This window comes from Schistocerca piceifrons, chromosome 2, assembly GCF_021461385.2.
Source record: "Schistocerca piceifrons isolate TAMUIC-IGC-003096 chromosome 2, iqSchPice1.1, whole genome shotgun sequence".
Taxonomy (NCBI): domain Eukaryota; kingdom Metazoa; phylum Arthropoda; class Insecta; order Orthoptera; family Acrididae; genus Schistocerca; species Schistocerca piceifrons.
Window position 1 is genome coordinate 655,369,046 of NC_060139.1, and position 144,179 is coordinate 655,513,224.

The window sequence follows — 144,179 nt, forward strand, 5'->3', positions numbered from 1 at the left end:
TTCAAGCTTTCACAACAAACTGTTGCCTCATCAGGAAAGAGGGAAGGAGAGGGGAAAGACGAAAGGAAGTGGGTTTTAAGGGTGAGGGTAAGGAGTCATTCCAATCCCGGGAGCGGAAAGACTTACCTTAGGGGGAAAAAAGGACGGGTATACACTCGCACACACACACACACATATCCATCCACCTTGAGTATATCTAGGCGGGATAAAATTGTATAGCAGATTACAGTAAAAAGGAGAAGGTGAATACAAAGTGAAACTACTGGCAAAAACAGAAAGAGAAAATAAGATGACAGAAAAGATTTCGAAATGCAACAGTGACAATAACAAACGTAATTGTTGGGTTCAAATTAATGATATCAATATAATAGAGGGAAACATTCCACACGGGAAAAATATATTTAAAAACAAAGATGATGTGACTTACCATACGAAAGCGCTGGCAGGTTGATAGAAACACAAACAGACACATACATACACACAAAGTTCAAGCTTTCACAACAAACTGTTGCCTCATCAGGAAAGAGGGAAGGAGAGGGGAAAGACGAAAGGAAGTGGGTTTTAAGGGTGAGGGTAAGGAGTCATTCCAATCCCGGGAGCGGAAAGACTTACCTTAGGGGGAAAAAAGGACGGGTATACACTCGCACACACACACACACATATCCATCCACCTTGAGTATATATAGGCGGGATAAAATTGTATAGCAGATTACAGTAAAAAGGAGAAGGTGAATACAAAGTGAAACTACTGGCAAAAACAGAAAGAGAAAATAAGATGACAGAAAAGATTTCGAAATGCAACAGTGACAATAACAAACGTAATTGTTGGGTTCAAATTAATGATATCAATATAATAGAGGGAAACATTCCACACGGGAAAAATATATTTAAAAACAAAGATGATGTGACTTACCATACGAAAGCGCTGGCAGGTCGATAGAAACACAAACAGACACATACATACACACAAAATTTAAGCTTTCGCAAAAAACTGTTGCCTCATCAGGAAAGAGGGAAGGAGAGGGAAAGACAAAAGGATGTGGGTTTTAAGGGAGAGGGTAAGGAGTCATTCCAATCCCGGGAGCGGAAAGACTTACCTTAGGGGGAAAAAAGGACAGGTATACACTCGCACACATGCACATATCCATCCGCACATACACAGACACAAGCAGACATTTGTAAAGGCAAAGAGTTTGGGCAGAGATGTCAGTCGAGGCGGAAGTACAGAGGCAAAGATGTTGTTGAATGACAGGTGAGGTATGAGCGGTGGCAACTTGAAATTAGCGGAGGTTGAGGCCTGGTGGGTAACGGGAAGAGAGGATATACTGAAGGGCAAGTTCCCATCTCCGGAGTTCTGACAGGTTGGTGTTAGTGGGAAGTATCCAGATAACCCGGACGGTGTAACACTGTGCCAAGATGTGGGACAGGTTTTACACTGGGGGCGGTTACAAGGGTAGGAGCCAGAGGGTAGGGAAGGTGGTCTGGGGATTTCATAGGGATGAACCAAGAGGTTACGCAGGTTAGGTGGACAGCGGAAAGACAGTCTTGGTGGAGTGGGGAGGATTTGGTGAAGGATGGATCTCATTTCAGGGCAGGATTTGAGGAAGTCGTATCCCTGCTGGAGAGCCACATTCAGAGTCTGACCCAGTCCCGGAAAGTATCCTGTCACAAGTGGGGCACTTTTGCGGTTCTTCTGTGGGAGGTTCTGGGTTTGAGGAGATGAGGAAGTGGCTCTGGTTATTTGCTTCTGTACCAGGTCATGAGGGTAGTTGCAGGATGCAAAAGCTGTTTTCAGGTTGTTGGTGTAATGGTTCAGGGATTCTGGACTGGAGCAGATTCGTTTGCCATGAAGACCTAGGCTGTAGGGAAGGGACCGTTTGATGTGGAATGGGTGGCAGCTGTCATAATGGAGGTACTGTTGCTTGTTGGTGGGTCTGATGTGGACGGACGTGTGAAGCTGGCCACTGGACAGGTGGAGGTCAACGTCAAGGAAAGTGGCATGGGATTTGGAGTAGGACCAGGTGAATCTGATGGAACCAAAGGAGTTGAGGTTGGAGTTCTTCTTCACTGTGAGTCCAGATCATGAAGATGTCATCAATATATCTGTACCAAACTTTGGGTTGGCAGGCCCCACATCCTTTCGTCTTTCCCTCTCCTTCCCTCTTTCCTGATGAAGCAACCTTAGGTTGCGAAAGCTCGAATTTTATGTGTATGTTTGTGTTTGTTTGTGTGTCTATTGACCTGCCAGCACTTTCGTTTGGTAAGTCACATCATTTTTGTTTTTAGATATATTTTTCCCACGTGAAATGTTTCCCTCTATTTTTATATATATATATATATATATATATATATATATATATATATATATATATATATATATATATGTAATGGAAGGAAACATTCCACGTGGGAAAAATTATATATAAATACAAAGATGAGGTGACTTACCGAACAAAAACGCTGGCAGGTCGATAGACCACAAACAAACACAAACATACACACAAAATTATATATATATATATATATATATATATATATATATATATATATATATATATATATATATATACGCTCTGTCTGTACAAATGTTCACTTGTGTATTGTGTAGAAATTTGAAGCAAATTGGTCACACACATTCAAATCGACATTGGCTACAATGTTTTAAACAAGTATGACATGTAAATTATACACAATATACAAAGAGGAAACATTATTAGCAAAAAATCTCAAAAACTTCTTGACTCATTTACTTCAATTTTTTACACAATACTCTAATAAACTTTCAGACCACCATAGAGTATATTTTTTTAAACAACCATGAACAAGTTTCCTCTTAAAATTACCTGCAACAAAGAAAATGCTATAGTGTTCTGTGAAAATGTGCAGTTTCACTTTCTTTCTCACACCCAGCTGTAAATACGATAGCAGGGCATTTAAAGCATTAGACAGATTGTTTCTTCCACATATAGCTTCTTCTTTTTCCTTACATATAATTTCAAACAAAAATTCTGTACCCAACAATTTGCTGTTTTGGTTTCTTTCTTGCAAACAGTTGCAACAGTATACAGGAAAGCTGTATTTATGTCTTTTGATTAGAATACTACTGCAGAATCTGAATTGTTCAAAACTTTGCAATGCTTCCCATTTGCAGATTAAAACTATGTGAAAGATGGACATTGAAGGTACTATCATCACAGCTCCAGTAACTGGAGAGATCTCTCTCATCCAGTATACCAATGATCCCAATCAATTTACTAATTCATTTCAAGCAACTTCAGTTCCCAATCAAGGCTAAATTTGAAATACCGATAAACAAGTATTAGGGTCAGAGAGAGAGCGGGGTGGGGGTTGGGGGCAGGGGGAGAAGATGGACAGAGAGGTTGGGAAAGGGAGGAGAGGAAATGGGCATAGAGAGGTGAGAGGAGGTGATGGACAGAGAGAGGGAGGAGGAGGAGGAGATGGGCAGGGAGGTGAGGAGGAGATGTACAGAGAGAGGGGGAAGGAGGAGGATAGAACAGACATCCAATTCCCATACATATTTAGCAATTACAAAGCCTTTCATGGTTTGTTGGTATCTGACAAAGATGACTAGCCTCCATGGCTCTCTATGTAATTGAGATTTTGAATTGCATAATAAATCACCTGAACCTGTGGGAGTTGATTTTTACCAGAGAACTGAGAGTCATTTGTAGTCAGTGAAGGTCTATGGAAACATACAGGCTGCCCAGCCAGAGTGAAGGTAAGCCCAATACAAGTGTGTTTGGCATGTGCTTCTGAAATTGTCCATTGAAAAAACTTTTATCTTCACACCATACCAAATATTATGCATGTGTAGCTCACCTTTAGGAAGAAGAATTTTGTAAAATTTCCTGTTATGCATACAGTCCAGTAAGTTAATCTACAATCCCCATCCCTTTCAAAGCACAATGTTCCATCACCATAGGTTAGGTTAGTGTTATTTAACGTCCTGTCGACAATGAGGTCATTAGAGATGGAGCGCAAGCTCGGGTTAGGGAAGGATGGGGAAGGAAATCGGCCATGACCTGTCAAAGGAACCATCCCGGCATTTGCCTGAAACGATTTAGGGAAATCACGGAAAACCTAAATCAGGATGGCTGGAGACGGGATTGAACCGTCGTCCCCGCGAATGCGAGTCCAGTGTGTTACCACTGCGCCACCTCGCTCGGTCCCATCACCATACTCAGTGATGATTCCTGAAGCCCGTATACAGATTAAAATTACATATGTCTGACAGTATAACCCATTTCAGTTCAGACATAGTCATCAGTGCCTGAGGTGCTTGCTCGTGGAATCAAATAAGTAGATTATCCTTATAATTATTATTCTGAGTGCTATATAAATTAATAATCAAAACTACTCCTAAATATGGAAACTAGTAGGTTCTGACACACTGATTTTCCATTAATGGATAAAATTTTCTAACAAATATTTACCATATGACATTAAATACTTACAAAAGAGAACCACACATAAAAACATCAACAATACAGCTGAAATGTGTGAACAGGTTGTCAAAAAAGTTAACAGATTTAGAACTGCAGTTATATGAAATTTCTGCAATGACAAGGTAACCATTAATAGCCATGGCATCAGGCACCAGCATGAATATTCACCAGGTACCTGTTGGGAAACGAATAACTGATAAGTACTTCACACTTCACATTAAGTATTTGTTGAAAAATTTTTTGTATAGCAAAATTTTAAGCAAGTACTTACAGCTTACATGAGCTCAATGATAATCTAAATTTGCTTTCAGACACACCCCTTTGATGTTTAACTCTTTAATTACCTGTATCAGTTCATAGTTACATCTTTAGTTGTACAAAATGCTTTCCAAGGGTCAGATGCTTTAGTATGTAACAAATAAACATTTAATTTACAGGGTGGTTATAATTAATTTTTCACTACTTGAGAGACCCCGCCCCCCTCATGAAAAAACAAGTGATTGTAGGACAATGAAACTTTGTGGAAATATTTTTAAGGATTGGCAGATGCAAAATAATGAATAAACCATTGAAAGAAACACATTTTAATTTTCACATGAAAAGGTAACATTCATCTATTGTGCATCATGTTTAGTTCCATGATATGAACATTGCTCAATGTGTCAACCATCCACATCCATGACAGGATAGAATTGCACTAGAGCTACCATTTCACAATTGTTCACAGCACTTTTCAAATGGTGGACCATGGAATGTTGAGCTGTCATGAAATAGCTCCTGCACTGCTTGGAGACCACACATTGCATCCAGCATTCTTCAACAATTTGTGGCACAATTCTGTTGACCTCTCCCAGGAGCAATTTTCAAATCACCAGTTACTTTTAATTTCCAAATCATGTCTTTCAACGCTGGTGCAAAACGAGAACCTTCCCATGTTCCTTTAATGCATCAGTACTAGTGAAGAGCTGCAGAACTATTGCTGTTGTTTTGATAAAACAGTTTTATGAGTAAATCCTTGCTCACGTTGTCCAGACCCATGCTGACTGTCTACAACTGTAATGCACACTGATGCTTGTGTTTGTCTTACATTGCCCCACTAACACTATTAGCAATGCCAATTCTGCAGTACACAGTCTGAACATCATTCCTATGAAGCTGGGCACCCATAATCTAAATAGTTTCCTGTCTACATTGGCTCAAGTAGTGAAACATTTAGTTATAACCAGCCCAAACTCACACAAGAACTTCACAAAAAATATGGCAATATTTATCAAAAATAAGCTTTTCTTGTCAGTAATATGTTATTCTTAAAAATGGAGATATTGTCAAGTGGAATGGTGGACTTTCCTTACTGGTACTGGATATTCATGCAGTATCTATTTTGCAGAAATCTTAGTATGAACCTTTTCAGAACAATTATCAGGAAGTATGTTGCTATGACTCTGTTCATTATACACAATAACAACACTCAGTTTTGCTTTCAACTACTGTTGATTGTTTTTTTGATGGAGTGGAAACTATGGAGAATTTAACAGTGAAAATCAAAACTTTACTTCTTTTGAGATTCTCTTGTATATGTCAACAATATCATCTAGAAACTACTATGTTTTTGTCTCTATCAATGAATATAATCAATGTTTGAAAATATGACTAGATAAAAAATCTACCCACCAAGCAACAACAGGAAAAAAACACATGTAAAAGATATAAAAATGTGTGAGTTTCCTGAGCCAGGAGCTTCTTCTACTGGCAGAAGAGGTGTAGAGAAAGGTAGAGGGATGAAGTAAAAGAATTAGCAAGGCTTAGGAAATGGGAAGTGATATGGAAAAGTCACCCAGAACCCAAGGTCAGGGGAGATATACTGGACAGGATCCCATCCAGTAAGCCTGGGTGAGTTTTCCATAACTCTAATTATTTCCTAACCCTCATCATTCCTTTTCCTCACCTGTCTTCCTTACCCTTCACTCTTTCTGCCAGAAGGAGGAGACACTGGCTCCAAAAACTCACACCTTTCCACATCCCTTATACGTGTTTTCTCCTGGTGCTGCTTGGTGAGAAGATTTTATATCTATCCATATTATATCTGCTATTGTTTAGTAATTTCAATAAGTTCTCTTGTGATTTATTAAAAGGCAGTTTATCCATATAGCACATGTGACACATGCTGTGCGCCCCATGTTGTTAGAGGCACCAAGGCCTCACTATACAGTTTTTCAGGATAAAATTAATCATTTAGAGTGTTAATTGAAAATAATTGTTTAGAATTGTGTGTACATGTTTGTACAGTATTGCTAAAGCACTGGAAGTAATATTTAGATCTACATTTGTGTCTGCATCTATAACATGCAAACCACTGCGAAGTTGATGGTAGATGGCACTTCTCAATGGACCATGTATTTGTGTATGGAGTGCAGGAGGAATGTCAGCTTAGCTGTTTCCCATGAGGAGTACTGTTTAAGCACTCCTGAGAAACACCAGTAGGTGGTGTGACAACACCTAGCTCAGATGCAGGCTTGAATCCATCGTGGTTTACTACTGATGACATCATTAAGCCTGACATAGTCCAAATTGTCACTCTTCAATGGTGATTCTACATAAGCCATGCAGAGCGTATGGTCATTGTCAATGTCTAAAAAGAACGTGTTCCAATCAATCCCACAGGTGGTTGATTGGGTTCATGTCTGGGGAACATGTAGACCACTCTATTCTGTTGAAGGAACATGTTCACAAGAACAGCACAACAAGCATGCAAGTTATCATCCATCAACATGAAATGGCCACCAAACTGTTGATGATATGGTCCCTCTATTGGTCGCAGAATCTCATCCACATATCATAGAGCAGTGAGACTGCCCTCAATAACTAACAGAGGTATATAGTGGCCCCATGTAGGAGTCCATTTTGTTGTGTTGTATGGCATGGTACTCACCACAGTCATTAGGAATGGAGATTTGCCTCATGCAATCATCTTCTAACAGTTTTACACAATACATGATGTCCTGTAGCCTCTTTGAACAATGAATTCAGGTCTGGAGCACTCAGCCTATGTTTCCTTTGACTCAAAAGTCATGGATACCAATCATCCAGTGCACCTGTTAGACATGGATGGCCTTTGGGGTGTAAGGCCTCAACACTACCTTTCAATTACAACTAATTTCACATCCACATCATGTAACTCTGACTCTGGTGCATATGTTGAGCAACTTCCCTAGTTTGACAAGCCTTCTGCATGTAACGTGATGATGTGGACCTAATCATTTTCACGATTGTCCTCTGTGGCATAATTGATGTTCACTCTGCTGTTCCACATATGTCTCTAATGCAGCCCTACTGATGCTTCGCTTTCAGCTGAAATGACAGTCTGTTTGAGTGCAGCTCTCATGGTAACTGTGTGTATGTTTACAAAAAATGTCAGGGGTGACCTTCTGATCTATACAAGAACAGTCATAATAGGAACACACCTGCACAACATATTGTGATGCTGCAACACTTTTGTTGATGTGTGCATATGTCTAGATTCCTCCTCTGTAAGTAAGCTTTAATGGCATAATTGGCAACTGTCTTCCTATATCTGCCAGTTCAGTTTCTTGAAATTCTCTGTGACACTCTCCCACAGGTCAAACAAACCTGTGATTATTCTTTCCACTCTTCTTTGTATATGTTCAATGTACCCTATTAGACTGTTTGGTATGGACCCCACACATATGAGGATTATTCCAGGATGGCTTGCATGAATGTTTTCTAAGAAAATCTCCTTTGTAGACTGCATTTTCCCCAGCGTCGTATGAATGAATCAAAATCCGCCACCTTACTGAGCTTATGTGATCAGCCCATTGCATTTCCAAACAAATTGTTTACACCTAGCTATTTGTATGATTTTACAGATTCCAAATATGACTCATTGCTTTGTAGTCACAGAATATTATTGTAGTGATCTGCATAGATCCACAGCCGAGATCCAGATGCGCAGTCATAAGGCGCACCACACAAGACAGCAGATGCTGCTAGAAGTTTGACAACTATTAGAGGGCACTATTCACTCCTGTCTGCACACTACACTGGCTGGCTGGCAGCTTTTAGAGTTGGGCCAGGTCATTGCTAACTCAATCACATATTTAAGTCTGCATATGTTTTATCAGACTTTTATTGTGAGCAACTAAGGGGCCAGTGTACCCATTATAAGAAGTAGTATTCTAGACTTAAAAAAGTTTGTTGTGTCAGTCATTGCTTGGTGTTCTCTTATGGCATTAGAACACACTGGTGATGAGCAGAGTACTATCTTCAAACATTTTCCTTTGTGCAGTTGCTTTTTGCATCAGTCAAACAACAGGCTTTGACAGCGTTGCTCTCAAAAAATTTATCTCCAGGCTTTGCCAGTGTTGCTCTCAAAAAAATTAACTCCAGTTCTGAGTCCTCTTCAGTTCCCACCATTTGACGAGATGGTAAAAGAACTGGGGGGGGGGGGGGGGAGGGGGGGGGGGCATACAAATACCACATATGGCAGCATTTTCACACCTTCCACATTACGGATGGGCAGGTAGGACATTGACTGTTTCTGTCATGGATCTGTCTCACCTTGTATCAGGTGTTGTGGCAGTTGATACAACTGCAGGAACCTTCCTTGTTGTCATTTGATACATTATGTTTGTTGGTATCTTCCTGTTATTGCTGCTGCATGCATGTCTTGGCTGCTAGGGTTGATTTTTACCAGTGCAGGATGCAGACATAGCAGTCATATCATGACTGGGCCACAACTCTCCACATCCTTAGTCACGAGTGCCATTTTGTCATGGACAAGTCAATAGAGCAATATGCAGATATCACAGTTCATGATGTTATCATCCGCTCCACCGGTTTTCAGCCACTCCACCCTGGATAAGGAAGTTTGGCAATGGATCCTCCTATTAAGGAACCTCCCCCTTGAAGAGGTTTTATCAGTTGTCCAGTCATATGAGGCCTCACAAGCCACAGTTCAGTGACTGGAAGCCTCATGCTATGTTGGCCAGGCTGTATCCACTGGACCTGGGAAGGACGACATCGTGGTGGTGCAAGCCAGCCAATCCAGTGACTCCCACTCTGCATCTATACAGTGTTCCAGCCACTACTCCCTGTTGCCATCATGTGTGTTGTATTAATCTAAACATGACAGATCAGAGTGTCCCCAGTGTTGGGCTGTCCATTGGAAGTGTCGGAAAAAAGGCCCCATTCTAGTGGTCTGCTGCTCAACTGGACAGAATATAGCATCAGAGACCATGGATATGGATAATCAGCTCGTATTGTCATTAGGGCTGATTTCTGATTAAGATGCAAACACAATTTTTATCAAGGTTTTGCCTCTCGCTTGACAGCTGCACCTGTAGGTGGACATTGTAGTGGCAGAGTCCCTGCTTAATGTCCAAAAATATTCAGACTGTGGCTCTCTGCAGTTGTCACCAGTAAACTGGAGTATCATGGATTACAGTAAACAGCAAATCCCCTTGCTTGGCCAATTAGCTGAATAAGTCATCTACAAATTAGTGACTTGACCTATTACCTTTATTGTTGTCCACAACTCAAGATCAGCAAACCTTTTCAGTTTTGTTGCCCTTCAGAACTTTGGCTTTTTGGTTGCAGACTCCATACAGTTGGTATCTGCTGAGCTCCCCCATGTATCTTTGGAATCTCTGTGCTTATAATTTCAGCATATCTTTATGGAAGGCGTAGGGTGTGCCACAGACTTTCAAATCCATATAACAACGAAGCAGCTGGCTCGTCCTAAATTTTTTCATTCTAGACGGATTCCCTTGGCCCTCTGCTCCCAAATCAAGATGGAGCTGGACTGGCTTGTCTCTCTTAGGATTGTGGTTCCAGTTTCCCCTAGTGAATGGCACACACCTCTTGTCATTGTTAAGAAACCCTCCGGTAAATTGCACCTTTGGGACAATTTTAAGGCCACTGTGTATTTGCAGTTCACAGTCAATACATACCCATTGTGACGTCCTGATAAACTGTTCACACACTTAGCAGGAGGTCAGTTATTCTCCAGACTTGATCTTTCTGAAGTATATCACCAGTTAGCCCTGGATGATGAACCCAAGCATATCATGGTCATTAACATGCCACTCAGACTTTATCAATACCACTGGTTGATGCTTCAGCTTGCTAATGCCCCTTAATTTTTCAGCACTATTTGGAACAGACCGCTACTTCAACTACATAAATGACTTTGTCATTACAGGATATACTATGAGTGACCACCTGCTCAACCTCTGGGCCCTCTTTCAAAAACTCCAGGCCATGAATCTACATTGCAATCTGCAGAAGTCCAAATTTTTTTCATCCATTTCTTGATCATCTGGGTAATGTCATCTCAAGGCAGGGTGTCAAAACCATGGAGAACTTGTCATATACCCCTTGTTGCTTTGGGAGTGCTTTTAAGTGAAATTGCGTATTACCACTTGTTCATTCCTGGGCTGTCCACCATCATGCACTCATTGCATCTCCTTCCATGAAAAGGTGCTCCCTTTTTCTGGTCTCCAGCATGTGACCGGTGCTTGACCATGCTTAAGGAAAGCACTTGGTTGGCACTATGTCTAGTTACTTTTGGTCCCAACAAAAACCATTGGTTTTGGCTACAGACACCTCACAGCAAGGCATGAGGGTGGTCCTCACCCATTGGACTGTAGATGGTTCAGAGCAGCCAATGGTGTTTGCATCCAAAGCTCTTAGTCTGGCACAAGTCCAGTAGTCTCAATATGAGAAGCAGGTTCTTGCCATTGTGTATGTGTCACCAATTTCATGTTTTCTTGTACAGCACCAGTTTCCAAATAACTACACACTACAAGCCCTTAATTTCATTATTTATTCCGTCCAGCTGGATCCCAGATAAGGTGGTCCATGGATTGTAGCAGAGGGCAGTGGTCCTCTCCAAATACATCTATGATATTCATTTTAACCCCAAATAGCACCACAACGATGCCGATGCCTTATCCTGAGTGCCCAATGGCACAGGTGCCAAGAAAAGTCAGGAGGAGCTCATGTGTTATCATCTGGATGTCTTTTCCTGCCAAGTGATAGACAGTTTACTGACCACTAGTGGCCAAGTCAGCAAGGCACAGCAGCCAACTCTATCCTCAGGCGGGTAGTCTGCCTCATCCTACAGGGATGGTCTTCTCGTCCTCCGGCCACTCATCCAATCCACTTCACAACTACTTTGTCTTGCACCATCATCTTTTGGTCTTAGATGGGGCCCTTCTATTCTACATGGATGACACACCTGTCCAGTTGTTCATTCTTGGTAGTACGCATTGGGAGGTTTTACAGCTGTCACTTGGCAGACACTGTGGAGCTTGCTGCTCCAGCCTTGGCTTACAGATATGTTTCCTGGATTGGCATTGACTGACACCTGGATCAGTTGATTGCTAGATGCACCCAGTGTGCTAGTCAACAGGCAGCTCCCAGGTCATCATTCTCTCCATGGCCCCCAGCAACCCTGCCTAAGAACACATCCATGTTAATTTTTCAGGTCTGTTTCCGACTGACTGGTTGTCATTGATGTGTTTTCGTGTTTTCCATACATAGTCCAGTGCCCTCAGCCACTATCAAGGTCACTGTTCAACCTCCCTCCAAATTTTTTTCTATGGAATGTTTTCCAGTTAGCCTTGTTTCTGATAATGGACCTCAGTTGCTGTCTCAGGCATTTCACTATTTCTGTATGTGATCAGGAATTCACCATGTTCACTCCTCTGCCTTTCATCCGTAATCTTAAGAGGAGGCTGAGTGCATGGTTCACACCTTTAAGACCCAAATGAAAAAATATCTGCAAGACTTCCCCACTGAGAAAATCTATGGGCTACCAGACAACTTCTATTGGCTCACGTGTCCCGGTGGAGCTTCTCCATGGGTCCCAGCCAAGGATACCGCTCTGTCTCCTCTGCCATGGATCTCACCCATCGTGTTCCGGTGTACTGCATTTTGTGCTGGGAACGGCAGTCTAGGTGAATGGTTTTAGTCCCTCTTCCACCTGTGGCAGTGCCTCCGACCAAAGAGCATATGCCTTGTGAAGGCAGCAGTCCTGGTGGAGTGAGACATGCCCAGCCAAGAAAGAAAGATGGTATTACTTTTTAAAAGGTATACATTTTCAAATCATTTACAAAACCACCTTATCCCCTTCAACATCCTCTCCTTAACAACTAATACCTTTGTCCCACTAGTGCTTCCACTGTTTAAAACATTTTTTGCAGTCATCTTTAGAAATGACTGACAGCTGCTCCCTCATTTCTTTCTTGACTTCTTCAATGCTGTCAAATCGGTGTCCTTCCATGCCCCTTTTCATGCATGAAAAATAAGAAAAAGTCACATGGACTCAGGTCAAGGTGCATGGGGCTGTGAAACTATCCCATTTTTACACATAAACTGTCTAACAGTGATGGCTGCATGTGCAGGTGCAGTGCCATGGTGGAAGAATCCATCTCTTGTGTGCCACAAATTGGGATGAACCGAGCTCCAAGATAACCCACTGATCTCTGAGAGTTGGTCAGTTGTCTCTTGACAGTCTGTGAGCACAAGCGTGCAAATTTTTTCAATATTTTCGTTGATTCAAGCAGTCGATGGATGTCCAGAAAGAGGTTTGTCATAAATCAAGTCGCTATTTTAAATCAAGCAAACCACTCTCACATTTGAGTTTTTCCCCTAACGTCATCTTGGTAAGCTGTTTCCAACATTAAAGCAGTTTCAGCAGCGCTTTTACTGAGTAGAAAACAAAGTTTCACAGCTGAAAGTTGTTCACTTAAACTTTCCATCGTAGAAAAGAAACAAGAACAAAACAATGCTAGCAAAACCAATCACTGCAGATGATCAGAACAAGCCAGGTCATTGGGTATCCCCTTGTATTTACCTCTGCATATATGTTATATCACACTATTATTGTGAGGCATTCTGCGACTAGTGTACCCATTATAATAAGTTGTTTTCCTGTCTTAATAAACTTTTCTGTGTCAGTCATCATGTGGTGTCCTTTTGTGGGTTCAGAACAACTATGTTTTTGTTAAACACACAGTTTTACATTTCTGGAATAATAGATGATTGAAGAAAACATTCATCATATTTTTTTACAAATTGATGTTAGAATTATAGTTAGATGTCCTGATCCATTCTAGTCTGTTGCAGGGCCAGCATAGGGAAGGCGGTGGGGGATAAGTGGGGCAAAAATATCCCAGGCATGGGTCCACAAAAGGGGCCCTTTGGCCTGATTGCCTACTTAAATATAAATCAAATGCAAGTTTTTGAATCTGCACCTATGATTTTGAACAGGGACCTGAGCACTGAACCTGCAGAATTGTTTAAAGAAAGATACACATATATAAATAGTGGTTAAATTAATGCAAAATACTATGGTTGTGCATGTAAGGCATAACCAATACATCACACACTGTAGAGCAAAAAATGTTAGTACATATGCACAAATTTTGTAACATTTATGAACGTATTTTAATTTTCATCAGCTGGTACCAGAATTTAAAAGAAGTATAAGAATTTTTTAACCAAAGTGAGGACAACATTTTAATTATTAAAAAAAGTCTGTTTCCAGTTATATCAAACACATATTTTACAAGTGGGTATGAGTGCCCAAACAATAAACTTCACGTCCCTCATCAGGTTTTGGTTTCACATACTGACTGAGCTGTGGTGCTCATTTAGATAAGTTTATATATGTATTTAATGCATATTCATCAGTAAAAGAAATGTCTTAAAATGATTTTGGTGTCAAGTAGCTTATAATTTACCCCCTCAGATAAAAATGTTAAATATGTAAAAAGTTTAATTAACTGACATTTATACATTAGTTACACATTAAGTCAACATTGTAGACAAAAATGTGTATGTTGTGGCCACTTTAAAACAGTTTATGCTTTTACTTTCGTTTACTTGAGAAGGCAGCTGACCTGCAGAGCTACTCTATCAGCCTCTACTACAAGCTACTGCAGAGGCCAACAATAGAAAGCAAAATCTGACAAGCCAAGATTACAGCACCGAATTTACCAAATTTGTGTGAGTGTGGACATTCAAAATTTGTTTTTTTTTTTTTTTAATTTTATTTTGTGTTGTGGCTTGTTATTACTCATAAGTAGTACCCAGAAGTCAGATAAACCTGACAACCTGATGCACACTCTCATTTATTTTGTGGTTGTATATGAAGTTATGTTTTTGTAGCATTACATCACAGAATTTTAAGTGTTTGTTATAATGGAGTTGAATGACCCAAGTGTGAAAAAGTGTTGCAGTAGTTAATCAGGTTATGAAAAATTAAAGCGTAAAGCTGAAAAAGACAATGGTACAAAAAGGGATGCACATTGTTACTCTTTGTGCCACTCACTAAACCAGCAGTGTCGTGGGAGTCAGAAGGACATGGAGACAACATTAAGACTTCCTTATTTGTCACTGAGCAGGATCAGGATTCCTCGAGATAAGATATGTCATTAATTATACAGTTCCATTCATAACTGATTCAGGCTGTTGTGATGTAGATATTCAAGGATGACCCCTCATGTGCAAAAATTAGTGCAATTTTTCAAAATTTTGCCGATGATGTTATGTAAGAAAGGTATTGTTCAGAACTATCTGTTGCATCAGTGGTGCAGAGATGCGACCTCCTTGATCTAGAGACAAATGGCAGTAAGGGACCAAGCGAGTTGTTGCAGTGGTTAGCACTCTGGACTCGCATTCAGAAGGACGGTGGTTCAAACTCGCATGCAGCCATCCTGATTTAGGTATCCTGTGATTTCCCTAAATTGCTTCCGGCAAATGCCAGGATGGTTCATTTGAAAGGGCATGGCCAATTTCCTTCCCCAGCCTTCCCTAATCAGATGGGACCAATGACCTCACTGTTAGGTCCTCTCCACCAAATCAACCAACCAACCAGCCAACAGTAAGGGTAGTATTTGCATGGAGGAGTCCACACAAAAAAGTGAAAGTGCTGGTATTAAAGCAAGTGACAATGCCAGTGACAAAATCATTCCAGAAACTGAATATGTTTTAACAGCTAGATTGATAGGGAATGAGAAGCTTTTTAGATTTTGATATAGGTCTGTGGAGTTAAATAAAGTGCTTCAGCAGTTTACAGCTAGAATATGTTATTAGATGAGTATCTGAGCAAACACTGAAAAGACTACCATGCCAAAAAGATAATCAGCCCTTCCCTTCAAATGTGTTTGAGTGTGTCTTAAAAAATGGTAAAAATGTTAAAAATGACTGGCTTGTTTGGAGCAAGAGTACCTGAGAAAGCTACAATTGAAGCTTTTCTGATGAATTTTCAATGTGTGCTTGAAAATCTCAGTAAAGAAAAAAGGAAAAAAAATTGTAATAGCTGCTGGTTTCAATATTAATGTCACAGTTGAAAGCAATGATATGTCCAAATTCACTGACTTGATAAAAAACTTTGGTTTCAAGGTAAACTTCTTGCAACTTACTAGAATAAAGGCTTGTCAGTGATCTTATTGGTAATATTTTAACAAATTATGTGTCTGAAGATGTTTATAAATTTTGCTTCAGTTTAGGAATCTCTGACCACTCTGCATTATTAATTACCAAATATCAACATAGAAATTTCTTGTTATGAAAGCCATATGAAAAGTAACTCCAATGAGAAAAATATCAACAATATTTAGTAGTAAGTTGGGAGAGATTGAATGGCCTTAAAGCTGTTTTTCAAGTGGTAGTAATTTTGATAACATTTTAATTAGATTTCTTGAAATGTTTAATTGTACTTTTACACTTAGAACTACTTGTAATGAAATGATTATTGAACTTAAAGTATATGATAGCCTTAGTGTAAGCACTGCTCAAACAGCAGAGTATTTAAATGAATTCTTCAAAAATGTGGCAAAAATCAGATGTTGAAGTAGCTGAGTATCAGAGTAAAGTAAATCCCTTTTGACTCCGCCAAGAAGCTGAGTATCTCACAGATTTTTAAAAAGTCACAATAAAGGATGTGGAAAACATTATATTATCAATAAAAGCACTATGGGGGGGGGGGGGGGGGGGGAGATAATCACTACAGTGGTCAAAGCTGTCTGTGACATAATAGCACCTCCCCCACCTAAAATAATCAATCAATCTTTTGAACAGGGATGTTCTCCTGATGTGTTTGAAGTATGCTGAAGTCAGACCTCTGTTCAAGAAAGGGTCAAGGGGAGACAAGGTAAACTATCACCCTATCTGTTTCCTTCCAGTCCTGAAGAAAATGTTGGAGAAAGTAACTGCAAAATAAGTAAAAAATTTTGTTGTAAAAATGATAATATTACAAGTAACTAATTTGGAAAAACACTCTGACTGTAGTGAACAATTTAATTGGAAAGATATGCAAATCATTGGATCAGAGGAATAAAGTTGCACGTATCTTCTGTGATCTTACAAAAACATTTGACTTTGTGGACTATGCCTTGCTTATCTGCAGATTAGAAAAATATGGGATTAAGGGCAATGTTCTGAAATGGTTTACATCATACTTGCACAATAGAAAACAAAGGCCAACTATCACTCAAATACAGTGAATTATTGTTCTAAATAGAGTACAGTATCACAAGGTGTGCCCCAAGACTCCATTTTGGGGCCAATCCTGGTCCTGTTCTATGTAAATGACTTATCCATAGATAAATTTCTGTATCAGTTCTGTTTGCAGACAATACTTCTGTCTTAATTGAAAATTAGAAAGCAGAAAAAATTCCAAGCTCCACTGCAAGCACATTGGATACCCTAGAACACTGGTTCCAGTTAAATGGGTTGAAATTGAATGTTGCAAAACCCATATGGTACATTTCAAAACCAAACATTCAAAATGTGTGTAACTTAAAATGCAACATAGCAATCAGCTTATGGAAGAAGCTGACATGATGAAATTCCTAGTACTAAATGCGGACTAAACTATAGCTAGAATACACATATTGACTTCCCATAAAAAAACTAGCAGTTTTGCATTTGCTATGCAAATACGAGAAAATTCTACCGACATGAGTACAGAAAAATAGCAGAATAGAATGGAATAAAATGGAAGAATATTGTCTCGTAACATAAAATTTCCAGTCATTGACTTAATGTACGGGAAACTTGTCAAAGCACAAAAATATATTTACAGTTTTTCTTATAAAATCTTTGATATAATATACTGCACTAGATATTTAATTAATGTGCAATTAATATATCTTCTTAAAAAGTAACAAACTTTTAAAAATTAACAGTTCTAAATACTTGCTCTTTTTTGCTCAAATTTTCAGGTTGTCCTTCACGAATTCTGTTACTAAATGGTAATTTTTCTGCACTGGTTTTTCATTTAAGGTTTTTTTAGTGTTTCTAAGTTTATACTGAGCAATTCTATTCCTTTCACTCTGTTATCAATTTTCATACCCATATACTGTGGAGTCTGAGCATAAAGTTTTCAATGGTCTGTAGGCAGCATAAAATTATTTTGATTTCTGGTGCTGTAATCATGTTGAAAATTATTTGCTACAAATAACTCAGGTTATTATGTACAAAGTTAATCAGCTCATAGAGGTATAGTGAGGGAACGCTTAATCTACTTACAATTTTTATGAGTGGGCGACATGATTTTCTTCACTCTACATTATGCATATTTCTAATGATGGCTTTCTGAAATTTCAATATTTGATGTTTGGTTGGATTTACCCCAAAGTACAATTCTGTACCTTATTACTGTTTTTAAGTAGCTGAGATATATGACTCTTCTTATGCCCATACTGGTAGGATTGTACAGTGTCTTCATTGCAAATGCTAGGCTATTTAACTTTTTTTCAAGGCACTGTATATGTTTGTCCCATTATATATTTTTATCCAGTAGAATTCCTAAGAATTTCACACAGATACAGAGATTTCAAGGCACTGTATATGTTTGTCCCATTATATATTTTTATCCAGTAGAATTCCTAAGAATTTCACACAGATACTGGTTTTTGTGATTGATCTGAATATCATTTAATTTTGCTTGTTCTGTTTTAAACAGCCATTAACTGAGTCTTTTCCACGTTTAATTTTAACCCGTTTATATCAAATCAGGTATCCAACTTTTCTAAAGTATTTAACACACTCTGAGGAATTTGTTCAATACTGTTACTTTCAAAGATTACAGATGTATCATCTGCAAATAAAACTGAATGACACTCAGTGTTGAGTGGTAGATCATTTATGTAAAACAGAAACACCATGGGACCTAAGACAGAATTTTGGGGTACTCCTTGTGAAATGATTTTCATCTTGAAGTAAAAGTTCCTCTCTCTCTGATGATATAACCACTCTTTGTCTTCAGTTGATTAGGTAGGACTTAAACAACTCTAATACAGTGCTCCTAATTCCATATTTTTCAAGTCTGCAGAATAGCAAGACATGGTTCACACTATCAAAGGACTTTGACAGTCATAAAAAAATTCTTGTGGCATGTGGTGAGTTGCCTTGAGAGGAGCCAATTTTATCAACAAAATGATTTATAGCAGGTACTGTGGTTTTACCTTTTTGAAACACATACTGATTTTTTGAAATTATTTTAAATTTTTCTATGAAATTTTGAATCTGTGTTGTGATTACTTTTTCAAATATTTTTGATAGTGGTGGAAGAAAAGAGACTGCATGATAGTTTTCCATATTTTCTTTTTTTTACTTTTTTGAATAGTGCCTTAACTACTGTGTACTTAAGTGAATCTAGAAAATAATCTTCCTGAATGGTCTGGTTAACTACTGTAGATAGTGGCTTTGCAATTATTTTAGAGGTTGTTTTTAATGCTTTTGTTGGTATCCCATCCCATCCTGCTGATGTTTTACTTTTTAGTGATAGTATCACAGTTTCTATATTTTTCACAGTAGTTTTGCTGAATGTACTGTAAAGTTCACCTACAAATTGCTCAATGTTAAAGAAATTTACCTTATCTGGGTAATTTTCTACATTGATGTTTGATTTGTCTATATTTATAAAGAATTCATTAAATAACTCTGAAATTTGAGTAGGATTTACAATAGTTTTGTCGTCTATCTTGATTTCAGGAATATCATGGTCTCTAGTTGTGGTACCTATTTCAGCTTTGATCATTGACCACAATGCCTTTGATTTGTTTTCACTATCCAAAATAAATCTATTATTTCCCAGTTCTTTAGGTACCTTGACAACTTTAATTTGTTGTTAATATTTTATATATAGAACAAACTTAGGACTTTTGTTATGTTTTTTCCCTAAATAGCTGTCTTTTTCTTGTACTAGAGATTTTTATTTCTTCAATAATCCCCTTTACTTTATTTTCTACTTATTTATTATGTACAGTGAGGGGGGAAGTTTCATTAAAAATACATAGGAAGTTTTTCAAGAAAGCAAAATTTTCAGAACATAAGTCCTATGATCTATAGCCCACTCCACCTTATTTAATTTATGATGGAATAACTTAACATTTGCAGTGCTGAACTGGCATTTGGTGTAGGTTTCTTTGGAGCAAGATTCTATTGTTATTGGTAACTCCATAAACAGAGTGCCATGAAGCATATCATAGCTATTTTGAACTATCACTAAATATGGTGTAATTTTCCGGGGAAGTTTAAATAATGTGTCTCGAACAGTGAAACCACAGAAGAAAATTGTTGGATACATGTGTACTGCATAATAAACAGAATCCCCTCCTCCATTATTTCAGAAACTACAAATCCTAACTGTTCCGTCCACATACATTCATGAAATTATAATCTTCCTCCACGGCAGACAAAAATTATTTGAGGAGAATTATTTTAAGAATACATATAACCACAAGAAATTAAAAGGATTTTATGCTACCCACACACCAAGTAACATTATATGTACGAATGCCACAGTATATGGGGATGACAATATGCAACAAGTTGATGAATAAAAACATTTTTAATATGAAGCCAGAGAGTTTAAAATCAAGGCTACAGCAGATTTTGTGGTGGAAATGCTAATATTCAGTAGATTATTGTATGTATATGAGGCGGATGCTCGGGTCAGTTACACCAAACAACACCTTATTATCAGGAGTTCATTTATTCACCACTTTACACAAGCAAGGCTTACAAAGAACTGGATGGCAGAACTACACAAAGATAATGTGTAGCTTAGTTCAAAGACAATACTCAGATCGATACTGGTGTCGACCTCATTGGCGCCACATAAGAAGTACTCTTGAGAGGCCGGTGTGGGGGGGGGGGGGGGGGATGATTATGGCGTCAGCAGGGGTGATCGCGGGAGCCGGACCACGGTCAGCTCGACAGCGTCATCGGGTAGCTGTGTCGGTAGATGTCGTGAAGGAAAGTCCGGCCACCAAACCTGGAAGTCGTTGAAGTGTGCCGGGTGTCATACTGGGAGTGCTGGTCGTGCAGCGACAGGTAGGCCAGGGGTTTGCAGGAGGAATGGAGCGACGACAACGTCTCCGGTGGGCGTGGCAAACACACGAAGCATGTCCAGGTCAACGTCGACCGAGAGGGGAACACATTACACCAGGTGGCAGGGAATGCCAAAGGTTGTGTCATGAGCACCGGATGAAGGGAAACACACAATGAACAGTGTATCATCGCGTAGTATTATAGAGATGTAGTGGATTATGTCCAGGGGAACAGGCACAAACACCTCAAGCAAGGGCACATTGAAGATGGGGCGGCATGAGAAACCTCAACAGGGTGAGGCAGGCAAAGGGGGAGAGGCCGAAGGGACCGGCGAAGGGCCCAGCAGTGAGGGCGTGATCATAGGTAAGCTTGATGTGGGGAGCATGGGGTCACTCAACGGAGTGCGTGAGACCGGAGTAGGGAGCGAGGTCGGAGGAGAGCTCAATGAATGGAGCTGGAGTTCATTCTATTGAGTGTGTAAGTCCGACCTGGAGGGAGTGGTCGGAGCATTGTGAGCCACGACAGTGAGTGGCGTGGTCGTGGCCTGAAGGGGGGTAGAAGAAGGCTCGACATGAGCAGGCTGATAGAGACTGTGACAGCTGAATCTTTTATCTGGATGTCATAGGTGTTGGCTGGGCGCTGGAGAACTCAGTACAGGCCGGTAAATGGAGGTTGGAGGGGAGCATGGACAGTGTCATCTTGGAGCATGACGTATTCACAATTGTCCAGAGATTTCGGGATGTGAACCTTAAGGTGGGAGTGGCTGGCAGGCAGAGGGATATGGAGTTTGATGAAGTGGCATCTGATGCAGTCCACGAAGGAAGGTAAGTCAGACTGAGGGAGAGAAGCGGAAGGGCTCACAAGTTCACCAGGGAGAACAATGTTCTGGCCATATATGAACTCGGCTATTGTGAACTTGAGGTCTTCCTTATAGATCGCACGAATGCCGAGTAGCACAAGGGGAAGGGCCTCCATCCATAGAGAGTCGTGGCATCAAAGAGCTGCCTTGAAAGTGTGGTGCCAGTGCTCAACTAGCCCGTTACTTTGTGGGTGATATGCTGTGCTATGGATGTGTCGGATGCCACAGATGTTACAAATCTCGTTGAACAGGGCTGACTCAAATTGTCTGTCCTGGTCAGTTGTGATGATAGCTGGACATCCAAAAAGCGATAACCATGACTCGACGAAAGCTCGAGCAGCAGTTTCTGCCGTAATATTGGGGAGGTGGACAGCCTCGACCCAGCGAGTTGCACGGTCGATAGACGAGAGGACAAAACGAAAGCCATTAGAGGGGGGGAGAGGGCCGACAATGTCAATTTGTATGTGCTGGAAACGCCCAGGAGGGATCAAAAAGGCTCTGAGGGGGGCAGGGGGGGGGGGTGAAGTGTGCTTGAGTACTTTGCAATGTTGGCACGCAACGCAGGAGTGTGCCCGTTACTGGCAGTCCTTGTTGACATTTCTCCACACAAAGCGCCCCACAATGAGGCGGGCGGTCACACGAACACCAGTGTGGGCTAAATTATGCAGTGTGTTGAAGACAGCTCGACGGAGCAAGTTTGGGATGAAGGGGTGTAATGTGCCCGTACTGTTGTCGCACCAGATCTCACCTTAAATGCCAGGGAAGGTGGTGCGGATGAAGTGTAGTGAACAGGTAGAGTCTGAAATCAGGTCATGTGTGTCCTCGGTGATGGGCTGGAGGTTAGGCAGTTGAGAGAGGTCTAGCAGCGAATGAACGGCGTTGACTCGTGAAAGGAAATCAGCAACTATATTGTCAGCACCCTTTATGTGTCTGACATCGGTGGTGAACTGAGATATGAAGTCCATATATCTGAAGCAGCCCGAAGGTGGGTCTGCTGGCGGGTTTGTAATGGCCACATCCAGGGGTTTGTGGTCCGTTAAAACATAGAAAGGGTGTCCCTCAACGTCAGTCTTAAAATGCTTGATCGCTTTGTAGACCATGAGCAACTCCCTGTCAAATGCAGAATATTTCCATTGTGCATTGGTGAGCTTGTGCGAGAAGAACTGCAGAGGTGAAGTCTGGCCGTCGATTGTCTGGCTAAGGACAGCGCCAATGGCAGTATCGCTCATGTCTGTGGTGATGTAAAGCTGCACATTGGGATGAGGATGCGCAGTGGTGCAGGCCTTGGCAAGAAGACTTTTGAGGGCAGTGAAAGAGTCAGTCATAGCAGGGGTCCATGGAACAATCCGAGATCCAGAAGTGTGGGTGCCTGCCAAGGTGTCCGTCAGTGGAGCCTGAATCTCCGCAGCCCGAGGTAGATGTCGGTGATAATAATTAACCGTCCCCAGAAAGCACTGGAGCTCTTTGAATGACAGAGGTCTGGGTAGGTTTAATATTGTTTGTACATTCTCAGGTGGGGGGGTGGGGGTGGGGGGGGGGTGGGGGGGTGGAACGCCATCGGCAGAGACCCAAAAACCAAGAAAAGTGACAGCGGGTTGATGTAGCAGCAATTTGTCCTGGTTGGTCTCAATGCCTGCTGCCGCAAGAGTGTTCATATCAGTTTGCACATGTTGAATGTTGTCCTCGATGGAGGAGCTGAACACAAGAATGTCATCAAGGTATGCAAAGCAGAATTTTATGTCGAGTAGCACTTCGTTGATGAAGCGTTGCCAGGACTGGGTTGTGGTTCTGAGACCGAAGGGCTTGAATCAAAACTGAAATAACCTGATTGGGGTGGTGATTGCTGTGTTCTTGATGTCTTCAGGTGCCATGGGGATCTTGTGGTAGGCCCGTTTGCAATCAATGACCGAGAATGTGGTCGCACCTGCGAGGGAACCGGTAAAGTCGGCAGTGTTGGGTATGGGGTAGGTGTCCATAATTGTTTGTGCATTTAGTTGACGGTAGTCTCTGCACATGCACCAGGACCCGTCTTTCTTGGGTGTCATATGAATGGGCTTAGACCAGCTACTGGCAGAGGGTTCAATGATGCTGGAGCTTAGAAGTTCAGAAATCTGCTTTTTGAGGTCGGAGAGGCGCTCGGGACAAAGTCGACGTGGTTTACTGGAGATCTGGGGGCCTGGCATGAGGCGAAGCTTGTGAGCCATGCCATTGGTGACAGAAATGTTGCCGACAGCATGGGAGGCGGTTTGTTTACAATGTGTGGTGGGTAGGGCAGGCGAGGCTTGGTCGTGGTGTTCGAAGCCACTTGGTGGATCCGACAGGAGCCAAGGCGGCGAAGTGTCCCAGAAGTCAACATGACAAGATGGCCGCCGGCCCGAAGCAGTGGCAGCATGGTCGGGTGAACTCGGTAGAGCTCATGAAGTGTTAGTGAGTCCATTGTCCAAGGATGCTGCCTGTGGCAGCACGGTCGTGGATGAAGCGCTAGGCGTGAGTGCACTGTTTGTGTTGTCAGTGGCGGTCACATGGCGGCGCGCAGGAGCAGAAGTTGCATGGTTTGAAGTGCTGTCCACGAGGGGAGGGGTAGGAGCTGTCAGTTGGGGAACACGTGACACTTGTCAGATGTGCACACTCGTGTCCGGCTGAGTGTTAAATGCTGCCATGTTAGGGGTGTGTGGTCCTGTGGAACTGTCAGTACACGTTATGGTAGACTTGATAACACAGTTGCAAGGGGTAGCGGGAGGTAAGCACACGGAGGCTTGATTGCTGGGATTGCAAGCAGATTCAGCACAATTACTGACCTTGCTTTGTCCTTGCTGCAGTGTCTGTAATTCCTTTGCTGCGTCGGAGAGCTGGAACTGAGTTTCGTGGAGCCGGAGGGAGAGCTCGAAGTTTTCCTTGCGTAGGTGAGTGACGTTTTCAAGCTTGACAAGGCACTTTGGATGGGTGATGAAACAAGGTGTTTCACACTAGGTCCAGTGAAAGTTTGTGGTGTTACAAGAAGTCAATGCCTAGTATAGGTTCCTCAATATTGCACACTAAAAAAGTCTACTCGAGTTTGCAGTTTGCGGAGAGTGAGACGACATGGGAGGTTGAACCCGAGCATTGTAGTTTAGTTGAATTCATGGCTTGCAGTGAAGTATGATGAGGGCAGATGTTCAACGACATTAAGGGCGTAGGCAGCAGCGAAACATCGGTGCCTGTGTCCACTAGGAAAAAGTATCCCGACGAAATGTCTTTAATATAAAGTCGTCCATAATTATCTGATTGTTCCCAGACAGAATGGAGCACTGGGAGGTGCCTGTCATGTTGTGTGCAAGAGGCGGCACCTGGACCTACCTGCGATTGGTGTTTTGGAAGCAGCAGGGTGGTCTGCAGTTCCGTGCTGCCTCATCAAACTTTGTGTGGAAGTAACAGTATGAGTAGTGCAGTTGCATTTCCTGTGGAAAGTTCATTGCCAGAGGCGGTGGCTGAGGTTTGGTGGCTGTAGCAGATTCAGTTGCAGGAGGGGCCATGACCGTGGGCAGAGCCGGTGACGCCCCAGCTGCTTATTTACTGCTTCCCGGGGCAAGCGGAACAGTTGGTACAGTACGGCCCCGGCCGTGTCCGGCCACAGGACGAAGAGCCTGAACCTGAGACTTGCCAGGTAGGCAGTGGCCGGCAAAATAGAGCAGTGACGCATCATGTAGTTTGTTAGCAATTGTCATTTGTTGCTCGACTGGTTCGGGAGACCTCTGAGCCAGACCAAAGCAGATGTGAGGAGGTAGTTTATCTGACCAGATGGCGAGGAGAGCTGTGTGAGAGAGTAGGTCATCGCTGACCAGGGCCCGTAGCCGTCTCCAGAGTTGGGAAGGTTTGTCATTGCCTAGTTGCTCAATGTGGAGCACTCGCCGTATTGCTGTCTCAGTTGAGTGCGCAAGCCATCATAGAACTGTCTTTTTAGCCAGAGTGTACCGGGTAGCTGAGTTTGGGGCACCAACCAGGTCAGCAATCAAGTCCTCCTGGTCATACAGGTGGGTAATAAGGCACAGAAATCTGGTTGATTTGTCGAGTTTGAAATGGTTGAACACTTCGTCCACAATTTTGAACCAAGTTGTTGCTCTGTCAAGATTAAATGGCGGCAGCATTGGTAAGTGTTGTAGAATGTTCAGAAGAACAGGTTGAGTTGAATTTGTTGGTTCACTGCCTGAAACGAGCTGCTGTTACTGCAGTATTCCAGGAGAGCGTGTCTCCAGGGTATGTGGCGATGACGGTTGGTCGGGTGGCAGCATGAAGGTGATGCATTGTGGTTGAGCGCGATCCATCACAACGCGGAAGGCAGATGTGGGTGAGACACTGTAATGGGTCGAATGCGGTTGAGGAAGCTCAACAAGTTGCGGGTGTGTTTCGATTGACGTGTTGCGGAAGACCAATGTGGATGAGGCACCAAGATGTGCTGAGAACGGTAGCAGAAGCTCGACTGGAGCCGGTGCATGGGTGACAGGTGAGAAAAAGTTCAAAGTTTGAAAACACGTGCTAGTCCGAGGAGAGCTTAACGTATGATCAGAGCCGGAGCCACCAGTGTTGCTTAAGGTTATGAGGAATACTGATGAAGGTTATGAGGAATACTATTTTAAATGTATTCTCTTGCTACTTGCTACTTGCTTAGTCCTACTTTTACTGCTACATTCAGAAAGCTATTGTTAAAATTTATCACAACTTATGAATTATCAGTCACAACATTGTCATTGTTATGGTACCTTGTACACTGATTGGCTGTCCTGTCTCCCATTTCATAATATCCCATATAGTTTTAATCTTTTTGTCTGCATTATTAACTTCTATCAGGATGTAGCCACTTCTTAACATTTTAATGGCTTTCCTTAAATTATTATAGTATTTTTTATGTCAGACCTTGATTTTTTTCTGGCCTTTTCACAGGGTGACAATTATAGGACTATATGAATTAAAATCATCATAGCTTCTGAAAAGTTTACATTAGGACACTGAAACTGCATGGTTGGCTGCAGGGCATGATGGAAATTAGCATGCATGGTACAGTTTGGTTTAGCGAGGAAGCCCACTTTCATTTGGATGGGTTCATCAATAAACAAAATTGGTACATTTGAGGGACTGAGAATCTGCATTTCACAATTGAGAAGGTTCTTCATCTTCAACGGGTGACTGTGTGGTGTCACTCTCAATGGGTGACTGTGCGGCGTGCGATGTCCAGTCATGGAATAATCAGTGCAATACTCCTTGACAGCATGTGACTACCAAATTGTATATAAAGGTTTTGGAAGATGATTTCATCCCCATTATCCAAAGTGACCCTGATTTCAACAAGATGTGGTTCGTGCAAGACAGAGCTCAATCCCATTGAAGTAGGAGATGTTTGATGGTCTGGAGGAGCACTTTGGCACTTTGGGGACTACATTCTGGCTCTGGGGTATCCAGAGGCCACTGGCATGGACCTCAATTGGCCGCCATATTCTCCAGATCTGAGCACATGTGACTCCTTTTTGTGGGCTATATTAAAGACAAGGTGTACAACAATAACCCTAAAACCTTTTCTGGGCTGAAAACAGCCATTCAGGATGTTATTGATAGCATAGATGTTCCGACACTTCAGCGAATCATGCAGAATTTTGCTGTTTGTCTGTGCCACATCATCGCCAATGATGGCACGCATATCGAACATGTCATAATCTAAATCCAAATATCTGTAGTGATGTTATTGATAGCATAGATGTTCCGACACTTCAGCGAATCATGCAGAATTTTGCTGTTTGTCTGTGCCACATCATCGCCAATGATGGCATGCATATCGAACATGTCATAATCTAAATCCAAATATCTGTAGTGACGTTTACATTCTGAATAAAGTGTGTGCCTGCCATACTTTGAAAGTAATTTATGTTTTTTAGATACAGTTCAATAGTTGCCACCTTGTATAAATTTCCATTTTTCTTTTACATGAGATTTTAACTCCTTAGTTATCCATAACTTACATTTTTTACAATGGCTCTTCTGGATAATTTTTTAGGCAAGCAGCTTTCAAACATTGACACAAATTTGCTATGGAATAAATTGAATTGACATTATCATCTATTTCTATACATATCTCATTTTGTACAACCTCTTTTAATTTACTCTTAAAACATTGTATCTTGTTCTCATTAAAAAGCAGCACTGTTTTGTATGAACCTGCCTCAGGGCTACGAGGTGCAATATTGTTTATTTCTGTTAAATGTGCATCATGTTCAGACAGTCCATTAACAACTGGGTACACATTAATTGTTTCAGATTGAGCAATGTCTATTAAAATCTTATCAATCAATGTCCTACTATCTTGCTGCACACATGTTTAAAACTGACTACTGAAATTAGATTGAAGCACTCAAATGTTCATTTTTCCTGTCTGCATCTTTTAAGAAATCTACATCTAAATCTCCACAAACTAGTAACTGTTTCTTCTTGTCTGACAGGTAGATCAATAATGTATCTAGATTTCTCATAAATAGCTGTAAGTTTCCTAGAGGGGATCTGTAGACTCACAATTATCAGAGAAGTATTCTGCAGCAGCAACTCACAAACACATGCTTCTAGGTTCTGATCAATACAAAAGCTATTTGTTTCAATATTTTGACTTTGTATTCAACTTTTACATTGCCACACCTCGTTTTTCCCTGTTAACTCTACACAAAAAAGATACTAGTCTATAATCCCTGATACTTAACTTCTCCACCACTGTGGTATCGTGGTGTTCAGAGAGGCAGAGAACATCTGTCACTTCAGACTTTTCCATGTCTTCTAGGCATTCAAGAACCTAGCCTACCTTGTTCTTCAGTCCTCTGATATTCTGATGAAACAATTTTGTTTTTTTCTGGAAACTGTCACACATTGGTTGGTTGGTCGATTTGTGGGAGGGGACCAAACAATGAGCTCATCAGCCCCATTGGATTAGGGAAGGATGGCGCAAGGAGTTGGCTGTGCCCTTCCAAAGGAACCATCTTAGCATTTGCCTGAAGCAATTTAGGGTGATAATGGAAAACCTAAATAAGGATGGCTGGATGTGGGTTTGAACCATCATCCTCCCGAATGTGAGTCCAGTGTGCTAACATACTGTGCCGCCTCGCTCGGTCACTGTTGCATATATTATGGCCCTGTTCTACTCAAATTTCTTTTATTGCTGTCTGTCCGTAAACTGACTGTAACCTAAAAAATGTTGCCCTATGACTCTAGTAATAACAGGGATTTTGTCTTGTGTGCTTATGCCCCCCACCCTCCCAAATGTCGTGCAAGATGCACAGCTAATCTTTCATTTCCCCTCTTATTCAAGTGCAGGCAATGATTTGTTTATAACCCAATTGCGGCAATAGGGATGGCATGGATATGAGACTGTTTCACTTAAAAGCAATCCCCTCAGCTCTTTGTTAACACAGCCAACAGTTGTGTTAACCCAGGGCTGCCATGGTGCTGCAAAACCTCCATAAACCCCACATGAGTGTGTGCCATCGTTGCTCTTGTTTCCTCCAAACTAAGAGGGCATGGTGAAAAGTACTGCCTCTGAATTTTTCATTCTCTTCTCAATTTCAGTGGAGATATTACATGTCATGCATGCAACTTTCCACTTCACTGACAAAAGTTGCAACCCTCTGCTGCTAGAGAGCTCCAAACTGTAGTTGGTAATACAACAGTGTGTAATGTAACTACATTTCTGCATGAGAAACTGAAAGAATGAATTTCAAGAATTTGTCCACACATGGAGTAACCTCTTCTTCAGCATGACAATGCCAGACCACACACAAGCTCTGTGACATTTGCAACAATCTGACATCTTGGGTCCATGCCATGAACATCCTCCACACAATTCCAACTTGGCCCCATCCGATTTCAATCTGTTTTCATAATTTAAAGAACACCTTTGAGGACTTCAGTTTGAAAGTGATGATGTGGTGCAAGCAGAGGTGAGAGTATGGCACCACCAACAAAGACAAACATTCAAAATTGACGGTATGAACAAAGTGGTCCCTCATTGGGGGCAATTTGTTCGTCACCAGGGTGACTATGTTGAGAAATAAATATGTAAACATGAAGAATAAAGATGTCAAATTCTAATGAAGTTTGTTTTACTTAATAAGCTTTAATAGTTTTCACATAAAAAATTTATAGGCATTACTCTTCATCATGCTCTCATATATTCTAAGTTGCTAGCCAGACTGTCTCCTGCTTCTCCTACTATAAGTACCTGATCCTCTCCATCAAAATCTTTGCACAAGGCCATTATGTTCTCTGTCACCTGGCTAAGTCTGAGTGTTCGGCAGGGAAGAAATGACTACATATATGCCATTCTGTGTGCCCTAATTTCTCTTATCTTATTCTCTCGATCCCTACAGAGCAATTCAAAATTAATATAGAAATTACAAATTGCTATAATTATTTAGTACAGAGCAATAAATTGATAAAAATTATAGAAACTGTAAAATAAAGTTTGAAGGGCATGACAATGCTGTATTCTGCTCCAGGCTACTTAGATACCAGATTGACACCTATGGTTCTCTTTTTTATGGGATTATTTAAAAGACCTGGTGTATGTGCATCCTTTGCTGAAAACAATTTCGGAACTTAAAATGTGCATTTGTAATGAACTTGGACCATCAATGACTCCACATATGCTTCAGAATGTATGATGTGAAATGATTTATTGCCTGGATGTGGTATGTGCAACCATGGGAAGTCATATAGAAGGTCTATGAAGTACATAAAAGAATTAAAACATTTTTTTTACATTGTTTGTGATTCTTGTTGGTTTATCATTATGAGTTAAAAATTATAACTGTAATCACTATATTTATTTTGAATTGCCCTGTACAGAGGTGGCAGAATATGGTTCAGACTTCTTCAAATACAACTTCTCTATCTATCCAACAGGATTAATGAAAACTGTATTGTCTTACTTCCAAGGATCCCTTTTAAGTCTGATAAATATTTCTGTGACATTTTTAATAGACTTTACTGGCCTATTAAGGTCCTAAGAGAGCATTTCATTTTACGTCTGTTGTCATGCCTACTTGATAATTACTCCAAACTCTGAAACAATATTCTAGAATTGCTAGCATTAGTGCTTTGTATTCGATTTCCTTTACAAATGCAGTGCATTTTGAGCAATTTAAGTCTTCCATTCACCCTCTCTAAGGCTGATTTTACATGACCATCCTGTTTCATATTGATTCTTAGTATTGCCCCAAAGTTCTTATACAATGTGACATGTTCAAGGTGATAATCACTAACTTTGTAAGTATATATGATGAGATCCTATCTCTTTGCTATAGACATTATCTTATATTTCTATTAAAAAAGATGCTGTGACTTACCAAACAAGAAAGTGCTGGTAGGTAGACACAATAAATCTACCAGCGCTTTCTCATTGGGTAAGTCGCAGCATCTTTTTTAATATATTTTTCCCATGTGGAATGTTTCTTTCTATTGTATTCTTATCTTATATTTACTCACATTTAATAGGAGCTGCCATTCATTACACCTACTATAAATTCTGTCCAAGTCTTTCTGGAGTTCCTTCTGATGATTCAATGATAATATTTTCCTGTACACAACAGTGCCGTCAATACTGCTCATACTGTCAAATAAACTGTTTTTTATTATTAAAAACATTAGAGATCCTATTATGAATTTTGGGGCAAGCCTATCTTACTTTTATTTCTGTGTAACATTCACAATTAGTGTAACACACTGGACTCTATTAGTCTAATATTCCTTTAGCCAATCACATATTTGTGAAAATAGTCTGTACAGTCTCTGATTTCTGAGTACTTAACCTGAATTTAGTGAACAAAGCAGATCTTCCATTTCAGTCAATTCCTTTTGATAAGCCAGCTGCTGTGGCCGAGTGGTTCGAGGCGCTTCAGTCTGGACCTGCACAGATGCTACAGTCGCAGGTTTGAATCCTGCCTTGTGCATGAATGTGTGTGATGTCCTTAGGTTAATTAGGTTTAAGTAGTTCTAAGTCTAGGGGACTGATGACCTCAGGTGTTAAGTCCCATAATGCTTAGACCCATTTGAACCATTTCACTCTTATGATAAAAAGTTTGTTTCCATGTGACATGAGATGAGGGGCTTTTTTTCTTTGATTTCAAATAATAATTTTTAAAGCAGAATAATGTCAGTGTCATTTGAGTAAAGTGTTTGTACTCTCAACTGAGTCAATAACTATTGGTTTTTCATGAGGTGTGTGCAAAACTTCTGAAATGATACACGTATTTAATTTTTGCACATCCTCAGTGACTCCATGAACTATTTGCACAAACAGTTCATTTTTAAATAAAAAATGTATCTGGTACCCAGCACAATCATCTGTGACTTGGACTGTCAAAAGAACCTAAATGTAAATACTTTTGGATTAAAGGAGACCAATAAGCAAAAAGCAGAAGCACTGAATTGTTGATAGGCATACACAAAAGAAAAAAAGTGTGGCAGCTTTTGTAGTAACCCTGTTATGTGCGCACGCGTGCGTGTGGGGGTGGGGTGGGGGGAAGGGGGGAGGGTGCGCGTGAGTGCGCACGCACACACTTGCACACATGCATGTGGTTTTCTCTAGTAAGGATTACTCTGAAAGTTAGTTTGACAACTCAATGCTTCTACTTTTTGATTAGTGATCTCCTTTAATTCAGAAGTATTAACATTATACCAGAACTTTCCTACAAAATTTATATCTCATCTATAACTGTCAGTAGCATACAAAAATTTGTAGTTTCAAGGAATGTGCAGTAAATGAATTGTCAGGTGACACAGATTGCTTAATATAGACAAACTGTCCAACAGTTATAGATTAGCATTCAAAAAAGTGCACATGGTGAGAAATATCCAGTTACATCCTGCTATCTACAGATGTTAATTTATCCACAAAACAATTAAACATATAGGTTAAAGAACTCAAGTAGCCACAAATCATCAGCCATAATTGGGAGGATGATGGCTTCAACACTAGGGCTGGTAAATTTTGCAATTCAAGGTAGCAACACATCCCACTTCCTTTCTGCTGTGCCAATGAAAGATAGTCATGTCAAAATCTTAATTTATGCTATTAATGGTAGAGGAAAGACATACTGTGAGCATATTTTTTAGTTACGTGCAGATATGAAATGCAATGTAGGCACAGGACAGCCACAAGGCACAACAGAGGGCAAGTGTTTTACTGGTGGGGAAGGAGCCATTTACACTTTGATGTTGCAACTTGGGAGTGCCATGGATGCCAAAGAAGAAGAGGTCGGGATGACAATGGCTGTTGTTCTGAAAAGAAAAACAAAAGAAGTTAATATGGAATTACTTAATTCCATACTTGGTTATTTCTTGACTTTGAGATACTAATGATCTGTCTGTTGATGAGTTCAGTTATTAAGATCTCCAATGTGAATGTTTAATGGTGTATTGAAAGTGTTATGGGGAATGTTAAATACAGAAGGATTTTGGAAAGAAGTGGTTATGTGGTTTTGTGACTAGTGAGTAGCAAACATAATTTTCCATTGTCACAGCTATTTACTGCAGCCAGTGTAGAAGTTCACTATAGCTATGAGTGATACTGCATAGCAGGACCACAACTTCAAGGAGAGACATGAGTGCACAGAAAGAGAGAATTTTAAGTTAAACGTAATTATGAACACATGACTGACAGATCAGATTCATAGAATCTGTACCTGGTTAAGTACTCTCCAGCAGCAAATAACAGTGGTAACATTCCACACTATCCTATTTCATGTATCCTGTGGTTTCTCTGTACTTTCAAAATACTAACTTGTATTATGATAATGCATGGGGTTAAGGAGTTACTGTTTGATAAGGTGGGAATGTAGTTCATCTGTATTGTAGTAATAATTATTAAGTAAATTGTAGACTAAAGAAGAGAAACATAAAACACAAACATATAAAAAATTGAGAAGATTTCCTAAGTGTCTAAAAATAGATGAAAAGGCTGATCTTGATTTTTAAAAAAGTATTAAACATATAAAGAGCTTTTCACAACATGAGAAATCAGCATATGAGGACAGACCTGTGCATGGTGCAGTGCTTTAATGGAAGCAAGGTTCTTGATGTGTTCATTACAGTTACAAAATTGCTTTATTTGTGAAAGTGATAGGAGAGTAGAGCCTACCAGTTATCAATCCACACATTAAAATTAGTTGGTTCTTATGCAAAACCCATGTATTTGAAAGACAGTTTTGTAAAATAACCCTAACTTTTCTTTAATGTTATGAAAAGAGCTTGGATTACCAGCAGGGTGGCAGTTTTGAATGTGTTTCATTGCAACTATTATGACCAGATACATATTTATGGTTTTTCAACAGAACATTGTGGAAGTTCATCAGAGTCTTGAAGCAAGGTTTCAAGACCTGCACAGCACAGAAAAAGAATTAATTTATTTAGCACACAATTTTTAGTTTCACCAAACATCATACTATTGTAAAGTCAACTAGAAATAATTGATTTACAAAACTGCATTGTGCTGAAGAACAGGTGTTAAAACATAATCAACCTGTTATGATGCCATTGTCATGTATAGTTGGGCACAAGTTAATAATACAAAACTGAACAGTGTTTCATATCTTGCAGCAGCTCCGAATTTGATACCAAATATTTCTTGTTACATCCAACACATTGAATAATGGGGACTTCAGGTGAAAATTATTTTGTTTTTAATGCACAGATATCTGTATAGTAATTTTCTACTCAGCTATTTTTGTTGTTTAAATCATTTGCAATAATTTTTCAGACTTTTACAGATTCATCTTCAGGTGCCTGATCTCAGTTATTGAAATGAAATATACCTGCAAGTTTATCTTACTACTATGCCACAACTGCACCATTTCATCACCTGTAAATAAAGATTAATTTCATATTACACAAATGTAATGAAATGGTTGTATTCCTTACTTTGAATTTTTCTGTTAAAAGCATGCTGTTACAGTCACATTTGATTGGTCATCATCTCTCCATTAGTGAGTATTGCTGTGTGCACAGCATTAATTGCCTGTGCATGAGCTATTTACCTCAATCTGCCCACAGCTGCCCCATTGCCTGGACATGGACTCTGATCATAGCACAGCCTGCCCCATAGATAGCAGTGTAAAATCTGTGCCATCAAGTGCAATTAGAAAACACAAGGGAGTAAGTTGGTAGGATGAGGAGCAAGAAGGGGACTGCAGAATGGGAACTGGCAGCTGGTAGGCAGACTGCTAGAAGAAGAATATATTCTGACAGTTGCACTTTGTGTATCATCGATATATTTGACCAACTTTCATAGTACAGAGAAGAGGAATTGTATGATATTTAATGAAAACTATGATTCCAATCATTTGGACAAATATGATGGACGAAGTTTATGCAAAGTTATGTAGATAAATGAGCATATGTTGTAATGTTATTAGTTCATTGTATTGATTAAACTAAGTAATCTGAAGGCCAATAAAGATTAAATGTAATTAGTCATGATATATCATCACTAACCAATGTAAACAACTATCCAAATTATTATTTACAAAATTCTGATGTAGAAAAGTGATAGTAATTACTATTCAACTAATCATGAGGATGCAGAATTCATGTTAGTAACAAAAACAAATCTGTGTTTACAAAGTTATACATGAAAGTAATTTGAACATTATTGCAGAAAGGTCTCTCATGTAATGTGACTATGGAGATTGTGATGTTTCAGAATGTTAACTGTTTTATAAATACTACAACAAATTTTGAAACCAAATTTTGTCACCACTTTTGTAAAACCAATCAAATATTAATCATAAACTTCAAAAAGTCTGATTCAAACAATGTATGATCTAACAGCAAGATTGCTAGAATTTGTATAAGAAGCAGTGGCAGTAACCATGCAGAGTTAGTATTGTTTCAGTTTTAGGGCACTAAAACTGTGCCAGTGTGTGCTGCAACAAACCAGTTTTTAAAAGTATTTCACTATTTCGGCACCATCATTTAACTAGACATGCAGCTCCTGACATACACCAGAAGGACCCAGATTACATTACAGGTGGAGAATATGCAGTGAAGTAGAGGTACATACCTCACTGAAGATAATTAAAGATCAAGAAGTTAAGTAGGTGAATTGTAGCCATGAAAGTCAGTAACATTTTAGAGTCTCTTTGTAGCTGTAGGTGTACAAAACATGTAGGAGACCTCTAAGAAGCATAACTCAACAATAAATTGAAATAGAAGGTAGTAGGTTCTTCTGTTAGAGGTGTAGGCCAACATTTGTAAGAAGTGTTGGGAAGTGAGTACTAGACCACTAGCAATGCATAACATGGTGCTTTGTGAAACTCAGTGCAGGGTCCGATCAGGTGACTGGTAGTGCAGGGTCAGATAGAGATTGTGGATAGAGCTGGGAGTAATCTTGATGGCGACAGGGTGTATGACACAGGTGGTAACCTGGAAACAATAGCTAATAAAACTGGTGGGTCAAGCGTGATCTCATGCAGATGTTTTAGTGCCATGATTGGCCTCTTCTTAATACAGCTCTTAGACATATTAACATAGGTCTTGAGAAGGCACTGATGATTGAGAGTATAACTCACATTGCAGTGTTGTCAGTTGAATCTATCAATAGATCAGGTTTTGCTAGGCATGTCCTGCACCTTAGTAAGTTTGGGAAGGAGAGGTTGGCAAAGCTTATAGGTGGCAGTGTGGTGTGTGGTGGTGGAACCATTCATGAGGAAATTCCTGCAGTAATTAATGTTAGTGCTGCACCTTTTCTTAGACTGAAGTTAGCTGATAGCTATCCCTGCTTAACAAAAGTTCCTCTTACAAAGGACCCAACTTCAAAAAAAGGTCAGTTATCATAATAATGAAGGAATTAGCATATTTCATCAAAACATAAGATGTTTTAGAGATAAAGCTAGTGAACTGCTTATAGATGTTGACTCTGATATTATTGGTATATCAAAGCACCACTTAAACAATGTGACAGTTCGTAGGCTTCCTATACCAAGACATACATTAGCTGGCTATTTTTTAAGGAGCTGTTTTTGGAGTGAGGGAGTTGCCATGTATATGAAAAATAGTATATGTAGCAAAAATGCTTTTGTTAGTGTATGTAACAATCACTTACTGAATGTAACAGGTGGATTAAATAAAGACTTAGTTTCTATAGGCCATAATTTAACTGTGTTAGAAAATGGCTTTCCAAGACTGCTATCTGAAATAACCTTCAGTGACATTCACAAGTGAAAAGTACGTTAATAATTAAATTTCTAAAGACTAAGAACTCCCATGGATATGATGGGATATCTAGTATGATACTAAAGCACTGTGCTGCATATGTTAGTCCAGTAATTAGCCACATTTCTGTTTTTTCTTTTATGAATGGTCATTCTTCTGAATGATTAAAGTACTCAACAGTGAAAGATAGCTTCAGCAACAAGACGTACTGGTGCTGAGCTAGTGTCTATTCTGAGGCACCAGACTGGCCTCATTTAAACTCTCCTATTAGGAGATTTAGTTTAAGTTGGAACGGTTGCCTGGATCAGGTATGGGGTCTCATACTAGTGTGTTTCCTATTGACTCTGTAAATAGTTGGTACTATACTAGGCATGACCTTCACCTCAACAGGAAATGGAAGGGAAAACTGTCTGGGCTAATAGTAAATATCTTGAAAAGGTGGAGGGACTCTCACATATAATAATTTACCTGCAGTTGAAAGTGACAGAACAGCAGTATTTTTAGGGTATGGAGGGCAGAAACAAAAGATGTTCAGAGACAGGTTGAAAATGACCTTCACATTGATGAAACAGGCAGGCAGGAGGCACATTTTAATATATACAATTTACGAAAACAGCCCCTAATTGAAAATCTAGATGTTGATAAGATTCTTCTGGGCTCTTGGCCACATTGTCAATACATAAAATTGGGTGATGTTTCAGCCACTGTTACAAATGGCTTTCCTCAGGCCTTTGTGCTGAGTCCAGAGGAATTTTATTGACAGTGACAATGGCCATGGATGCACTTACATTTAACGAATCTGAAGACGTTCAGAATGATAGGAAAATTAGGTCCATCCAGGCGTAATTCAGCCAGTGCACAAAGTCAGTTATCATTATTGCACCAGAATATCTGAAGGCTTAGAGGTAAGCTTAATGAGTTGCTAATTTGTGTTGAAGAATTAGAGTTGAGAAAACCAGTTGATATAATCTCCCTCTCTAAACATCATGTGACCACTGGTATAGTTATCTTAACTGATACAAGATTTAAGTTAGCCTCTTACTTCTGTTGAGAAAATACAGAGAAAGGAGGAGTTGCCACATTTATCAGAACTGTTTTAATTTCAAGAATACTGATATTAATAAATTTTGCTCAGAGCAGCTCTTAGAACCTTGTCAACAGAAGCAGTATGTCATAATAAGTCCTTTATAACAGCAAGGATGTACAGAGCGCCTTCAGGAAACTTAAATCTCTTCATAAAAAATTTGAGAGCTTTGTTGTCCCATTTTATAGTAAAAAAAACAAGGAAATAGTGGTTGTTGGTGACTTTAATGTAGATCCATTGAAAAGCTTTGTCAGTGAACAATTATTGCAATCAGTAATGCTGTCATTCAGTTTAATTCCTATTGTGAACTTTGAAACTAGGGTATGTAAATGATCTAAGACTGCTACTGATAATATCTTTGTAGACAAATCTAGGGAGTAAAGGTCATACCACAAAACCAATAGAAAATGGGCTATTTGATCATAACATGCAGCATCTTATGTTAAATGTTGAAACTTGTCAGGATATACAATCTATTAAATCTGAGTACAGGTGGGTAATAAATCATTCAAAAATTGAGAATTTTAGGAGAAAACTCGAAGGCATGAACTGGCTGGATGTTTACAATACTTCTGACTCAAACGGAAAATACACAGCATTCATTAACAACATTACTTCCTCATTTGAAAATTGTTTTCCACTAAAGCTAACTCAAATCAAATAAAGGTATCATGTGGGACAAAAAGGAAACTGTATCTAATACCTATGAACAGCTCCGATGTCAGCATTCTAATGCATTACAAAAAATAATGCAAACTGAAGCAAGTAATCCAGATATCTAAGCAGGTTTATTATGAGAGAAAGATAATTACATCTGGCAACAAAATAAAAACTACATGGAATACAGTGAAGATAGAGACATGCGGGACCATAAAGGAAGAGGAACAGATAGCTATCAAAATAAATCAGACATTGGTAATAGACCAGTCTCTACAAATAATTTTAGTAAAATGGTAATGGCACAAACTTCTCCCACAGAAGCAGCATCCATTATAACACCCTTAAAATCAAAGTATTCTAGTGGCTATGATACCATATCAATGAAGTTAATCAAAGAATATTCATGTGAGTTGAGTCCTATCTTAAGTTACTTGTGTAATCGATCTATTATCAGTGGAGCATTTCCAGAGTTGCCAAAAGTCTTTGACTATGTGAATCACAGCATTCTGCTAAGTAAATTAGAATACTATAGCATCATTGACAGTGCTGCAAAATGTTTCAAATCTTACCTAACTAACAGTAAACAAAGGATGTCACTGCAAAATACCAGTGGAGTAAGCAATCAATTTTCACCTGATTGGGAATTAATTACATGTTTATCAAGGAAGATAATCAAACAGCCATTTGTATTTGAGAAGTTATTTTATTTTATTTTTACAACTAGTTTCAGCATTTCAGAAAGCCATCTTCAGGCCCCACATGCACTTCATACACAGATATTAAGATGTATCTATATATGATGTGCATATGGGATCTGGAGATGAGACAATGAAATGCCAAAACTGCTAGTAAAAGTAAAATAAAATAAAATAACTTCTCGAATACTTATGACTGTTTGACAATCATCCTTGATAAATATTTGACCAGCTGCTGTCCCAGGTCCACAACGGATCAACAGAGATTAATTACATGTGGTGTTCATCAAGGTTCCATCTTGGGTCTGTTGCTTTTTGTTGTGTATATTAATGGCCTCTCATCTGTTACACTGCCAGACGCTAAGTTTATTTTGTTTGCAGATGATACAAACATTGCAATAAATAGAAAGTCAAGAACAGATTTAGAAATGGCTGTTAATCATATTTTCTCTGATGTTAATAAATGGTTTAAAGCTAATTCACTGTCATTAAACTTTGAAAAGACTCACTGATGCAGTTAAGGACCTGTAAGAGCTTTCCTTCCAGTATATGTATAACATATGAAGACATTCACATAGAAGATGTCGACAGTGTTAAATTTCTGCAATTACAATGCAATAATAAATTCAATTTGAAAAGGCATACCATAGACCTGCTGAAGAGTGTAAACAAGTCTGTATTTGCAATGTGAATGATGTGATACGTAGGAGATATAAAAAGACTTGCATCTTTTGCTTACTTTCATTCTTTTATGTATATGCTGTCATATTCCGGGTAACTTGTCAAGCCAAGCAAAAGTTTTTAGAGGGCAAAAGTGTGTAATAACAGTCATTTGTGGTGTAAATTCAAGAACATCATCTAGAAACCTGTTCAAAGAACTGGATATTCTAACCACTGCTTCTCAGTATATTTATTCCTTAGTGAAATTTGTTGCAAATAATGTGTCTCTGTTTCCAACCAATAGCTCAATACATAGTGCCAGTATTAGGAATAAGAAAAATCTACATAAAGACCTAAAATCACTTGCCTTGGGCCAAAAAGGGGTCCAATATGCAGAAACACGTATTTTCAGTAAACTGCCAGCAAAGATTAAAATCTTTGTTTCAGATAAAGCATGGTTTTCACAGAGTCTGAAAGACTTTTGGTAGGCAACTTCTTCTACTCTGTACATAAATATATTAACAGGGACTGTTAGACCAGCTCAAGTAAAATTGTCTGTTAGATTTCAGTTTTGACAGCACATGGTCACAAGAGTCAAGCTTAGGTATTCTGTGTATGATAAATTTATTAAAAATGCGTAACTATGTTTCATTCTGACAGTGTACTAATTCTGCAAATACTAGCAGGTCCAGTTCACTGTAATATATTCACATATCTTGACAATCTCCTGACAAATTATCAGGGAAGTGAGAGTTATAGGCAAATGTTCTATGTTGTACTTCCTGATGTGTTCCACACCCATGGGAATCATCTTAATTTTGGGTCTATAGAATAGAAACAAAATCTGATCTTATCTAATCTAATATAAAAGAAAAAAGAGTTAATGTAGACAATTTTAGACCTACTTCTATACCATCAGTATTATAATTCTGGTCTGAGGTGCCAGAGATGGTGGTCATTGTGCATGAGGTGTAATTGCATATATAAGGATATTTCTGGTCTGAGCTGCCAGAGATGGTGGTCTTTGTGCATGAGGTGTAATTGCTTGTGTAAATAAATGTGTATGTGTTTCCTCTTCTGATAAAGGCTTTGGCCAAAAGCTAATGTGCAAGTGTCTTCATTGTGACTGTTTGCATCTCAATGTGTCAATTTCACAGTGACTAGCAATCTTTTCCTTGCATTTTTGATATTCCTACATGTAGTTTCCATTGTTTGCTTGATCATTTTGGTAGCATATTTGATGTGAAACAAGTACTGGTAGTTTCGTTTTAGAAGTGGTTTAATAACTTAAAATGCAATATTCTCTTTTCTGAGTGGGCATTGGGTGATTAAATAAACAGTTGTAAGCATGAGACATATTCTTTCATTTAACTTAGGTGTTAGTGTCAATGACAAAATGTTACTGTAGAAGTTGGGCCGTTATGGAATAAGAGAAGTAACACCCACCTGGCTGCTTTCATACTTTAAGAATAGATAGCAAAACGTCATTGTCCACAGCAGTGAGAATGGCTATGGGTGTTGTTTGGGTATAGTTAAGTACAGGTGCCCCATGTGTCAGTGCTGCAACCACTATTGCTTCTTTTATACACTGACAGAAAAAAATTGCAACCTCAAAAATAATTAATGTAGAGTAATCAAATTTTGGTGATACATTTGTCTAGGTAACATATTTAACTGATTAAGACTGCAAGATCACAGGATAATGTTAGTGTGAGAAAAGCCATTGCACATGTGAAACGCTGGTACATTAATAGTCATTTAACCACCAGAATGTTGACTGCAAGCCTCTAAATGTGCATGCATGGTGTTGTAAAGGTACCAGATGTCAGTTTATGGGGTGGAGTTCCATGTCTGTTGCACCTGGTCAGTCAGCACAGGGATGGTCATTGCTGTTTGCCGTCCGATGATGTGCTATAGTCCTTGACTCGAAACAGAACAGGTGATCAAGCAAGCTAAGGCAATATGTTGTCACTCTGTAGAGCATGTTGGGTTACAACAGCAGTAAGTGGGTGAGTGTTATCCTGTTGGAAAACACCCCCTAGCATGCTGTTCTTGAAGGGCACAGCAGAAAAGGATTAATCACCAGACTGACATATAATTTTGCACTCAGGGTGCATGGGATAACCACGAAATCGCACCCCAGACCATAACTCCAGGTACAGGTCCAGTGAATCTAGCAAGCAGACATGTTGGTTGCTGGCTCTTAACTGGCCTCCTTACCAACACTTAGCCATCACTTACACTGAGGCAGAACCAGTTTTCATCAGAAAGCACAACAGACCTCCATCCTGACCTCCAATGAGCTCTCACTTGACACTGCTCAAGTCACAAAACGTTGGTGATTTGGGGACAGTGGAATGCATGCTACAGGGCATCTGGCATGGAGCAGTCCTTGAAGTTACTGATTAGTAACAGTTTGGTGTCAAATTCCTGTTACGGACGCAGTATGATGCACCAGACCCATATGCCAATCATGATGGTCTTCCCTCTTGGTAGTGCTATCTGGCTGTCCAGAGCCTGATCTTCTAGCAACCATATATTCTTGTGATCACCATGGCCAGAAATCATATTCCATGACTACATTCCTGCAAAGTCTTTTTGAAATATTGCAGAAGGAATATCCAGCTTCTGGTAGCCTCATTACATGACAGCATTCAAGCTCAGTGAGATGCTGATAATGGAATCTTTGTTACCTTAATGACATTCTTGACTAACATCAACTTGCCATGTTCAATCTCAAAGGTGTGTATTTAAAGCAAACCTTGTTTTCATCCTCACACTGGCATTACTAGTGTCACTCTTATGCGACTGGTGCAAAATCTGAATAGACACCATCTTTCAAATGTAGAAACATGCCTATCAACTTTTGTTTATGATGCGCAATTCCTTCTTGGTGTTGCAATTTTTTTCTGTCAGTGTACTACATGACAGGTCATTCTAAAAGATTTGTGTTTGTTAATGACACTAGTTTAGTTGTGAAGGATGTTGAGTGCAGCATACAAAGTGTATAAGAGAGTGCAGTTGTAGACATATTTTCATGCCTTGTAGAAAATAGACTGATGCTAAGTAACAGTAAGACTCAGTTTTTACAGTTCCTAGCACACAAATCAACTAAAATGGACATTTTGATCCCACAGAATGGGCATATGATTAGTGAGTCTGAACTATCAAAATTTGTAGTTGTTCAGATAAGTGGTACGTACACTCTCATGGAAAGCCCATGTTTGGGATCTTGTTCAAAAACTTAATGCTGCAATAGTTACCATTGGAACAATATCTGCAATAAGTTATTGTCCAACACAAAAAATAGTCTGCTGCACTTATTTTCATTTGCTTATTACATACAGCATTATATTCTGGGGTAGCTCTTCACACTCACAAAGGGTATTTTTGGATCATAAATGGGCAGTTTGAACAATATGAGGTGTAAGTTTGTAAACCTCTTGCTGACCCCTGTTTGGTAGTTTGGGAATTCTGACGCTGGTGTCTGAATACACAGAGTGTTTCAAAAATACTTTTACAGACTTTGGGGACAGGATCCTTACAACAAAACAAGAAAGAAAATGGGCTCGGAAATGTACACCATAAGAGCTATGGGCACTTGTTCAAGATAAGATATGTGTTTCACGATAGTGACAATGAATAAGTTTTCATAGTTGTTAAGGTATGCCTTTTGGAGCCAATGCTTCCTGAAAATTTTTTGCATCTTTTGGTCCATACTACCTCCTTCCAAAATATGGAAAACATTGAGCCTGCAGCAGAATAACTGCGTTTCACAATGCCGAAGATGGGCAACTTCACACAGCTCTTAAGGTATGCATTTTAGAGCCAATATTTACTAGACCTTTTTTCTTATTTTAGTCTAAGGAAACTGTGTCCAATGTTTGTTAAAGAGTTTTTTTGAAACACCTTGTATATTTTCTTTAATGTAATTTGTTGTTAACAATGTCACTGTATTCCCAAGAATTAGCAACTTTATACTAAGCAGGAATGCAGTTCACATTTGGATCAGCCCACATTGACTTTCATACATAAAAGTGTACAATACTCTGCTGAATCCATTTCACAAAGTTACCACTGGAAATAATAATAATAATAATAAACCCCGTGGAGGCCCGGGAAAAGAATAGGCCTCCGATATGTTCTGCCAGTCATAAAAGGCGACTAAAAGAACAAACCACTAATAGGGCTAATCCCCCTTTTAGTGTGATTAGTTGGTTCAGGACAGAACTAATGAAGCCTCGGACAAGCGCTGTCATGGTCCGGGACAGCGCTTGAACCCTATGCCCGTCCACAATGGTAACGACACTGCTGGCCACATGGAAAATGATTTAAATCCAAATAGAGGTGTTTTGCAGGATATGCTTCCCGCGACCACTCTAGAAGGAAAACAAAGACAGAGGATGAGATGGTCAGATGAAGTTACCGACACCTCATGTTCTATTATTACCAAGCAACAAACTTAGGACCAACACAACTGGATACAGATCAAAAGTATACACAACATTTATTTCCAGATACCCAGAATTAAAATTTTTAGCAGAACAACGACTAGCTGATCAGATCCATGTAATAATCAAAAATAACAGGATACCCCAGTCAGATTTAGAAAACATCAAACAACAAGTACAATAAATACTGTAACAAAATAATGTGCAATCAGAAGAAGAAGAAAATACAGTAATGTACTCAAACATCCCAGAGAAAACAAACAAAGAACAACACACATCAATTAAACAATGAGAGGAAAACGAAATCTTATGACAGCCACCAGAACAAGCACAAATAGAACACGAAGTGACACACATGTTAGATGTAAAAGAAAAATTTAGGCTGACAAATATAGAATACAAAGACACAAATACAGACATTAGAGCATTCTTGCATAGACCACCAAATAACCCACAAGTCGAAACAACAATACCAACTATCAACACAATCATACACAACAAAATAAATGAAAATACAATTATGGAAGAGTTACAACTACTGGTTTATATAGGAGCACTCGCTACACTAAATATATACACTAGGCAGAGATCAGAACCAACCAATACACAGAAGAAACCCACAAAACCAGCATGGCAACACAGGCTACAGAATAGAAAAACTGAGAAAAGACATCGGACAGTTAACACAATTTATAAGAAATGAAATATCAGACAAAAAACGAAAAAGGTTAGGTAAAATTTCACAACAAGAAGCAATAGAGCAATTAGATGAAAAGAAGCAGAAATTACAAGCATTGGCCAAATGACTTAGAAGATACAAAAAAAATAGAAGGAAACAAAACCAAACATTCAACACAAACCAAAACAAATTTTACCAAACAATAGATAATACACACATTAAAATAGGCAATCCACCAAACATAACAGACATGGAACACTTCTGGAGCAACTTACGGTCAAACCCAGTACAACATGACAGACAAGCACGGTGGATACAAGAAGAAACAGACACACACAAGATGATACCACAAATGCCTGAAGTGATAATTTTGCAACATGAAGTCACCCAAGCAATTAACTCTATGCACAACTGGAAAGCCCCTGGAAAAGGTAAAATAGCGAATTTCTGGCTAAAGAAGTTCACCTCAACACATTCACATCTAACTAAATTATTTAACAGTTACATTGCAGACCCATACACAGTCCCCGATACACTTACACAAGGAATAACTTATCTGAAACCTAGAGACCATGCAGACACAGCAAACCCAGCAAAATATCTCCCCATAACATGCCTACCAACAATATACAAAATATTAACTTCAGTCCTTACACAGAAATTAATGACACATACAACACAGAACAAAATTATAAATGAAGAACAAAAAGGCTGCTGCAAAGGAGCACGAGGATGTAAAGAGCAACTGATAATAGATACAGAGGTGACATATCAAGCTAAAACTAACAAAGGTCACTACGCTACGCATACATTCATTACCAAAAAGCTTTTGATAGTGTACCCCACTCATGGTTACTACAAATATTGGAAATATACAAAGTAGATCCTAAATTGATACAGTTCCTAAACATAGTAATGAAAAATTGGAAAACCTCACTTAATTTCCAAACAAATTCAAATAATATCACATCACAGCCAATACAGATTAAGCATGGAATATACCAAGGAGACTCATTAAGTCCTTTCTGGTTCTGCCTTGCTCTGAACTCACTATCCAACATGCTAAATAATGCAAATTATGGATATAATATTACTGGAACATACCAACAAAAAATCACACTTTGCTATACATGGATGATCTAAAACTACTGGCAGCAACAAATCAACAACTCAACCAATTACTAAAGATAACAGAAGTATTCAGCAATGATATTAATATGGCTTTTGGAACAGACAATTGTAAGAAAAATATCATAGTCAAGGGAAAACACACTAAACAAGAAGATTACATATTGGATAACCACAGCGACTGCATAGAAGCAATGGAAAAAACAGATGCCTATAAATATCTAGGATACAGACAAAAAATAGGGATAGATAATACAAATATTAAAGAAGAACTAAAAGAAAAAATATAGACAAAGACTAACAAAAATACTGAAAACAGAATTGACAGCAAGAAACAAGACAAAAGCTATGAATACTTATGCTATACCAATATTGACCTACTCATTTGGAGTAGTGAAATAGAGTAACACAGACCTAGAAGCACTCAATACACTTACACGATCACAATGCCACAAATATAGAATACATCACATACATTCAGCAACAGAAAGATTCACATTAAGCAGAAAGGAAGGAGGAAGGGGATTTATCAACATAAAAAAACCTACATTATGGACAGGTAGACAATTTAAGAAAATTCTTTATAGAACGAGCAGAAACTAGCAAAATACACAAAGCAATCACTCATATAAATACATTGCAATTTCATAACCACTTCTACAACCCTTTAGATCACATAACATCAACAGATACGAAGAAAGTAAATTGGAAAAAGAAAACACTACATGGCAATCACCTGTATCATCTAACACAGCCACACATCGATCAAGACACATACAACACATGGATAAGAAAAGGCAATATATACAGTGAGATGGAAGGATTCATGATTGCAATACAGGATCAAACAATAAACACCAGATATTACAGCAAGCATATTATTAAAGATCCCAATACCACAACAGATAAATGCATACTTTGCAAACAACAAATAGGAACAGTAGATCACATCACAAGCAGATGTACAATACTAGCAAATACAGAATACACCAGAAGACATGACAATGTAGCAAAAATAATACATTAACAACTTGCCATACAACATAAACTAATAAAACAACACGTTCCCACATAAAAGTATGCACCAGAAAATGTACTGGAGAATGATGAATACAAATTATACTGGAACAGAACCATTATAACAGATAAAACAACACCGCATAACAAACCTGACGTCATACTCACCAATAAAAAGAAGAAATTAACACAACTAATTGAAAAGGAAGTCACACTTGATCAAGGTCTGTGTCACTTTCCATTTTTAACCAGACATAACATCTGAGAAAGGAAAGATAATAATAATAATAATAATAATAATAATCATAATCATAATAAATCCGCTATTACCGGTCCTAATCCCTGGGCCCCATCTAACAAGTGATGGGGAATGAGGAGGGGAAGGAGTAACAACCTCATTAAAAATCTTGGGTCCATCTGGCTCCAGATGATAATAGCCTGTGAGGGCTCCTGCCCAGGGTTACAGGTGAAACACGGGTAATGGTCTCAAAGGTGGAAGAGGAAGTCTGATCTAATTCCCAATGGTTGAGAGAACAGAAGGGCCTAGTGGAATGAAGCATGAACAAACAATCAAATTTCTGACTAATAATCTGATCTTATCTTGGAACTGAATTCCTTACTTTGTATTTCACCATTGCACCACGCATTGCATCGGGACCAAGGGTTCTGGGAATTCCCTACAACTGCAATCAGAAGGTTGAAATGGAGCAACCTCAGATCCTTCCAAAACAAAATTCAAAAAGAAATTATTTCTAGGCATTTTAAACATAAATTCTCGAATCAAGAATAGTAAACAAAAAGAACCACTAATACTTGTAGACAAAAACAAAACTCAAATTTTAGTCGTTTGTAGATAAAAATGTAGCAGATATTTGTAACTACAGAAACTTCAAAGACAAACCAGCAATCCAAATTATGAATCAGATGCCATTATTGTGTATAGCTTTCCATGTTCATAAAAGTATAATAGAAAATGTAACAGAAATTAAATCCACTTCAGAGAGAATATCTTTCCTATCAGTTAAGTGCAAAAAACAAGATATACACACTTGTTAATTGCCATGCACCAGTAAATGAAGATGACAGGAAAAATCCACAAAAAGAAGAATTCTGGGGTATTTTAGAAACTGAAATATCTAAAATCACAAAGATGAACACCAATTGCCATTAGGCAACTTCAGTGCACAAGAGAAAAGAAATTTAAAATGGAATTGGACAATAGTCAGCCCATAGAAGAACCAACGTAAATGGCATGAAGCTACTCAGTTTGTGTCAAAACTCTCACGTGTAACTACTGTCAACCTTCTTTAGCAAACTAAAATGTGATACCTCCCAACCCAATGTTATGAGAATTTCAGTTAGATCATGTGGCTATTTTGTGAAAAAGTACAATCGAAACTATGAATGTGAAAGTAGTAAGAAATGCTGAACCTGATTCTGATCATTACCTCTCTAAAATTAAAATCAATTGCCTACCTAATAAATAACAAAGAACGTCACAAAAGTTAATAAAATATAATGCAGACAAACTTATTATAATAGAAGAATCAATTACAAACTATCAAGTTGAAATTAAAGTGGCTAAACATGACAACTGGCAAGAAATATCCAAAGCAATTAGCAATGCTGCACAGAAAACATTTGGGTCAATAAAAAATAAAAGGAAAATATAGTGGAATGAAATATAGAAAGAAACCATAGCAGAGAGGACTAAAAATGGAAAAAATGGAAATGCTCAAAGAAAATTGAAGATTGTGATCAACTTAAACAACAAAGGAAGTAAACAGCCAGATTAATCAGAAAAGGAGAAACTTGGAAACAGACAAAAATTTTGCGAAAAATAATACTCATGACTTTTATCAAACTTTTGAGAACAAACTGAAGGAGTACAAAACACCAATTCTCTGGTTCAAAAGTTAAAATGGCAAAATTGAGTTAAGGGTACAGGGCACTTTCCCGGCTCAATATTATGTACAAATCAACACCTATTTCTTTCAGGCATTGTTTATAATGTATATGTTTTACAGACTTTTTGTTGATACCAGATAATGCAGTACACTTTCTAAACAAATTAGAAGTATTCTGATATTTTTGAACCTGCTTACAGTTATTAAAAAATTACAAAGAAATTGATGAAATTTATTTTTCCAAAATGCTTCCTGAAATTAAGGTACCATTTAATCCAGTGTTATACATTTGAAGGAGACTAAATTTTTACCAGATATGCATGACATGATGGCTGAGGTACTAGACCTATTTAATTCGAAATATTATGTATATTACAAGGATAAAAATATATCACAGCTCACATTTTAATTTTTGTAATTTTTTTCCTAATAAAGATGTTATCTTTTTCTATAATTTAGTTGATTCAGCAATAAAGCTTAGGTCTACTACATAAGTATGGACTATTGCAAGTTCCAGAAAAAAATAGAGAAATGCTTTATAAACTTTAGGAAATATTTGTATCTGAATTCTGAAAAATACAACTTGCAGGGAATTGTGACAGAAGACATGAGTGCAATTAAACTGTGCCTCAGAACATTCCATAAGCGTAGTCTTCATTCTGCAGCATTTCTTCATCTTCAGGCTTCCTCTTGGCATTCCTTTTAGCACTTCTTGCTTCTTTGGTAACTTGAAGAGCAAATCCTTCAGCTTCAAGAGCCCACTGTCCATCACACGCAAGCAATTGATCTTCCATATTAGAGCTACATCTTATGCCTAAATTTCTCCGGACTCTCAATCATCCTATCACTCTATCACTGAAACATATCACTGCATCTAGTACACCAACTTTTAATGTATCTATTCCTACAAAAACATTCTTGGGTAATCTTTCCCATATGCAATGGTTGAAATTTTCATTTGTATTCTGAATGCCCCCATGAAGACATTTACTAAGCAAAACATGGTCACTCAGGTCTCTAAAAATTGGTTTTATTTCATTCATAACAGAATCAGGAAGAGAAAGCTTATGAGGGTATATTTGACCACTTTCTTTTACTTTTTGGTAACTACACCAAGAAGCTGCTCCTTTAGGGTGAAGTCCGTGAACAGGGTGGTCATCTGTGGCCCATACAGTTTTTCTCATTGCTGTAACATCATTCAGAGGTGCAGTTCATCTAATGGCCAGTCAACAACAACTCTGGAGAAGGTCTATTTCAGTTTCTGTCAATCTGCTTTGGCCAGACAGAGATTTTCCATCAGATAGCAACTTTCATTTCATTTCTCTTCATAGCTTTCTCAATCTATCTTTGTAGCTTCCTCAATCTAGCACCCATCCTCTTTTGCACAAGTACACAACACTCCAGTTTTGTTACAAAGGTATCACCATAAACAATGAACTCATTAATTTTATTGAAAGCTTTATAGTCCCCATCCCCTAGATACTTCATGTATCTAACCGTATAAATGGGCACCGACCTCTGAAATATTTTTAGAGCTCCATCACACTCCGTACCTCCACTGTAATCGTCATAATTCTTAGAACATTCATGTTCAATATGTCCTTCAGTGTTATCATGGCAGGTGTGGCAGTACTTAGATAAGCACTCAACATCAACAACTTTTCCATTCTCCAGAGAAGTAGCACTTGCAACACCATTCAAGAAATGATGTCCTCGACATTGCCATGTCCCATCAAGTGCAACATCAATGTCCCTGGTTCCACTAATATACAGTTTCTTCTACTGCACATTTCATAGATTCCTTAGACACAACCATCAAGGCACCTAAAAGTATTTTATATACTTACTGAACATACTGGGAGGAGGAGGAAGGTCCTTCAAACCACAAAACCTTTGAGCAGCCTTTTTTTTCCTTTTCCTATTGCACGCATTGATACACTAACTTCAAATTCACATCATATGAATTATGCACAATGTTCGAAGTAATTTTTGAGGTAGATTTTTTGCAGGGTCTACACAGAATAACTAATTTTGACACTAAAACCTTCCTGCTACTTTGTTGTTCAGTTATTTCCAGACAGCCTACATCATCACATTGTTTACGTTTCGCCACTTCCTATATCAAAGAAGATAAGATGCCCACATCAACAACAACAAATCCACTATAAACAGTGTCATTGTTAATACAAAATACAGGATGTAAACAACTACAGAGGCATCTCTTTCTGCCAGTAGTGTATAAAGTACTTTCCGAGATTTTATTAAGCAGAAAAGAAACAACACTAGACAATCATTTAGGTCAGTATCAAGGTAGTTTTAGGCAAAGAAAGTCATGCCCAGAACAAATATTTAATCTCGCGTCAGTAATTTACCACAGATTACTTAATTCAAAGGACATTGTAGTTATGTCTGTGGATTTCAAAAGGCTTTTGATTCTGTTGACAGAGAAATGATAGAGAAAAATAATTTCAGAATTTGGCTTAAAGTCTAAACTGGCAAATCTAATATGTGAAACACTTACAGATAAAGTCTGTAAAGTAAAATTTGTGGAAGAAATTTCACAGCCTTTCAAAATTAAAACAAGTGCATGACAAGGTGATGTCCTATCACCAGTTCTTTGTAAAACAGTGAGAATTTGGAACAAAAAGCTTATTGAAATCAACATCCCGCCTTTAAGGTTAGGAGGAGGAAGAAAAAAGATCAATACAAACTGTCTTGCATTTGCAGATGATTTTGCTATTCTTTCCAAAACATGTGGCATCTACTATAACACAACTAAATCTTGTTGAAGAAATAGCCTGCAGAACTGGCATGAGAATTTCTGCATAAAAACAAAATATGAAACAAATATTAAGGATGCTCGAGAATCCTTTAAAACAGGTGTTGGCCAAATAGAAAAGGTAAAATAAATCAAATATCTAAGAGAGATAATCCAAGAAAATGCTTTGGAAAAATCTGCAATAGAGGAAAGGTTGCACAAACTGGGGAGAGCATATGCCATCACAAAAAATAATAAAAAGAGCCTATCCAAAAATGCAAAAATAAGGCTTTACAACACAGTAGTGAAGTCAGAATGCCTGTATACAGGTGAATGCCTGGCATTAAACTATAACTTAGATAAATTAGAAATACTAGAAAGGTGAATTATAAGAAAAATATTAGGACCACAAAACATAGCAGAAGGTTGGAAATTATGAAGTACTGCTGAAATTTACCAAAATATAGTAAATATTTCAAACGTAATGAGAAAAAAAGACTCATGTTTTTTGGATATTTGTTTCAAATGCAAGACAGCAAGTTAACTAATAAGATTTTCAAATATTTGTAGGATAAGATGTCCACACAAGTTGGGTCAATGAAGCAAAACAGGATTTAGAAAGAAACAATATAAAACATAAGATATAAACAACAGATAAGTCTTCCCTCATGTTTCACATCTTCTATTCTGATTCAACAACATATTGTCTGCATAGTGTAGCTGTCACTACCAAATGTAGAGGTTGGCATGCGCTGGAGGAATGTTGGACGTGGATAGAAACTATCAGGATGCGCTGTATTAAAACTTGGTCATGATCTTCAAGTATTTTATTATTCCCAGCTACAGTGCCGTGTTCCCCTCTGTCTGCATCACAGGGTCCCACAATGCCGAGTATGCCACTTTGCTGTCTGCAAAACAGCTTGGCATGGAAGAGCTACCTCAGTGACAGGTGCAAGGTACCGTGGTGTGCTGGCCGTGTACAGCCACAATGTTTTGACGATGTCAGGAAGCGCCAGCAGCTGACTCAGTGGCCTTCATCCCCGTTGCCTCAGTGCCGCTTGCTGGGAGCTGCAGGGCGGCCTGCTGCGCGCTTCTCTGCCGTTTTGGTTAAGAATGTGGGCGACAACAAGCACCTGTGATCCAACAGCCAAATCTGCGGCTCTTGCCTCTGGCATATGTTGGGAGCCAACAAGACTGCCCACAGTAGCGAGCCATCGCCACTGGCTGGCTATGGACCCCGCGGTGGCCTCAGAGGGTCGAACCAGTGGCCTGTCGTGCACTGGAACATTGGCGCCCCATCTGCTGCTGTGTGTAGCCAGTGGTGTGACACGCCCCGTGGTCCAGGAGAGCTGCTACACTTGAATCCCCCTTGTTAGAAAACCAGCACCTATTTATATGCAGCTGTGCACCTCTGTTTTGGTAACGTGCTGCTCTGAGTCCTGTATTCATAACACCTATGTTAGGTCAGTGGACCCCTTCTGCCTGTAACTTGCGCCATGCAAACCACTGCATTTACTCTTTTCAGCTGTTCTATGGCCTCCATTCTACTTCACAACTGCTGGTAAGTGTAACTTGCTGTCAACAGACCTGCACCTGGCTGTAACCTGTGCGCTCAGAAATATTGCACTGAATCAAACTTTTTCCTATCTTAAATGGTGGTGCCGCTACAATAGTATTCATGGAAATTTTATTTTATCTGTTATTAACTTGTATGATGTTAATTTCATGAATCGAGTCATTCCACGATCATGAAGATTTGTGTCTCAGTTTGGTGATCTGGAACTATACATGTAAAATATGTTTTTTTTTTTTTAAATGCAAGTCTCATAACCTTGCAGTGCACTGCTTCAAGATTTTCAAATAATGAGGTAGGGCCAATCCATAATTCTACATTCATATTCAAGTCTAACCAATATTACATAAAGTATTTGCTTAGGTTTCTGTTCACTCACCCGGCTTAATCCTAGAAACACAGACACTGAAGATAAAAGCGCTGCCACAACTGTTCTGATATCCAGCTGGAAATCAATCCCGATGATCCCTGTTTCCACAAAAAGAAGAAATTAACAGCCAAAAAGCAATAAAGAAAGAAATGGGGTCATTTTTTCAAAAATTGCTGGCATTCTGATTAATGTTAACATTAAATAGAAACTAAAGTTATTCAGGATGAAGCATCTGAAAAAGATGTCACTGGCTAGCTGAAATTCTGAAGTGGTTGTTGTATGCAAGCCTTCAGGCTCAGTAGCTCAGTGCAAGACTCTGAGATAAACAGGCTACTTCATATCATAATTGAGAGGAACAATCTAGTTAAATTGGAAATTTGAGAAATGGAAAATGGAAATGTCGTGTGGCTAGGGCCTCCCGTCGGGTAGACCATTCGCCTGGTGCAGGTCTTTCAATTTGATGCCACTTCGGTGACCTGCGCGTCAATGGGGATGAAATGATGATGATTAGGACAACACAACACCCAGTCCCTGAGCGGAGAAAATCTCCAACCCAGCCGGGAATCGAACCCGGGCCCTTAGGAGTGACAGTCTGTCACGCTGACCACTCAGCTACCGGGGCGGACTATTTGAGAAATGATGCAGAAGTAAGTATCATCCTTCTGTAACTGTAGACGTCTGTTATTGTAACTATATACATCCTAACTATGCAACTTTATTTCAGAACATGAATGAACTTTTATTTTCCTCCATAAGGAAGGAACTAATAATTCCAAAAGCTAGAAATTGTTATTAATAAACAGGTTAGTCAGCAGTACTGAACATAAGCAATGGTGAGGCATTCTCTTTCTTTGTAGTTTTATTTTAAAGAAAGTTAAGCATTTCTCAGACTGTGGCTAAGATATTAGAGTATAATTCTCAGACATATGGCTGAATCTTGGTGTCCAATGGGCACATGCCCATTCTGGCATAGTCTCTCCTGGAAAATGGGTTCCTGGGATAGAATTTAACCTATTGTGAACTTGTCTTCTCCTTCTTTTTCTTCATCTTCTTTCAAACAGAAGGCAAAAAATTCACTGCAATTTAATTTTTTTATTTGTTCAATTTGCGTCATGGTACGAGGGATGGTGGTTGTGATGGGGAGGGGGAGTGTTAAGTGCTATCCATTGAAGATGACAATATCTTGAACATCAGGTCCACCAAAGTGTAGAACAAGGAAAAATTAATATCTTGTGATTCTGGAAGTTTTCCCAGCATACTGAATATTCTATGATGCTTTAGTTGCAGCCAGATCATGTTGACTTCTTACCACAATGTGTTGGCTGTCAACTGTTCAGCCATCTTCAGGTGAGTGTCTGCCACTGAAGACTGCTATCATGTTGTCAGCTTTACAGTAAAAACTGGCATGGAGGTGCAAGCACATTAGTGGCCATCACAGGAGTGTCCTCTATCGAAATTCACACCATCTGTTTCAGTTGTGGCACATAAAGGTGAAACTACATGTCTGCCCTCTGTCATAACATGTGCCCTCAGTGATAAAAACAGATGTCAGATGTTGACAGGCATGTTGTTATGAATAAAATGTTTTCTCTCAAAAGAAATTAAAGATATCACTTGGTCCCAAGCATTGTCCAGTTGAAAGCCGCTCGCTGTCATTATTTGTAAGATCTTGTGCTAGACATATTTCCAATGATTATTTAATTACTAAGTCCCAAAAGGATCTTGCCAGGGCCAAGATTTTTGTGGCACAATAATCCAAAGCGTGTCCTGTGGTCATACAATGCTCAGCTATGGCCTACTTACTGGGCTGTGAAAGGCAAGTGTGGTGCCCATGTTCAACGCTTCTTTCATGTACTGAGCCTATTGTCTGAACTAAGTAAGCTTTGCCATACTGGCAAGAAATTATTAAATCCTGACCTTCTGCAGTCCCAGATTGTCCTTTACTGAACCGAGAAGAGCACCAGTCTTCACCAGTGGAGAGAGAGGATTTCCACAACCTACTTTTTATTTGATAATGAATATTTTGAGCAAACTGACAGTGTTGCAATGGGCAGTCCTCTATTCTCTCTGGTAGCAAACTTTTTTATCGAAGACTTTGGGGAAATGGCATTTGATTCAGTAGAACTTAAACTGAGAGTCTTGTGGCAATATGTTTCTTGCAACATCTCATTTCAATCCACAAGAACATCCAGTTTATGATGGAAATAAGCAAGGATGGTTGCTTCCCTTTTTGAACATCTTGATTAGTAGTAACACAGATGGGACATTAGAGCATTCTTTCTACTGTGAGCTGTAATGGTTCTTTATTTACGTGACCATTACGGCACCCCAACCCCAGTTCTCGATACCAGTAATATCGTACTACTTTTCTGCGAAGTAACAGACATATTTTTGTGACAATATTCACATTTGGTTTTATTAATGTATAGGTAGTCCAATGTATTGATATATTACAGTGATATGGTTCTTGTGTGTATTCATTTCTGTGAGACTGTCATAATCTTTGACTTACTTGTAACCATTTTGGCGCGAATGCCCACAGAGCAGTCTTTGTTTCACTTTGGCAGAAGTTAAGTTGTTATTTCGCTTTGTAAAAGAGCAGTCAAGTCTTGTGTTTGGTTAAAGTGGAAATTAAATATATGAAGATTGATACAAAACTGTTTTCTTGATGATGTCACAATTACGAAGAAGTATATGTGAATTTACAAGAAGTTTAATAAAAATGTGGATTGTGAACACCAAGTCAAAAATTATTTCTACCATACCATTGTTCTGATCTGAGATTGTTTGATCATGAAGAATTACCTGAAAAACGCATTTGTTAGGTCTTCAAATATTGCTAAAATACAGATCTTTACCTTCTAGCAGTCAAAGTGGAATCACCCTAGAATCAACAAGATGAGCCATAATAACTTCGACAAAATCTATGTGGGAATCCATCCAAGATAAGTGCCAAAATTAATGACTTTTTTACAGTGACTTCATTATTTCCATTCTGACAATACCATCCACAGTCAATAACTTTGTTGTTGCCCGATAAGGCGAACATATACTGCGTGAGCAACATTATTAATCTGGTTTCTAACCTACTTTGCAAGTGGTGGTATTGTTAGAAAGCCCACACATACAGACCTCTATCTGCAAGCATTGAGCTGCTTTCACAAACTACCAGTGTCCTTAGGACATTGTTGCACCAGGGACATGTTGTTTCTGATGGAGCCAGCCTTACAAAGGAGCTAGAACATCTACACTCAGTGTTCAAAGATAATGGTCATCAACATCAACATGATAAGGAGCTGTTCAAGTCCAGGACATTCCTTCCATTGGCAATCTTCTGCCTAAAGTAGGCAGGATCCTAAGGTGACATCAGTTAAAGTGATTCTCCAGCCACTGGTGAAGATCTGTGCTCTTTTCAGTTTGGTAAAGGAGGGGGTTGAGGGTTGATTTGGTGGAAGAGACCAGACAGCAAGGTCATTGGTCTCATTGGATTATGGAAGGATGGGGAAGGATGTTGGCCATGTCCTTTCAAAGGAACCATCCCAGCATTTACCTGAAGTGATTTAGTGAAATCACAGAAAACCTAAATCAGGATGGCCGAATGTGGGATTGAACTGTCATCCTCCTGAATGCAAGTCTAGTGTGCTAACCACTGCGCCACCTCGTTTGGTTTGGTAAAGGACAATGTAGGACTGCAGAAGGCCAGAATTTACAAAATTTTTTGCCAGCATGGCAAAGCTTACATAGTTCAGATGATACACGTTGTACACAAAAGACACATTGAACATGAATGCCACACTCGGCCTTCACAGCCCAGTCAGTCTTGCACTGCATTATGACAGGACACTCTTTGGATTATTGTGCCACAAAAATCTTGGCCCCAGTGAGATCCTTTTGGGATTCATCAGTAATTAAACAATCAGTGGAAATATGTCTAGCACAAGATCTTATCAATCACGATAGTGGCTTTCAACCGGACAAAGCTTGGGACCAGGTGATCTCTTTAATTTCTTCCAAGAGAAAACAGTTTAAACATAATGACATGTCTGGTGACATCTGATATATGTTTTTAGCACCACAAGCTTGTGTTTTGACAGAGGGCAGACATGTAGTTCCACCTTTACACATGCCCCTGCATGCCATAGATGGAACAGTACTTGCAGAGGGTGCAGATTTTTATAGAGGGTGCTCCTGTGATGGCTGCCAATGTGCATGCATCTCCACACCAGTTTTTGTTATAAAGACAGCTCCATGAACTAGCAGTCTCCAGTGGCAGACACTCACCTGAAGACAGCTGAATGGTTGACATCCAACATACTCTAGCAATAAGTCAACATGATCTGGCTGCAATCTCGAAATCTATAAGATAATATAAGATATTAAGATAATATAAGATATTAAGGAAAACCTTCCCGTTAAATGGGACCACTCACTGAACAGCAGAGGCATTGATTTGTCAACAGGCACAGTATCTCTTCAGAAAGCTAGAAAAGTTTTCATTCCATTTTGTGTGCCTGTCAATGACTTAACACATCTGCTGTTTAGTGAGTGGTGTCTTTTACTCCCAAATTATTTACATTCTGTCTGAACTTTCCTTACTATATTAACTGCTAAATGGGTTAGTTGAACATAAATCAGTTTATAACTCACATAGAGAAAGTGTAATTTGTATTGCAGAATGGACCTTTGTGTCTGTTACTCCAAGAGAGACACTTTAAACCAGGCTGGGCCAAGATTTGCACTCCTGGTGCACGTTCACACTCTGCACCACAGCCAATTCTGCTAATTTTTCAGCTTCTCCAATACTGCACTGTTCTGAGAAGGGTTGTGAATGAGATGGCTATATACTGTAGGCTACAGATGTGGGAAACTTAATGAAGACATATTTGCAACACAGTGCAACTACTTCTAAGAGGGACTATTGCAGCACATTTTTATGAGCAGGACATTATCACTGGATTTTTATTTTCAACTTTTTATTTTTCTGCCCCAGCAACAATTTTATTACTTAAGTAATTCAGTAAGTTGATAGTGCTAATAAAATGAACAGAATTACAAAAAACTTTATACACAGGCTTTAAACATCGTGTTATGGTGGTTATAAATTTGCACTCATTTTGATTTTAGAATATGTAAAATATTTGGAACTACAGTTCACGATACAATCAAGCACATGGAATTACACAGACTAAAATGTATTGAACCTAAAAGTTGGTGAGAATTTGTCAATTTCATAACAGAAATCAAAAAATTATGCACACATATACTGAACCAAATTCTGAAATACACTACTGGCCATTAAAATTGCTATATCATGAAGATCATGTGCTACAGACATGAAATTTAACCAACTGGAAGAAGATGCTGTGATATGCAAATGATTAGCTTTTCAGAGCATTCACACAAGGTTGGTGCTGGTGACGACACCTACAACGTGCTGACATGAGGAAAGTTTCCAACCGATTTCTCATACACAAACAGCAGTTGACGTGTTGCCTGGTGAAAAGTTTTTGTGATGCCTTGTGTAAGGAGGAGAAATGTGTACCATCACATTTCAGACATTGATAAAAGTCGTATTATAGCCAATCACGATTGCGGTTTATCGTATCGAACTTTGCTGCTCGCGCTGGTCGAGATCCACTGACTGTTAGCAGAATATGGAATCGGTGGGTTCAGGAGGGTAATACAGAATGCCGTGCTGGATTGCAACAGCCTCGAATCACTAGCAGTCGAGATGACAGGCATCTTATGAGCATGGCTGTAATGTATCGTGCAGCCACATCCCGATCCCTGAGTCAACAGATGGGGACATTTGCAAGACAACAACCATCTGCACGAACAGTTGAACGATATTTGCAGCAGCATGGACTATCAGCTCAGAGACCATGGCTGCGGTTACCCTTGATGCTGCATCACAGACAGGAGTACCTGCGACGGTGTACTCAACGACGAACCTGGGTTCACGAATGGCAAAACGTCATTTTTCGGATGAATCCAGGTTCTGTTTACAGCATTATGATGGTCGCATCCATGTTTAGCGACATCACGGTGAATGCACATTGGAAGTGTGTATTCATCATTGCCATATTGGCATATCACCCGGCGTGATGGTATGGGGTGCCATTGGTTACATGTCTCGGTAGTGGACTTTACATTTCTGATGTGTTACGACCCGTAGCTCTATCCTTCATTTGATCCCTGCGAAGCCCTATATTTCAGAAGGATAATGCACGACCGCATGTTGTAGGTCCTGTACGGGCCTTTCTGGATAAAGACAATGTTCAACTGCTGTCCTGGCCAGCACATTCTCCAGATTTCTCACCAATTGAAAACATCTGGTCAGTGGTGGCCGAGCAACTGGCTCATCACAATACGCCAGTCACTACTCTTGATGAACAGTTGTATCGTGTTGAAGCTGCATGGGAAGCTGTACCTGTACACACCATCCAAGCTCTGTACTCAATGCCCAGGCGTATCAAGGCCTTTATTACGGCAAGAGGTGGTTGTTCTGGGTACTGATTTCTTAGGATCTATGCATCCAAATTGTGTGAAAATGTAATCACATGTCAGTTTTAGTATAATATATTTGTCCAATGAATACCCGTTTATCATCTGCATTTCTTCTTGGTGTAGCAATTTTAATGGCCAGTAGTGCAATATTAGCAGGTAGTCTGACATTGTTCCCAGGGTAACATTTGATAGAGGTCTTCTAAATTCCTGGATTAGACATACAGGTCATTGATCTGGGTTTTACACTGTATGTTGTCAGCTCAAGCTGGAAGTAATGAGCTACATCAACACTCAAAAGTAAAAATGATCCCAGAAATAATTGAAATTAGTTTTCAAATGAGGAAAGTCTTGCGATCTCTTTGAGAATGCATAATGAAGTATTTCAATTACTGAAACAACACTAGTCATATCTGATAAACAAATGCCTGCCTCAAGTTCTGAGAAGTCATGAAGCTGAAGCTGATTTTTCCATATGATTAATTTATGTTTGACTGCAATGCACCGATGCAAGTAGTTGATCATTAAGACAGAGGTGTGGAATGTCTTTGCTTTGCCTGGTATACTTATTATGAAATACTCTTGATTTCACTGAGTGAGGGGGCACAGTGGTTATCACACTGGATTCACATTTGGAAGGACAATGGTTCAGTCCCACATCCAGCCATCCTGATTTAGGTTTCTTCAAACAGTATGAAAAATAAAGCAGTTCAGATTTCAAATTGAATGATGTGGCTTCTCTACTTTTTCTTTTTCTGGACAATTGCATAGATACCAAAGAACTCCTTAGGCAGAAAAATCTAATTTAAAACAGCTAATATTGCTAGCAAATTGCATGGCATGTGACAAGGCAGCTGTCCAGCTGTAGCGGCATCTGGCTAAGCCCTTCCTTTCCCTCTTCCATTCTCACCCCTCACTGCAATTGCCATTCCACTCAAGAGCACTAGGCAGGAACATGGCTGGAGCACACATACCCACGGAGTGCTGTTTGGCCAAGTCTGCTTTAAACCATCTGAAGTCTCTGTGTCAAAGGGCTATTACCTCTACTAGAATGGTGGCCTAAGTTTACCATAGGCCAAAGACGGAGATGCAATGTCTGTATGTTAGAAATTTTGACCCTGTTATTTCACCCTAGTTACTACATTATAAGCAGCTGTTCTCAGTAAAAGTTATCTCCATTTATATGCTGCCAGACAAATTCTTTAACTATGAGAAGTTCATGTAACTACTCAACCCACTACATAAGCCAATAATAGCCCAAGAATTGCTTATTAACTTCACAGTAACAAATTACCAAAAGTTCAGATTTTCATATGTACTGAGAGTTCATTGGAGATGAGATGAATTAATGCAGATTCTTGAATGAGAATTAATTCATAGTGCTTTGTTTGGGTACAAGCTGAGGCATCCCCACATGAAGTCCAGAGATCTTCCAGTTCAATTTTTTTACAAAAACTGGAATAAAGGCAGTTAAACTGACTTCTAGAGAGCTGAAATTTTGGTTTCATTACAGATACTAGGGAAGGATTGTACTAAGTCAAATAGCTGAAGTGGCTAGCATGGCATAGCTCTTACTGCTTCCATAGGGAAAACTGTGGAGTATATGGTGAACTAGAGCATAGTCTCATTGCTAGAGTTCAGAAACTTAACAAGTTACTTTTAATGTGTACGTATATGAAACCACTGTAATAGTCTGACCTTATTAGTAGAGACCACACTGAAAGGAATCCAACATATGCAGCAATACGTAAGAATTCTTTTGAAGATTCAAAATGCATATGATAGTACAGTTATATTTTTTGTTGCTTTGTCATAGCCTTATAATCCTTACTCAGTCAGTGCTATTTTAGGTTCACTGCAGTATGGCAGGTGAACGGGGGGGGGGGGGGGGGGGGGGGGCGGTGTCAGGTGAGGTAAGCAGTAATCCTCCTAGTCTCCGTCTCCATTAATTCATTGCACCCATACATCCTACCCAACACTCTCCCTTCCTCTGTCCTGTTATCCACCCCCCCCCCCCCCCCATTCTGTGCCTTCACATCATCATCATTGTTTCCTCTATTAACTCACCAGGTTCAGTGCCTGTGCTTGTATTCCTTTTCTGTCCACCTGCTTAGCTGGGTGGTAACTTGCTTGTATCCCATGCAGCAGGCTCGGGTTTGATTCCTGGCCAGGTTGGAGATTTTCTCCACTCATGGACTGGGTGTTGTGTTGTACTCATCATCATTTCATCCTCATCACTGGCAACCAAGTTGCCCAATGTGGCGTCGACTGAAATAAGACTTGTACTCGGCAACCGGACTTCCCCCGATGGTGCCTCCCAGCCAATAATGCCATACGCTCATTTCATTTCTGTCAACCTTCTAACCCCACCTAGTGCATTCCTATTCACACATCAACTGTTCTGTTTCTACCAGAGTTGCTAGCCGCCTCTACCCACCCCACCCAACATAACCCACACCAGTCCATATATGCACTGCAATCCTACCATTGTGTGTTTGACCAGCACCATGTAGTTGCCCAGCTGCATGTTCCATTGCTCATTAAAGGAATTTCCGAGAAAGCTAACACGTTTACATTTTTTGTGTGTCTGCTGACAACTCAATTCATCTACTTTGAAGGGAGTGGTCCCTTTACTCCTAAATTATTTACATTCTACCAAAACTTTCCTTGGCATGTTTATGCTTTAGATTCTGGGTTATAAACATGCTTCCTGATCTCTGCATCAAATAAAATGCTACTGAACAGGGCAGTGTGTTAAGTGTCATGTCGTTTTCTGTATGCATAAACAGTATATCATTTTCAAATACATTGATCATTAGTTATGGACAGTTTTTACATTTTATTGTCTACTATCAGCATCACAGTATTGTTTTTTCAACTACACCTGACTCTTAAGAGACTGGCTTTAAATCTCGCTCCACAGAAAATTGTGTGTGTTAATTTTATTTATGATCATTACCTTCATATTTTTCCAAAGTCAATAATACAGTGTATCTCACTAAATTTTAAAGAATGTGTAAGTTTGTCAGGTTTTGTATTCAATGAAGAATTTCTTTGAATGCCCTATCTGTGAAATCTTTAAGTAGAGAACTGCACAGAATTCTCAAATTGTTCTGAGAACTTTAGCATATCTGAGCCCATACTGATTCATACTGGGCATAGACAGCATATTGTTAACATCTTGTTACTACTTTTCTAGCTTACTTGGTGCATGTTATTGCACAAACATATTACACACTAAACAACAGTGTAACATGACGCATATTAGTTTCTGTGTGCAGCCTTTCGACTCTGATTGTTGGATTGAAAACCTCCTCTGGAGATTTCCGTGTATTATGGTCTTCAGCTGTATGCAATAACGTTGCTGCTACATATTTTATTTTGTTGTATACCTACCTTCCGCTGGATCATCCTCATGGTCTTTTCTTATCTATTTAAATATAGAAAAGAAGTGTCCCAGTTCAACTACCATTCATTCACCTGGTTTCATGTCCCACCCACCAAATTTTCATTTTCATTGTGGCCTTAACTACATTTTTTAATCCAGTCTGTTCCCTGATCCATTCATTTGTTTTCTTGTCCCTCCCAGTAATTCACAATAACCATTTTTCCAATACTTACTGAAGATTTTTTGAATGATTTTCACAGTGAAAATGCAAGTTGTAATATTACTGGCTTTGCAGCCATCATATCCAACTACTAGAAGCTCTTCTTAGAGCAGTTGAGAAGGCAGCAGTGGGAAGATGACACAATATGGCAAGAGGTACCGGTGACAGATGGTTTATACAGTATGTGTATCATGAGAAAGACTGCCTAAATTGTGATCCTTCTCCACAATTGGCTGCTGCGCTCAGAAGTAGTGCACCAAAATGATAAACTTCTGCTATTAATATTAGAAAAACTACACAGTGAATTTACTTGTTTTCATATAAAAGCATCTCTCAATAGCAGATGATCATCCCATTATTTCAAAATTGTTTATTACCAGCAAAATAATAAACAACTGCTAAACATAAAGGCAGACAAAGCACTTCAGAGATCTCTGGATTGTGCCTAACTTGGATGGTAAGTGAAGTGGTTTGGTTGTAAGATCAGAACTGGTTTGGCTGTCTCAGAACACAGACATGTTGTCTGCATTGGTTGGTATTGGTTAAGAACTTAATTAGGAATCTCTGGTTATTTGAACATGTAATTGAGAGCAGTTTGACAGTAATTATACAAGTGTGCAATTGACTGTTTGTTTATTCTCTATGAAAGTGTGAAGAATGGGAATTATTTGTGATTTGTAAGGGGGACTATAATCATGCAGTTTCTCATATTCTGCTAATGAAAAGTAAATGGCATCCCATATAAACAAAATAATTAAAAACTTAATTACTTATACAATACCAGTTCCTTTGCTACGAGTTTATTACAGCCCCAATATAACACATTCACAAACTACATGCTCTTTTCTATGCAGGCAACAACAACTATAGAAGACTGCAGATTGGTGAACATTAATTGGAACTTATGCATTCCACTCAGGGCAGTTGAGGAAAATAGGCAACTCATACGTACTGCAGTCTTAGTACAAAGGAGATCAGTGACACGTCATGTGTGGTAGCACAGAGGAGGTATGAAGGTAAGAAATTTTTGAGGGAAGGGATATTATCTCTCTCTCTATTTGCCATTCATGGCATCCCTTGCAAGGAGTCTTTGAAGTCAAAGTGATTTGGAATTATGAGGCTAGATTTTATTCATGAGAACTGTGAACTGTAACCAAACAGCAAACTGTGTAAGAACTGCGATTCATGAGAACTGTTAATGACCAGATTTTGATTCCTTAAAGTGGCATCAGCACAAGGCAAGAATGGTAATTGCTTAAATGCAACAAGAATAAAAGTTAACATTGTGTGTCTGATCTGTGAGATTACATTAAAAATAATCACTTCAAGTTTCATCATGCTGTAAGATGATGCAACAAGCAGAGCAGCATGAAACAACCACAGAGAACAGGTGCAGCAGCAGCTAGTTGTGACAGCAAGCAGCAGCCAGCACTGTTAACAGTACATGGCATGTTTGAAGTGAGAGCTTCAGCATACTACAATTATGAAGTAACCATGAGTGCTTTCACTGTGAATGTAGAGTTAACTAATAATGAAGACAATGAAAGCATAGATTTAGTGCCAGACAATGATAATGTAAACCCTGTATGTGAAGTATCTAGTCAAAATGAAGTAATGATTGGAATGATGATGCCAGAGGAAATGACTCTGATGTCAACATTAATAATGAGCCAACAGATGAATTACATAATTTATTCATGGTATAGCAACAGCTGACACTTTACCAGCTTGGGGTGATGTTGAAGATATGAGATCTATGCTAAAATTAATTTTGCAAGAACAAAAAGTACAAAAAACAGATGCTAAGCATAACAAAATAGTGAAAATAGATGAGGTGTTACGCGAAGTTAATGTATGAATAGCTCAACTTAACACTAAGTTCAATGGTTTGGAACAAAAAGTTACAAATCTCAAAGCTAAAACTGAGGGATGTTGGAAGAAAATAGATTATGAAGCCAAAGAGTGGGGTAAAAGTTAGAAGATTGTAAGTCAGAAATAAATCATAAGGTTGACTATGAAATCAAAAAGATAAATCAGGATTTGCAGGAAAAAAATGAAGTAACATGGACAACAGTTAAAGACATTAGTAATGTAAGTCAAAAGCAAAGCAAAGCTATCAAAGCAAGTAGTGATAAACATAATATATGGTGAAATAAGAGCCATGAAATACTTAGTCATAATATTTCAAATAGAGAATCCTCTTGTAAGGGCAACATAAGTGCGATTCAGGGCAAACTGTGAGAAATAAAGCAAAAATTACTTCCTGAGATGCAAGACAAAATAGAAAATGAAGTTAAATAAAAAGTCAAAATTTGGTGTGTATAAGAAAAAAAGAAAGGTAGTGTTCATGTCAGTGAAGTAGCAAATCATCCTAATGTGTATAAGTTCCATCATTTCTCTAGTAAGGGAACTACACTCCCAGCAGCCTTCATTAGACAGTTTGATGGCATCATTCCCAAAAACATGACAGAACAACAAAAAATCAAATTCGTTGCCAGTAGGTTAGAAGGAAAAGCAAAATCATGGGGAAAAATGGTCAGTAACACATGTAAAACAGATAAACAATTTGTTCAAGCATTTTTGAGTCAACACTGGTCTTGCAGCACACAAAACAGAGTGAGAGGTGAAGTAGTTGTGAACAGAAGGTTTGATGTTGAAAATGGCATTGTATCACAAATGTGTGGAAATAAGGTACTACAAGGTCATGTACCAAAGTTCAATAGCATCAGAATATCAGTCAATAGCTTCTTTCAGAGCCACTAGCAAAAATTGGTCAAAAGTTTACTTCATTCATCTATGGGAGACAAAGCTGTCAGTTCACTTGTAAGAAGCATCATTTGGGGGTAGATTGCATGGCTGAATTTGAGAAAGTTGTGAAAGAAGTTCCTCATTCTACCATGGAAATACCACCATTACAATTACTAGATGATATGTCAATCAGTGACATTAAAAACTATTGCATCCACTAACCCTCTGGGGGCAATGACAGTCTTTGTATTGCTAGGTAATTGATGATTACCAGATGCCCGAGTTATCCGACAGCATACTTCATTTTCTTTTCCTGCTGTTAGTACTTCCCTTCTTTTATTGAGAACTATGTCTGTCTTCTTTAATATTCTTCACTTTCAAGGTTATGAAGAGAAAATTTCCTTACACTGAATGTGACAACAAAGAAAGAAACAATGAAAAAAACAAAGTAACCAGCAGAATAAACATCTCCACAGCACAGGTAAAAAACAAACATTTGACAGAATATATGTGGATGGGCTAGAATATATGAGGTATAAGATTTCAGCTACATCAGCAACAGAACACAGTATCTGGTTACAACAAGACATCAGTACCATATTAATGCACACAACAAGAAACAGGTTATGAAGTATGTAGTGGAATAATTTTTAAGTATTTACAACAATAAACAACCCTTTATGTTTGAAAACATTTTAAGAAAAGGAGCAAGACAAGGGCTATTGTATATAACACAGATGAAATAATACATAAAAAGAAGCCAAAGCCTGTAGAAGAAGAGGATGATGCTAAACCAGGTACAATGTACAATAGCAGAAATTCTGGTGGCAAAAATACTGGGAATAACTAAAAGTTGTCTTGAGAAGATGTATGAAATGTGTCAAGAGAGACATATCATTACTCTTTGGTATGAACTGAAACGGTGAAGCAGTTTCTGTGGTAATTATTTATGGCACATTGATATGCTAAGAATAGTCCTGCCAAAGAGATTTATGGCAAATGGAGAGTTATGATTCTTAGGCAACAGAAAAGTCAACCAATTGATTACAGAGAGGGAAAAAAGGTAACTGGTAAGTTATAGATTAGGCGAAAAAAAGTTGGACAATTATTTACATAGAGAGAAAGGATAAGTATGATTATTAGGTGACAAGAAAAGAGGCAAATCATGTATGTAGAGTGAAGGAGGAAAGGAAAAATATGATGTGTAAGTCAGCCATTAAGTAGTATTTTACTACATTTACATGTGAAACATCTTCTGAAAGATGAAGATCGAATTTCTAAAAACATTTTTTGCTATTGCGTTCACATGTTAAGCTCTGAAGCAAATTTGCTAGCCCAGTTAAATACAACATCTGGAAAACAGCTGATCCAGTTGCTGCTTCAGTCAACACAATCATTATTTCTCTTCACTTAAATATTACAGTTAGACAGCTTCATGCTCAGTGTAATGCTTCTGTTTCTCATTCACTGCATAATAAATCCATATTTACTGAATATTCAGAAACAAATAATTTGACAATCCTAGCATGTTTCAAAACTGGTTGCATTTACATGGGATCAAAAATCAATAGTGAAATTGGAGAACTGGCAACCAGAAGCGGATTTCCAGAATTGATTTTGAAGTGTTTTTCACAACCACCCAGAAGCGGTATTGCGAAATTGGTTTATGAAATCTGGTTTTCGGAGCCCCATGTAAACTGGGTGTTTATGGACAAAATGGTTTCTCAGTTAAGTATGACACCTAGAAAACAGCTGTTACAGTTTATGATATAGTCACCACAGTCACTGTTTCTGTTCCATTAGACAAGGTTTAAACAGCTTCAGTCTAATATTTCTACTTATCTTTCAATGCACAAAATGCCACTCCATCCATATGAGCTGAAAATTTTTAAAAACAAAACGAAATCTGACAGCCCAAGGGCATTTCAAAACCAGTTGAATTTACACCGGAGCAAAAATCAATTGTGGAATTGGAAAACTGGTAACCAGAAGCAAATTTCCAAAATTGAGTTTGGAGTGTTTACATGACCAACCAGAAGTGGTATTGGGAAATCGGTTTACGAAATCCACCTTAGGGAGCCCCATGTAAACAGGGCACATGAAATACAAGAGAGTACACATATTGTTGACATCAGACACAACACTGATGTGGAAATCTCATAAGACATAAAAGTAGTCAACTGTATGTAAATAGTGGATACTAGAGTGCTGCAACGATCAATGTTTGACCGGTCATGGCTCGTCTGTTGATGGGGGGACCGAGCCACCCGTGTCTGGCCCCACACGACTCGGCTCGGTCACGTACTCGCCCCATGTCTGTTGTCCGAATTCCGGACATGCGGATAACCAAGCATGACTGGTCACTGCTGACATCTCACCTCGCCTCGCCCCGGCTTGCAGCACTGTACTGTGCAAATCCAACGGCTCTCTGTCTCTCTCTCTCTCTCTCTCTTCCTCTCTCTCTCGCACACACACACACACACACACACACACACACACACACACACACACACATTGTATTTATCTCTGTCTTGCTCTCTCTTTCTCTCTCTTTCAATCCAAAAGTAACGTTTCCAAGAGCGAGTACATGACACAGCTAAATTCATAAAGCACTTGGAAAGTAAAATGATAGTTCAGTACAATCACGGATAGAAGACGTAGCAATTTTATGTCTGGAAGTGATCACAGTCTTCTCACAAACGAAAGTCAAGGCTCGATTTTTAATCCTTTGTACCTCGTGTTAAAAAATATATATCTGTTAGTACACATCAGTTACACTAGTTAATTATAAATCTATCGCGCATCATAATGAAACAGTTCTTTTAAATGCAGTAATTACTCACCTGACAGTCAGTGTCATTGACAGTGCAAATTTGTTGCAGTTTGTGAAACCACAGAAGAACTAACTGAATTGTCGATTCTTTTTCGCCTTCTAATTCAGCTGTGGCCTCCTTAAATGGTCTCAGAAAATGAGCAGTTTTTCCTGCAAGCTCATTATCATATCCTTGCAATTTGTAAGCAGAGTCCTTTTCCGTCAGCACAGCAGCAACTTCATTATACTAAGTGTGTAAGGATTCCAGCATAGTGTACAAGCTGTTCCAGCATTTGCAGACCACTTGTTTCAATGATGATTTCAAAGACGAGCAGGGGCCACTTTTCTTAATGTCCCTTATAATGCATTTTGCAGTATTTATTGTTGATGCGATGTTCGGAGCATGATTTAACAAGAAGTTATCTTCATCAATAGTATGGCTAAGTGCTGTGTTTATACAATGAGCAGCACAAGGAATCCTTTCGTGATTTTTCAAAGCCTTTATTACATTGGCAACCTGGTTGGAGACAAAAACAAAACTGTGCAACATGTGCGGCGAAATGTCCCAATCAGCCATCCTCTCTACAATTTCTTTCATAATATTTACTCCCATCTTCTTAACGTTAGGGAATTTTGTTGTAAATAAACCATTGTTCCAAAAGACCAATCTGTGTTAATGTAATGTGTTGTAAGCATCAAATAGTGCACCTGATTATGCAAATCAGTCCATATATCAACTGTTGCTGCATTTATTTTATTAATAACTTCCGCAATAACAGAAGGCATTATGCTGTTTCGCATTGCATCAGCTTGTTCTGTGACATTTCTTCTTACAGTAGAGGGATGTGGCATGACATCTGCCATGTTAACTTCTCCATAATGCGCACCTAGATGTATTAATTCTTGGCCTAGTTCTCTGAAACCTTCACCAGAAACAGCACTAAAAGGTCTCATATTCTTAGCACACATTGCAACACATTTTCCTGTAATACTATTTTTTATTATTGCCGGTATCCCTGAAGGAACTGTATCTTGTGAGGTTTCCTGCAACTGTGTTTCTTTAAATGAATGGTTCCCGACAGGAAACACAATAACGTGGAGCAGTTTATGCATGATACATACCCAATTGATGCACTGTTTTCGTCTACAACCAACAGAAATGTACTCCATACTTGACTTTTTAGACCTTCCTGTTCCTTCAATGTGTAAACATTGGTTTCAATCTTAGGTCTTAAAGCATTGGCTTCCTCGCGCTGTATGATTACAGAGAGAGACACACCACAAATGAGAAGTCCATACTGGCTGCAGTCTCACACGGATAATGAAACGTGTAATGTGTTTGAAGTTATGTGCTACGTATTCAGTCACGGCTTCTATGCTCGGTGACTAGAACTAGTGCAGGCAGCCTATCCAGTTAGGGTGTGCTCGCCCCATCTTGTATTTTGTGTTCACGTACTCTGTCATGCAGGACTCTAGTGGATACAGTGGATACAGCTGTGATCAAAACAAAAAAAAAAAATGATAAACCACTCTCTTGGTATGATGTAAACAGTGGCATTGTTTATTACAGCCAAAATCAAAAGAAAACAGTATGTATTTATATTGTGAAAGTGTATGAAAATATATTTATTTAAAATTTGTTTAAAATTATTAGGAAACTAATTTAAGGCACTTTGTATTGTTACATGGAATTGTACTGCACCTGTATGCTTGCGTCTGTATGTGTGGATGGATATGTGCGTGTGTGCGAGTGTATACCTGTCTTTTTCCCCCTAAGGTAAGTCTTTCCGCTCCCGGGATTGGAATGATTCCTTACCCTCTCCCTTAAAACCCACTTCCTTTCGTCTTCCCCTCTCCTTCCCTCTTTCCTGATGAGGCAACAGTTTGTTGTGAAAGCTTGAATTTTGTGTGTATGTTTGTGTTTGTTTGTGTGTCTATCGACCTGCCAGCGCTTTTGTTCAGTAAGTCACCTCATCTTTGTTTTTATATATAACTAAAAATTTAATTATTTATGCAATACCAATTCCTTGCTAAGAGTTATTACAGCTTCAAGATTATGGATTCATGACCTGTTTTCGGCGCAGGTGCACGAACTATAGAAGACTGCAGGTTGGTGAACATTCATTAGAACTTATGCAGTCCACTCCTCTCTCTCTCTCTCTCTCTCTCTCTCTCTCTCTCTCTCTCTCTCTCTCTCTCTCTCTCTCTCTCTTTCTCTTTCTCTCTCTCTCCCTCACTCTCTCTCACACTCGCTCTCTCTCTCTCTCTCTCTCTCTCTCTCTCTCTCTCTCTCTCTCTCTCTCTGTCTCTCTCTCTCTTTCTCTCCACTTGACATAATGTCTCACTGCCACAGACTTTCTTTATTAAATTCTACCATTTCAATTTGTCTTGAGGGTATTTATGGAACTTCCACAAATTGTCTCACATTTATACATTTGATAATGTAGCAGCAGAGTTGATTCAGTACATAAGGTCTTATCTTCACATTGGTGATTCCAGATAACAGAAAATTAAAATATAAAAATCAATTTTCTTATGCTCAGCACAGACGTTCTTTCTGGTGTTCTTTCTTTTCAAGAGCAACTTAATACTGCCATTAAGCTGTGCCCATTTTCACAATATTCTAAACAGTACTAAAGTCCATGACACCATTAAACCTATTGTTTGTATTCTCTCTGTTTTGAAATATGTGCTGACAGTGTTGGCCTCTAGAAGTGTGATAGGTGATAGGATAGGCAAGTTTCTACTATATGTGTTTCATTGCAGAGTATTTTTGTATTTTAAAATGCCTGCAACACATTTGCAGGTTTTGTGAGAGCAGAGGCAAAACATTTTCAGCTTTTTCTCTTTTGTCTCTGAATCACTCAATGGACATAGGTTGTGGGAACTCTGTGACAATAAACAATATCGCTGGCCTACCATGCACTAAACCAGATTTTACACATGGTTAATTTTTACCACCAAGTCTTTCTGCAGGCAGATTCAGTTCAGGTGTTAGTCACTCAAGTCCTCATTGGCAAGAACACTTTTTTTGGCAGATGTAAACTCATGTGGACCTCAGAGATGCAATCCACTTTCAGATGTATGGAAGACTGTCTTGTCTGAGCCATTACTTTGGTGCAACCCCTCCCTCTCGCACAGCTCATCGTGACAGCAGACTTGAGTGACTCTGCTATTGATGCTGTCGTACAAATAGGACTGGGGACAGAGGAAGGGTGGGGGGAGGGGGCAGGGAGGGTGTGTGTCCAACAACCAATCCATTTTTTCTTGCACAAGCTGTCACCTTTAGAATAGAAAAGGTCAGCAAATGATTAAAAGCCACTAGCAGTTTATGAAGCAGTGTGTTACTTCTGACAAGATATTGAGGAGTGCCCCCAGATTACTTACATGGACAATTGACAGTTCACAGCTTCTATCTGAAACTCATGAAAGGATACACACCCCCAGTGGCTTCGGCAATTAGGTTACATTGCACACTTCACACCTAGTGCCAGTCATATGAGAGGCACAGAAGATGCTGTGGTAGATTAGCTCCTGTGCATCATTGTCATGCCATTCTACTTAGACTGTGACCGGTTCATGGAAGTGCAATTGGGGGACCAGCAGCCAGCGATTAGGGGCTCTTATTTGTGTTTGCTCCAAGAACCATGGCCTATTTTGAGTGTGACCCATCCAGTCACCTGTGATTTCTCGCAAAAATGGACATGTGCCATTCTTCTTCAACAATTTTACCACATCATCTTCAACCAGTTATATAACTTGACACACTCCGGTGTATGTCTGACTATTCTACACTCCTGGAAATGGAAAAAAGAACACATTGACACCGGTGGGTCAGACCCACCATACTTGCTCCGGACACTGCGAGAGGGCTGTACAAGCAATGATCACACGCACGGCACAGCGGACACACCAGGAACCGCGGTGTTGGCCGTCGAATGGCGCTAGCTGCGCAGCATTTGTGCACCGCCGCCGTCAGTGTCAGCCAGTTTGCCGTGGCATACGGAGCTCCATCGCAGTCTTTAACACTGGTAGCATGCGGCGACAGCGTGGACGTGAACCGTATGTGCAGTTGACGGACTTTGAGCGAGGGCGTATAGTGGGCATGCGGGAGGCCGGGTGGACGTACAGCCGAATTGCTCAACACGTGGGGCGTGAGGTCTCCACAGTACATCGATGTTGTCGCCAGTGGTTGGCGGAAGGTGCACGTGCCCGTCGACCTTGGACTGGACCGCAGCGATGCACGGATGCACGCCAAGACCGTAGGATCCTACGAAGTGCCGTAGGGGACCGCACCGCCACTTCCCAGCAAATTAGGGACACTGTTGCTCCTGGGGTATCGGCGAGGACCATTCGCAACCGTCTCCATGAAGCTGGGCTACGGTCCCGCACACCGTTAGGCCGTCTTCCGCTCACGCCCCAACATCGTGCAGCCCGCCTCCAGTGGTGTCGCGACAGGCGTGAATGGAGCGACGAATGGAGATGTGTCGTCTTCAGCGATGAGAGTCGCTTCTGCCTTGGTGCCAATGATGGTCGTATGCGTGTTTGGCGCCGTGCAGGTGAGCGCCACAATCAGGACTGCATACGACCAAGGCACACAGGGCCAACACCCGGCATCATGGTGTGGGGAGCGATCTCCTACACTGGCCGTACACCACTGGTGATCGTCGAGGGGACAATGAATAGTGCACGGTACATCCAAACCGTCATCGAACCCATCGTTCTACCATTCCTAGACCGGCAAGGGAACTTGCTGTTCCAACAGGACAATGCACGTCCGCATGTATCCCGTGCCACCCAACGTGCTCTAGAAGGTGTAAGTCAACTACCCTGGCCAGCAAGATCTCCGGATCTGTCCCCATTGAGCATGTTTGGGACAGGATGAAGCGTCGTCTCACGCGGTCTGCACGTCCAGCACGAACGCTGGTCCAACTGAGGCGCCAGGTGGAAATGGCATGGCAAGCCGTTCCACAGGACTACATCCAGCATCTCTACGATCGTCTCCATGGGAGAATAGCAGCCTGCATTGCTGCGAAAGGTGGATATACACTATACTAGTGCCGACATTGTGCATGCTCTGTTGCCTGTGTCTATGTGCCTGTAGTTCTGTCAGTGTGATCATGTGATGTATCTGACCCCAGGAATGTGTCAATAAAGTTTCCCCTTCCTGGGACAATGAATTCATGGTGTTCTTATTTCAATTTCCAGGAGTGTATTTGAGACAGACTGATTCATGTGGCCTATTATGAAGAAGGATCATAAGCTCTAGATTTGTGCATGCGTTCCATGCCAAATGAGTAAGGTATTATGGTGGACCTAACACCCATCTCTGATGGCTATCAATACAGCCTGTCAGTTATCTGCTGAATCACTTATTGAGTAGAAGCTGTACTGCTTAAGGACAATGTAGTTTCATCTGCTGCCAGAACCTTTACTGGCATGTAGATTTTCTGCTTTGGTTCTCTCTCATCCATAACGACCAACACAGCCAGCAATTTGAATTGGCTCTTTTGCTCCAGTTGTGCAACATGAATGACAGCATATCATTCACAGAGCAATGAGCTCATCAAGTGGCGGGATTGTACCTTAAAGGCAGTTCTCATGTACCACAGTGGACTCTGGACAGATACACTCTCACGGGTACTCCGTGGAGTGTGTATGGCCCACAGATATGACTTTGGAGCTTTGCTCACTAAAATTTTGTAGAGCAATGTGCTCTCCTTGCCCAATGACTGTGTTCCAACAACCATCGACTACATTCCTGACCTGGTTTCACAAGTAAAATTCCACATCTTCCACCTCCATGTACCTCTCCCTCTTCCTCACTACTGCACCTAAGGAATTCTTCCACAAGGCTCTAACAGAGTGTGAGTCTGTGATGTTATATGATGACACAATCTGACCAGCCTTGCAACATCCATACTACGGTCCCACATAAGTTACTTTGATGGAATGAGCATAATTTTGACATACTGTTACATGGCAAATCTATGACAAAGTCTGTCAATTGCCTTAAGCTGGCATGGACTCTGCTACAAGCTTTACCAAATGATGCCCCCTCCAACCACCTTCCATTAGTACAATGGACAACTCACCCCTTCCTGATCACATACCCGAGGCTTTTGAGTTCACCTTGATGTTAATGATTCATTGTCTTAACATCAAGTTGATTGACAATGATCTCATCATTGAGGGGTGGCATTCAGACTGTCAGACCACAGATGGCTCTGTCGCATGTAACTTTAAGAGAACTTTTAAGATACCACATGATGTTGATACCTCCATTCTCACCTCCTGCTTCTCCCCTTCTCTGCTACAGACTCAGACTCATTTATTATGTGATGGTTCCTTGTCCTAAGAACCAAAGGCATGATAGACATATAATACAATCTTCTGATGTCTCTGTTGTACACCTCACATATCTGAAAGGTGCAATAGGCAATAATGTCTCTATCATTGAAACTCTCAAGTCCTCCTACTTTTGACACTTTGCCCTCCTGGATACCATACTACAGCTACAGTAACCTATCTATTACCATGTGTATTAGCATTATTATTATCCAAAGTAAAATTCAGAACACATACACAAAAAACTGAATGACCATGCAAAAACACTTGTCCATTTACACCATTTTCAGTGCTCATCTCGATGTTATCTACAGCTTTATACACTGTAAGGTGTGAACGCCTTCTCCTCCTATAAATTGGAAGATTTTATTATATGTCTTGCATGCCTTTAGTTCTTAGGACAAGGAACCATCGCAAAACAAATGAGTCTGAGTCTGTGTGCATATGGGTAAAAGGAGCACTGAATTGTTACAAGATTAAAGTTATTGGTTGAAAATGGTTCAAATGGCTCCGAGCACTATGCAACTTAACTTCTGAGGTCATCAGTCGCCTAGAACTTAGAACTAATTAAACCTAACTAACCTAAGGACATCACACACATCCATGCCCGAGGCAGGATTCTAACCTGCAACCGTAGCAGTCGCTCGGTTCCAGATTGTAGCGCCTAGAACCACATGGCCACTCCAGCCAGCTAAAGTTATTGGTGATCTAACTCATTATTATAGAAATTAAATAAAGTTCTCTTCTTTATCCTGCCTGCTTCAGATCATGCAATCTCACTGGTACCATCCAGTCGTGCCAATCTCTCTGCCATCCCTCTGACCTCTGATGCCACCACACAGATATGCTTTGGCTGCCCTCCACAGTGCATTGATGCATCTTCAAGACTATCATTTGTACACTGTGTGGCTTCCACTGCCTCCCCACACCAACTCAACTGGAGATGACAATACACCTGTTGCATCCTGATGACCTCTCTGCCTCCACGTTGTCTCATCGCCTTTTGCACTCCATGCACCTCTCCTTACAGTGGTCCACACTGTTGTGAGGGGCTCTGTGGGAACTCCATGATAATACACAATATCACTTGCAATTGACTGAGACCACAGGCTAGAGGTCTCTGACAGACAGTGTGACTTATGGCTTTGGGTAGTGTAGAAGTAGCTCCGCTGTACTGACTTTGTTATAATAAAGTGTGTGTTTAATCAGATATGGGTTGTGTTATTGTACATTCTACATCCTATCTATAGTAGAACACTACAAGCTTTTTCCCTTTAATATTTGGCAAAAAGAGTGGCTGTATTAATATGGAATTTATGGCTCTGACCAAATTACAGATCATGAACCTTCAGCTTATCTGAACCTCTCCAATACTGGGTAAACTTACCACGAGCTTGAATTCCCAGATATTGGCTATCAAAACTGACACCACTGTCCCTGTCAGGTGTTGCCAGTGTAGCAGTGTGCATGCACAGTGGACCAGATGATGGCAGTCAGTGACCAGGCTGCCCTTGGTGGCCACCTCGGGTAGTTGTAGGCATGGCAATTAAATGCCGGCATGCATTGTGCTTGTCTAGTGGCCTGTCTTACATCTGCTGTGAGTGGTAGATAAAGACACAAACCCGCTACTACTGCTGAGGAAGCTCCAATTCCTGGAGTAGGTGGGCACAACCCAGCCTGTGCAATCCCTGGAGCAACCAGGGCCAGTGGAATGAGGTGTTCGGTTCACAACCTGAGAAGGAGGCCTTGTGCCAATACTGGGATGCAACTGGTTCTAGTGGCATGCCACAAGTCAGTCTTCATTGCAAACCATGAAGACATGGTGATCATGACAGCTGTGGATGAAGGCAGGAATGGAGAGAGTGAGCCATCCAAATGTCCTAGCCCAGACTGGAGTGCTGGATGTGAACATTGATGAAACTGGTGCTGCTGGGGATGCCTGCCTGGGGAGGCTGAGTGGAATCCACAGCTGATGGTCATTCAGGAGCTTGGTGGGACTCATGGCCCCAGTTAGTGTCATTTTGTAAGATCTTAAAAAATTGTAACAAATTGTGAGAGCCTCATCAGCCAGGAAATCTTCTATGTGGCTGTGCACCTGTATCTTAAACATCTGGACAATGTCTTGCCTCGCAGTTTGAATGCAAATAGAAGGGAGGTGATGTAATGTAATGTACAAAACTTCTTGAAAGATAGTACCATTAACTGAAGGCCATTGTCTGAAACCAAGATGTAAGATAAGCCTTCTATCAGGAATATCTCCAACAGAGCCATGACAGTCACATCTGCTGTTTCAGATGGATAACAAATGGCAGAAAGAAAGTGAGAAAAAGCAACAAACCAAAGGAGCAATAGTTAGTGCACTATTAGTTTTGTGCAAGAGATCCCCTAGTGACCCTGATATAATAAGTGGAAGTCCTCCTGCCACAGAATCACAACACGGGAGTTATAGTTTTCTGTCAACAGGAGAATAATGCCATCCAAGAGGAAGAGGTGATGATGCAATGCATTAAAATTCTGCCCAGGCCAGCGGACCATTGGGCCACCCATGTTGTATAATATGTATGACACATTGGAGCACCAGATGTGACACCATAACAGAGGCAAAATGGGAACTGGTGATGAGAAAGCCATCCACCTTGTGTCTCACCTCTATATCCAGTCAAAAACAAAACAGTTTCTCCCAGTTGAATAAAGGGTCAGGACCATTGGGGAACCATGAAAGACCATCCACATTTGCATGTTGAGGTGTGGGACAAAACAACAGGCTAAACAGGCTAAACAGGAAAACCAAGGGTTTATAGTTGCTAATTACATGAAATTTTCCACCACACAAGAAAACAAGATTTTTTTAAAGGTATAGACAATAACAAGAGCTTCTTTTCCAACCTAAGAATAATGTTGCTGAACTGAGTTAAGCATTTTTCACACAAAGGAATGATGAGCCAGGACCACCTCCACTCCACACTCAGATGCGCTTGTATAGGACCAGATGCTTTCTGGGTTAAAATGCTGCAAGATATGGTGAGGAGAAAAGACTATCTTTAAGCTGCACAAAAGCATCCTCACTGGCTGCAGACCAAAGAAAAGGAGCATATTGTTGAAGCGTCAGATGTGAGGAGTGGGTGACAGTAGCCACTTTGGGAATAAAATTGTTATAGTAAACCTCTCTGCCCAGGAATGCCCAAGTTTTTGTAGATTATGTGAAGGGGTCCAAGCTGTAATGGTGGTGATAGACTATTCCATGGGAAACATACCCCACTGGGAAATTTCATGACCCAAATAAACAATGGAAGGCTGGAAAAAGTAGGACTTAGTGAGATTATGTTTGAGGCCCATTGCATGTAGAACAGTAAACAAAGAATGGATGTTATGTAGGTGATCCTCCATAGTAGCACCTGTAATGATGATATCATCAAGATAGTTAATGCAATGAGCAATAAACATTGTAACCTGTTATAAAAAACACTGAAAGATGACAGTTGCACTAGTGACCTCCAACGTTAGCTGCTGATACTGATACAGGCTGTAAGGTGTATTAACCACAAGCAAGTGCTTTGATGTCTTATCCAATGGAATCTGAAGGTAAGCTTTTTACAAGTCAATTTTCAAAAATAATTGACCTCTACAACTTTGTGACCAACTCCTCCAGGCAAGGCAGGGGGTTAGTGTCTATTAGTGACTGTGCATTGAGAGTGACCTTAAAGTTGCCACGCAGTCAAAGCTGACCAGACAGCTTTTTTATGGTCACTAAGAGTGTAGCCTATTCACTTGACGAAATCAGTCTAATCACTTCCTATGATGTTAAGTGATGGAAGGTTTGAGAGTTATGCATGCCATGAAATTGTTTGTACAACCTAACCGTGGGGCAAACAGATCTGGAAAGTCTGAACACAAAGACTTAAATTCATGATAAGGCATTTGACCTGACGCCAGATGCACCACATCTTTGATGGAAAAACCAAAGGAACAAAGGCATCTAACCCAAACAAATTTTCAGTAAACCTAACCACCAAGCACATAACAGAATGGACATTTGACGTAAATTGTGTTGGCCATGAATTGGCTGAGAATAGGAATCTGCTGTTTGTTATAGCTTACCAATTGATGCTCAATGCATGCCAGTGGGGAGGACCCAAGCCTGGTGTACATCTGTGAGTAGAGTAGGGACAAGAAGGGACACAGCAACCCTCATGTTGAATTGTAGTCTAATGGCTCATCCGTCACCTCCACTTTGACGAAAAGTTTGTTCTGGTCTGCAGACAACAGTGAAATCAATGACAAAAGAGTATGAATGTTGGAATCCATTGATTCCTGCAATGACTCCTGTTGGAAGTTGGAAGGACTGGAGGGAGGGAGGCAGAGATCAACATATTCCTGCTATGTCACCTTTTTTTACATTTATATTTATGTCAAGAGGCCCACTACTTGGAGCATGCTACCTGCTCATGCTGTACAAAAAAAAAGAGGAGCACAAAGGAAGTGATTTTCGCTGTTCCTGCTGCTGATGACATGTTTATCTGCAGTGGCCTGGTTGGCCTGTTTGTACTGTGGCTACCCCCCCCCCCTCCTAACCGCCCCCACCCCCTAGCGTGCAGTGGGACTGCATGCTATCAACAACAATGACATCACTCGAAGCCTCTAATTGAATTGACAACCTACATTGGGGGAGACCTTGATTGTGCATCCAATGTTCGAAACCTCTTGCAACATAGGGTCCTCAAGCTGAGAGGCATGCTGATGCACCTCCTTATCTGGGGCTGAATGAATGATTGCCTCATGACATCTGCCTAAGCCTGCCGTAATGAACTGACACTTACGACTGAGACCATGAAGCTCAGATGCCCGAGCACAATAAGATTGTTGCAGCTGTTTGGAACATTTGTAGATTTCCACATGTGCAGCAATCACATGTGTACATTTGCAGTGACAAGAGGACAGCAAACAACACATATAATCAAAAGGAAGAGACACTGGATCTGCAGAGGAGCTTAACTGGCACAATAAGTGATACATATGGGGGTATTCATGATAAGGAAAGAGCTTTACAGACCTCCTTGTCAACCTCTCAGAACACCATGAAATATTGACAGAGTTACTTCCCACAAGCAATCCAGTCTTCTGTGGAGTCATCATAGGGTTGGAACAGCAGCAGTAAACAAACAGCAGCTTAACCTGTGTCAACATAGCTGACAACTGTTTCTACATGGCCATATGTACCTGCTGTTGATGTACTTTAGTAAAGCCTCCATGGAAGAGCCAAACAGCAGAATAACCACAGAAACCAAAACACCTGAAAAGTCAAATCTCACTCATTACCACTTGTGTCTTCACTAGCAACAGACAACAATGAGCATACAGTGAAGGTAGAGTGATGAAGTGACAGCAACAAGAATGTTGCATGTCCTTATAAAGATTCTGTCCACATTAGGTGTCACAGGTGACAGGGGTCAGTGACATGACTGCCCCTTGTGACTGCTGTGTGTAGTTGTGGACAGCATGATGAGTAAATGCTTGAATTTGGAGTTGCAATTACTCTTCATTTCATATCTGTCAAGTAGGAGTTGAACCACTGTAAAACAGTGTCCCTGATCCCATATATCTGCAATTTGTGGAGAAGTAAGGAGTGGTTCACTGAATCAAAAACTTTTTATCAGGTCACAGAATATTCCTGTGACATTTTTACTCTTATATAATGTGGAGCATGGTTCTTGAGTAAACACATTTGTGGCATTTACAGTGCTTTTTTGCTGTTGGAATCCAAACTGGTTTTTAAAAATTATGTCAGTCATAGTAAGAAATTTTTGAATTTCTTTCTGCAATATTTTCAAAACATTTTACGGAAGAGCATCTGATGAGAGTCAGGGTCATAATTCTCCTTATTTTCTGTCAGTCTCGTTACAAATAATGGTTTTATCTCAGCATATTTCATTTGGAAAACATCCCTGCTCAGAAGACTTTTTTACTGTAACTGGCAGTGGTTGTGAAATATCATCATACACACCATTTGTTCTACACGTGAGCATTTTTTCTCACCCAGAAGAAGTTTTATTTTTTAAGGATAGTATTTTGTTTTGCACATTCCTTTGGTTCACTGTTTCACATTGTTTATATGTTCTGGTTGTTTTCCAAGCTTATGAAATTTGCCTTGCCCTGTTAGGCTATTATACCTGCATCTGAACTTGCTACATTTAAAAATTTGACATCTGAACAGGGTTTAGTATAATATAATTTTCAAATCTGAATTTTCAAAATCTCATTCACTTTTGACATTGGCTCCTAATTCTGACTGAACAACTGACCATACTGCATTTGTCTTATTTCTGTGTTGGAGGAGGAGTGTATTATTTGCCATTATTTTAGCTGTCACTAGAACTTTCCTGAATACAGATCTATAGTGTTTACCACACACAAGCAAAAGTATTTCTGTTAGATTTTAACTCATTGTAAAGATGTCTCTTTCTGCCACTAGAGAGTTTTATTCCTAGCATAGTCCATTTAAGTCAACAGCTCACTTTCTTTAGCCTAGCTCTAGGAGGAAAAGATTCATTAAGTGGATCTAGCAAAGAGTTTAAGTCCATCAATTGCAAAAATCTTAGACAGGGCCAAGATAATAGCCACTGTGGACGTGGATGGACAATGCAACATGGAGGGAAACTGGGAGTAGGTGTCCACTGCAATGAGCCAGTACTGATTGAGGAAGGCCCCAGCAAAATTTATATGTGGCTTCTCAGGTGGGTGCTGTGGTGTCAGCCAGGAGGAAAAAGATGCCCTGAGGCCTGAATTGCTGAAAACAGCGAGTGCAAGCAACAATAAGCTGTGTTATGTTCCCATCTGTGCCTGGCAAATACAAGTCCTGGCAGGCCAAACCTTTGGTGCATGAGGTCCCCCAAAGACTGACATGCATAATCCACAGTACACTTTGGCATAAGGAAGCAGAAATCACAACTTGGGGAGCAGTGTTCTTCATAGCTAACAACAGAACCCTGTCAGTCACAGAAAGGCAGTGCTAGAGGGAGAGGTAATAACAGAATGGATCCGGGACATGGTCCAGGTGTTTTTCCAGTCAGCCATGCTGCAAAAAAGAGAGGACCTGCTAAGTGCATGATCCACAGTGACAGCTGATGCTATCGTGGCACTAGTGATGGGAAAACCATCGACCATGTTTTGGTTCTCAGTATCCAAATACAAACAAAACAACTCATCCAGATTGAATGCTGAGTCCAGCCTAATCAGAAGGCAAGGTAAGGCATTGGCACTGGCATGTTGCATCGTTGGCTGGTAACAGATCTGATGCTGATAACAGAAGAAGAAAGAACTCACTGCTGCAAACAATGCACCACCTTGTCCAGCACGGAAGCTGAAGAATTAAAAACAGCTTGTGATCTGTGATTAAATGGAACTTGGAACTATACAAGAAGCTGTGAAAGTTCTTGAGGGTGAACAGAATCACTAAAGCATCCTTTTCAGTCAGGCAATATTACTACTTAGAGGGATTTAAAGTCCTAGAAGCATAAGCAATGGTTTGTTCAAACCTGTCCATGTATTTGTGCACCCCACTGCATCAAGACCATGCTGAGAGGCATCTGTGGCCAACACAAAATGGTGATCTAACTGAAAAGTGGCTAGACACAGGACAGATTGAAGATTATATTTGAGCAAAGAACTTGGTAACAAGTTGGGGATCAGAAAAAAAGGCACTTTTTTTTTTTTTTTTTTTGAAAAAGCATGTATAGGGGATAAGCAACAATGGATGTGTCAGTAAAGCATGTATAGGGGATAAGCAACGATGGGTGTGTCAGTTAGTATGTTAATTTACCTAGAAATGCCTAAAGTTTCGTAATAGAGGTCAGCCATAGCAAAACCACGATTGTGTCAACATGGGCTTGACCCCTGTGTGAGAAACATCAAAACCTAGGCACTCAGTTGACCACTGAAAAAATTGAGATTTGGCAAGATTGCACTTGAGACCTACAAACTGTGAGACAGAAAACAATGATCAGAGATATCCAAGGCAGTCTTTGATTGAAGAACCTGAAACAATAGTATCATCGAGGAGCTGAAGCAGCTGGCACAGAGGCTGTCAGCTGTTCTAAGAAACGATGAAAAATTGTGGATGCCACAAGGCAAGCATTGATACTGATAGGACAAAAGGTGTATTGACAGTGAGAAGGCCTCATCCAAAGGGAGCTGAAGGTATGCTTACAACAAATCAATTTTGGAAAAGTAATGGCTGGCTGATAATTCTGTGAGCAACTCATCAGATGAGGCAAAAGGCATGTATCTATCATGGACTGTGTTTAACTGTGCCACTGAAGTCACTGCAGAGGTGAAGCTTATCCACTGACTTATTAAAAATGACCAGTGGTGTAGCCCATTCATTGGATAAAATAGGCTGAGTGACATCAAGTGCTGTCAAACAGTCTAACTTGGCCTTGACAGAGTCACACAAGTGACAGGCATCTACTGCACTAAAAAAAAAAATGAAGTGGAGTGGCCTCTTTCATGGTAATGTGGGCCTGAAAACTGGTAGCACAATCAAGCCCAGGGGAAAACAAAGGTAAAAACTCAGAGCAGAGGGACTCAAAAATGAGGAGGAGAATCAACAAAAGTGCAGGAGCCTCCATGAGACTTGTTTCCCCTACAAAAATTGCTGGGTACCTTGAAACTATTAATCCTATTTAAAACTTTTATATGGTGTTCTGAATCGGGAAATATGCTGCTACAATAACTCACCTTCAGGTTTATCATTCCAGATGCAACCTTCTTTGTGGGAGCAATAGATGCTTCCTTCACCATTGCTTCCACTTGAAAATTGTAGACCAACAAGAACCGCTACCACCTGAAAGATTATAGAGTTGTGATTTAGGCATACATAAGTAGAATGCAAGAATGTAGAAAAAAAGGAAGGGAAAGAAAAAAATGAAAGGAAAAAGAAAAGAATGAAACAATGGAAAGCCCAGTTCAAAATGGCAATTATGGAAAGGGTAGATTGTTACTCACTGTAAAGATGACTTGTTGAGTTGCAGACAGGAGCAAAAAAAAAAAAAAGAAATACTTCGGTCAAAGCCTTCCAGAGAAAATGAAAACATAAACATACATGAATTCACACAAGCAAGCACACTTCATGCACACATGGCCACTATATTTGGTTGCTCAGGCCAGACTGTAACTGAAATGTGTTCAGTGGGGGCAACAGCCCATGGTGGAGTGGGGAAGGGGGACAGATAGAAGGGAACAGGTGGGGGAAGAAGAAACAGTGCTGCTTGGCAGGATGTGCAGGGACTAGAGGTGGAAGATAAGGTTACTTGGTATAGAGTCAGGAGGCTGTAGGGGAGGGAGGGAAGGGAAGAAAAGGGAATGGAAAGGAGAGGAGTAGAGAAGGGAAAATGATTGGTGGGTACATTGGCAGAGAGCAGTGCACAATGAGAGTGAAGATATGTGAGTTGGAAGAATGTGATATGACAGAGGTGGCAGAAACTGTTGGATGGAGGGAGTGGGGCAGTAAGGAACCATAGGTTGATGCTGGAATGATTTAGGGAGTAGAGAATATGTTGTAAGGATAACTCCTATCTGTGTACTTCAGAAAAGCTGATGGCAGAGGAGAAGATCCAGATGGCCTGGGTTGTAAAGCAGCTATTGAAATTAGCCATGTTATGTCCAGCTGCATGTTGTGGAAGAGGGTAGTCCACTTTGCTCTTGGTCACAGTTTGCCGGCGATCTGTCAGATATCTGGTTGGTAATCATCCTGATATGAAAAGCTGAGCACTGGTCACAGAAGAGCTGGTACGTGACATGGCTGCTTTCATAGGTGGCTTGGCCTCTGTTGGGGTAGGATAAGCATATGAGAGGACTGGAATAGTAAGTCCTGGGTAGGTGGATTGCGCAGGTCTTTCACCCGGGTCTTCCACAGGGCTATGATCCCTGTGGCAAGAGGTTGGGATTTGGAATGGCATATGAACGGACTAGGATGTTGTGGAGGTTGGGTAGGTGACAGAACACTACTTTAGAAGGGTTAGGAAGGATCTTGGGTAGGATGTCCATCATGTCAAGCTATGATGATTGCTAATTAAAGCCCTGACAATGGGTGTGGTTCATTTGTCCAGTCTGGTTTGGTAGTAGGTGACAAGTGTAGCTGGTTCTTGGGGATGGTGGGAGGATTTGGGGTCTTCAGGGATATAGCAGGGGAAATCTATATGTGGTCTAAGTCTAGGGAATGGTGCCTGTCTGTGAAGGCGTTTGTGAAACCTTCGGCATAATGGGCAAGGGAGCTGCTGTCACTGCATGTACACTGTCTCTCAGAGGCTAGGCTATATGGGAGAGATTTTTTGGTGTACTGTCAAAATGTGAGTACTGTTGGTGGTGGTGGTGGTGGGGGGGGGGGGGGGGGCTTAATATGGACAGAGGCATGGATGGAGCTCTCAGAGAGGTGATGGTCATCATCAATGAAGGTAACACACTGCTTTGAGAAGGACCAAGTGAAGTGCATGGGACATGTGGTGAAGTTGTGAAGGAATGAGGATAGTGGTCCTGACCCTGAATCCATATCATGAAGATATCAGCAATGAACCTAAACCAAATAAGAGTTTTGGGAGACTAGAAAGGTTTCCTCTATCTGGTCCACAAACAGGTTGGCTTCAGAGGTTGTCATGTGGGTGCCCATGGCTGTAACACGGATTTGTTTGTATACCTTCTCTTCGAAAGATAAGTGATTGTGCTTTAGGATAAAGTTGGTAAGGTGTATGAAGAAAGAGGTAGTGAGTTTGGAGTCTGAAAGGTGTTGGGAGAGATAAGATTTAATCACAGCAAGACAATAAGCATGAAGGTTGTTGGTGTGTAGGGAAGTGGTAACAACAGTGATGAAAAGATATCCGAGATAAAGGGATGGGGGCAATGGAGAGTACGTGAAGGATGTGGTTGGTATTTCTTATGTGGGAGGCTAGATTTTGGGCAGTAGGTTGGAGGTGTTGGTCAATGAAACCCAAATTTCTTTCAGTTGGAGAACATTTAACCAGATACAATGAGATGCCCATGATTTTTGGGTTTGTGGATTTTGTGGAGCATGTAGAAGGTGGGTGTGTGAGATGTAACAGAGGTGAGGAGGAAAATGGATTCAGGGGAATGGCCTAAGGCTTTAAGCAGGGATTGGAGGTCATGTTGGCCTTTTGGGATGGGCTCACTCTTGCAGACTTAATAGGTGGAGGAGTCAGACAACTGCTGGAGGTCTTCCACCAGGTAGCCATTGCAGTTCGTGATGAGAGAGGTGGAACATTTGTCTGACTGTAGGACCATTAGGTCAGAATCTGTTTCAAGGCTGTGAATTGCTGTCCTCCCTTTGCTGAAAGGTTGATGTTCTTAGGAAGGACCAGGTAAGGATGATGAGGCCAGTTCCTGGGATGTGACCAGGGGATAGTTAGGAGAAAGGAGGGAGAACCATGGTTGGATGGTGCTATGAGCTTGGAGAGGCAATGTCCAATGTTGGGATAAGGTTGGCATTGGTTTGAGAGACTGGTGGCAAGAAGTGCATCCATTACAGTGATCAGGAGTAGGACAGTAGGTCTTTGAGAAGTCCAATATGGTTAAGCTTGGGTGTAGAGCTGAAGGTAACGCCTTTAGATAGGAGTGGAATTTCTGTGAGGCTGAGGAATTTGGTGGAAAAGTTAAAAACAGTGTTCTGGGATTGTTCTGGCTCTGGGCTCAGTGGAGTGTTTGAAGGAAGCTTTGGGGTATACAGCAAGCTGAGGAGTCAGCTAGGCATGGACTGGGCGCTAAGAGGAGCTGATGAGTAGGAAAATTGTGGGTAGGATACTGGTTGGACCATGCTGTGGTTGGACCATGCTGATTCATAATGTGCAGCTGAATATAACATGTGTGCTAGCATAAGCTGGTGTCAGAACACCAGGCAGCAAAGAGATTGCGATAAGTTCGGCAGAGGCCAATAACAGACTTGCAGGAAATGTGCCACCAATGCCCTCTCATCCACCAGTATTTAGATAGCCACCATGGCCAGAGGGCCAGTCTGTTCGAGTCTGTTGCACCAAGTTAAGTTCCAGTGTCAAAGTCATGGCACAGTGGGAATCACAGTAGCGGTTAAGTCTGCCACTAACTCAGAGGTAGGCAGCATACAGAAACCATAATTGTGAACATAGCAGAATTTGTACTTCACCACCAGTGAGGCTAATGTGGACTATACAGAAGAACTCGTACCACAATGATGATCTTGAGATAAGTAACTTTCTATTCTTGTGAATAAAGAACCAAGTTCATCTATGGGTGCAGTTTGTGTCATAGAAAGAGGATACCGGCCACCAAAAACATCTCCTTGCTCCCATGGTACAGCTCTACAGAGACAATGAGATGACATAAAAGTTGGCGAAAAGAATCCTTCAGTGAAGAAGAATGTGCTTGCTTCTCTTGTGTTTCAGATTGAAAGGGTGATCATATTCAAGTGATGGTTAAATTTTTGTTGTGTTCTTGCATGTATTCCAGGAGGGGAGCTGCATAACTAATCAACTTTCTCTATTTAGAGGCTGTACTTGCTTTCTTTTGCTATAACATGTTTCTGTAACCCAGGGCTACCCCACCCCCTCCGTCCCCTGCCCTCACACCACAACCACAGATGGCCAAAGTGATGGATCTAACACAAGCTTTTCAGTTTCAGAACCAACATATTGCTGCCTTGCTGAAGACAGAACAACAACTTCTGGCTGCACAAGCACAACAATAGAAGCCAACCAACTGACACACCCAACACGCCGACCAGCGTACCACCATTCAAGCAATTTAATGACACAGAAGAGGAATGGCTCAAATACGATAAGTGATAAGAAGTGCAATAGTATCGAAGGAAATTGATGGAGATCCGAAATGTGAAATGATTTGGGTGAAGGTCATGGTTAAAGCAGGCTCAGGCATGGTAACTGAATGTCTCTATAGGCCCCCGGGCTCAGCAGCTGTTGTGGCTGAGCACCTGAAGGATAATTTGGAAAATATTACGAGTAGATTTCCCCACCATGTTATAGTTCTGGGTGGAGATTTTAATTTGCCAGATAAAGACTGGGAGACTCAAATGTTCATAACGTGTGGCAGGGTCAAAGAATCCAGTGAAATTTTTTTAAGTGCTTTATCTGAAAACTACCTTGAGCAGTTAAACAGAGAACCAACTCGTGGCGATAACATATTAGACCTTCTGGTGACAAACAGACCTGAACTATTCGAAACAGTTAACGCAGAACAGGGAATCAGCGATCATAAAGCAGTTACGGCATCGATGATTTCAGCTGTAAATAGAAATATTAAAAAAGGTAGGAAGATTTTTCTGTTTAGCAAAAGTGACAAAAAGCAGATTACACAGTACCTGATGGCTCAACACAAAATTTTTGTCTCAAGTACAGACAGTGTTGAGGATCAGTGAACAAAGTTCAAAACCATCGTACAATATGCGTTAGATGAGTATGTGCCAAGCAAGATCGTAAGAGATGGAAAAGAGCCACCGTGGTACAACAACTGAGTTAGAAAACTGCTGTGGAAGCAAAGGGAACTTCACAGCAAACATAAACATAGCCAAAGCCTTGCAGACAAAAAAAAATTATGCGAAGCGAAATGTAGTGTGAGGAGGGCTTTGCGAGAGCCGTTCAATGAATTCAAAAGTAAAGTTCTATGTACTGACTTGGCAGAAAATCCTAAGAAATTTTGGTGTTATGTCAAAGCGGTAGGTGGATCAAAACAAAATGTCCAGACACTCTGTGACCAAAATGGTACTGAAACAGAGGATGACAGACTAAAGGCCGAAATACTAAATGTCTTTTTCCAAAGCTGTTTCACATAGGAAGACTGCACTGTAGTTCCTTCTCTAGATTGTCGCACAGATGACAAAATGGTAGATATTGAAATAGACGACAGAGGGATAGAGAAACAATTAAAATCGCTCAAAAGAGGAAAGGCCGCTGGACCTGATGGGATACCAGTTCGATTTTACGCAGAGTACGCGAAGGAACTTGCCCCCCTTCTTGCAGCGGTGTACCGTAGGTCTCTAGAAGAGCGTAGCGTTCCAAAGGATTGGAAAAGGGCACAGGTCATCCCCATTTTCAAGAAGGGACGTCGAACAGATGTGCAGAACTATAGACCTATATCTCTAACGTCGATAAGTTGTAGAATTTTGGAACACGTATTATGTTCGAGTATAATGACTTTCCTGGAGACTAGAAATCTACTCTGTAGGAATCAGCATGGGTTTAAAAAAAGACGGTCGTGTGAAACCCAGCTCACGCTATTCGTCTACGAGACTCAGAGGTCCATAGACACGGGTTCACAGGTAGATGTCGTGTTTCTTGACTTCTGCAAGGCATTCGATAGTTCCCCACAGTCGTTTAATGAACAAAGTAAGAGCATATGGACTATCAGACCAATTGTGTGATTGGATTGAGGAGTTCCTAGATAACAGAACACAGCATGTCATTCTCAATGGAGAGAAGTCTTCCGAAGTAAGAGTGATTTCAGGTGTGCCGCAGGGGAGTGTCATAGGACCGTTGCTATTCACAATATACATAAACGACCTGGTGGATGACATCAGAAGTTCACTGAGGCTTTTTGCAGATGATGCTGTGGTGTATCGAGAGGTTGTAACAATGGAAAATTGTACTGAAATGCAGGAGGATCTGCAGCGAACTGACGCATGGTGCACGGAATGGCAATTGAATCTCAATGTAGACAAGTGTAATGTGCTGTGAATACATAGAAAGATAGATCCCTTATCATTTAGCTACAAAATAGCAGGTCAGCAACTGGAAGCAGTTAATTACATAAATTATCTGGGAGTACGCATTAGGAGTGATTTAAAATGGAATGATCATATAAAGTTGATCGTCGGTAAAGCAGATGCCAGACTGAGATTCATTGGAACAATCCTAAGGAAATGCAATCCGAAAACAAAGGAAGTAGGTTACAGTATGCTTGTTCGCCCACTGCTTGAATACTGCTCAGCAGTGTGGGATCCGTGCCAGATAGGGTTGATAGAAAAGATAGAGAAGATCCAACAGAGAGCAGCGTGCTTCGTTACAGGATCATTTAGTAATCGCGAAAGTGTTACGGAGATGATAGATAAACTCCAGTGGAAGACTCTGCAGGAGAGACACTCAGTAGCTCGGTACGGGCTCTTGTTAAAGTTTCGAGAACATACCTTCACCGAAGAGTCAAGCAGTATATTGCTCCCTCCTACATATATCTTGCGAAGAGACCATGAGGATAAAATCAGGGAGATTTGAGCCCACACAGAAGCATGCCGACAATCCTTCTTTCTACGAACAATACGAGACTGGAATAGAAGGGAGAACCGATAGAGGTACTCAGGGTACTCTCCGCCACACACTGTCAGGTGGCTTGCGGAGTATGGATGTAGATGTAGATACTTGATGCAGTTCCAAGCTCTTTGTGCAGTTCATTAGTTCAAATTACTGTGAAGCTACAATAATCTCTTTCAATTGCAGGGTCCCCAGTGTTCAGGTTAATACAAAATCTATTCCAACTGCAACTACTGATAAACTCAGTTATGACGAAGTAATCATTGCAGTAACTCAATACTATGATCAGCAAGCTATAGTAGTTGCAGCCAGATATAACTTTTTTTATTTGCAGAATAAGCCAGAACAGACATACTATCAGTGGTATAAAGAATTAACAGACATGACTAGGAAGTGTAAATTTAAGTGAAGTTGTGGCAACATTTATAGTGATTAATGACTGCGGATGTTATGACATTCAGCATAGAATATGGGAACAGATCCTCAAGTACTCTGATCCTTCACCTCCTCAAGTGTTGCCAGTCTTAGAGTAATATGATTCAGGTGCCATAGCAGCCGATAAATTTGACCAGGCCCCAACTTGTCAGGTCGAGTCGCCCCTTGGTCGCAACCGCCCCAACCAGCCACAACACTGAGCGTGTACACAACTCAGCAGACAGCCATGTAAACATGTAAACAGATCTGTAAACTTAGTGAAGTCGTGCCCTAGATGTCTTGCTCACCATAAAATGCAAGACTGCTCATCATGTAACACAAAGTGTTTCACATGTGGAAAAAAAGGTCATGTCCAAGCAGTTTGTTTGCAACGGCACAGAAATGCCAATTTTCCTTCTCCCAGAAAAAATACGCTCATGCACATGCTGTGAACTCTGTGTTTTTCAAACCTACAACAGGTCCTGACAAAAGTGAGATTATGTGCCTTCTCCTCACCCTAGCACTGTGCAGCGATGTTCTAACAAACTATTTGTCTCATTACAAATTGCTGGCTATCATGTGAACTTTTGCAGCGATGTTCTAACAAACTGTTTGTATCATTACAAATTGCTGGCTATCATGTGAACTTTCATTTAGACATGGGTGCATCATTCACTTTACTTAATCGTGCCGTATACAAGCAATTAGGCTCACCATGCCTTTCTAAGTCTAGCAAGCACCTCACTGCTTACAACAGACAGGAAATTCCAGGGCATGGTCAGTGTAGTTTGCCTGACACTTATAAATATCTCACTAGGTCAGTGAATTTTACTGTGTTCAGATCCAGAGACAGTGAGAACATTTTCAGTTTAGATGCCTTTGATTTGTTTGGCCTTAACATTCACGACAATGTACCGGCAGTCTACAGACAATGTAGATAGCTTGCTTAAAGAATTTACTGAACTATTTTTGAAGAAATGGGAAAAGCTAGAAACTTTGTAAATCATGTTACATTGAAAGACAATGCCCAGCCCAAGTTTTTTCAAGCCCGTCCTGTTCCAATTGCTTTAAGGGACAAAGTAGCCAGTGAATTGAAAGAATTGCAAGACAATGGTTTAAATGCTCCCATTCAAGATAGTCAATGGGCAAGTCCACTCGTTTGGTTGCCTAAGCTTTTGGTTGTATTTGCATTTGTGTTGACATCAGGTCTACAGTCAACCTATAGACAGTGGTTGACACTCATCCTTTACCTCACCCTGAGGAACTCAAGGACAGATTTGCTTGGTGCCCGTTTGCAAATTCCATCAAATGAAGAATCACAGAAAGTGTTTGTTGTAAGTACACACTTAGGACTGTTCAAATATTTGCATTTGCCCTTCGGCAGTGTTTCCACACTCGCCATTTTTTAGTGTTACTTGGAACAACTGACTGCTAAAGTACCATTTTGTTCAAACTACCTTGACGATGTTGTCATCTCAGATTGTACACCAAAGGAACACACTGCCAATCTGTGTACTCTATCTTGAGTGTTGGCAGAAGCAGGACTCAAGTGTTGTCTCGAAAAGTGTGACTTTTTCAAACTTAACTACAGTACTTACATCATGTGATAAACAGTCTCCATGTACACCCCCTCCAATCTCATTTTCTTGCTATCCGTCACCTGCCTGTTCCCCGCAATGTGTCTGGACTGCAGTCAGTAATAGGCAAGATGACATACTACATTCAATTCATACCGAATGCTGCTCATAGCATAGCTCCATTTCATCGCTTGCATCACAAAAATGTATCTTTCGTATTGACTAAAGACTATCAAGATGCATTTCAGAAACTCAAAAATGCCTTGTGCCATGACAGATGTTTAGTGCATTTTTACCCCGCCAAGCCAGTAGTTTTGCGAGTCAATGATTTTTCGTGTGGAATCGGTGCTGTGCTTGCACACAGAATTGGTGCACAAGACAGACTGATTGCTTTTGCCTCAAAGTTATTAACTCAAACTCAGTGTAATTATTCTCATATAGAAACAGAGGCTCTCACTACTGTGTATGGCGTGACAAAATTCCATCACTATTTGTATGGTCACAAGTTCTATTAAGTGACAGATCATAAGCCTTTGCAGTCCTTGTTTCATCTGTCAAAGCTGATTTCTATGCACACTGCCCAAAAATTGCAAAGCTGGGCTTTGTTGCTTTTGCAGTATCAGTAAGAAATCGTTTACAGACCTACAGCAAAGCATAGCAGTGCAGGCACCTTATCTCACCTTCTGATTGACCCAGACTCTGATTTTGATGCATCTGCTGCATCTTGTTGCCAAATCAATGTGCAGGACTCAGAATTGCTGAAATCCTTTCCCTTGCACTACAGAAAAATTGCACAGACCACAAAAGCAGACCCAGATCTCAAGATTTTGTTGCATGATATTCACATGTCTTGCCCCCATTCATTGAACAGTATCCAAAACTCAGTTATGTGCCAATATTTTGCACGGCAGAATAGCCTTTCAGTTCAACAGAGTGTGATTCTAGTTCAAAATGACAATGGACAATCCCGTGAGCTTATTCAGTGTTGTAAAAGAATGTGTTGTGATCGCTCCATCAAGGACATTGGGAAATTGTTCACACTAAACAGTTAGCCTGACAGGACTGTACTTGGCAGGGCATGGATGCCTACATTGAGCAGATGATGTCACAGAGACCCGCATGTGCGGTAAACCAATCCACTCTGCACACAGACATTTGAAACTTAGCCTAAGACTCAGTTGCTATGGCAATGGGCACACATAGACTTTGCAGGACCATTTTGGAACACTTCTTGGCTCATAGTGGCAGACTCTTTTAGTAAGTTTCCATTTGCGGTGCCTATGAGCTCTACCATGTCATGTAGCACCATTCGAGCATTGTCCTCAATATTTTGCATAGAAGGTTTGCCAGAAGCACTTGTGTCAGACAATGGACCACAGTTCACATCATGTGACTTTGAACAATTCTGTGAATGCAATGGCATTCATCGTCTAACAAGTGCTCTGTTTCACCCACAGTCCAACAAAGAAGCAGAACACTTCGTACACATTTTCAAGTAACAGATGCCAAGCTTTGAACCACCCACTGGAACAGGCTGCAACTCTTTCTCATCTCCTATTGGTCCCACCCACAAGACAGAACACCACCGGCGGAACTTCTGCATGGCTACCATCATTGGATGCTCCTACACTTGCTACACACACCACAGCATCCAGCACCACCCATGGTCCACAAGTATCACTTTGCACCATGTGATCTTGTTCTTTTCAGGGTTTATGGCAACTGTGGACTCTGGAAAAGAACCATGATCCAGGAACCCATTGCTTTTATATGTATTTAATTGCAGGTCCCAATGGTATGCAGCGCCGCCACCAGAACCAAATTCACGCATGTCATTTGTCCCGTGATTCTGCTGCTTTTTTTCCCTCCGGTTTATGGCTTCACAGGACCGCACAGCCTTTGCAGCCACCAGGTGGTGCCACCAGGTCCCCCCTCTCCCCCTGCACCCCCCAGGATGAACAGATGGACGATGTGCCCCCATCCCCGCTGTCCCCACTCGCCGACCCCATGGACCTAGACCCACCATCACCGTCACCATCACCGTCGCCTTCATCGCCCCAGCGCATGCCGTCAGGCCTGGACGTGTGCCCTGGCAGCAGTTTTCTGGAGGATGTTCCTGTTGTCTCACAAGCCAGATGGTGGGGTATGGTTGGGAGTATGCTGTCCTCCATAGTCACAACTCCCAGCTCATGTCTACGTACAGAGTTCTCCCTCACTCCCCGTTGTCATTCGCAACCTCACTACATGACAATTGTGCAGCATTTTGGGAGGAAGGAATGTGCTGGTGTACGCTGGTGCCACTACACCAGGTGGAAAAAAGGTTATGAGAAGATCGACAGAGTCCAAAAGTGGAGCCACACGAAATGCGCCGCCAACACCCTCTCAGCCGCCAGTATTTAGATAGCCACCACAGACTGGAGGGCCAGTCTGTTCAAGTCTGTTGCATGAGTAGGTTCCAGTGTCAACAGTTGCAGCACTGTGGGAATCACAGTAGCAGTTAGTTCTGCCACTAACTCAGAGGCAGGCAGCACATAGGAATCATATTTGTGAATGTAGCACACTTTGTACTTAACCGAAAGTGAGGCTAACGTGGACTATACATAAGAGCTTGTACCACAGTGGTGATCTTGAGATAAGTAACTTTCTATTCTTATGAATAAAGAATCCTGTTAATCTATGCCTACAGTTTGTGTTATAGAAAGAGGATACTGGCCACCAAACAACATCTCTTTGCTCCCATGGTACATATCTACAGAGACAACAAGACAACATAAAAACATGCTTGAATGCAATGGCTACTTCACAACCCAGGCCATCTGGATCCTCCCCTCCATCACCAGCTCTTCTGATCTGTGTAGATGGGAGTTATCCTTACAACACATTCTCCACTCATGAAATCATCCCAACCTAAACCTACGGTAAACCACTGTCTCCACACCCTCCACCCAACGGTTTCTGGACTCCTGTCCTATCACTTCCTCCCAACTCACAACCCCTTGCCCTTATGCTGCACTGCTCTCTACCTTTTCACCCACCAGTCTTCCCCTTCTCTGCTCCCCAACTTTCTGCTTTGCCAGGCAGTAGTGTTCCCTCATACCCCATCTGTACCCTGCCACCCCACTGCCATCCAAACTCCACTATTGATTGTTGCTCTCATTCGATGCATTTCAGTTGCAGTGGTCAGGTGTGTGTGTGGTGTGCTTGCTTGTGTGGATGAGTGTATGTTTTTCTTTTCTGATGAAGGCTTTGGCCAAAAGCTTAATGAGTAGCAGTATTTTTGCTGTGCCTTTGTGCAATGCTTCATCTTTATGGTGAGTAGCAATCAATCCTTTCCATAATTATACAGGAAAAGGTGAGATATCCTTATCTCAGAACTACTAGGTTAGCTATGCACCACTGTCATGAGTGGCTGTTGATATCAGTTATTTAGTTGCCTTCATATTCAGATATATATTCTTGGGAAATAAATAATTAAACAAATAAAGGTAACATACCAATTGTATATTTGCATTGAGTGGTCAACAGGTGCAGAAAAAAGACTGAAAACATTGCTAAGCTTTCTGATGATGTCTTACTTTAGAGCAGACAAGTATAGAATACCTGTACAGTTGCAGAGTTACATTGGCCCAGCTGCCCACATATTCCCAGCACTGCAGTTCAACTGGAATATGGCGTTGTATTGGGTGGATCTGGAAAGAGGAGAAAGGTGGCAGGAAGGGGAAAAGAGGGTTGGAGGGGAACTGGCTGATGTCTGGGATAGAGAAGCACCAATTGCATTGCTGATACAGGCAGGTGGAGTAGTTTGTAACCAGGACCATTCTGGGATAGATGGATGTGTTATAAGAACAATTCACATCTAATTTGTTCATAGACACTGGTGTTCAGCAGTAGCAGAGTTTGTGGAGCAGCCACTGAAGTGAAACATACGAGATGTGATCAAAAGGTAACAGGAGTTTCTTTAATTTTGCAGGCTTAATGCACCCGATTTTCAAATTTGTTTTATCTTGTTGCCATACATGTTCCTGATTTACATTAGCATTTCAGCTGTTTTGAACATTTAATTTGTTGTTGACAGTTGGAAAGGTTATATATGTTTTTGAGTGCTTGGCAAACTTTTACTTTCATAATGGAAGATCAAAGTATTTGCATTAAATTTTGCTTGAAAAATGAAATAAAGTGTGGCACTGCTTTCAAAATGTTGACTGTGGTTTTTAGTGAATCTGCTATGAGTTACAAGTGGTATAAACATTTCAGAGAAGGTCAAGATAATATTGAAGTTGGTGATCACCCTGAATGCCCTAGCGCATCAATTTCTGACGACAATGTGGAAGAAGTTCTGTAAAATCATCGACTCACCATTGGAGAGGTTGCTGATGATGTAGGCACACCCTTTGGCTCATGTCAAGCAATTGTTTCAGAGGTTTTGGGCATGAAATTTATGGCAACAATGTTTGTCTGGAATTACTGAATTTTGATGAAAAATGTCACATAGACAATCACTCAGGAACTGCTGAATGAAGTCTACTAAAGAGAGTTAGAACAGATGATGAAACATGGGTACACATGTATGATGTCAAGGACAAGGTCCAATCATCCCAATGGAAACTATCTGAAGGGACAGAAAGAAAAGTTCAGTTACATGTGAAGGTTCTTCTCATTGTTTCCTTTGATTCCAGTGGGATAGTGCATCATGTGTTCCTGCCTTATGGTTGTACACTCAATAACGAATACTATGTGGAAGTTATCCACCATTTTCATGAAGCAATCTGAAGAAAATGACCAGAACTGTGGCAAAACGCATAATAGAAGTTGCATCACAATAAATCTCCCGCTCCCACCTCAATGCTTGCTTGTGATTGTTCGGCAAAAAAAAACAAAATTATTATATTGTCTCATTCAATGTCTTCATCAGGCATCTGCAACTTCTTTCTGTTTTTGAGGCATGTTGTTTTGTCACAGTTGATGAGACAAAAACAGAGTCACTGAAGGAGCTGAAATAATAATGAAAATTGACTTCCAGAAGTGCTTCCAAGATTTGAAAAATTGCTGGCATTTGATGTTGATGAATAAATAAAGATTCTTTAAGAAAAACAAAAATTTCTTTAATTTTTTGATAACATCTCATACTGTGCTCAGCAGCGTATTCCACCATCTGATCTAGGCCACAGTTGGGTGAAGAGCATTCATTTGAGTGGACATCTGGTTAGTGATCATATCCACGTAGAAGAGTATACAGAAGCTTTAGGAGAGCTGGTATATGATATGATTGATTTCACATGTGGCCTTGCTTCTGGTATTATAGAATATGCCAGTGACAGGATTGGAATAAGACATGCCAGCCAAGTGCACAGAACAGATCTTGCACATGGAGTTTTTGAACTGTTCTCACAACACATTGTTTAGCTCACAATTGTATGGCCTGATTCATCACTTCCTTCTGTTACACACCCACCTGCACCCCTGCTCCCATGCACACTACTACACTCATTGTACCTTCACATCCTCTTCGCAGTCTGCTTCTTCATGTATTATTCTCTCCTTCCTCTCCCAGGCTACAACTCAATGTCATTGTGGACCATATGCAATTGCTCCAGAGCAAGTGCACTGGTGTCACATTCCTATCCTGTGACCTTACTGCCTCTCCCTTCCAGCTGTTAGCTTTCTTTGATCCTTGTCTCCTCTTTCCCTCTCCGCTTCACCTGATGTGTGTGTGTGTGTGTGTGTGTGTGTGTGTGTGTGTGTGTGTGTGTGTGCGTGTGAGGAGGGTGTGCAGGCACTCGTGTGTATACATGTGTGTTTTCTGTTCTGTAGTAGGTGGCTCTAAACAGCATATGGTCCTCATGCTTAAAAATGTTTGTTTCTTGATACTGAGCTCACTGACCACTCAGTGCCTCAACTGTATATTGAATTACCTTCAATCTTTTTATTTTATTTCTGTATATAGGTTCTCCTTGGCCATTTACAGGCTGTAATTGACTGCTTACTTATATTCCAGAATTCTTCTATAACATAGAGTGTGTTAAAGGGTAACAACTTTAGTCTGCATTTTACAACTTTTCTGCCATTTGTCAGACATTTTATTTCTATGGTCAGATTATTAAATACTTTTATAACTGTGTCAAGTGCATATCATTCTTCTTTCTAGTGTATCTCTATTACTCTCAAACTACAACGGAGTGTTGACAAGAAAATTTGATCAATTAATACATGTACTGTGAGGCTGTAGTTATTGTATTGTACTGTTTTATGGATCCTCTTCATTACTTTTGTACATAGATACAAACTGATATTGGACAAGTCAGTATTACAAGAAGATGAGATGAGACAACATGGATTAATGTGATGATTGTAATCTGTGTATTGATTACAAATATACAGGAGTTTACATACAAAAAAGCTCCAAGGAAGTTGTTACTTACACACAGTTAGACTCAGTCTTTTTAATTCAAACTGTGATTAAACCTCAAGAAAGATAAATGGATAGGTACTTTTAATAAGTAATAGCTTATCTTTCTCACTGCATCATGTGATCATTTATTTATTTTTGAGTTTCATAGGATCCTTGATATGAGTGTATCACTAGGGTGTAGAATGTGTCAGATTATTACAGTAATAAACATATTTAAATTGTCATGAGGCTTACAAACTAAATCGTGTATAAACAGATACGTGAGGTTCAAGTGTTTAAACAACAACACTGATCATAGTAGTAATAATGATTACACAGACAAATTATAGCTCTACACTCTAATACACATTCTGTCATCAACTGACATCCTAATGCTATCAAGTCAGTACTTATAGGAATGCTTAAAATTAAATATATTGTACTAATTGTTACACATTGTCAAAAAATTCCTGTAAAGAATAAAAAGAACTATTCAAAAGATAAAGTTTCAGCTGTTTTTTGAATTTCTTCATATCCCCAATAATTGATTTAAGATGAAATGGAAGTTTATTGTATACTTTTATGCTTGGATAATGTACTCCTTTCTGTACCATGCTGAGATTTTTTTATATCTTCATGAAGACCATGTTTACTTCTTCTATCATGATAATGATATTCACTGTTATGTAAATTGTATGATTATTATTCATAAAGCACATTAGTGAAAAAAAATGTACTGAGATGGTATGTCAAGGATCTCACACTGTTTGAATAAGTTTCTGTAAGAACTTCTAGGGTGCCCTCTAGCCATAATTTTGATGACTCTTTTCTCATGACTGGTTACCATGAAATATGATGTCATAAGTGAATGGGATCACAAATTTAGCATTGGAGGGCAGTGTGGAGGGTAAAAATCATAGAGGGAGACCAAGAGATGAATACACTAAGCAGATTCAGAAGGATGTAGGTTGCAGTAGGTACTGGAAGATGAAGAAGCTTGCACAGGATAGAGTAGCATGGAGAGCTGCATCAAACCAGTCTCAGGACTGAAGACCACAACAACAACAAGTGAATGTAAATATCCTAGGTATGCAGCTTTGTTTCCTACTCACAACCAGATGAAACTGAGTGACTGGCAAATGCTGCTGAATTCAGTCTTTTACGTAGGTCATTGATGTGAACTGACAAGTTTATACTGTTGTCTATGTGTAATCCCAGGAATCTGGAAGGCTCAACTCCCAATATTTCTTTGTCACACATTTTATTTAAATATTTTCCTGTTTTTTATTTGTTGTTTGAAACTGAATGAACTGAGTCTTATTAACATTGAATGACAGACCATCTGAAGTGAAACAATATAGAGCTTCTTTGAATACAGTGGTTGCCATGTTCTCTAGACTGCAGTTGGGTGTTCTGTCAATCATAATGGTTGTGTCATTAGCAAACAGGGTGAAGTGTGCATTTTGTGTCATACAATATGGCAGATCATTGATAAAGATGAGGAAAAGTGAGGGACCAAGCACTCCACATTTTCCAGAATGAGATTTTCACTCTGCAGCGGAGTGTGCGGTGATATTAAACTTCCCGCCAGATTAAGACTGTGTGCCCGACCGAGACTCGAAGTCAGGACCTTTGCCTTTCGCGGGCAAGTGCTCTACCATCTGAGCTACCGAAGCACGACTCACGCCTGGTCCTCACAGCTTTACTTCTCCCAGTATCTCATCTCCTACCTTCCAAACTTTACAGAAGCTCTCCTGCTCAGATGGCTACACAGTCAAATGCTTTAGAGAGATCATGGAAGATCCCAACTGGTGACATTTTGTTGTTTAAGGATTCAGGGAGTTGGTTGACGAATGAGAAAGTGGTGTATTTCGTTGAAGTACCCTTTTGGAATCCAAATTTTATTTTTATTAAGATGAGCCATGATTGTCCTGAACATCTCTTTCTCTAGGATTTTAGAGACTTGTTAACAATGAAACTGGCTGCTAGTTGGAAACATCAGGTTTATCACCTTTTCTTTTTTTGAACAGTGGTTTCACAATTGCATATTTGAGTCTGTTAGGGACAGTACCTTGATTTATGGACTCATTAAATAGGTGACAGAGAACTTTAAAAATGAATTTTCAGCATTGCTTCAGTACTTTGGTGGCTATATTATCCACACCAGTGAAATTTTTATTACCCTATTACTCTCTTCAGTTGTAATATAGGGTACATGCATCTGAGTAATTTTGTTTTGCACTGCTTTTTGTAGAGGGTCCATAGCTTCAATCCTAGATTCTTTACAACCAATTTGATCCACTACTGAAAAAAAAGAGAGAGAGAGAAAGGTAACAGGTTGTTGAAGATAGTGGCAACTATATCACCTTAATCCACCATGCCTCCATCATGACACAGTTTGATACTGTCACTTAATTCTTCCTGTCTCCCTTTTGACCACTATCTAAATACTTTTTATTTTATTATTTGAATAGTTAATTTCAGATTTAATAAAAATGCTCCTGGATTTTTAATGACACTCTTTTGGATGCTACAGTATAATTTGCATGTTGTCCTTAGTGTAAGTTAGTTTAAGTTAGATTAAGTAATAGTGTGTAAGCCTAGGGACCGATGACCTCAGCAGTTTGGTCCCATAGGATCTTACCACAATTTTTTTTATAATTTGCAGTGCTCCTTATCTTGAGGTTTGTTAGAATTTCTGAATGAGACAAAGCAATCTCTTTGTTTTTCAGGACGTTTTGATTCCCTTAGTGAGGCATTGTTTCTTGCAATCATTCTGATTTGTGTTTTCTGTGATTCTCTTGACAAATACTGCTTGAAAAACGGTAACAAATTCATTCAGGAATATGTTAAATCTATCATTGACATCGTTAGCCTGATATACTGTGTCCAATTCCAACTGCTGCAAATGTCTGCTGAAGGTTTCCAGATTCTCACTATTGATTAGTCTAAAAGCGCTATTGGTAAAACCACTCCTGTCAGCTGGGTTTACAAAATGCATTTTGAACAACTGCCCATCGTGTGTGGAAAGGCCATTTAAGATTTTTGTTATGCATATGTTATTAATTCAGTTATTTTCAACAAAAATATTGTCAATCAGACTCATGCAGTTTAATCACCCTTGTGGGAAAGTTAACAACTGCCCTCAGGTTAATAGAGCTGATTAAATTCTCAAAGTGACAAGCATGATTATTTCTTTGTTTTTTGAGAACAAGCAAGTTAAAAGTGATTCTATTTGCTTGACGATTATACTAAGCTTTCCCGAGGTTGCTCTGTGAACAGTAATCACATAAACAGACAGAGTATTAATGTGGGATTCAATGTAACAAGCCCCAAAATGTTGATCAACATAATAGCTTTTTACATCTACAGACTTGTACACTATATTATTTTTAATATACATTATTACCCCACCTTTATCCATTGTGTTTCTAGTATGATAAGCTGCTAGGTTGTACTTATATAGTAGCACCATTTCAGTCCTTTCTGTCAAATGATGTTCAGTAAAACATAATATACAGACATTGTTTATTACATCAGTGTCATTAATGTAAACAGACAGCTGGTCCAGTTTGTTTCTGAGACCCATTATATTCTGATGAAAAATACAAAGTTTGTCATTTCCTAAACTCTTTTTCTGATGTCACTGTTTCATTTTAAATCAAAATTAGAGATTATAGGCAGTGTATTTGTAGATTTTTGGCTTAAATTAGTCCTGAAACTGAGGCTAGGTACCAAAAATTCTGTAGAATTGTATGTTTCCTAGTTCTTACATCATCATCTCGTTTTGCACAGAAGACACAAATATACACAACAACATCATACTCTGCTTATGAATTTATATCAATTAATCTAGTTTAAAAAGTGTATAGTTTTAGCGGTGTGTCTGTGACAATAGTTTACAACTGCAGCTTTTTTGTAAAGATATTTACAATTTATAAAACATCATGATGAAAATGTGTTGTATGATATTCCAGTTCTTTATACTGACAAATATTTATTTCTACTGTTAGAACATCTACTGAGGATGTTTTCGTGTACAAATCCTTGAATTTTGCAATCTGTTTTTACTGTTTCACACTTAACACAATTTACACAAATTTGCAACTATCACTATTTATTAAAATAATAATGTATACATTTAGGTTTTAATCTGATAAGTATTTAGCTACTCTACAATAACACTTCTGCAGTAGGTAGGTATGAACAGTTGCTTTAAATGCTGAGAAACTTTTGATCATTTTGATGTCACAAGTTAGTTTGTTATACCGCTTTTGCAGCTTAGACAGTCTATTTTGTTTCAGTGTTGTATTCGAATATGGGCACGTGTGTCATGGTTTCTTCTTGTGTTATATGAGTGAATACCCTGGTTTCCAACAACAAGTTCGTTACTGTCTTCTAAGGTTTTCCTTATAAAAAGTTGTTGTTGTTGTTGTGGTCTTCAGTCCTGAGACTGGTTTGATGCAGCTCTCCATGCTACTCTATCCTGTGCAAGCTTTTTCATCTCCCAGTACCTACTGTAACCTACATCCTTCTGAATCTGCTTAGTGTATTCATCTCTTGGTCTCCCTCTACGATTTTTACCCTCCACGCTGCCCTCCAATACTAAATTGGTGATCCCTTGATGCCTCAGAACATGTCCTACCAACCGATCCCTTCTTCTGGTCAAGTTGTGCCACAAACTTCTCTTCTCCCCAATCCTATTCAATACTTCCTCATTAGTTATGTGATCTACCCATCTAATCTTCAGCATTCTTCTGTAGCACCACATTTCGAAAGCTTCTATTCTCTTCTTGTCCAAACTATTTATCGTCCATGTTTCACTTCCATACATGGCTACACTCCATACGAATACTTTCAGAAATGACTTCATGACACTTAAATCAATACTGGATGTTAACAAATTTCTCTTCTTCAGAAACGCTTTCCTTGCCATTGCCAGCCTACATTTTATATCCTCTCTACTTCGACCATCATCAGTTATTTTGCTCCCCAAATAGCAAAACTCCTTTACTACTTTAAGTGCCTCATTTCCTAATCTAATTCCCTCAGTATCACCTGACTTAATTCGACTACATTCCATTATCCTTGTTTTGCTTTTGTTGATGTTCATCTTATATCCTCCTTTCAAGACACTGTCCATTCCATTCAACTGCTCTTCCAAGTCCTTTGCTGTCTCTGACAGAATTACAATGTCATCGGCGAACCTCAAAGTTTTTATTTCTTCTCCATGAATTTTAATACCTACTCCGAATTTTTCTTTTGTTTCCTTTACTGCTTGCTCAATATACAGTTTGAACAACATCGGGGAGAGGCTACAACCCTGTCTTACTCCCTTCCCAACCACTGCTTCCCTTTCATGTCCCTCGACTCTTATAACTGCCATCTGGTTTCTGTACAAATTGTAAATAGCCTTTCGCTCCCTGTATTTTACCCCTGCCACCTTTAGAATTTGAAAGAGAGTATTCCAGTCAACATTGTCAAAAGCTTTCTCTAAGTCTACAAATGCTAGAAACGTAGGTTTGCCTTTCCTTAATCTTTCTTCTAAGATAAGTCGTAAGGTCAGTATTGCCTCACGTGTTCCAGTGTTTCTACGGAATCCAAACTGATCTTCCCCGAGGTTGGCTTCTACTAGTTTTTCCATTCGTCTGTAAAGAATTCGTGTTAGTATTTTGCAGCTGTGACTTATTAAGCTGATAGTTCAGTAATTTTCACATCTGTCAACACCTGCTTTCTTTGGGATTGGAATTATTATATTCTTCTTGAAGTCTGAGGGTATTTCGCCTGTTTCATACATCTTGCTCACCAGATGGTAGAGTTTTGTCAGGACTGGCTCTCCCACGGCCGTCAGTAGTTCCAATGGAATATTGTCTACTCCGGGGGCCTTGTTTCGACTCAGGTCTTTCAGTGCTCTGTCAAACTCTTCACGCAGTATCATATCTCCCATTTCATCTTCTTCTACATCCTCTTCCATTTCCATAATATTGTCCTCAAGTACATCGCCCTTGTATAGGCCCTCTATATACTCCTTCCACCTTTCTGCTTTCCCTTCTTTGCTTAGAACTGGGTTTCCATTTGAGCTCTTGATATTCATACAAGTCTTTCTCTTATCTCCAAAGGTCTCTTTAATTTTCCTGTAGGCGGTATCTATCTTACCCCTAGTGAGATAGGCCTCTACATCCTTACATTTGTCCTCTAGCCATCCCTGCTTAGCCATTTTGCACTTCCTGTCGATCTCATATTTGAGACGTTTGTATTCCTTTTTGCCTGTTTCACTTACTGCATTTTTATATTTTCTCCTTTCATCAATTAAATTCAATATTTCTTCTGTTACCCAAGGATTTCTACTAGCCCTCGTCTTTTTACCTACTTGATCCTCTGCTGCCTTCACTACTTCATCCCTCAAAGCTACCCATTCTTCTTCTACTGTATTTATTTCCCCCATTCCTGTCAATTGCTCCCTTACGCTCTCCCTGAATCTCTGTACAACCTCTGGTTCTTTTAGTTTATCCAGGTCCCATCTCCTTAAATTCCCACCTTTTTGCAGTTTCTTCAGTTTTAATCTACAGGTCATAACCAATAGATTGTGGTCAGAGTCCACATCTGCCCCTGGAAATGTCTTACAATTTAAAACCTGGTTCCTAAATCTCTGTCTTACCATTATATAATCTATCTGATACCTTTTAGTATCTCCAGGGTTCTTCCATGTATACAACCTTCTTTCATGATTCTTAAACCAAGTGTTAGTTATGATTATGTTGTGCTCTGTGCAAAATTCGACCAGGCGGCTTCCTCTTTCATTTCTGTCCCCCAGTCCATATTCACCTACTATGTTTCCTTCTCTCTCTTTTCCTACACTCGAATTCCAGTCACCCATGACTATTAAATTTTCGTCTCCCTTCACAATCTGAATAATTTCTTTTATATCATCATACATTTCTTCAATTTCTTTGTCATCTGCAGAGCTAGTTGGCATATAAACTTGTACTACTGTAGTAGGCGTGGGCTTCGTATCTATCTTGGCCACAATAATGCGTTCACTATGCTGTTTGTAGTAGCTTACCCGCATTCCTATTTTCCTATTCATTATTAAACCTACTCCTGCATTACCCCTATTTGATTTTGTGACCAGAAGTCTTGTTCCTCCTGCCACCGAACTTCACTAATTCCCACTATATCTAACTTCAACCTATCCATTTCCCTTTTTAAATTTTCTAACCTACCTGCCCGATTAAGGGATCTGACATTCCACGCTCCGATCCGTAGAACGCCAGTTTTCTTTCTCCTGATAACGACATCCTCTTGAGTAGTCCCCGCCCGGAGATCCGAATGGGGGACTATTTTACCTCCGGAATATTTTACCCAAGAGGACGCCATCATCATGTAATCATACAGTAAAGCTGCATGCCCTCGGGAAAAATTACGGCTGTAGTTTCCCCTTGCTTTCAGCCGTTCGCAGTACCAGCACAGCAAGGCCGTTTTGGTTATTGTTACAAGGCCAGATCAGTCAATCATCCAGACTGTTGCCCTTGCAACTACTGAAAAGGCTGCTGCCCCTCTTCAGGAACCACACGTTTGTCTGGCCTCTCAACAGATACCCCTCCGTTGTAGTTGCACCTACGGTGCGGCTATCTGTATCGCTGAGGCACGCAAGCCTCCCCACCAACGGCAAGGTCCATGGTTCATGGGGGGGTTATAAAAAGTATTACTTGCAAAATATATAAATGAGGCAATGGAAGGGCTTGAAGATTTTTGAATAAAGGCTTGCTCAAGGTACTGGGAGCTGCCCTTTCCATGACACACACAATCGTCTTTTGGGCTTTTGAACAACTTCTTCTAGAACTCAGTTTTCCTCAGAAGATTATACCATATCACAATAGGGATTCTGCTTTGGCAAATTATAGATTTTTTATTGTTTGCTTTGGCGTGCAGCTTGAAAGAATTTTTGTGCACTAACAGATGGTGTTCAGTTTATTAGTTATTTTATATATATATATATATATATATATATATATATATATATATATATATATATATATATATATATATATATATATATAATAGAGGGAAACATTCCACGTGGGAAAAATATCTAAAAAGAAAGATGATGAAACTTACCAAACAAAAGCGCTGGCAGGTCGATAGACACACAAACAAACACAAACATACACACAAAATTCTAGCTTTCGCAACCAATGGTTGCCTCGTCAGGAAAGAGGGAAGGAGAAGGAAAGACAAAAGGATATGGGTTTTAAGGGAGAGGGTAAGGAGTCATTCCAATCCCGGGAGCGGAAAGACTTACCTTAGGGGGAAAAAAGGACAGGTATACACTCGCACACACACACATATCCATCCACACATACACAGACACAAGCAGACATTTGTAAAGGCCTATTACATCAAGGTTAGGTGGTTGTGTTGCCGCCAAAACACGTTAAAGGGTGGAGAAATTCGGGAAAATTTCGAAAAAACTACGTGAGGATGTATTAAAAGGAGTGGTTTGGTGGTGGCAGATTATGGAAATGAAGCTAACAATTGTTTGATGAAGAAATAATGACGTTAAAACCTGTGGGAAGCGGCTAAAAATGATCGGTGATGTGAGAAAAACGGAAATGGAAATAAAGCAAAAGTTATTAAAACTGCCGAAAGGGTTGTTTAATAGCTAAAAGGAACTGTTTGTGGACTGGAAACGGTGGATTTTATAGCAGCAAAGCGGAAAAAAAAAAAATTTTTTGTTTATGGTTTCGAAGTGATTTACGTATTATTACGTATTATTGAGTGTATATCGACGGGATAAAATTGTATACTGGATTACGGTAAAAAAGGAGAAGGTGAATAGAAAGTGAAACTGCTGGCAAAAACAGAAGGAGAAATAAGACGACAGAAAAGACTTCGAAATGTAACAGTGACAATAACAATAACGATAACAATAACAAACGTGATTGTTGGCTTCAAATTAATGATATGAATATAATAGAGGGAAACATTCCACGTGGGAAAAATATCTAAAAAGAAAGATGATGAAACTTACCAAACAAAAGCGCTGGCAGGTCGATAGACACACAAACAAACACAAACATACACACAAAATTCTAGCTTTCGCAACCAATGGTTGCCTCGTCAGGAAAGAGGGAAGGAGAAGGAAAGACAAAAGGATATGGGTTTTAAGGGAGAGGGTAAGGAGTCATTCCAATCCCGGGAGCGGAAAGACTTACCTTAGGGGGAAAAAAGGACAGGTATACACTCGCACACACACACATATCCATCCACACATACACAGACACAAGCAGACATTTGTAAAGTTCACGTATATTGCATACACCAAAGGAGTGTTTTGATTTGAGTTCCTTAATAATGTCTGGCATTTCCTCCTCACTGGTCGGTTATAGGAAGAAAGTTTTATTGTTTGTCCTACATCTGAACTGATTCATTCCTGCACATTGTGAGTTTAGCTGTATAAGACTTTCTGCTACCTGTGTGAGGTATGAATTTATTTATTTTTTTAGATTTTTTTTTGGAGTGTGGAGTCATCAATATGATGGCTTTTGCAAACATCAAGTACAGTTACAAACATACAATACATTTAGATCTCAGCCTTACAGGTAGTAATTAAACAGTAAATTGATGCCTGTCAAAATACATTACTTCTTACACATATTAATACAACCAATTATTTTTTTATACATTATTTTACAACTCTTAAACTTAACCATTTAAAATTCATTGAGTGAATAGAGACACTTTTCAATTAAGAATTCTTTTAGTTTTGATTTGAATTGCTTTTTATTACTGTTTTTCCTAGACTCTGGCTGTTTATTATACAATATCAGTCCATTAGTACATGGGCTCTGGTCCGTCATTTTTAATCTTGTTCTTTATTGGTAGTAATTCTCTTTGGACCTGGTATTGTGGTAATGTATATCACTACATTTAGTTACTTCAGTTTTCTGTGAGACAAAAAAAGTAATTATTTATAAAGATACAAAGAGTATATGGTGAAGTATTTGTGTGGTCTGAAAACATCATGGCAAGAGTCTTTATAGCCTAGTCCACATATAATCCTTAACCATCTTTTTTTTAGCAATAGTACTCTGTTAATGGGAATGTACTACTCAGGAAGAGAAGTAAAAGGAACGAATGAAGTAGGAATGATTGTGACAAAGGGATTGGCTAAATGTGTGGAATATGTAGACTATGAAAATGACCGGGTTATTTGTGTAAAGCTGAAAGGAGCACAAAAATATTTACTAATTGTCCAGGTGTATATGTCAACTTCAGAACATGATGATCAAATTGTAGAGGAAATGTACAATGTAATAGAGAGAATAATGGACAAAGATAAAAAATGCTGCAAAACTGTAACAGGAGACTTGAATGCCATTGTGGGGAAGGGGAAAGAGGGAAACATAGTAGGCAGTCATGGTCTTGGAAAGAGAAATGATAGAGGTGAATGGCTAATTGACTTCTGCAGGGAAAGGCAGCTGATAGCAGCAAACACATGGTTCAAGAACCACAAAAGGAAGCTCTACACTTGGAAATCACCAGGGGATAAATACAGAAACCAAATCGATTTTATACTGGTAGAAGAAAGATACAGGAATGGAATCAAGAAGGTGTACACTTTACCAGGTACAGATATTAATAGTGACCACAACTTACTTATGGCAGAAATAAAAATAAGAATGAAAAAACTGAAGAAGGTGACCATGGTGAAGAAAAGGGATCTAGAGAAGATAAGATCCAACAAAGAACAAATTACAGAAATGCTGTCACGTGTGTTTCTAAACACATTACGAGACAAAGAACCACCTGATAATGTCAAGGAGTACTGGAATATGCTGAAAGAAGGAATCATTAAAGCAGGACAGCACAATACAGGATATGAAAAGGGAAAAGGTAAAAAAAAAAACATGGGTCACACAAGAAATGATTTCCAAGATGGAGGAGAGAAGAAAATTTAAAAACAAGAACACTGAAGTTGCAAGAAAGATATACCAAAGGTCAAATAATGAACTGCAAAGAGAAACAGAGCAGGCTAGGAAAAAAATGGCTAAAGAGGAATGTGATGCAATTTAAGAACTGGACAGGAAGGGAAGATACAACTTACTATACAACAGAGTAAAGACTATGACATGGGAACAAAACAGAGCAGGAAGTACTGCTATGGAAATTTTCAGTAAAGATGAAGAGGTAGTGTACAAAGATTGTGACGATGTCCTTCAGAGATGGGAAGGATATCTAAAAGAGCTATATGACACAAATCGCAAACCAGAAACTCTGGAATTTGAATCACACAACAGTGTAAGTGATGATGAGAAAGGACCAACCATCATAATGGAAGAAGTAAAGTCTGCCATAGCTGCAATGAAAAATAGCAACACGGTTGGTACAGATACGATACCGGGAGAAATATTAAAGTGCTCGAACCAAGATGGAATAAGAGAAATATTGAGGTTATGTAATAAAAAATATGACAGCCGTGAATGGCCTGAGGACTTTCTGACAACAGTAATGATTCCATTACTGAAAAAACAAGGAACCAAGAAAAGCAGTGAGCACAGGACAATCAGCCTCATTTCGCATGCAGCCAAAGTGATGTTAATAATAATTAATAAAAGAGTTGAAAAAGTAATGGAGGAGAATCTTGGTGAGGAGCAGTTTGGCTTTAGATGGAATACGGGCACCAGAGATGCAATAGGACTCCTACGAATCTTGGGAGAAAGATTTACTGAATAAGGAAGAGACCTATATATGTGCTTCATCGATCTAGAAAAGGCATTTGACAATGTGGTTTGGGGCAAGCTGGCGACTATAATGAGGGAAAAGAGAGTGGACTTGAAAACCAGAAGACTTCTAAACTTATTATATCTTAATCAAAAAGCCTCAGTTAAAGTGAGAGGAGAAAGTACAAACTGGATTGGACTAGGAAAAGGAGTAAGACAAGGATACTGTCTATCACCTACTCTTTCAACCTCTACTTGGAAAATATGATTGACCAATGCTCATTAGATGACAAAGGAGTAGAAATTGGAAGAAGAAGAAGAGTAGGGTGTTTGAGGTTTGCTGATGGCATGGTCCTTCTAGCCACAGGGGAAAAAGAATTACAGGGTTTGGTGGACACCATTGAAGCTAACGGAAAAAATTATGGAATGAAAATTAACACAAAGAAAACAAAAGTATTGGCACTAGGAGGAAATAAAGAAATAAAAATTATGCTGAATGGAGAAATACTAGAACAGGTGCAAAATTTTAAGTATCTTGGAAGCAGGATAGACACCGACTGGAAGTGCACCACAGAAATTAAAACAAGGATAGCAATGGCAAAAGAGGCATTTTATAAGAAAAGGAGAATTTTCTGCAGCAGTTTGGACAGAGAACTGAGGAAGAGACTCATAAAATGTCTTGAATAGAGTGTTCTTCTATATGGCGCTGAAACATGGACTTTGAGGAAGAGATGTAGACATGGCAGAGGGTGGAAACAATAAGTTGGATGGACAGAGTAAAAAATGAAGAGGTACTGAGAAGAGTAGGAGAGAAAAGACAGTTACTATATGTAATAAAAAGAAGAAAAAGAAATTGGATTGGGCATGTATTAAGAAAGAATGAAGGACTGCTAAAAACAGTTTTAGAAGGTTATGTAGAGGGGAAAAGGAAGCGAGGAAGGAAGAGATTTCAGATATTTCCTTAAGAAGGAAGCAATGGATCACAGAAAATGGCGAGGCAAAGGACCTCCTAATATAGCAGAAAACTGATAATGATGAATGTGAATGTCTGTAGCAGAACCCCATATTTCTATACAGTAGCTAAGATGGGGATAGATTGACCTATAATACACAGTTATAAGCATATGGGTCAGCACCTTTTTGGACAGCTGGCTAAGAAGATACTTGACCCATTGCTGACTTTTTTACATACAGCATTAATGTGGCTAATCCACTGGAGGTTTGAGTCCAGATGGACCCCTACAAATTTACACTCATTTGCTTCCTCTGCCACTATGCTGCATACCTCATTTACACTAGAGAGGTGTGAGCTGCCAGTTGTAAATATTAGCATCTGGGATTTATTTACATTGACCTTTAATCCTTGTGCATGAAAATTTCAGTTCCTGACAATCTTTACAATGAAATAAAATGGAGGTGTAATTTACAATGTGCAAGTCAATTGAGTATATACAATGTCATTAATATATGCCAAAAAGAGGAAAGGTCCAAGAACTGAGCCTTGAGGGACTCCCTGTGTCACTGTTTAACTTATGGATTTAAAGGTTAAGATCCTATTGTCGATTTGATGTATAGGTTTGGTACACAGTTTCTGATTCAACAGATAGTTGAATAGAAGTTTCACTGCCACATCACTGATATTGTACGCCTGCAGTTTTCTTACAAGAAGCCCATGGTTTACTGAGTCAAAAGCTTTGCTCAGGTCAAGGAATATTCCAGCTGTGTGCATAACCCGTTCCATATTGCTATAAACTTCATGGATGAAACTGGTAACACCAGTGGCCGTACTTAGGTCTTTCCTAAACCCACGCTGTGGTTTGGTAAGCATTTTGTGTCTTGTGATAGGATAACTGTTTCAAATATTTTACTGAAGGTAGGGATTCGTGATATCGGTCTATAATTTTCTGGGCTCTGCCAATATAGTTGAGCTTTCTGAGAGATTAAGATTTTGGAATTCTGGATGTTCTGCTATCGTTTCCCTTCTTACAATTTTCCACATGGCTTTTACTTTATTTTCAGAACTTTTTAGGTAACTGTCATTTGCTACTGTTTTTGTCTGTTTTACGACCCTGCCAAAGATTTTCTTGTAGGATTTTCAATACTTATCAAATTCTTGAGATGTCTTCTATTTGGAAATTTTGTGTAGTAACCTTTTTTTTGTTTACAGATATCTGTATTACAGTGGTAATCCTATTACTTTTTACATTTCCTTTTTGTATTTTCTTCTTTTTATAGGGAAAACATGGATCAAAGTAATAAGTAAAGTTGTTAGTAAAGCTACAGAACTTGCCATCAATCTTAGGATGTTTAGATATTTGTTCCTAGTTTTCTTTGCTCAAGCAGTGGTAAAAGTAATTTGTATTCTCATCACTGTAACACCTGCTGGTGTTTATTATACAGTTTTGTGAGTTAAGTTAATTTTCTAAGTGAAGAGGGAGTTTTTGTGCTAAGTGGTCCCCAAAGCCTGTGTCCAGTGTTTCTGTTAAATAGTTCATTTACACATTAATGAATATCTGGTCAATTGTCAAGGCCGATGTTTTTGTGACACACGTCAATGTTTTTATGTATCTTGGAAGTTGAAGGTGGAAAGGAGGCTCTGTAAATCTGTTCTTTGTTTTGATTCTTTTGCAAAGTTTGTGTTGAAATTAACACTCTTCTGTTTTTGTGCATTAGTTTATTGAGCACTGATTCTAAGCTTTTTAGAAAGTCATTAACAAACAAATTACTATTATTCTTACATCTAATATTTCAACTCTTGACATCTCTGCATCTTTATCTTTTGTTTCAAAATGTATATTTTTTCTTACAACTATTACCATGTTTGTAATTTTTTCGAACAAAAAAGACCACCTAGCATGTACTCTGGAAAATCCACCATCAAAAGCTTTTTCTCATCAAGCCACTGTTCTGTTAGACATAACAATGATGTATTTTTTAGTTCATTTACTAATAGTTCTTGAGTATCATCTACTTTACTTGGTAATGACTACACATTCTGGTGAAATACAACCAAATTTGAATTTGATTTTGAACTATGAAACTTACTTTTGTACAGTCTTTTGGAACAGAGATGGCACCCATATAAGAGTATCTAAATTTTTAATTTTGTTACTTAACATATTACATTCACACATATACCACTTACGTTGTTTACTTCTCATTCCTCCTGCTTGTGATTAAAAAAAATCATTCAGACTTGGAGGCAGCACTATTTTCCTCTTGCATATAACATTTGACCCTGTTTATTCTACTTTCAATGTCTTCTCTCCTTTTGCTGGTATTGCTGTAGGTGATGCTGAAACTCTATCTTTTGTAATTTCTGTTGATGCTTAGACTGATTTTGATGGCTGCTCGGCTGTTACTGTTGGGACTGAGACAGATGCTCCTTCTGTCATTGTAGCTTCCGTTACTGTTCTAGTTGCTGATATGTTTATTGATGGTGAGCCTGTTTTTTCTGAATCTGTTGGTGTTGATGGCATACCTGTAGCTGAAGTTGTTGGTTCTCTATCTGGAGGTGGTGGTTGTTGGGATGTTTAAGGGGGACTAAACAGCTAAGGTCATCAGTCCCCCATTCCAAAAACAAGCGAGACAAAGTCGCAGAGCAGATAAAACCCCAAGGGGAAGGAGACTGCCCCCCCCCCCCCCCCCAGGTGCTAAAGAACACAAATTAGGCAACAAACACTACAGAAAAGAAGAGTACAGACGAACACCAGACAGAAAGAAATAGAAGAAAAGAAGATGGCCGGAGACTGGTTGACTGACCACGACAACAAAAAAGGGAAAGAGTCAACCATCCGATGAGACACCAAAACAGCAACAAATATGGAGAGACGTGAGGACAAAAGACACAGAAATGGAAAAGTGCAGGACCCCCCTAAATGGATCCATAAAAAGGACTAGCACGGATAAAATGTAAAACATTGTCAGCCATGGAGGCATCGTCGTATAAAATCAAAGGCAAGGTGCCCGGGAAATTAAAAGACTGCCGAAGGGTGCGCAGTCGGGGACACTCCAATAAAATGTGGGCGACCATCAGCCGGGACCCACACCGACACAGGGGGGGATCCTCCTGAAGCAAAAGATGGCCGTGCGTCAGGTATGTATGGCCGATGCGGAGCCGACACAGGATAACAGAGTCCCTGCGAGAAGACCGCAGGGAGGAGCGCCACACATCGGTCGTCTCCTTGACAGCCCGCAGTTTATTAGGCATTGTCAAGCCTCGCCACTCAGCAGACCACATCCCAAGCACCTTACGGCGCAACACCAGCTGCTGATCGGGAGCCGTGAGGCCGATCTCCAAAGCTGGGGCGTCGAGCGCCCCTTTGGCCAGCCTGTCAACACGTTCGTTCCCGGGGATGCCAACATGACCTGGTGTCCAAACCAAGACCACCGAACGTCCAGAACGGGCAATGGTGGAAACAGACTCCTGAATAGAGGACACCAGAGGAGAAGAGGGATAGCAGCAGTCGATGGCCTGAAGGCTGCTCAGGGAGTCACTGCAGATGACGATGGACCTACCTGAGCAGAAACGCATATGCTCAAGAGTGCGCAAGATGGCCACCAGCTCTGCAGTAAAAATACTGCAGCCAGCCGGCAAGGAGCGTTGCTCAACATGGGCAGCGTGAGCAAAAGCGTAGGCAGTGCGACCATCAACCAGGGAACCATCAGTGTAGACAGGCTCACAGCCCGGAAATGATTTGAGGAGCGCAAGAAAATGGCGACGGAGGGCCACAGGCGGAACCGAGTCCTTAGGTCCCTGTGCCAAATCCAGACGGATGGACAGCCGGGACAAACACCAGGGAGGCGTAGGTGTACGGACCCGGAAGGGAGGCAGAAGAGGGAATGACCCCAGTTCTGACAGCAGGGACTGGACACGGACAGCTACGGAAAGCCCAGACCTAGGTCGCCGTTCGGGCAGATGGAGGACCATGGCAGGGAAAAGCAGGCGACAATTGGGATGGTCTGGCGAGCAATGCACGTGGACAGCATAGTCGGCGAGCAGTCGATGGCGGCGAATCCGCAGCGGGGGAACCCCGGCCTCCACCAGTAGACTATCTACGGGGCTGGTACGAAAAGCGCCAGTTGCAAGCCGAACCCCACAGTGGTGTATGGGATCTAACAACTTCAACACTGAGGGTGATGCAGACCCTTAGGCCAGGCACCCATAATCAAGCCGGGACTGCACAAGGGCTCTGTACAATCGCAGCAGCGTGCAGCGATCTGCACCCCAAGACGTGTGGCTAAGGCAGCGGAGGGCGTTGAGGTGCCGCCAGCATTTTTGCTTCAGCTGAGTAACATGAGGAACCCATGTGAGCCGGGCATCAAACACGAGTCCCAAGAAGCGGCAAGTGTCCACCACTTCAAGCAGGTGGCCGCCGAGGTAAAGTTCAGGATGAGGGTGGACCGTCCGACGCCTGCAGAAGTGCATAACTCGAGTCTTGGCTGCAGAGAACTGAAAACCATGAGTCAGAGCCCATGATGCTGCCTTGCGAACGGCGACTTGCAGCCTGCGGTCGGCGACTCCCGTAGTCGTGGAGCTAAATGAGATGCAGAAGTCGTCGGCATACAAAGAAGGAGACACCGACGACCCCACTGCTGCAGCCAGACCATTAATGGCCACTAGAAATAAGGAGACGCTCAACACTGAGCCCTGCGGGACCCAATTTTCCTGTATATAAGATGAACTAGAGGTGGCACCGACTTGCACCCGGAAAGAGCGGCGCAATAAAAAGGTTTGAAGAAAAGCCGGGAGCCGACCACGAAGACCCCACTCATGCAACGTGGCGAGGATGTGATGCCGCCATGTGGTGTCATACGCCTTCCGCAGATCGAAAAATACAGCAACGAGATGCTGACGTCGGGCAAAGGCCGTACGGACTGCAGATTCCAGCCGCACCAAATTGTCCGTGGCAGACCGGCCCCGACGGAAGCCACCCTGGGATGGAGTGAGGAGACCGCGCGACTCAAGGACCCAACACACACCCGCCGCCCCACCATATGTTCGAGCAATTTGCACAAAACGTTGGTGAGGGTAATGGGACGATAGCTGTCCACCGCCAGTGGGTCCACACCGGGATTCAAGATGGGGACAATAACACCCTCTCGCCATTGTGACGGGAACACGCCTTCGCTCCAAATGCGATTAAATATCGCGAGAATGTGTCTCTGGCAGTCCCTGGAGAGATGCTTCAGCATCTGCGCATGGATGCAGTCTGGGCCTGGTGCTGTATCAGGGCAATCGGCGAGGGCAGCGAGGAATTCCCTCTCACTGAAAGGAGCATTGTATGTTTCAGAACGACGCATGTGGAATGAGAACGGCGTCCGATCGGCTCGCTCCTTTAGAGAGTGAAAGGCGGGGGGATAGGATGCAGTCGCAGAGCTTTGAGCAAAGTGCGCGGCAAGCCATTCAGCAATGGCGGCAGCGTCCGTGCAGACAGCGCCGTCCAGGGAGAGCCCAGGGACACCCATAGGGGTCTGGTATCCGAAAACTCGCCAGATCCGGGACCACACGAGCGAGGGGGAGACATGGGAGCCCAAGGATGAGACATACCTCTCCCAGCACTCCTGCTTACGCCGTGCAATAAGACGACGGGCGAAGGCACGGAGCCTCTTAAAGGTGATGAGGGTCTCAAGAGACGGGTGCCGTCTATGACGCTGGAGAGCCCGCCGATGGTTGTGAATAGCCTCAGCAACCTCCGGCGACCACCAGGGTACAGCCCTCCTCCAAGGGTGGCCACAAGAACGGGGGATGGCAGCCTCGGCCGCTGAAATGATAGACGTGGTTAAAACATGCACCACCTCGTCAATGTCACCCTGTGGGGGAGACTCAATGGTTGCAGCAGAAGTAAAAGCTGGCCAGTCAGCCCTGTGGAGAGCCCAGCGGGGCAAGCGCCCAGAAGAATGACACTGGGGCAGTAACAAATAGATGGGAAAATGATCACTACCACACAGGTCAGGATGCACTCTCCAGTGGAGGGATGGGACAAGTCCAGGGCTGCAAGTAGAGAGATCGATGGCCGAGAACGAGCCATGGGCCACACTGAAATGCGTGGGAGCACCGGTGTTCAAGAGGCTAAGGTCGAGCTGAGCCAACACATGCTCCACGGCCCGACCGCGGTCATCGGAGACAGTCCCACGCCATAGAGGGTTGTGGGCATTGAAATCGCCCAGCAGCAAAAAAGGTGGCGGCAGTTGGGCTATCAGAGCAGCCAGGACATGCTGCGCGACAGCACCATCAGGTGGAAGGTAAATACTGCAGACGGTAATAGCCTGTGGCGTCCACACCCGAACAGCGACAGCCTCTAAAGCTGTTTGTAGAGGTACAAACTCGCTGTGAAGAGAGTTAAGGACATATATGCAGACGCCACCAGACACCCTTTCATAAGCTGCCCGGTTCTTAAAATAACCCCGATAGCCACAGAGGGTGGGGGTTCACATTGCTGGAAACCAAGTTTCCTGCAGAGCAATGCAAAGGAAAGGATGACGGCTGGTAAGTTGGCGGAGCTCAGCTAGATGGTGGAAGAAACCGCTGCAGTTCCGCTGGAGGATGGTATTAGCCATGGATGGGAAAGGCGTGAAGGGATTGGGGAGGCAGATTATGCCTCCGGGGCCCCTGCTGCTACTGAGCCACCACCTGGACAACAGCTATCTATTGCATCCGAGGGACTGGCGAGATCCATGTCCTCAGTGGATGCCTGAATCTCCACCTCATCCTCAGACGCAGAGCTTGTAGGAAGCGGTGGAACGGGTGCCACCGCAATGTCGGTAGCCTTGGGGACTTTCTTCTTCTTCTGCTTCTCGCACTGCGCCTTGGGTGGTTCAGGCTGGGAGGGCGTCACTGGGTCAGTCTCAGGGACAGACGATGACCGTGTGTCCCGACGACCAGGGACTGGCGGTTGTTTGAGCCACTTGTGGCTGTCGGCTTTGGAACCGGTCGGAACGTGCGAAGGGAGGTCCCCAAGGGACCCCTTCCTTACGAGAGTAGTCGAAGAAGTCTTACGCTTCTCCGGCTGGGAAGGGGGGACTGATTTCCCCGATGGTTGAGGGGTGTTGCTCCTGAAGTAGATGGAGCAGGAGCAACAGGAGGTTTAGTGTCCCCCACCATCAAGGGGGCAGGTGTGGGACTTCGACTCTGAGAGCTGACTGGAGTGGATGGAATTGTAGAAGGAGTGACAGTTGCGGCATAAGAAGCTGTCATGCGCACTGGATGAAGCCGATCATATTTCCGCTTCGCCTCAGTGTACGTCAGGCGGTCGAGAGTCTTGATTTCCATGATCTTCCGCTCCTTCTGCAGAATCGGACAGTCTGGCGAGCAAGGCGGGTGGTGCGCACCACAGTTCACACAGATTGGAGGCGGCGCACAGGGATGATCAGGATGGGAAAGTCGACCGCAATCGCGACAGATGAGGTCGGAAGCACAGCGTGAAGACATGTGGCCGAACTTCCAACACTTGAAGCACCGCATCGGGGGAGGGATATACGGCTTGACATCACAACGGTACACCATCACCTTGACCTTCTCAGGTAACGTGTCACCCTCGAAGGCCAAGATGAAGGCACCGGTGGCAACTTGACGATCCCTCGGACCCCGGTGGACGCGCCGGACGAAATGGACACCTCGGCGCTCCAAGTTGGCGCGCAGCTCATCCTCGGACTGTAAAAGGAGATCGCGGTGAAAAATAATTCCCTGGACCATATTTAAGCTGTTATGTGGGGTGATAGTAACAGACACATCCCCCAACTTCGTACAAGCTAGCAAGGCTCGTGACTGGGCAGAGGATGCCGTTTTTGTCAACACCGATCCAGACCGCTTCTTGGACAAGCCCTCCACCTCCCCGAACTTGTCCTCTAAATGTTCGACAAAGAACTGAGGCTTCACAGACACAAACGAGTCCCCGTCAGCTCTGGTACAGACGAGATACCGGGGCGAGTATCTTTCGCTCTCATTCACAGCCTTTCGTTCCTCCCATGGTGTGGCCAGGGAGGGGAACGATTTGGGGTCATACACATTAGCCTTAAAGTGAGCTTTGGAATGCTTAGAGACTGCTGACGGCTGGCCGCCAGCGAGAGATGATGTACCACGCTTCATTGCGGGTCATCCGCCCTGATGCCACCTACTCCGACCAAGGGCCCTCCCCACGGGCGCCACCCAGCCACAGCAAAGGCCACCTGGCAGGATGGCCATTGCCGGGAGTCCCGATGCCCCAGGGCGATGGGCATCTACTCCTTGGCATACGTGGGGAGTTAACGGCGCAGGCATCAGTAGAGCGATCCCTGTGTTGTCAGGGGGCTACAACCAAGAGGGTACATGGCGGCCCCACCACAACGGACTGGCTACCGTGCTGGATCTTAGGTGCAAAAATGGCCAAGGTCGTCGTCGCAGTTAAAAGAAACACTGCAGAGTGCAGCGTGGTAATCGCCCAAGAGATCGAAAACGAGCGAGACACCATTGCAACGACGAGAAAGACGGCTAAAGGTCTAATTGCACGACGGATACAATGCACCATGTAAGGCGCCCTTCCCCAAGTGGCTCGCTCTTCGGAATAATTTAGAAAGATGGGGGTCAAACCCGAGAGGGGACCATCACATAAGGCCGAAACATTTGAGACTCCTTTTAGTCGCCTCTTACGACAGGCAGGAATACCGCAGGCCTATTCTAACCCCCGAACCCGCAGGGGGGCTCTATCTGGAGTCTTCCTTTTCATTGAACTGCTGGATATAAGCATTTCTTCAGTTATCATTCTACATGGTGATGTAACTGGTAACAGTAAGTCTACATTTTCAGATTCTCTTAGTGTAGATAGTGTACCTATAGTTGATGTTGCACATTCATGATCTTGAGCTTTCCACTCTAGCTGTTCTGGTATAGCAGTTCTATGTACTTTTTCTTTCACTGTCACATATTCCAGAATGTTCTTGGCTATCAGTTCTTTACTTTTACAATTTAGATGAAACCAATTGCTTAAACAGGTTCCTTCAAAATATACATATGTACACCTTATGCTTACTTTCTCTCATGTAATGAATGTCTTTTGGTTAAGTGAGGAGCTACCTTAGAATATTGTATTTCAGTGAATGAAAATAATAACTTACTTATGTTTTGTTCCCAAATTTGACAAATGCACTTGTAGCAAAAGTAGCTGGACTTAAACATTTTTTTTTTTTCAGATCTACCACATGGCTACAAACTGTTACTGTAACTGAGTGTGTGGTTCTGTTACACTGTGGTACTCTACCAGTCATTCCAAGTGCAGGTAGTTGGTAGTTTGCTGTGACACCACTGATGTAACTGCCAGTTTCACAGATTTTGGGGATCTGGCAATACTTTCAACACATGTTTTGGGTGAGACCTTCTCAAGTGTGTACTCTTTCCATTTAATGAGAATAAACACATTTTCACCCAGTACCTGTAGACAGTAAGACTGCCCTCCTTTCTCTTTCTGTTGGATAGATGTTTACGCTGTCCAGTGGTCCACCCAAACCACTGAGGGTCTTTTATTTTCCCTCCTTGTGAAATTAATGGGATTAACTGAAATATTCAACACTGTTTCACTAAATCTGAACCAAACTGTCCCCTTCCAACCTAACCTATATTTCAGGCTACAGCACACATCGCTATACCACAACAACCTACATTTTAAAAACTGAAATAGATGCAAAAAATTACAGTATCAGTGTTCTGCTCTCATTCTGTTTGCACAAGTACAAGGCATGCTTTTTAAGTAAGTACCGTTTTGAAATTTAAAAAAAAAAAAAAGTGTTAAGGTATCTCAATAATTTTATTTTTACATGAAAGCCTGTCCCTTAATCTATGCACTGATACCATTACAGTCTGATTCTTCCTTGTTTATGTTGTGTACTGAGTGTTTAAGATGTGTCCGATAATAGTGAGTCCTGCTGACTGTGAAGTACGGGCTGTTATAAGATTTCTTAGTGCTAAAGGCCTAAAAGCGATCGATATTCATCGTGAGATCTGTGCAGTTTATGGAGAAAACATTATGAGAGATGGAATGGTAAGAAAGTGGGTGAGAGCATTTAAAATGGCCACACAAATGTGCATGATGAACAACGGAGTGGGCGTCCTTCGGTCGTTAATGAAAGTTTGGTGCAGGAAGTGGACAATAAGGTGAGAGAAAACTGATGCTTTACAATTTCCTCTTTGCGGGATGACTTTCCTAATGTTTCTCATAGTGTTTTGTATGGCATCGTGACTGAGCACTTGAATTACCGAAAATTTTATGCACATTGGGTACCGAAAATGTTGACAGATGTGCACAAAACCAAACGTTTAGACAATGCATTGACATTCCTTGAGCGATACCACAACAACGGTGCTGATTTCTTAAGCCAAAATGTTACAGCTGATGAGAGATGATTGGCCTACATCACACCAGAATCAAAGCAACAGTCCATGGAAGTTGAGCAAGGGCATTGTTTTGCTGCAAGACAATGCCCGTCCGCATGTGGTGAATCAGACCAAAGATCTCATCACATCTTTTTGATGGGAAACTCTATATCATCCTCCCTACAGCCCCGATCTTGTGACCAGTGACTACCATCTGTTCCTGCACTTGAAGAAACACCTGGGCGGTGAGCGTCTTCAAGACAATGACGAAGTCAAAACAGTGGTGATGCAGTGGTTAATGAGTCATGCGGCAGACTTCTATGAGGAGGGTATTCAAAAACTGGTACAACATTATGACAAGTGCCTCAATATTGACGGAAATTACCTAGAAAAGTAGATTAAGGTACAGGCTCTCATGCAAAAATAAAATTATTGAGATATCTTAGCACGTCTTCTTTTAATTTCAAAATGGTACTTACTTAAAAAACACACCTCGTATGATGTCACAAGCCCCATCATCATCATGTGGTGGGCTGAAGCCAACGTATGGTATCAGTGGGTTCAGTTGCCACAGTTAATGGATGCTATTTATTTCCCAAGAGCAGCTAGGAGAAGAAAGGCTTGCTCTGACAGAGTCCTGCATATCTACAGAAGCTGGATTCAGTTGAGATGTTTGAGGTGCCGCAGACGTTCCTTGCTTGCAACTGATTTGCCTCTCAGCAGACAAATTCTTTTGGCACATTGCATATTTTGGGGTTGAGGGATTTCATAGGGGTTTACACTGTCCCACAGTCCCAGCTGTTAAGCCATCTAAATACCACACAGTTGTAATATGTCCAAGTGTTATGGTAATAGAAGACTGGTGTCATGTACTAATCTCTCTAAAACTGGAATACAGTAAAAACTGTCCAAATTCTCTGAAATGAATGACTGAATGAGGTGATTGAATGTGTGAGATGAAAATTTGTCTTATTCTTATACAGACCAAAACTTTCAAATCCTCCTCTTCAAAACTGCCCAAACAGACTTTAAACTGGTGTAATTGTAGTGGTGTTTTTAGCTAATTGGGAATGTTCAACGCAAACTATTCTTTATCAGTTTTGGCCATATATATTGTGTCTTTTCTGCTGTGAACAACATCAAAAAATGTCAAATATTCCACATTGCTACAGTTCACTTTTCTGTAGGCCTGTGGGAAGAGACATTGCAATTTCATTGTCTTTGCTGATATTTCTTCATGTATTTTTGGCACTATTATTCTTAAAATTGTTTATTTTGATCTCATTATGTAATCCAAAAATACTTCATGTTTATGACTTTATACAAGCTGATTTGTGAGACTTACTAATTGTGTTCAAATGGCTTTTTCCAGGCTGTTTGTACAATACAGTGCCACCTTCTGAGAATACTGGAATTACAGACTTCTATGCCCATGAAATTTACAAAACTCATTGCAGATAACAAATAAGCAACCACTATGTAACTCAGCTTAGGGCTTTCTTGTTTCAGCTGTTCGAAGAAATTCTCTTGCTTCATTTTATATCCTTTCTGACCAATTCTATTGTGGATTTTTTTGTATTTAAGTTTGTCATTATGTTGGATGTATCGAACTGTGGAATGCGTTTTGCAGATTGAGTGTTAAATTATTTCTGACACAACATCTCTGATAATAACTTTCTGACTCTTCACTCGGCTTTTCACATTTTGGATCTCTTATTGTCTCTTTGATGAAGCAACACTGTTAATGTTAGCACTACACTGAATGACATTCCTGACAGCTTGTTATATTTCCATATTTCTGAATCAATTTGATGTATTTATTATATAACACTAATATTTTCATGCTTTTGAAGTGATCCTGCCATGTTGCCTGGTAGTGCAAAAGAAAAACTGTAACTTTATTAAAGTGCAAATGATGAGATAGAAATTTCAAATAATCAAATTCATTCTCTCTCTCTCTCTCTCTCTCTCTCTCTCTCTCTCTCTCTCTGTGTGTGTGTGTGTGTGTGTGTGTGTGTGTGTGTGTGTGTGTGATTAATGTAGGCCTGAAGAATGGGAATAATGTTAGTGCAATTCTTTTACATGAGATGAAACCAAAATTCTATTTTGAAGTTAGTGGCTGAAATCAGTTCTTAATATAATCTCTTCAAAGTAGTGATGGCCAGAATCAAGAACTTCAAGGAACAAGGAATCAAGACCTCTGTTCTTGAGAACCAAAAATAACTCAACTTGGGTACCTACTACAGGCATTTGCAAGAGGGGGCACTAGCCATTCCATGGAATCCGGAGTGCAGAATTTTTATTCTTTAAAAATTTTTCATACACTTCTAGAGGTGAATGGCTAACCATCAGTCTCTGAGATATAAGTCTTTTGTGTCATCTATGAAATTTAGTTCTTGTGGCATGGTATGTAGTGAAACTGATCAACTCATTTATATAAAGAATGGCAATTTTAGAGTCTTGTATGAAAGAGTGTTGGCAACTGAGAGCATGTCTGTGATTTTAATATGCTGGTAATATAGCCCCAGCTAGCTAGCAACTCCTTGTGCATATGGTGTGATGCCAAGTGAGTCTCTGCTTGTGTTGGCATTGTTTTAAAACTATGAGATATTATTCTTTTGTTGTGAAAATGGTACTAGTTACACATAAACACTAGAAAATGATTAGATACTGTGTAACAAATTAAATACTTCCTTAAGATATTCCAAGGACAGTGTAATGTGATTGGAATTGCCCAAATACCTGCATTAGTGTAAGAGAAAACAAACTTTTCCATTTTGGGAATTAGTGTTCATCATCAATAATTATAACTTTCAAGCTTTAACTCACCAGTGATTTCAGTGTCAACTGATACATGGAGAGGTCATGTAGCACCCACTCATTTTCTTGTTCAACAGACTCTTCTCTAGTGACATCACTTTGTACAGTGCTTCCTGCTTCAGATGTTGTCATATTAGGCCTAGACATGTTAGCTGTTAACCTGCTTGATTGAGTTCCGGCAACTGTTGCCCTTCCTGGACTAGACCCGGTGGCTGATGGAATCCTTAGGTTAGATTGGGCAGCTGTTGCTGAAGGCCTGCTTGGACTACTTTCAGTGGCTGATGGTCTCCTTGTGGTAGATCCGACATCTGTTGCCCCACTTTGGCTAGATTCGAGATCTGTTGCCCTCGATGTGCTAGACATGGTGTCTGTTGCTCTCCCTGTGTTAGATATGCTTGGACTGAATCTGGCGTCTGTTGACCTACTCCGCTGAGATATCACTTCTGTTGTCATACTTGGGCTAGGTACAGAATAGGTTAGTCTCACTGGGCTAGATCCAACATCTGTTTCAATGCTTGTGATAGATCTGGCATATGTTCCCATCCTTGGGCTAGGTGTGGCCTCTGTTCCTGATGGGTTAGTTACTGTGACTACTGTCCTCCATGGAGCATATGCATCTGCAGGTGTCGGAGTGAAATCAGGATTAATAGCTGATGTAGAATCAGTAATCGTAATCCAACTTGAGTCAGCTCCAGGGACTGTTGATCTCCTTGGTGTAGAGCCATCTGCTTTTGCCTGGCTTACGTCAGTTCCAACAGCTGTTGACCTTCTTGGACGAGATTCAGCACCTGTTGTCCTCCTTGGGGTAGATTCAGCACCTGTTCGTGAAGTACGGTCAGTTCCAACGGCTATTGTCCTCCTTGGGGCAGATCTATCGGTTGGTGTCCTCCTTGGAGTAGACTGTGTGACTGTTGGGGTAGATACAATAGGTGTTGCCCGACTTACATCAGTTCCAGTGTCTGGTGCCCTACTCGGATGAGAGATGTCTGCTGTTGTCCTACTTGGGATAATTGCAGGATATGTTACTCTCCTTGGAATAGATCCAGCATCTGTTTCCTTCGCTGTGCTAGGTCCCTCATATGTTGCCCTCCTTTGGGTAGATTCAGCTCCTGTTACCGAACTTTGGCCAGATCCAGTGGCTTGTGACGTTGTGATAGACTCAGTGACTGTTGCCTGACTTGAATCAGGTCCAGTAGTTGTTGATTTTCTTGGGGTAGATTCAGCTTCTTTTGCAGGACTTTGGCCAGAGTCTGTGGCTTGTGACGTTGTGATAGACTCAGTGACTACTGCCTGACTTGAATCAGGTGTAGCAGTTGTTGATTTTCTTGGGGTAGATTTAATTTCTATCACAGAACTATCAGATTCAGCGTCTTTTGACGTTCCAGCGTCTGGTTCCATACTTGGGCTAGTTTGAAGCGACAATGAACAAATAGACGACCTGAAAGATTCCCTGCAAACCAGTCGTAAATTTGAATTTATAGAGTATACATGCGACAGCTATGTCTATGTAATGAGGTGGCCTGTTTCAGCGGCAACAAAGTATGCCCCCTGAGTGGCGATGAAATTACAAAAGACGTGTAATCGTCATGGATATGATCCAAAGAGAACTTATCCCTGGCAGAGATGCTATATAAAAAATTTAGACGCAAATGCACCCTTTGCTCTTTACTTTTATTCACATGTGACGATTCTTAACTATGGCTTAACACATACCATCCACTGGTGATAACACAGTTTATCCATGTGTAAGATTTTTTTTATTGGTAACCTTCTGACAGTAACATTTGTAGAAAAAGATGTATTTAATGTTGACTATGAAAGTAGTTGTCAGGACTCTCTCTAACAATTTTTTTGTTTGCAAGGCATCGGATTATAGCGTTCATTATTTTAAATTCTGACGTATTTGCTTGAAAAAGGTGAGTTAAAGAGCGATATTGTCGCTAAACATTTACAGTTGACACATGAATAGTGGTCAGGCAGTACGTAGCTACGTTCTCTCACTACTACGAAGCTTGTAGTGCCGTTACATTGTGTTCCATTTGTTGATTTCCTTGGAAATGTTTACGCGAGTTGTATTCATTTCGAGTAAATTAGGTTAATGATTTCGCTGATAACTCACTTAAGGTAGCTTTTTGCATCCAAATGAACGCCATTCACGAATAATTCGTTAGAAAGTGAGCTGGCGACACCAGTTTGTCTTTTTATAAAATCTGTATGAAGCATACTATACATCGGGTCCTGGAAAATGCAGGGAGTTTCAAGAATATCTGGACAAGCTATAAGATTTGAGTGGATGGATCATATGGACGAAAACCATAGAAACATAGGGCCTATGTTCTGTTCTCAATGATTTGTAGGTTACAGCTATTTCAGACAGCCCCAGGAACGCGAAATCTACAAGCAAAACTGGCAGATCGTTACTAGTTGTGGCTTATTACTATAATTAATTTTCGTTATTATCTTGCTTTCAAAGATACAGCTCTCATATAAACATCCGTGTCATACTGCAGCAACAAGACGACTGCTGCCTATAGTGGCGCAAGGATTTTTAACTCCTTCATGTGGCAGTGTGTGAGATGTGCGACAGACGTTGATTCGTTCGCTAGTTGATAGTTCGAGTTCCATAAATAGCTTGATTAAACGTATTACGTCAAAGCTATCTCTTTTCCTGCGCCATTACGTCCGAAGTAGTGTCTTGAGGGCTGATACATCGATCCGCATGTTTCTGACAATTTTGGAAAGCATTGCTGAAGTCGTACTTCATTAGAGTGTTCAGTATCCTCTGCCAGTCCACCCTAGTCTCTTCCGCTGTGTCAAATCTTCGCTCCTTCAACCTGATTTCACCTCGAGGAAGAGGAAGAAATCATGCTAGCGAAGTCCCGTGAATATGGCGGGTGGGAAACAATTATTGTTATCTTGTTTGTCATCAATAATTCCTGAATAAAAGGGACGTATTCGGTCGTGCATTGTCATGATAGAGTACTCAGCCATTCCTACAGTACGTTGCAGCAGTGGACCTTCTTCCTCCCTCAATATTACATGTTTGCACCACATCTAAATGCATCAGGACCGTAGTAAGGGATAAATTGTTTCATCGGGATGTAACAGGGTGAAAAGGTGAAGTAGGGGGTAGATGCATGAGGGAAAGTATGTCGTCAGATTGTGGTTGTAAATTTCCCTTCTTCGTAGGTCTGCAAAATGAAGAGTGAGCAGGCGAGTCCCCATTCTCACTCTATCACTTCGTCACAAGAAGTAACTGCAGCGTGTTTCAAAAAGTTATACCGACCCTTCCATAGTTCGCCTTATGAATCACTGGCACGTTAATGCTAAATGGAATACAGATTAGATTAGATTAGTACTTGTCCCATAGATCATCAATACGACACTTCGTAACGATGTGGGACGTGTCAGCTTAATAAAAGGTGTCTATACAAGATAGTACATTTCACAAAATATTACATGACACTTAATATTTTTTATGGTGGGGGTTGGGGAAATTACCCACTTACTATATCCAAAAATTCATCTACTGAGTAGAAGGAGTTGCCATTAAGAAATTCTTTTAATTTCCTTTTAAATGCTATATGGCTATCTGTCAGACTTTTGATGCTATTAGGTAAGTGACCAAAGACTTTATGGCAGCATAATTTACCCCCTTCTGAGCCAAAGTTAGATTTAACCTTGTGTAGTGAAGATCATCCTTTCTCCTAGTGTTGTAGCCATGTACACTGCTATTACTTTTGAATTCGTTCGGATTGTTAATAACAAATTTCATAAGTGAATATATATATTGTGAGGCTACAGTGAAGATCTCTAGCTCTTTAAATAAGTGTTTGCAGGATGATCTTGGATGAGCTCCAGCAAGTATTCTGATTACACGCTTTTGTGCAATGAACACTCTTTTACTCAATGATGAGTTACCCCAGAATATGATGCCACACGAAAGCAGAGAATAAAAATAGGCGAGGTAAGCTAATTTACTGAGATGTATATCGCCAAAATTTGCAATGACCCTAATAGCATAAGTAGCTGAACTCAAACGTTTCAGCAGATCTTCAGTGTGTTTTTTTCAGTTCAACCCCTCATCAATCCATACACCTAGAAATTTTGAATATTCTACCTTAGCTACCGATTTCTGATCGAAGTCTGTATTTATTAATGGTGTCATTCCATTTACTGTGTGGAACTGTATGTACTGTGTTTTGTCAAAGTTTAATGAGAGCCCATTTGCAGAGAACCACTTAACGATTTTCTGAAAAACATCGTTTACAATTTCACCAGTTAATTCTTGTCTGTTGGGTGTGATACCTATACTTGTATCATCGGCAAAAAGTACCAGTTTTGCATCTTCGTGAATATAGAATGGCAATCATTAATATATATTAAGAACAGCAGAGGACCCAAGACCGAACCTTGCGGCACCCCATTCTTGATTATTTCCCAGATATGAATTACTAATAATACTAACGCAAGAAATGCATATGGGCAGAGTCTATGTAAATCTCTGCAGACCGTTCTACAATGATAGAGGGGAAATTAATTCTTTGTCATGCTGTACAGGAGATGTAGCGCTCTTCCGGGGAAACCTACTCACCCCACACTGAGTAGTACCAGCTTTTGTCGGCCGGTGTGGCCAGCAGTCCCAGGCGCTTCAGTCCGGAACCACGTGGCTGCTACGCTCGCAGGTTCGAATCCTGCTTCGGGCATGGATGTGTGTAATGTCCTTCGATTAGTTAGGTTTATGTAGTTCTAAGTCTAGGGAACTGATGACCTCAGATGTTAAGTCCCATAGTGCTTAGAGCCATTTGAACCATTTTGTACCAGCTTTACTGTTTACAGATATAATACACCTCCCCAGTAATTCCTCACCACTTCTCTCGTGTGAACAGACAAAAGAACTTCACTGATCTGGTATTTATATAGTAGAGTTATTTCCGGTTTATCAAGTGAGTATTTATCTGCAGTTGTTAAGAGAGCTACATGTAGAAAACCTCAGCAGCTGGAGCTGCTGGCTGGCTACCACACTGAATGGACTTCCCCAAGTGCAATACGCTGTCAGTGTATATTTCATTGTTTCCACTGTAAATGGATGGAGTCCTTTTCGCATCTTGAAGGTATCAAATGCAACACCCCACTCCTAGGTCTCTCAAGTGAAGATAACCTGAGGCTTAAATTGGTTCCCTCTGTAAGAGACGTAGGTCCCCTAGGTGTTACAGAACTTCAGATAATTCAACATAAGTCAAGCAATGCTTCTATTGTATGTTTAAACATGACATCACACGTATTGACAACTACCTTGCACGATGTACTGTGGATGTGTGGTAAGTGCAGCCCACTCTACAAGGGCCAGCAATTCCTGAATGCAGTAGATTTATGCAGTCTGCCAGTAACGCAAATAATGGTGAGAGAGGTGCAGTAATTTTCTGGTCATTCACTAATTCACCACCACGTGACTATGACATAGTTACACAGCTTTACAAAATGATATCATTGGCAGCCAACAACAAGGTGTCACATTTACCAATTCAGTTCCTTTCCCACAACGCTAAATAGGCCACTGACAACATCACAGTCAAGAATGAAGAATTTCTCAGCCATTGCTCATAGGAAGTCATTTTAAATAAAAGCTCACTTACCAACATCAAAGCCGCACTTACTTAATAAACCCAAAGAAATCCGCTGTACAACTCAGTGAAGCGTAAGAGAACTCGACAGGTAACGCTAGGGAGGAAAACTGAAAAGCCAGCAGTGCTCATGTTGGAGGAAGTCGTCTTTACCAGAAGAACAGTACAACTGCTGTACAGGACGTCTAATAATCAATTTCCCCCGCAACAGTGTTGAACAGTGATCGGAGATTTATGCAGAATTCCTCGATATACTTTTCTGTCCTGTGTATGATTAGCAACTCAAATCTGCATTCAAAGTTGTGTTAACAAACATTTTGAAAAATAAACACCTCCACCCCCTCCCCCTGCGATTGTGTCTGCACAGTGTCGCCAGCGATTCTTTATTTCGTCTATCGTTGCACATCTTCGTCCTCTCAACTGGGTTTTCAACTTTGGAAATAAAAAAAGTTCGCAAGCTCGGGTCTGCAGAGTACGGAGGAAGAGGCAGCAAAGTGATTTTGTTATCTGTGCAACAGTCGCGCACCAACGGGGATGAATGTCCGGATGCGTTATCGTGTTGCAAGAGCCATGAAGTGTAACGCCATGTTTCAGGTCGTTTCCTTCTCACATTTTGTCACCATCAATTAACAGTTTGTCCCTGCGGCACGAATTCATGATGAACTAATCCTTCAAAGTCAAAGAAAACTATCAGCGTGGCTTTTGACGTGAGCTTTTTAGACCCACATCTCATCACCAATTATGACCGTCTTAAAGCCGTCGGCACACGACCCATGCTGTCGAACGTTAACATTGAGCATGCCGAGTTCAACGTGCTGCTGAACGCTCAGGAGCAATGAGACTTGTGCATACGGTACGTGGGCCCCAACGTGGTATACGCGATCGCAATGCTCTCCAGTGGCAGTTGAGGGATGTTTCTAGTTCGTAAATCACACTGTTTACTCAACGGGAGCGCGAAAAATTCCCACGTTAGTTCTATTAAAACGCACATTTCCTCCATCGTCCACAAAAAGGAAAGTACCATGTCCAATCAATAAGGACACGTGCTTATAAAAGTTCCATTACAAACAGTGCGATACAAATTTGGAATACTTCTCCGCATAAGATCAACATTACTTCATCATTCCCACATTTTAGTAAAACCCCAAGGTCAGTTTTACTTTATCACTGTTCCTAACCAGTAGCAGAATCTTTGCAACATGTGAATTACGAAGCGTAAAAGAAAAAGGAGCAAAATACAAGTAGCACAAGCTGTCCTGTAATTATGCCAATCGAACAAAGTCACCCCCCCAAAAAAGGTGAACTTATATTTACATAACATCAAATATTATAGCATATACTTATATTAAACTAATAATAAAGTATCAGAACTACATAAAAACGCGAATGTTAGGAAAAATAATTTGCGAGTGTTAGGACGCAAACCACAGCCCCAACAAAGACTTGTTACCGGACAGAGACGCTACTCATTACACTAAACCAACAACAGGCTAGTTTTTAAAAATATTGTTTTACGCCTTGCTAAAAACGTTAATCGTAGATAATTATGTTATTAATTGAAATTTAATTATAACAAATTGCACGAAGAACCATGCATTTTGGGTGGATCTTCAGTGTGTCGCTGCCTTCAAATAGCCTACTCTCATAATACGCTCATTACAATAATTCTTTTGCCATGAATATGATGTTTCTCATTAATTTATTGGAACGAATCACACAACTAACAACGGGTTTTCCAGTGATTCTCAACTTGCTGGTGCTCAGAAACGGCATATATACATATAGGCTTGAAATGAATGCCAATATGGCGCCTCACAACTCTGTACTGAAGGGAGACGGCGTGCGTGTGACGTAGGTAGCGTTGTGCCATCTCATTGGTCAACGCTCAGACGCACGCTCAGAATATCTGACATGCCAGCTGCACGTTCGGAAAGACTCCCGAACGTGCTATTCCATGCTGTGACGTCAGAAACTCGGCACGCTCAACCCTCAACGTTCGGATGCACGGTCCATGTGCCGACGGCTTAAGAAACATCTCGTTCTCATTTGCGCGATCCAAAAGCTCTTCACAAACTGCGAGGCGAAGATCTATCTTGTCTTGACCCATGAGCCGTGGGACGAACTTGGCGGCAACACGATGCATTCCAAGTTGCTGTATCAGGATTTCACGACACGATCCAACTGAAATGTTACATGCTTCTGCGGTCTCTCGGACAGTCAATCTTCGATTAGCACGCACAGTTTCGTTGACGTTCGTGACACGAGCGTCGTCGGTAGACGTCGAAGCGCATCATGAAAAACGGTCATCTTTAACTTCAGTCCAGCCATTTTCAAACAGTGTGATCTATTCGTAACACCGAGTACGGCTTAAGCACTCATCACCGTAGGCTTCTTGCTTCATTTCGTTTGTCTCCGTAAAGCTCTTCTTGAGTTTCAGGCAAGATTTAATGCAGACGCGTTGCTCCTCTAACTCTGCGACCTCGAAATTCGCAGACTGCGACACAACGTTCTACTCAATACAGCACTGAACAATATTAACAGACGTACAACAATGAAACTTCCGACAGTTACACATCAAGCACAGGAGTGTGTAGGGATGCCAGTAGTATTTGCCTCCTGTACACTGTTGGCGCGAAATTAGGAATATTCTGGAATGTTTTGAACAGACCTCGTATTTGTTTTTAACTCGATTTAACAATAAACATAAGTTTTATAGCATTAAAACGTTATGTTTTCGTTTCTTCATCCCCTGCAACGCGGTAACTATTAGTCCTCGAGAAAAAAAGAACAAGACCTTTTTCTAGGATAACCATTTTCGCTAGAAACAGCGGCTTGCGAGTTATTCAAGCAATGTTGTTCATTACATCCCCCTTCCCCAACCACTAACAAAAATTGACGACTACACGAATCCCCCCCCCGAGACATTTTTTGGCCTTTGTATGCTGGGTTTTCTCCGTTTGTACCTCCTTAATAAGAATAGGAAGAAACAGACTTTTGTTCCTTGTTAGTGTACAAAACTATTTGTGACACACTTACTAACGCTTTCCCTGACTGTACACAACAAGCTGATACAACTCACTTGACGCTGAAGTGATACCCAATTGCTGAAACATTTTTTTTCATTGCGCCAACTACTACATTTAGTTGTTAACTTATGACTCATGAATCTATCTAAAGCATTTAGTTGTTTTTCTTATAGGCCATTTCTGCTGTTTGAAGACATTGGCCATGTTTTGTGACTGCCAGGAAAGAATCCCACAGCTAAGAACAGAGTGTAGACAATGATAGTACATCACCACAAGCAGGGCCGTTGCTAGGTGTTTTGCTATCCTAGGCGACAATTGAAAAATAACGCCCCCTCTCTTTTACTACCATCTGTCTCCCCGATATCCCCTCCCCCCTCCACCAGCACCACCAACATCCAACGGCACAACAGTGCAAATCTCATAATCTGGTTTAAATCGTTAAATTAATGTTACCAGATGACATCATTTCCTGGGGACAGTCCTCGATTTTCATGCTTTGCTCTCTGTTCCTTTAAAACTAATCGAGGACAACAACGATTTTTTATCCTTAATTTTTGAAATTTCCCAAAATAATTTAAATAGGGAGGGTATACTGAACTTTTTAAACTAGAACCCAACTGAATATACTAGTGTAACCAAATTTAGCATCAGTTACTTATTTTATTGCAAGAAAATGGACTAATAAAGGTGTGGAACTATTTTATGGTGAATTAATTTTTCCTTGAATTTAGAAATCACGTTATATTGATGGAAGACATGCCGAAGCATCAGACTGTCATCTAGATAACAGTGGTGTTATTTCATTTCTGTTTTAGCTGAAATATTTTTAAAATGACGAGCAAATATAATCGTTTTCAGCATCCACTTTTATCAGTGTAAATAAAGATGTATTAAGTAACTGTTTCGTATGCTTTTGAAACAAGTTTGGTGTTTCAAATTTTCCTCTTTTCCTTTTACCCCCATTTGCTCAGTCTTTTCGCCATTTGGTTTGAAATTAATTTTTTCCGTCAGTTGCCGCACTTAAAATTTTGTCGCCGTCGACGGCTGCCTAGTCTTGCCTGACGGTAGAAACGAGCCTGACCGCAAGGAATTCACTGTTACACAATGGTAATGGGAATCTAAGATCATAACATGCTGTTGATATTCTCTACACCATTATCTTCTTATGTTCGTTCCATGTCAATTGACGACAGATAATATTAGATATTAGTAGGATAGTTCTAAATATATTGAGTGTTCTTGATAAGATAAGGACATCCGATACTAGATACACCCCCCCCCCCTCCCAGGAAACCACTGGGAATTGATTAAAGTCACCCAGGGGAATAACTAGCCCTCCGTCTTCCCCTCCCATCCTAATCCCCCCTCCCCCACCTGGACCATTGAGGATCAAGCACATCGTATTTCCCCTCTGCACAGTCTGGAACCGCGCGACCACTACGGTCGCAGGTTCGAATCCTGCCTTGGACGTGGATGTGCGTGATGTCCTTAGGTTAGTTAGGTTTAAGTAGTTCTGAGTCCTATTTGTTAACAACAAATTACGTTAAGACATGTCATTTGAGTTCTGTTTGTTAATACCAATTTAATGTAGCGTTATTCAAGACACCAGTGGACACCAAACCCAGGACGTGCTGCTCTTCTTTGAACTTTCTCGATGTCCTCCTCCGATCCTATCTGGTAAGGATTCCACACTGCGCAGCAGAACTCAAAAAGAGGATGGACAAGGGTAGTCTAAGGAGTCTCTTTAGTAGATCTGTTGCATCTTCTAAGCGTTCTGCCGATAAAACGCAGTCTTCAGTTCGTTTTCCCCCACAACTTTTCTGTATATTCATTGCAATTGAAATTATTCGTAATTGTAATTCTAGGTATTTAGCTGAATTTAGGCGTTTAGATTTGATTGCGTTATCGCATAACCGAATTCTAACGGATTCCTTTTACATCTACTCTGCAAACCACTGTGAGGTGCATGGCAGAGTGTGCGTCTCATTGTACCAGTTATTATGGTTTCTTCCTGTTCCATATACTTATAGAGCTCGGAAAGAATGATTGTTGGAACGCCACTGTGCGTGCAGTAATCATTCTAACCGTCTCCTCCGATACCATGTGAGCGATACATAGAGGATTGTAGTGTATTCCTAGAGTAATAATTCAAAACCAGTTCTTCAAACTTTGTTAATAGAATTCCTCGGGATAGTTTACATCGATTTTCAAGGCTCTTGCCATTTAGTTCTTTCAGTATCTCTGTGACAGTCTCCCATGGATTAAACAAATCTGTGACTATTCGTGCTGCCATTCCCTGTACACGTTCAATATCCCTGTTAGTCCTATCTGGTACGAGTCCTACGCACTTAAGTAATATTCTAGGACGGGTCGCACGAGTGATTTGTAAATTAGTAGGCTGATTGCACTTTCCCAATATTCTATCAAAAAATCGAAGTCTACCACCTGCTTTACCCACGACTGAACCTATGTGATCGTTCCGTTTCATATCCCTACAATGTGTTACGCCCAGGTACTTGTATGAGTTGGCCAATTCAAACAGTCTCATAGATATTATAGGATACTACGTTTTTCGTTTTGTAAAGTGGACAATTTTAGATTTCTGAACATTTAGAGCAACTTGCCAACCTATGCACTATGTTGAAATCTTATCAAGATCTGACTCAATATTTATGCAGCTTTTCTCAGATGGTACTTCATTATAGATAACTGCATCATCTGCAAAAAGTCCGATTTTGCTATTAATATTGTCTGCCAGGTCATTAATATACAACATGAACAGCAAGGATCTTAACACACTTTCCTGGGGCACACCCGAAAGCTACCTCTACATCCGACGATGACTCTCCATCCGAGATAACACGCTGTGTCCTCCCTACCAAAAAGTCCTCAACCCAGTCACAAATTTCGCTTGATATCCCATACGATCGTACTTTTGACAAAAAGCGCAGGTGCATTAATGAGTCAAATGCCTTTCGGAAATCAAGAAACACTGCGTCTAACTGGTTGCCTTGATCCAAAGCTTTCAGTAAGTCATATGAGAAAAGTGCGAGTTGGGTTTCATATGATCAGTGTTTTCGAAGACCATGTTGTTGGTTGGCATTGAAAAGGTCATTCTGTTCAAGATACCTCATTATGATTGACCTCGGAATATGTTCTACGATTCTGCAACAAATCGATGTCAAGTATATTGGTCGGTAGGTTTGTAGATCACTTCTACAACCCTTCTTGTAGATGGGTGAGACCTGTGCTCTTTTCCAAGAACTGGGCACAGTTCGAGGAATTTACGATAGATTATAATGATGAAGAGGGGCTAACTCTGCCGCAAATTCAGTACAGAATCTGACAGGGATTCCACCGAGGCCTGCAACTTTGTTCAATTTCAACGGTTTCAACTGTTTCTCAACACCACTGGCACTACTACTAATTTCACTCATCTTTTCAGTGGTATGAGGATTAAACTGGGGCAGTCCTCCTGGGCTTTCCTTTGTGAAGGAACAATTGAAATCGGAGTTAAGCATATCAGCTTTTGCATTCCTATCCTCAATTTCAGTTTCTGTCTCATTCGCTAGGGATTGGACACTAACATTGATGCCACTAACAGCCTTTACATACGACCAGAATTTCTTTGGGTTCTGTGAAAGACCATTTGCCAGTATTCCGCTATGGTCACCGAAGGTATCATGCATTGCTCTCTTGAGAGGCAAACGTGTTTCATTCACCATCTCTCTATCTATAACCGTACGCTTTATTTTACACCTATTGTGCAGTACCCTCTGTTTCTTTAGAAGTGTATTTACATTATGAACTGTCCTACTGGGTACATATCTGTCCAGTGCGTGGTCAACTATTCTTTTAAACTTAAGCCGTAGTTCATCTACATGTTCCTGACCTGTGCTGAAAGTTTGAAGTTCCTCATTGAGATATAACATTACTGACTTTTTCTCATATATAGTTTTCTGCTTTTTTAGTTGTCCTTTGTACTTTGGTAATCATTGTTGCCGCAACTGCGTTATGGTCACTGATACCAGTTTCGATGTGGACATCCTCAAAGAGGTGAGGTGTGCTTCTTTTAGCGCTAATGTGGATGGCCCCACACTTTTCATTATTTAGGGTCAATTGCAACTTTCGCATCATACAGATATCTCATTAAATCGTTTTGCAAATGGTTGTTATCTTCTGATGAACTTACAAGACGATAAACGACAGCGTCATCTGCTTAAACCTAAGACAGCTGCTCAGATTGTCTCCTAAATCGTTTGTATAGATAAGGGACTGCAGAAGGCCTGTAACACTACACTGTGAAACGCCAGAAATCACTTTTGTTTTACTCGATGACTTTCCATCAGTTATTACGAACTGTGACCTCTCTGACAGGAAATTAGGAATCTAGTAGCATAACTGAGACGATATTCGATAAGCACGCACTTTGGTTACAAGCCGCTTGTGAGGTACATTAAAAGCCTTCTGGAAATCTAGAAATACAGAATCAATTTGTCGATAGTACTGTACACTGTGTATAAGTAAAGAGCTAGATGTGTTTCGCAAGAACGATGTTTAGTAAATCCGTTTTGACTAAGCGTCAGTAGACCGTTCTGTTCGAGGTAATTCATAATGTTCTAACACAAAATATGTTCCAAAAACTTTCTGCATATCGACGTTAGTGATATGAGACTATAATTTAGTGGATTACACTTATTGCTTGTTGATGTGACTTGTGCAACTTTCCAGTCATTGTGTACAATTTTTAGCCGATCGAGCGGCTATAAATGTGTGGAACTATTGCATCAGTATACTCTGAAAGGAACCTAACTGGCATCCAATCTGGACTGGAAGACTTGCAATTATTAAGTGATTTAAGCTGCTTCGCTACTCCGAGAATATCTAAGTTAAGTTAGTCATGGTGGCAGCTATTCTTGATACGAATTCTGTAATACACTTCTGGAAATGGAAAAAAGAACACATTGACACCGGTGTGTCAGACCCACCATACTTGCTCCGGACACTGCGAGAGGGCTGTACAAGCAATGATCACACGCACGGCACAGCGGACACACCAGGGACCGCGGTGTTGGCCGTCGAATGGCGCTAGCTGCGCAGCATTTGTGCGCCGCCGCCGTCAGTGTCAGCCAGTTTGCCGTGGCATACGGAGCTCCATCGCAGTCTTTAACACTGGTAGCATGCCGCGACAGCGTGGACGTGAACCGTATGTGCAGTTGACGGACTTTGAGCGAGGGCGTATAGTGGGCATGCGGGAGGCCAGGTGGACGTACCGCCGAATTGCTCAACACGTGGGGCGTGAGGTCTCCACAGTACATCGATGTTGTCGCCAGTGGTCGGCGGAAGGTGCACGTGCCCGTCGACCTGGGACCGGACCGCAGCGACGCACGGATGCACGCCAAGACCGTAGGATCCTACGCAGTGCCGTAGGGGACCGCACCGCCACTTCCCAGCAAATTAGGGACACTGTTGATCCTGGGGTATCGGCGAGGACCATTCGCAACCGTCTCCATGAAGCTGGGCTACGGTCCCGCACACCGTAAGGCCGTCTTCCGCTCACGCCCCAACATCGTGCAGCCCGCCTCCAGTGGTGTTGCGACAGGCGTGAATGGAGGGACGAATGGAGACGTGTCGTCTTCAGCGATGAGACTCGCTTCTGCCTTGGTGCCAATGATGGTCGTATGCGTGTTTGGCGCCGTGCAGGTGAGCGCCACAATCAGGACTGCATACGACCGAGGCACACAGGGCCAACACCCGGCATCATGGTGTGGGGAGCGATCTCCTACACTGGCCGTACACCACTGGTGATCGTCGAGGGGACACTGAATAGTGCACGGTACATCCAAACCGTCATCGAACCCATCGTTCTACCATTCCTAGACCGGCAAGGGAACTTGCTGTTCCAACAGGACAATGCACGTCCGCATGTATCCCGTGCCACCCAACGTGCTCTAGAAGGTGTAAGTCAACTACCCTGGCCAGCAAGATCTCCGGATCTGTCCCCCATTGAGCATGTTTGGGACTGGATGAAGCGTCGTCTCACGCGGTCTGCACGTCCAGCACGAACGCTGGTCCAACTGAGGCGCCAGGTGGAAATGGCATGGCAAGCCGTTCCACAGGACTACATCCAGCATCTCTACGATCGTCTCCATGGGAGAATAGCAGCCTGCATTGCTGCGAAAGGTGGATATACACTGTACTAGTGCCGACATTGTGCATGCTCTGTTGCCTGTGTCTATGTGCCTGTGGTTCTGTCAGTGTGATCATGTGATGTATCTGACCCCAGGAATGTGTCAATAAAGTTTCCCCTTCCTGGGACAATGAATTCACGGTGTTCTTATTTCAATTTCCAGGAGTGTATTTACTTCAACTCCTTTGATGAAGGAACTTCGGGAGGCTGTGTTTAGTAACTCTTCTTTAACAGCACTGTTATCGGTAGTATTTGCATTGGTATCGCTCAGAGAATGCATTGATTGTGTCTTGCCGCTAGCGGACTTTAATATGACCAGAAGCTCTTTGGATATTCTGCCAGGTTTGGAGGAAAAGTTTCGTTGTGGAAACTATTATAACCATCTCGCATTGAAGTCCGCGCTAAATTTCGAACTTCTGTAAAAGATCGCCATTTTTGAATCGATTTATTTTTCGTTTATTTTTGGTGGATTTTGGAGCTGCAGCATTCAGTCCCGCTACGATAATCCTGTGTTCACTAATCCTTGTATCCGTTTTGATGCTCATTATTAGCTAAGAGTTATTTGTTGGTAGGAGATCAAGTGCGTTTTCACAACCGTTTATTATTCGAGTAGGCTCATGAATTAACTGCTCGAAATAATTTTCAGAGAATATGTTTTGTAAATTTCGGATGATGTTTTATGCATACCTCCGGATTTAAACATGTATTTTCGCCAACATATCGGGGGTAAATTGAAGTCGCCACCACTATAATTGTATGAGTCGTGTGCGTGTTTGAAATTAGACTCAAGTTTTCACATCACATAAATAAAGTCACAGCAAATTGTATAACCCCTACCGATTTCTAACCACGGATTCTGTATGTGAAAGAAATACCACACAATTATAGATAAACCCCTGCCAAACAACAACTACATTACCAGATTGTGTGATGTAGCACAGTGCCACAAAACATTTCTGTAGAGAGATGAGCCATAGTTGCAATAGGAGTGTCAACTGCAAGATAGCCCACGTCGTGCTCCAATCTGAGGCTGTATTACTCTTGTGCCGGATAATACTGCCATTTCACCTTGACGCCACGTCTGTAGAATGCATCCTATCTGCACTATATGTAAGATCAGTCTACTCTCCTCATCCTGAACACGCAATTTGATTGATTTTGCTCAATACTCGTTTCATAGTCTTTGTCTCTAATTTTGTGTATTCTCAGTAAATCTCTGTAACTTTACCAAGTTTTCGCGATTACACGTGTTTTATCGTATTTCCCTTAATTTTTAATTATTTCACATCAAGTTTTCGTGATTGTACCAGGTTTCCGTCGAATTTTTCCGATTTTATGTCTTAGCCATGAGCTGTTGGATTTTCTACGGGAATATTTGTGCATCTTATATACGAACCTGCTAAAAATCCCAAGACTTGTCGTCTATCCAATGATCCACATGCATGCGTTTTGGATAGGACGAACATGAAAAATATAGTAACAATCACTTTGTACCTATATGAAACTGAAGACTCGATTTATGTACAAGATGTGACTGAGAAACAGAGTATTTCGCATACATCTTCGTTCGTCTAGAGGAGGATACTGAAACAGGTTTTCCATCGATGGACACGTTTCATCACATATGAGTTGAAAGTCCTCGGATGACTGTGGTATGGAGAAGTTTGCTGTAAACAATCGCAGGTAGATTGTGCTCTAAGTCGCACACAGAACACGCAGCTACATGCGAGTCGATTGCAGATGACACCACACAACCCCCCGAGAGATCAACGGGAAAAATGATTAAATGCGTGATAAATTACCTGCAACACAACATCTCCCTCTCTCTAGAATGCATCATCAGTCTACCATTAAATCATACCTTGTTAGAACCCCTCTCAACCGATCACTCCATCTACTTTCTATCATCCTTTAAAGCAGATCCATGTCAGTTTAGAGGCAGAAGGCTTTCTCTCCCAGAAAAGCATCAACGACAGCAGTAACTTGCAAGTATCACCATTACGTTAATAGACATACAGTAGAATGTTGTAAAAAACTGCACAGCAACTGTTTGTAGGGTATTTGTCAGCTGACATTAATTTATTTATTTATTTATCTATTCTTTGCCCATTGATTCCAGCTGAGAGTATTGGGTGTGTCATACAATAGGCTATTAACATCAAACTTGATTTCATTATATATAAATGAAACAAATAATTAAACAGATACAGTCTATAAGCATACAAAGTTATCACATGTTTCACATTATATATACACAAAAATCCAAACAACATACGGAAATGATAATTTTTAAAGGTACATTTCAGTAATGATATAACATATTTAAACACCATCTTAATATTCACTCAAACTGTATATAAATTTCTCTGTGAGATATAGTTTCAAATGATTTTTAAAGCATTTTAGGTCTGTTTCTTTTTTAATGATTTTGGAGAGTTTATTAAAAAACCTTTTGCCTGCTTCTTCAGGGGCAGTCATAGACAGTTTTAGATTTCTATTTATCATGCAGTAATTTTCATTTCCTCTTGTACCATGTTTGTGTACATCTTTATTTAGGAGGTATTTATCGCTTGACCTTGCCGCCATTATGCCTTGGTATATGTACAGTGAATGTACTGTCATAATATTATAGTGTACAAAAGCTTGCCTACAGGTCTGTCTTGGTGGTATTTTTGCAGTGCATCTCAATGCCCTTTTCTGAATTGTGAATATTCTTTTTAAGTAGCCAGATTGTGCACTTCCCCATATATGAACTGAATAAGACAAATGTGGGAAGACAAGTCCATGATACATTGATCTGAGGACTTTATCATCCACAGTATTAGCTGTTTTATGCATGATGAAGATCTGTTTGTTTATCTTCTTACACAGTGCATCTATGTGCTCCCCCCTCCCCATGCCAAATGTTTGTCTATTATAGTTCCTAGAAAGTTTGTGCTGGTTACTTCTTTAATAGTCTTTCCATTTATATCAACATTTATATTATAATTTTCACTATGCTTGGTGTGAAATACTACATTCATTGTTTTAGAGTGATTCATCAACAGGTTGTTTTGTGTTAAATATTTATTTGAATTTTCGATATTCAGGAGTGCTTCCTTCTCAAGCTCCTCCTTTGTGTCAGCTGTGCAAAAGATTGTTGTGTCATCAGCCTACATTATAAGTTTCTGATTTATATAGCTAGGGAAGTCATTTACGTAGAGTATAAATAGTATTGGCCCAAGCTCCGACCCTTGTGGCACACCGTGTTTAACTGTTTGCAATTCTGATCTGTAGTTTGTTATATTTCCCCCACTAGTATGTCTGATTTCCATGCATTGTTTCCTATTTGTAATGTATGATTTAAATATGTCATAGCATTTTCCTCTAATTCCGTACTGATATAATTTCATCATTAATTTTGAGTGGTTCACACAATCAAATGTCTTAGATAGGTCCATAAAAATCCGACAAGTCTTTTGTTGTCTGTCAAGTAAATTAAGAATGTGCTCAATTATATCTGTTGATGCTGTTTCTGTTGACTTCCCTTCTCTGAAACCATGTTGTGATCAATGCAGTATACTGTGCTTTGTTATAAAACTTATAATTCTATAGATTTTAGCAAATGTTGAGATCAATGATATTGGTCTGTAATTTCCTATTTCATACCTGTTCCCTTTCTTAAATATTGTCTTCACTTTACTTACTTTCAGTGAATCTGGAATATATCTTCTTCTATAACAGCATTCAGCATGTGTGTCAATGGTTTTAATATACATTCTCTGCATTCCTTTATGAGATGTGATGTGACACCATCCAAGCCAGATGAATGTTTAATTTTAAGTTGTTTTATTAGGTTTGACACTTTTGTATCTGTTGTAGGTATGAAA